A 144179-nucleotide genomic window follows, 5' to 3' on the forward strand; every position below is an offset into this window, starting at 1 on the left:
GCATGATCATTGACTTACGAGCCAAGGATGGAAGGATTTCCGAAACAGCTAAATTTGTAAACTCTTCGCATGCTGCTGCGGTTAAATTATACCATGCTTCACAAAATCAAGCTATCCAAAAACGGTCATAGATGACAGGGGTTAATGGCGGCTGGAGAGATGTGTACGAACGAATAGAAGTGCAGCTACTGAGCAACTGAGCGCCCGTATGGGCCAAGGGGCTGCCAACAGCATCTTCTCAACGACCGTCCAGGAAATATTTCTGCATAGGGGCCTCTGCAGCAGGTACCGAGTTCATGTACCCATGCTGACTGCTGTTAATCGGCGACGAAGGCTGGAATTTGCACTCCAGCAGGTGGCCTTTTGAGAGGAATCTGGTTTTATGCTCCATCGGACCGATGGCTGTTGGCGTGTACAGAGTGAAACGCCTGAAAACAAATGCCCGGCAACAATTGTCGGAAGGTTCCAGGCCGGAGCGCATTTCCTAGGTGATCTCTTTATTCTGGAACCCACAATGGGTCAACACAATTATGCATTTGTTCTTTGGGATCATGTCCGCACCTACGTGCAACCTGTTTTTTCTTAGCACGACGCCAAGACAGTGCGACGTCTCAGACAGCTTGCAGTGTACATGCGTGGCTCGAAGAACAGCAGGATGAATTTACTGTACACACCTGGCCACCGAACTCCCCGGATTTAAACTGTGTCGAAAATCTTTAGGATCATCTCGATCGGGCTGTTCACGCCATGGATCCTACAGCGTTGTGTAGCGTGCGCAGTAGAATAACAGTTCAGAGGCGATGATTGTTTCAACATGACAATGCGCCCTGTCATAAAGCTCCATCTATGATGTTGAAATGGACTGGCCTGCGCAGAGTCCCGACCTGAAAGCAATGGAACACCTTTGGGTTGAGTCAGAACGTCGACTTCGCACCAGACTCAAGCGTCCAACATCACAACCTTCTATGAAGCTCTTGAGGAACAATGGCCTGCCATAGACATTCAGACAGCTTACTGAAAGACTCCCTAGCAAAGCCGTCATAGTGGCGAAGGGTGGACACAATGCATACTAATGTCCAATAATAGGTTGAAACGTCCCCTTAGAAAAATTATAAATTACTGTGCTGGTAAACCTCTTACGTTATTTGATTTTCAAACAGCCGAGCAAAACTAAACGTAATCAAACATTTCTCTCTTTACTTATTCTGATCATCACTAAACTGACACACAATATTTTTAGCACAACGCAATCTGACTTTCAATAATCCCTAGAAGAGAATGGCCCTGACTAACAATAACCTGTACCTTTCATGAATCACTTACCTCCGAAAAATCTTCGTTAGTCGAAGTACTGCAACATAGCGAGCGCCAATACTGCCAGCTAGATAAAAGATTCTAACTACTGAAGGCACTAACTACTGATAGGCATAGTTAGCAAATGAAAGATTTTCATAGAGAACAAACAATGTATTTACCTTAATAGTGTTCAAAAGTCATTATATATATATATATATATATATATATATATATATATATATATATACATATATATACATATATATATATATATATATATATATATATCGTCGAGATCGTCTGCTCTCAAAACTCTGGCATCTCTCTCCCCACATCTACCATTGCTGGCGGCTCACCTCCAACTGCCCAACGCTATGCGCTGTTCACACCCAAATGCCCAACACTACGATAGCGAATATCCCAACAAGGAGTCCAACCAGCCACAGACTGCACACAGCACAGTCAGTAATTTTCTTACAGAGCACTACGTGGCGTTACCAACATAGAAACCTAATCAGCCTACCTACAAGGTATCCGGATACATTTGATTAGGTGGTGAAGCTCGTATGTCTATCACAATCATCAACAAACTTTCTTGAGTTCTGACGTGAAAACTTCCCCTACAACGTCCTCTTCTCCTGAAAGTGCATATACATTCAAGTCATCAAACAGAAGACACACAAATGATTGTGAACATAAACCAAAACATTATCATCATTATCTGTAAATATTATGCTTTAGTGCGTGACGTTTCAATTTGTTTTCTGTTACGTGCTCTTACAAATGATTTCAAAACAGAGCTCCCAAAAACGGAGTACTGCCACTGTCTTCTTGGAATTTAGTTTGTCCGATTGGGATATCTCTTGCTGTGACAACTGTTTACTCTCCTTGTGCGTGAGAGGGCATGTAAGTAATTTATCACTTTTTTATCAGGCTGAAGGGCCATTATATTACATGACGTAATAGCAAAGGCCTTCTTATAGTTAACAAAATAGTCGACTTCTCTTTACTAGTTGCAAGACAACACTACCGGTTGTAATGTGTTCATTACACCAGTTTGGGTAGTGCAGCAAATGCATTGTTGCCTATGTAGTGGCAGTTGAGATTAGCATCTGTGAATGTCAGTAATTCCTTATAAAGAAGGAAGAAAATAACTGCTTTAGCTGTGCGACTTTGGTGAGTCTGCAGCAATACACCACTCTACCGTGCTTTGTCAGATTACTCTCCCACAAACTCCTTAATTTGTCATTAAAATTTCGTCTGGTTGGACCCTCTTGAGAGCAAAGTAACTACTTATATGGCTGGAACGTAAAACCATAGGTTTGCGAATGTAAATAATGTCGTTAATATTTTACTCACTGCATTGCCAGCAGCACGTACGTGAAATTTCCGTAGTTTTACCTTCATCCTGGATTCTACCTTTAAAAATTGCTAGCTCCAGCTGAAGTAATTGACAGCTTGCTTGTGGAAGTTCGTATGTCACTTTGGCATAGTATACGATGGAGAAGTACAATCGTTTCTCTGGTGGCAGACATTTCCGATTGCCGAATCAACCAGCGTCATACTGTGTGAGAATGAGGAAAAGAGCGGTATTCCTGGGAGCAGCCTACGACTACTTGTGGTTTACCAGGAAATTTCACAAACCTTCTCGCGACACAGTGAAACGGAAGCTTTCGCTGATTCCCTGGCAGCAGTGTATCAGAACCGCGCACTGGCCCTGGCAGTCGATTCAGCACCGACCGGCAGCCGCGTCATCCTCTGATGTGTTATGTATGAGCAGGGTGTCGGCACACTGCTCTCCCGGTCGCTGTTAGTTTCTCTGTCCCTGGAACCGCTACTTCCCACTCAGGTAGTCCTCAGTTGCCATCACGAGGCTGTGTAGACCATGTTCCAATCCTCCCACTAGAGAAAAGTTCCTGGCAGTTCTGAGCGTAATACCTGCGTCCTCAGCTTACGAGATACGCAGACCCTGTAGCTATGGAGGTGAGCGAGAAAGTACATAGCAGCACGAAAAGTTATCTTTATAACAACGCATTTTGGAAATGTCGATGTCTCGATTATTCAAACCAACGCAAATTCGCAACCATGTGTCTAAAACACAGTGCACTTCCTTGAAGTCTCAAACGATTGTTAATGCGATCGTGCGCAGCAATCGACGAGGGTGGTTTGATAAAACTGGTAAAAATAAGAAGAAACAATACATCTTACTTCTCGACATAGTCTCCTTTGACGGATATAGACTTGGTCCAGTGATCCTCCAGCTTTTTCATCCCATCGGGAAAACAGGTTCTGTCAAACTCTGCTAACTCTGCCAACTCTCGGTGGCTCCAACTATCACTTCCTCATTCGATGATAGTTTCTTCCTAGCAAGCCGAAGTGCCAAGTTAGGGAACAGTGCCGGACTGTGTGGCCGAGCGGTTCTAGGCGTTACAGTCTGGAACCGCGGGACCGCTACGGTCGCAGGTTCGAATCCTGCTTCGGGCATTGATGTGTGTGATGTCCTTAGGTTAGTTAGGTTTAAGTAGTTCTAAGTTCTAGGGGACTGAGGAGCTCAGAAGTTAAGTCCCATAGTGCTCAGAGCCATTTAGGGAACAGTAGAAGTCACATGGGGCTAAGTCTGATGAATAGGGTTGATGGAGAACAAAGCCAAGTTCATGCACTTCCGCCTTTATTATCGCTGCTGTATGGGATGGTGCATTATCCTGCTGAAAGAGTACTTTTTCAGTGCCAACCTTCGTTTTCTTTCAGCCAACGCAAGTTTCAAACTGTCGAACGATGAAGCATAAAGGGTCCATTTATGGTTCTGGATTGTTTCGAGATATCTATAAGGATTATTCCCTAGGAACAACAAAAAACAGTGGCCGTCACCTTACCAGCTGACAGAAGGGTTTTTGTCTTCTTCGGTGCACTTTCACCAGCCTAGGTTGATTGTTTTGACTGCTTTTTTGACTCTTCTGCGTAATGATGGAACCAGGTTTCATCAAAAGCCTCAAATCGGCTCAAAATGTCTCATGGTTTGTGAGAAAACGTCGCCAGACATTGTGTTGAAGCGTTGTACAGGATACGCTTTTGGTCGACTTCGAGCCATCGCACACAGCCTTTTGTTAGTCAGTTCTCAGTGCAGCGTATTACGCACTGGCTAAGTTGAGATGCCTACACTCTCAGCCATCTCACGAGTTTTTATTCGGCAGTCTTGCGTCACCATATCATGGATTTTGTCAATAGTTGCCTTTGTGGTGACTTCAACTGGACATCCGGAGTGCACTTCGTCTTCAGCGCTTGTCCGAGTACGTTTAAATTCATTAATCCAAAAGTAAATGGTCTTCAATGATGATGCAGAAACATGTAAACTTCATGCAGTTCTGTTTTGATTTTTGTGGCAGTCCAACTCTCCACATGAAAATGTTTAATAGCAACAAGAAACTCAGTTTTTTCCTTTTTCGTTGCAGACGACACACTGATCAATTCAGACGGCTGTACACTATCGAATTTCTTTCTACGATCCATGGAATAACCAAGCTCATCAACCATGAAGGTGCAACAAAATTGTTCCACTCTTTCTTGGAAATTTACCAGACTTATTAAACCAGCCTCGTACGGTGTATTTCCTGTCGACGTACCTGTAGGTAGGTAACTGTTTCGGCCCTACTGTTCGCTAATGTTCCTGAGTTTGTTTCAACTTTTGGAGCGGAATGTGCTGTGGTAAGTCTATTTCGACACATAATTAGGCTCGAACTGAGTCGGTTCTTTTTCAGAGAACCAAATCTGTTACAGATAATGTGATACCGGAGCAGAACGTCTTGATAATCAAGATAAAGATTATTTATACAGTCCGAGAGCATTGTATAGTTTCCTGAAATAGCAACAAAGAAAAGGAAACGAAACGCCACTTCTAGAGTTACTTAACTTAAAAGAAAAATAATTTATATACAACCGGTAGCATTTTTTTACTTCGATGAAAAGTAAAAGAACTTTTATCTAAGCATGAACGTTAATTTATAGTCTCAGTTATTAAAAAATGGTGTACCTAGTTTTTCACACAGCTTCAAAACTGAAGATTTACTGAAATATTACCTACCAGAGAGATGTCATCATGTTTTTAGGATGATATCTAAAACGATTTAAAGAGAAAAAGTGTTTTGTAAGCAGGCTGCATCAACATTATCCTGGAACAATAATTTATCCATTTTACTTATTGTTGAGCTCCAAGGCTGTGGACTGTATTACGTAAAGAAATACAGCAACCAGACACATTTTATGTATTTTTATTTAAGCAAGTGCACGTTTCAGGTTTTCACACATCTTCAGTTAGCCTAAACATACTTAAGTCTTCAGTGCATCATTAACACATCGGCAGCACATTGAATGCCGCAGCTGCTTTTCTGTTCTGCTTGTTGTTGTTACGATTTTCGCGTTTGTAGATGTGGCGGGTACTGGGCTGTTTTTGTGGAAGAAAAGAGTGTTTGCGTCGCATCTACAAATGCGAAAATCGGAATAACAAGTAGAATAGAAAGGCAGCTGCAACGTCCATTTTGCTGTCAATGTTTCAACGATATACTGAAGATTTAAATATGTATTACGCGAACTCAAGATGGGTGAAAGCCCGAAACGCGTTTGAACTTAAATATAAATGCAAAAAAAAGGAACAGTCTGCTGTTTCTTTTAAATAACTATTCTGTGGAGATGTGATCCTCAGTCTTCTGTTTTAATTTTAGATTAATGTCCAAAGCGTAATTTGTAAATACAATTATTCTTTTAGCTCTGGTTTTTGAAAGCATTTGACTGCGTCACGGAGGGTATGGATACATCAAAGTGCTAGATGCAGATGCAGTCAGCGATAACTCAGACAACATGTAAAATAATTCTAGATTATTAAGTTGAAAAATATTAACGCGTAAGGAATACGATAGCGTCTAGAAAAGTTTTGCAGTGGAGTAAATTTTCTTTTAATTTTTTGAAGAAATTTCAACTACAGTACTCTTTCATCATCCTTATTCACAGTTCCCCTCCCTCCACTGTTAGAAAATTGTACTTCTTCTGGCCAGGTTCCAGTTCATATTAAAAATTCACATTCACGTGAAGCGAGGTCATGGATTTAGGAACCATGCTCAGAAATTTGATACCAGTGTAGCTAAATTACCATAACTTCTTTGAATAATATGCAGGAACTACGTCTCGATAAAAAATAACAGCTATCAGCTTTTGTGTTTTCTTACGTGAGGGAGCTCATATAGCGCTTTGTTGGCCTCTCAGGTTTCTGGCTGTTAACTAACAGAAATCAAAGACATCAAGGTACTGTACTGGTATTTGGTGTGCAGCACTGCCATCCTAAATGATTATACAATACTGTGTGCAGCAAGACTGGTAGTAGCTACTGTTCAATACTTTGTTTTACCGGTATGTAGCTTGTAGCACTAGGTATCAATAGTATTTCGATACATAAAAAGATAATTTTAATTTAAGGTATGTTACATATTTGTGTCAACTCTGTTTCCGTGGACGCTTTGCTCTACGTACAAAATAGACGTATACAGAGTGTTCCGAAACAGTTTGAAAAGCTTGTAAGAGTTACAAATTCAAGTACTTGCACGCGCCGAATTGCGGTAACATGCAGTCTTCTGTGGGTCCGTGAATTACTATTTGTTCAAATACTCATTACCAGCTAAAATGTGCATTTTGCGAAAGTGATAAATTTTAGCTAGGGAAAATAAGCTACGTTTGTTGGGTCAGAGGAAACCAAACGAAGGTCAAGATTGGAGACTCCATCTCTGAAAGCCTGCTTGAATTTGCGCGAATGGCTAACTTCAGTGCTAAATAACTCGGAAATGGCGCAACGTATCAATTTTTTTTTTTCGTAACAACATCCGACCACTTTTAAAATTTGAAAGCTACTTGTGATTTCCATAACACGAAGCGTCACCGGACCTTAGCGAGTTTGCACTCCAACATAAGAGACGTTTTCCGGCTTAAGACGATCAGCCAGTTGATTCCAGAGAGTAGTAGCACGAGAGTCAGTCACTATCGCTGCCTGCCGGAAAGGAATAGAATTTCTGGTCTTAAGGATTGAGGAGCTAAGAGGCAAAGAAAACTTCGCAGACAGCAGTAGCTTTATATGAAAAAATTTGAATTTATTATCCATTTCAGTTTCGCTTTCAAGCCTAAATCTAACAGGTTTCTCACAGCAAAACGCAATGTCGTATGTGTACAGGGAAATCTAGCCAAACTTATTTTATTCGGACATTACGGACATTAATGGAGTAAAAAGTCATTCGTCTAACAGCTTGCAACGGAAGAGTGAAATAAGCTCGAAATTACCCGTATATGTTAGAAACTTTTTGATAAATGCAGTTCTCTGGTGAGTATAAAAGTTTACGTAAGATATAATTCACCAATGCAAATGTTACGCTGTTCTCGTGTAGCAGTAACAACGTCCGTCTTACGAAACGATTGCGAACACATCTTGTTCCAGGAAGGGAAACCACAGAACATTTCTCCGGAATTGCTGCACTTAACAGCTGTTAGATCGCTCCGCAGAACACGTACTTCCGCCCCTCGCGTGATACACGAGATGGATCGACTCGATCACAATACATTCGGTACTAACTATGTAGAACTATCACTACGAAACGGGAAAATAGCATACAGTCTATCAGACGACGAAGGCGTTTGTGTCATACGAGATAGTTGCCGCTCCGCAGACCAATTTACACCGAATGCTGGACATTCTAAACAAGTGGTAAGTTATGAAATCCTTCTTCATCTCCTTAAAACACTCATCTGAAAAATATTTCTTGATGAAGAAACTTAAGCAAAATGTAATTCCCTGTGTAACAGGAAAACTCTTGCAATAATGATAATACGACAGTGGTGAATGAGTGGATGCGTATACCAAGTAAAAAAGACAGACACTTGAGGAAATATTTGTGAGTGGGATATTACTACTACTACTACTACAACTACTACCACCACTTTCCAGTGAATTCTTATTTATTTATTTTTTACACATCTATTTCCGAAGAACCAAACAAGAACCAAACTGAGGAGCAAATCTCCATGGTCATGGAACGTGTCAGTACATAAAATTACTACAGAAATGTAATAATAGATAAAATAAAATGTTTATGAATTCCAAAAAGACGGTAGGATATAAGTTTATATAAACGCAGTCAACAATATAACACTGGAATCAGCTTAATTTTTCAAGGAACTCCTCGACAGAATAGGAGTGACCCATGGGGAAACTCTTTAGTTTAGATTTGAAAGCACGTGGATTACTGCTAAGATTTTTGAATATTTGTATTAGATTATTAAAAATGAATGCAGCAGAATACTGCAGGCTTTTCTGCACAAAAGTCAAGGACGTGTAATTCAAATGCAGACTGGATTTCCACCTAGTTTTAACTGAGTAAAATCAGCTAATTCCTGGGAATAAGCTGATACTATTAACAAGAAACGACATGAAAGAATATGTATACTGAGAGGCCAATATCAGAATACCCACAATAATGAACAGGGGTCAACAAGAGGTTCACTAACTTACACCACCCATTACCCGAACCGCCGGTTTCAAAATGGTTCAAATGGCTCTGAGCACTATGGGACTTAACTTCTGAGGTCATCAGTCCCCTAAAACTTAGAACTACGTAAACCTAACCAACCTAAGGACATCACACGCATCCATGCTCGTGGCAGGATTCGAACCTGCGGCCGTAGCGGTCGCGCGGTTCCAGACTATAGCGCCTAGAACCGCTCGGCCACTACGGCCGGCCCGCCGGTTTCTGAGCTCAAAATACCCTTTGAGTGTGGAAAGAGCTACCCCAAAACTTGATACCAAACGTCAAGCGAATGAAAATAAGCAAAGTAGACTACTTTTCGTGTCGAACTATCACTTACTTCAGAAACTGCTTTAACCGTCTAAATAGCAGCATTAAGTCTTTGAACAAGATACTGAACATGGGCTATCCATGACAGTTTACTATCTGAACACACAGAAATTTGAACTGTTCAATCTCACTAATCATATGCCGATTCTGCATAATTAAAAGTCAGGTTATGTTGAATCGTGTGTTAGAAACTGTAAAAACTGAGTCTTACTATAACCTAGAGTTAGTTTATTTTCTACAAGCCATGAGCTTACCTCTTGAACTGCACTATTTGAAACAGTGCCAAAGTTGAAACTTCCTGGCAGATTAAAACTGTGTGCCGGACCGAGACTCGAACTCGGGACTTTTGTCTTTCGCGGGCAAGTGCTCTACCAACTGAGCTGCCCAAGCACAACTCACGCCCCGTCCTCGCAGCTTTACTTCTACCAGTACCTCGTCTCTACCTTCCAAACTTTACAGAAGCTCTCCTGCGAACCTTGCTGTTTTAATCTGCCAGGAAGTTTCAGCTCAGCGCACACTCCGCTGAAGGGTGAAAATCTCATTCAGTGTCAAAGTTGCACACAGCATCCTTTATACCAAGCTAGTGTAGTCAGCAAACAGAAATATTTTATATTCACCCGTAATACTAGATGGCATATCATTTACATAAATAAAGAACAGGAGTGGCCGAAGCACTGATCCCTCCATTTAACCGTGCTGCACTTGAACCTCACGTCGTAGCCATTCGCAATACTGTCGAGAACGACCTTTTCTGTCCTTAATGTAAGATATGAACCAACTGCAATATTTTGTGATAAACATAATCAAACGTCTTAGTTAAATAAAAAAAAAGATGGCTAGCGTTCGAAACCTTTTGTTTAATCCATCCAATACCTCACACTGAAAAGAGAATATAACATTTTCAGTTATTAAACCACTTCTAAAAGCAAACTGTACATCTGACAGCAAATTATATAAAACGAAATGATCACTTATCCTTACATAACAGCCTTTTCAATAACTTAAGCAAACACTGCTGGCATAAAAATTAGGTCTAAAATTGTCTGCATCATCCCTTTCTCCCTTTTTATAAAGCGGCTTTATTACAGAGTACTTTAATCGTTCAGGAAACTGAACATTCCTAAAGAAAAAATTACAATTGAGCATGAGAAATTTGTTAAGGAAAGCATTATATTTGTCATCTATGTTATCAGCACTATAGACATCCTGCCACTCTTGTTCCTTAACAAGGTTTACAAAATTCTCTATTACTATTGGATTTTTCTTCATAGTTTATAATCACATATACCATTTGTTTGAGTACATAAGCCCTTCAGTATTAAATTCGGTGCATTATGGTCTGAGAGGCCATTCACCCTTCTACTAACAGAATGCCCATCTAGTAATGAAAAATGAACATAAATATCGTCTATAATTGTGCTACTGTTTCCCTGCACCTTGCTTCGAAAAAATCCACTGTTCGAATTGTACGTTGAGTGCAATGATGATTTAATCTTTCAACAAACCTCGTAACTACATCTGTTGTCCATCATTAAAATTCTTTTCTGGAGTACGGAGTGAAAGGAACGACTGCTTTATAGTGGGACAATGTTACGATTTGGTTCTTGGCCAGTTTACTTATACGGGATGGTCAAAAACAGCCTGAAAAGCTCGTCAAGACAATCAGGATCATGGCGTCTGCTGTTTTGGTCTTGTCAGTATCTTTAGCCAAGCCCAACGCCACCAAGCCCTTGACACTACTGCCCACCATACCAACGATTGTAAAATCTGTTGCAGAACTATTGAACATGTTTTATGTTTAAGAATTACGTCATTTCTTGAGAACGAAAATCTCCTCTACAAAATTCAACATCAGTTACCCAAGCAAAGATCTTGTGAAACCCAGCTCGCTCTGTTCCTCCATAAGATCCATTGCGCTGTAGAAAAAGGGGGTCAATCGGTCACTTAACCCTTATATTTCACTACCATTACAGCCACTCGTGTGTTTCCTGTTCCTATGCCTCTGCAAAGCTGGAATTTTTCTGATATTCCTGTTGGGCTCATTTCATATGCATACGGGATGGACTAATATATTGCCTGACTTTTCTAGGAATGTACGTTCTTGGAATTTTGAGAGTAAACCTCCCTATAACCTTTCTTGTAGCGTCAGATACAGGAGCTGACTGGAGAGCCCTGCCCATAATGCTACAAATGTTCTCAACTGTGGAGCTACCCTGGTAGCAATATAGGGTTTGGCAAGGACGACGACAATCACTAGAAACTCTCGTCGTGCGCGGGCGGGCATTACCTTGCTGAAATATAAGGCCAGGACGGCTTGCCGTGAAGGGCAACAAAACGGGGCGAGGAATATCGTCGCTGCGGATGACGACCAAGGGGGTCGTGCTATGAAAACAACTAACACCCTAGACCACCATTCCCCGTTGGCAAGCCTTACGGTGGGCGATAGTAAGGCTGGTATCCCACTGCTGTCCGGGGCGTCTCTAGATACGTCTTCACTGGTAATCGAGGCTCAGTCCGAAGCCGAACTCATCACTGAACACAGTTATGCTCCAGTCAATGAGATTCCAGGCCTAAGACGTATCTGGAGACTCCCCAGACAGTAATATCATACCAACCTGTCACTTGCCACACCGTCAGACAACTAGTAATCATGGTTTTGGAATGCCATTTCTTTTCATAGCAGGACCCTTTGGTTATCATCCGCCGCACCTTTACGCCACAGCGGTACGTCGACGATGTTCTGCGTCCCTATGGTTGCCCTTCATGGCAAGCCATCTTAGAGAGTACATCGGAGCCCAAGCGGTTCCTCTGAATGGCATACCGAACGGAAGTCCCAAGTAAGCTTTACAATTTAACGCTGCACAACACTTGTCCGCTGCAGTGGGCAGCTGTCAGTGACGCTTCTTTCGCGTTTTCAGATAGTTCTGAGGCTACAAAAGCACGCAGTCCACTGCAAGAGATGCTTGCTGTCGGCGCTGTACTCTGCGTGCATTTGCTGCTTAAGGACTGATTGTAAACGTCAAAGAAGCGATCATTAACAGTTGTTCACTGAAGCGGACAAGTGTCACACAGGGTTAAGCTTTAGCTTGAAATTTAAATGACTCAGGAGGTGAATAACGTAGTCTGATGCCGCAATTTGGTATCGTGTCTCTATGTCCCTCGTCATCTAATATATTGTCTATCCGAGAGAATGTTATTTCAGTATGTCGGTTGGTATATGGTTAACAGGTAAGTACGTAAATGATAGATTATTTTTAAAATTCTGCTATATAATTTTGTGATTGATGATGACGGAGGGCGGTTGCGTGCTTCACTGTTAATCGTAATAAAATAATAGACATTCTTAAACAAAAATATTACTATTCGGAAAAAATTATTTGCAGACCGTAACTTGATGATAAATGATTACTGAATACATATGGGAAATTGTCAAAACCATAAAAAGTACTGAATTTTTGTTCAATAAATATAATACGAGTCTAATGTAAAATTAATTTGTTAATTGAAAAAAACCTAATTTTTACAGAAGTTCACAATACAGGGTGTAACAAAAGGTATGGCCAAAATTTGAGGAAACGTTCTGCACAAGTAGAGTAAGAAGACATGTTGTGTGAACATTAGTCTGGAAATGGTTTACTTCCATGTTAGAGCTTAGTTTCGAAAACTCTTCACAATATTAATCACTCGAAACCACACACGAAATGATCGCATCAGCACCGTAAGAAGCATTTTTCCAAACGAAATATTCAGAATGTCCTCCGTTAGCAAACATACGCATATCAACCCACCGTCACATCGAACTCCTGATGCACTGAATGGGTGTAGGTCCGGAGAGCGTGGAGGAACTGGTCCACCTCCACATATCCATCAGCCATGGAATTTGTTATTTAGAGGCCTATTGACATTAACACTGAAATGAGTAGGAGTTTTGTCACTCTCATAAAGGCACATGTTCTGACAGAATAGGTGTGGTATCTAAGGAAGCATGGTGGAAGAACATGAGGTCCTAACAAATAGTCACCACCAATGCCGGCCAAAAAGTTAGCAGGAAATCTTTCTTGATGACGTGAGTGCACAACAGAGTGAGGATTCTCGACAGCCCATACGTGCTAATTGTGAAAATTTACAATCTGTGCACGTTGAAACGAAGCCTCTTCCATGAACAGCATATTTCACTAAAGTGAGTGTTGAAACGTTGTTGAATAAACCATTCACGGAAGTGTACCCTCGCAGGAAAATCACTGCTGAGAGTGGCTGCACATCACAGGTTCCCAACTCTTCTGATCCCTGTTCGCAAACAGATATCACCTAATACCCACCCATACCCCACTCTTCCAAACACCATCATCATCATTAATGCACAAGCAAACTTTATAATGAAAAAGTATTTTCTTTGAACACTTTTATTTTTAAAATGGCGAAATATAAATAATATTTAGCTTTTGTAGGTGTTTTGTAAATCACGAACTGAGACAATAAGAATAAATAGTGCTTATTTCTAACAATCTTTTGTGTATAGAATGATCAAGCAATTATCAGTATATCGCGAGTGCTTCTCAGAAAAGAAAGCTAATTATCCATATTGAGGGTAGATACTTGCTGCAAGACATGTTTCCACTGCAGCACTGCTCTCCCTAGCGACACTTGCTGCACACAGAGCCTGTATCCCCATTTAAAATCAGCCAAGTTTGTAAATCAGTCGATTGTTGGTGGCCCTACTTCTGAACTGGCACAAAATGGGAGGCTTGAATGCTTCATGTCTCACCACTGCCGCTAATAATGATAATAATAATTATTATATAACAATGTGTAAGCACTATAGTAATGAATTATCCATTATATAATTATTGTTGTGTTGTCAATTAATTTGTTTATGTGTTGCAAAGTGAATGATGAAGGAATTTCGGTTTAATTGCTGGAACCAACTACAGCTCAGAGAAGGCATTTCCATGAGATACCTAAGAATATACATTCAATTTTACTGCTGTGGTTGCATGGTATAAAGTAAAAAATACGTGTGCACTGGGTGGATTGTATGAGGAAGAAGATGTTCATATATTCGTTTCACACTATGTAACCTCTAACACACTGTGTCACACCTTAATGCTAGGATTAAATAAAAATGTTATACTTGATAACTTATTATCGATATTACAGTCTCACGAAATAGTGATAACAATAATGATCTTTAAAAATTATTTAGTTTTGTGACCGAAGCAGTCGAACACCTTTGTTTTTACCGCTAGGAAAATTTCATTTTATTCCTCAGGGAATAATTACACTTAGCATGAGAACCACTGCCGTACATGGTACAGAGACAGCAGATTCTCATGTGGCACTCTCCAAACAGTCGTATGCTCAACATTACTTGTTGCAGCTGTCTTACGTTGACACAAGTGTTGTCATCAATTGGTCGAAGAACTTCTTCCTCCAGTTTAGGTGTCCTCATCCTTCTAGGAGGCCCCCCAGTCTCTAACAGGTGGCTTAACTGTCACATGCTCCTAAGACGGTATTTTAAACATTTAATGTAAGAAAAAGTTTCACGTAAAGCTGATAAATTTTGTTTCTCTGTTTCCCGTGATTAATATGATTGTGAAGAGAAGTAGAAAACGACCTCTAACACAAAACGAAAAGGTTTCCGGATGGAGGTGCATATAAAAAATTATCCTCCATTATATGTGAGGAATGTTTCTTGAAAGTTTGGGCATACATTTTTCTTCACGCTTTATAGTCGATAGCGAACTAACGCATTGAATTTTTTTATGTGGGATAAATTATGAAACGGCTTTTTTAGATTAATATTAATTGAAAATTTCTTACAGAAAGCAATGACCTTTCTTATCTTTTAAAAAAATATAAATGATCTCGTGGCGGAGACCACGTGGTTCTTTGTTGTTCAGTTTTGTCAAAGATGGTCACTATGATTACACTACGACTGAAATTGAGATGGATCAAATAATGCCTTGCTAATCTAACGTGAAACTTTATACATCTAAATTATGTGAAAAAGGTGAGTGCTCATTCATGATTAGAACTATGAATGTTAAACTTCTTTTCTACAACGTATGCGTGTGTTGCTCTGGTATTGTTATCACAATAAAATGCGCCTGCAGTTTAGTTTCACTTGAGAATAATGTTGATTTTCCTTAAGATTTAGGTGGAAACAGAGCATTAAAAGCTCGTATTCCTAACTTACGAAGTACGGGTATATTTTGCTCGTTATCTTGACAGTTGACTTGGCTGGTTATCAAAACGAATAATGAACTAACTTCTAAGACTTCATGGGACAGATCTATAATTCATTTGTTATCAGAGTTCACTGTCATTGAGCTGTCGCAGTATATTTTCTCACTTACACAAGATTTAGTACAGCTCTTTGTTGCTGTTCTGACTGTAAGGAGAAATGTACGTGCAATGAACACGTTCTAACGATATGTACAGTCGTCAGGGCTTTTTGTCTCATGTAAACAGCGTTAATTTGCTTTGTATTCCACTTTGTTGTTAACATCATGACGTTTAGAACAACTGGTTCGTGGTATTTTTATGGAGTATTAAAAGTTTTTCTTGAGCGTTGTTCTCAATATTCTGATGTGTGGTTTCAGCTACATGCCACACTTGGCAATGATTTGGTGGGTATTGAAAGATATTGAACAACTGACACTGGATGAAATCTTTTTGTTTCAAAACAAAAGATAAGTCCACAAACAAAGGGAAGCATAACAGCAATTTGATTCCTTTCATGAAACGATGAATATTAACACAGCAAAATGTTGCGAACCGTCTATCAGACCTCATCTACCATTCCCGTTGAAGCGTCAGGAGATTAAACAGGCGGTGAAGCTTTATTAATTTGGAATGAACTACACCAGTCTCGTTAATTTCTGTCCGAGCGTAGATATGGCGGACAGTGAAGTAAGTTGTACAGATAGTCAGTGTTATGAAATAAAGAAAACAAATAGTGAACAAGAATTTCGAATTGGGTTCATATTTAAAATAATGGCACAGGGATTTTAGCTGCGATTTCACTGGGAGCAGGCCCGAAAGGCTGAAAAAGAACTAAAAGCCTCCTTGTATCTAATGACGCTTGTGAAGCAGAGAAGAGAAAGTAAATACGTATATCACATTCACCTGCCACCGGGGCTTCGACCATTACTGTCTCGCCTTGTGAACCAAATGCTTTGCCACAAAGCTCTTAATGGACATTAGAAAAGACGCGCCCTTGAAACCTCGAACCTCTCTGGATCTCCCGTGCAACAAACACTCCCCCCTTGTGGGAGGAGCTGCCGTGGTAGGTTACATGTATCTAGTTTTTCCGGAAAGTATTTGATGTTGTACGCAATGTTGATTTGGAACAGAGAAAAAGTTGTGAAAGTACGCTTCAACTTTCTTTTATTTTTGCAGATGTTAAAGTCCTTAGCTTCATCTGTACGGAGATTACTCACGAAATTCACAATACTGTCTGTGCGAAGCATCCTATAAACGGTTGTGTTAACAGTATCGATTACTCGGCAACCCATGAAGATCCGAAAGTTATAACTACGCACCAGTGCTTCCAAAAATAGCTTATGGAAAGAGAGATTTGCGAGGGAAACTTGCTAAATTGACATATCGAGGAGATTAAAGTGAAATTTGGTTGTCCGTGTGGTTGGGCGCCAGTGAAATATGAGCTGCTCAACTCAGGTGTTTACAACTGCTCGCTGGTAAATATACGACACACATTGCGCGCTTCTTAATACTCTGTTGTCTCGATAACACTCTGGAGCGTGTTAATTGATGTGTCGACAGAAGTGCCGACACAGTGTGATTTGAGGGGACCGCAATGCACGCTATAAACACACGAAGGATGGCGTGAAGCCTGAAACAGGATACGTAATGAATGCTATAAAGAAAAGTACGTAGCTTTTGGAATACTTAACTTTAATCCATCCTTGTTGTATACATCGTTCTTGATGAGACATGCTTTATACGATAAGTATCAATTGCTATGTAAGGCTAATGGCGCCTTGCTAGGTCGTAGCCATGGACTTAGCTGAAGGCTATTCTATCTGCTCGGCAAAGGAGCGAGGCTTCGTCAGTGTAGTCGCTAGCAAAGTCGTCCGTACAACTGGGGCGAGTGTTAGTCCGTCTCTCGAGACCTGCCGTGTGGTGGCGCTCGGTCTGCGATCACTAACAGTGGCGACACGCGGGTCCGACATGTACTAATGGACCGCGGCCGATTTAAAACTACCACCTAGCAAGTGTGGTGTCTGGCGGTGATACCACATTAATATACCATACGGTTGTCTCTTAATTGTTATTCATTCTTTTTCTCTCGCCTGCTAATGATGTGTAACGGACAGCGAACTAATCTGGTTGGCTATAAAAATTACTCTACGCGCAACGACTCGTCGACCTGTACTGCCTGTGTGTATGGTCCAGTGGTTAGCCTGCGTGTTGTTTTTAGGCTGTTATCTACACTTTTTCCGGCATACGACTCTCTGATACCCATCTACATCTCAAAACCACGCCGCAAATAAACAGTTAAACTATGAATACATGCAGAACGGAGTTCACACAATTCACGGACAGGTCATGCACAGAAACTTCCTACTTAGGGCAATTGACATTTGTGGCAAATAGGAAAGGTATTTGGCCACAGAATATCGGCAGACTAAGTCGTACGAAAGCAATGGAGAGGCTGGCTCTGAGCACTATGGGACTTAACATCTGAGGTCATCAGTCCCCTAGAACTTAGAACTACTTAAACCTAACTAACCTAAGGACGTCACACACATCCATGCCCCAGGCAGGATTCGAACCTGCGACCGTAGCGGTCGCGCGGTTCCAGACTGAAGCGCCTAGAACCGCACGGCCACAGCAATGGAGAGGAAAAAGACAAAAAGAATAATAAGATTTGAAACACGGACAACCTGGACATGATGTCAAGTGATTTACTTCCACTCGTTTAGACTAATACTGCACTAATTATCCTCAGCCGTCTGAAAAGCACATTACACGCACAGACAAGGCAGCAAAATATACAGGAGGAAGTTTACACGATTCACCGACAGATAGCAGAAGCAACATTGATTATTTTAGCATAGAGTAAAATGATGCCAGGAAAGGTATCCGCTCGCATAATCAAGGACCAGGCTCAGGATGAACGAAACTATCTGATGAAACACGCCGATATTCCTCTTAGTAGGCAGGACTTCTCGGGAGTATTAAGAGCAACACAATTAAGAACATTACTATAGCTGCCAAGCGAGGGAGGTCTGGATCTCAACGAATACAGTGCAACGTCATTCATCACCAGTACATGTTTCGTGGTCACAGCACTAGTCCAATCGCAGTCGTTTGTATTCTACATCTACATACATGCTCGGCAGGTCACCGTATGGTGCGTGGCATAGGGTATCTTCTACTACTAGTCATTTCCTTTCCTGTTCCATTCGTAAACAGAGCGAGGGAAAAACGATTGTATATGTACTTCCGTATACGAAATGTATGTTGGCGGCAATGGAATTTTGCTACGTTCAACTTCAAGCGTCTTCTGTAATCCCCTCTTACAGGTCTTACTTACTCATTCCATTTCATATCGCTTCACAACGTTACCCCTAGATATTTAGTCGACGTGACTGTCTTCAGCAGCACTTTATTAATGCTGTATTCGACCGTTACGGGATTGTTTTTCGTTCTCATCGGCATTAACTTACAGTTTTCTACATGTGGAGCTACGTACCATTCATCAGACCGGCTAGAAATTCTGTTCCGTACGCCACGGCATCATCAGCAAACAGCTGCAGATTGCTGCTGACCCTGTCCGTCAGATCATTTATGTATATAGATAACACCAACGGTACTATCACACTTCCCAGGGGCACTCCTGAGGATACCCTTGCTTCTGGTAAACACTCCTCGTCGAAGAGAACATACTGCGTTCTGTTACCTAAGGAGCCTTCGAACCACTTACATATTTGGGAATGTGATCCAAATACTCGAACCTTCCTTAACAGTTTGCAGTGGGGCACCGTGTCAAAAGCTTCTCGGAAATCTGGGATATAGAATTCACCTGTTGTCTTTAGGGACCGATGATGGTTCAAATGGCTCTGAGCACTATGGGACTTAACATCTGAGGTCATCAGTCCCCTAGAACTTAGAACTACTTCAACTTAACTAACCTAAGGACATCACACACATCCATGCCCAAGGCAGGATTCGAACCTGCGACCTTAGCGGTCGCGCATTTCCAGACTGTAGCGCCTAGAACCGCTCGGCCACTTCGGCCGGCGGGACCGATGACCTCAGCAGTTTGGTCCCATATTCCTCACCACAAATTTCCAAATTGCCTGTTGTCTTTCACGCGTGGTTCGTAGGATATCACGTGAGATAAGGGCAAGCTGAGTTTCGCACGAGTGAAGCTTTCTAAATCCGAGCTGATTTGTCGAGAAAAACTTTTCCGTGTAACAGAAGTTTATTATATTTCAACGGAGAATATGTACAAGAATTATGCCTTCAACATATGGAAGTGCTTTGGAAATGGGAACACTGAGGGGTTTCAAGTACGAATTATTGTAAGTTTCTTTATATGCACTGTCTTCTGCTTGGTTCCAAAAGGAAATAAATTTTCGGTTGGAACCCGTTTGGATACAGTGAATATTAAATTAGATTCACTTCAATGAGTGGAGTCAGTGAGGATGCAGTAGTAGGAATGACAGCGGTGAAAACTGTTCATAAATGCTCAGTCTGGAATGTGATGAATATTTGCTAATAAATGAACCCATATTTCCTGCATTTCACGGGCAATCGAACAAGCTTTCCGGGCATGACTCAAATTCTCGTTGTCACTGATGTTTTCCCTCATTTCTTTCGAAAGACACATCAGAGATTACCATGCAAACCTTCGTATACGAAGAGCTGTTGTGGCAGAAAGCCTGGAACCACAACAGCACGACTTCAATTATGCATGTTTCAGGCAGCTCTACTTAGCACTCATTCTGTTGAGTCACCGGTTCGTGAACGTGAAACGACGGAGGACGAGAAACACTTGTTCTTCGGGCGCGACAGTCGAAGCCCAACAGTACACATTAATTAGACGTCTGATGACGTTAAAATGTTCACATGTGCTGCACTCCTGGTGACAAAGCACTGTAGAATATAGAAGGTACTCTTTCTCTTACTGCGTGCAAAAAAAAAAAAAAAATAAATAAATAAAAAAAATAAAAAATAAAATGTAATTTTGGTATAGGTGCACAATAAAAGGATCATTGTCAAAATGGATAGGAGAGACTTGTAAATTTGAATTTGCCTGTTAATTCGTCGAGAAAATTATCGATCCATTTAGTACCTCTGACTGGTGGGTTACGATCAACTGTTCACAGAACTGTGCACGAACTCAAACGGGAGTCCAAAAATAAAGATAATGCACAAACTGACCAATTGAAATATTGTTGCCAACATTAGTGTAGCAACTGGCTACTACAGTCGGTGCATGGTATAGAGACTGATCCTGAACGCTGTTTTCTTTTCCACTGAATCATGTCTGCATGTCTTGGGGTATGTGAACTCGCAGAACAATCGATGTGAAGAGTCCAGAAAATTCTCATATTACATCAAGATAATGTGGAAACAGGAGCGTTGTGCGATGAGTGGTGACAGTAAGTTTTTCAGTTGTATTCAGTTGTATATTATTACTGTAAAACCTAAATAAAAATCGAACTGCATGAAATTATCGTTTTGAGGCAGTAGACTGTCGTCACCATCTGAAAATTGCCTTTACCCCATTCACTAACAAAATGAGACTATTCGTGCATTGCCTCCTGACATCTATGGACGTTTAAGGAAACTACGTGCACAAACCCGACTGAAAGCTGGTGTTAGATGTCAGAAGTGTTCCTATTGCTTCTCGTGGCGATGTGCTTGTGCGTAGTCGCAAACATTTCTGGGTAACAGGTGTATCAGTGTTAGGCATACTCTCGGCGTTTAAGTTATATATAATGAAAATACTGAGATTATGAAGGGTCAAAACCTCTAAATTGCGCGTAAAGATTTGACCAACAATCTTAGCCACTCTAATTTTGGACATTTGAACCCAACAGAGGTGACAATGTGCACGGCAACATCTCTTTCTGTTGATACAGTCTGCAATAGAAACTGTTACAATAATATATTTGGTGATCAGCTTCTCACAGTCGGGGTTCACCGTCATGTAGAATCATTTAAAGTACGTATATGCAGTGTCTGTTCTTTTGGACCTGTGCGAACGAACAGACACAATTTTTATCCAGCAGCCACTACGAATTAAGACACAAAGGAATTACAGATATTGGCTGCGCGTGGGCGTTAATTTAAATCAATGGGGAAAGATGAAAATTTGTGCTCGACTGGAAGTCGAAACTAATTGGCTTTACTAGGCAGATGATTTGACCACTGAGCCATCCAGACACAGGGGTCACCAACGGCGCGGACTATCCTAGGACGCCGCCCGTCAGACTCAGATTTTCAACTTATCCTCACACTACTAATGTAGAGCCCCTTGCCCATTATCCTCATTACTCGTGGCATTTCGCTGATTCCATAAGAGTTCGAGCCTGGCGTGCAACTTAAATAAATGGAAAAACAGTCTCGCCGCGTCAGCCGTGATGTGTGGACGTGTGGTGGGTTTCGTGCGCCGCTGCCTGGTGTGCAGCGGCGTGATAAGTCGCAGGGCTTCTTGCAGCGTTGCAGAAATTTCTACGCTTATTGAAATCTGGAATCTGATACCATCATTGCCCACTTGAACAGAACAGATACTTTGAAATCATCGTTTGACCGTAATTACGCCCGACCCAAGCTACATCAAATCGAATGTTGGTTAGAATACGAAGTGAAACTTGATTCAGAGGGTGTCATTGGAATGCATCTTTCGATAATGAGCGGCGTTTTTTTGTCAAATTTAAGAATGCTAACTTATGCGACAAAGTAGTCGAGTCTTGCGAAGGAATTATGAAGTTTTGTGGCGGAAACGTAGGCGAAGTCATCATAACACATGCAGGATTTGGAAAACGGACGATCAGGACATTTGAATTGCCATTCGAAGTACCAACGGAACAGATAAATACAGTGATAGCGCCGTACGGGAAAGTTCTTAGTAATGTTGCCGAACGGTGGTCCCATGCACGTAAATTCCAAGTGCTCAACGGAGTGAGACTATTAAAGGTCGACTTGCACAGGCATGTACCATTGTAAATCAGCGGTTGTGGTTACCGAGGCATCGTTATATACGACGGCCAGCCGAGGACGTGTGCGGCGTGCAACTCTGCCGGCCACGTCCGCGCTGAGTGTTTACAGCGGCGAGTGGCGCAGCTGCCGGCTGGCGAGGCGCCGAGACTGCGTTGCCAGCGACATAACGCTATGGCTGCCCACGGCCGAGTTCTGATCCAAAGCCCTAATGTGAAGGTTAGATTAGATTAATTATTCATTCCATAGACCCATAAAAGAGGGAATCCTCCTGGGTGTGGAATATGTCAGATAAACCCATTACAAAAGTGTAATTAGAAAAGCTGGCCGAAGTGGCCGTGCGGTTAAAGGCGCTGCAGTCTGGAACCGCAAGACCGCTACGGTCGCAGGTTCGAATCCTGCCTCGGGCATGGATGTTTGTGATGTCCTTCGGTTAGTTAGGTTTAACTAGTTCTAAGTTCTAGGGGACTAATGACCTCAGCAGTTGAGTCCCATAGTGCTCAGAGCCATTTTTTTGTAATTAGAAAAACTTGAGTTTCATTAATTTTAATGAGTCAATAAAGTGGCTCTGAGCACTATGGGACTTAACATCTGTGGCCATCAGTCCCCTAGAACTTAGAACTACTTAAACCTAACTAACCTAAGGACATCACACACATCCATGCCCGAGGCAGGATTCGAACCTGCGACCGTAGCAGTGGCGCGGTTCCGGACTGAGTGCCTTAACCGCGAGACCACCGCGGCCGGCCTGAGTCAATAATCAGTTAAGTTATGTACATGAATTAAATTTAAACTTCTAATATTTACAGTTTTAATACTTACATCTGCTTTCATTAAATCCATTATTCAGACATTTGCTAGTTTCTTGGCTATTACAACCAAGTATTGTCAAAAATTAAAGTAAATTATTCATTTCAATGATCCTCAGTTAGGAACAGTCAGATTATGTACAAGATTTAAAATTAAACTTCCAATATTTACAGACTTCAGACTTACATCTGCTTTCCATACATCCATCATTCACACAGTAGGCAGTTACCTACACGGACAACTATGCAACCCAAGCAGAAGCCCAGAGTACCATCACTGACACAACGGAATCGAGATCATCCGAATCTAAGAAAATCGTGACAGCTGTAACGGTTTCAACACAGTAGACCCCGAAAGATATTGGGAACCACCACAAATTCTCCGATTCCTCCGCTGTTGACAATGACAAATGCAAGAACCAATTGTGAATGATTACTCTCATAGTGAACCGATTTCTCTACTGAAAGCGACAATTTGACTCGAAACACCACCCTCTTAGAAGATGTGAAGAATACTGAGAAAGAAAACCTCAGACAGCAGCCGGCAAAACCTAAACCACAAACACGTTAATAGAGCCCTGAAGATATTGAAGAACTGGAGCAAAAAAATCTCAAAACACATCAAGGCGGAAAGCATGACCTGGCAGGCGTCGGAAACACAGACGCCCGAAACACGAATGAGGGCGCACGTATGAACCTGGCCCCTCTAACTGGAAAACCGGAGGAAACGTTTGACCGCTGTGGACCTGATAAGGAAACTGCGTGGTTTGATGAAACTGAATGTGATTGGTAGTACTACTGAATGACACAGACGTATAAAATTGCCACGCTCTATGTAAACAGAATAGTTTCTGACGTGAAGTTACAATCTCTGAAGGGCTACTTATACGCTGCCGACATTGACACAGCGTTGATACAAAAGGTAGTTACGACGAAAATAGCGGATGTGTACGAATATGAGGCAATCTTGAATATGCAATGAATACGGAACGGGAATATCGTTCAAACATGGCGTACCTTGTACAGCACGAGCTATACTTGAATCTGGACGAGGAAAAACAGCAAAAATATATGATGTACTTCTTGTTAATGTACGAGTGTGAGTCAAATGAAAACCTTGAATTTGTAATAACAAATCGAAATTTCGCGTCGTTATCCTGTAAGTTGGTAAGCGTGCTACAAACAGCATGCAGAATGGCCTGTAGGTGACAGCATAGTGCAGATGCACACATACCGTCGCAGTATGAGTATAAAGATGGCTGCCCCAGTTGCGACTTGCACCAGGGAAGAACAGTGTTCTGTTATTTGGTTGCGTTGTGAAGGTGTGAAACCTATCGAAATTCATCGACGAGTGAAGGTTCAGTACGGTGATGCATGTTCGTCACAGCAGCAAATCTACGAATGGAGTAAGAAGTTCGCAAATGGTGTGACTTCAGTGGAAGATGCTCCTCGTCCAGCTCAGGCACAACGAGTTGTGACTCCCCCACATAACATTGCAGCAGTTGAAGCCATAGTGAAGGAAAACCGCCGAGTGACACGGATTGACATTGCAATATGTTTACAGATTAGTCATGGGTCAGCAAACCACATTGTGCATGATGTGCTCCAGTTTCACAAAGTGCCTGCAAGATGGGTGCCACGGCAGCTGACTCCTGGAATGAGAGAACGACGTGTTGATGCTTGTGAAGAACTTCTTCGGCGCTTTGAACGAGAAGGTGATGGCTTCCTTGCAAGAATCGTTATTGGGGACGAACCTGGATTCACTTCCACCAACCGGAAACGAAGAGAGCGGGCAAGGAATGGCGCCATTCCTCATCACCAAAACCAAAGAAGTTCCGAACAGAACCATCAGCAGGGAAGGTTATGCTAACTCTCTTTTGGGACGAAAAAGGCATCATTTTGGAGTATTACATGCCTAGACGGACCGCTGTCACCAGTGCATCATACACAGATCTCCTAAAAGATCATTTGCGGCCTGCAATCAAATCAAAGTGACGTGGATTGCTATCAGCAGGTGTCCTTTTGCAACATGAGAATGCAAGGCCGCACACTGCCCGTACAACAGATGCGACAATCACAGACCTGCATTTTGAGTGTCTTCCTCATCCACAATACTCATCAGACCTTGCCCCAAATTATTTCCATATGTTTGGACCACTCAAAGGCGCAGTGAGAGGAAAGAAGTTCCGTTCTCATGAAGAGGTACGCCACGCGGTGCATGAATTGTTCAATAAGAATTTTTTTCTAAAGGAATTTATGCGCTTTATAAGAGCTGGAGGACTTGCATTGAGCGTGGGGGAGATTATGTTGAAAAGTGATACAGCTTTGTGCCACTTCTGCACAATAATTAATATTTAAAAAAGTATTTTAGGTTTTCATTTGACTCACCCTTGTATATGCTCCCTCCGGATCAACGGAAAACGAGAAGGAATAACCTGTCCTGGGATGATATTGTCGCATTAATAACACATTTTTGATTGCACACAATTTTGGGTGGAGATTTTAACTGCATATTGCGTCCAGAAGATCAATCCCGAACTTCAACTTTTGCGAGGAGCTATTGTTGTTAACTAATGGACCATACGTGATAGATAGATGCCGCAAACCCGAGGTTACACGTACGTATTCAGTAATTCGGCAAGCAGACTGGACATGCTATATGTAACGAAAGGCTTTATTGATCATGTAACTGACTGTGAAGTTTCGCCGCTCTTCTCGGCTCTAGTAGTCTGGTCCCTTCAATCCCACAAACCTACCAACCAACCTAAAAAGAAATCGGATGGTTTAGATGGCCTACCCATAGAATTTTATGCTTACTTCTAGAACGTCATAGGACGAGAGTTCCCCAAAATATGAAATGAATTATTGGGAGACGTGCAGATGCCACCTCAGTTTACGGAATAACTGATTGTCCTGATCCCCCCCCCCCCCCCCCAAAAAAAAAAACACGTAGCACTAAGCTGAAGGATTTTCGACCACTAACTCTACTCAATTCCGACTGTAAAATCTTCACCCGAGTCATAAATATTAGAAAGAAGTCGGTACTGTCGAAGGTACTTGGCCCTTATCAAATGAGTGCTGTCCCAGGGAGATCTATGTCAGATGCATTAAGTGAATATAGGGATATTATAAATTTGTGCACGACGGCTACCTACGGATGATGAGTCGGAGAAACCCTGACAGCAACACCATTATGTTGAATAATGCTTTTCGTGCAGCCACAGGACGTCGTGCACAATAGGATGCATGATGCGCAACTTGGACTGATGACCTTAGCAGTTAAGTCCCATAAGATTTCACACACATTTAAACATTTTTCGTAACACATCTGAAATGTAACGTCCACTGTTCAAAGCGCCGTCAATGCGAACAAGAGGTGACCGAGACGTGTAACCAGTGGCACCCCATACCATCAAGCCGGGTGATACGCCAATATGGCGATGACGAATAAGCGCTTCCAATGTGCGTTCACCTCGAGGTCGCCAAACATGGATGCCAACATCATGATGCTGTAAACAGAACCTGGATTCATCCAAAAAAATGACGTTTTGCCATTCATGCACCCAGGTTCGTCGTTGAGTATACCATCGCAGGCGCTCCTGTCTGTTCAAAAATGGTTCAAATGGCTCTGAGCACTATGCGACTTAACTTCTGTGGTCATAAGTCGCCTAGAACTTAGAACTAATTAAACCTAACTAACCTAAGGACATCACACACATCCATGCCCGAGGCAGGATTCGAATCTGCGGCCGTAGCGTGTTGCCTGGGGTGCGGTGTACAAAATATTTTCGATCTCTACGGAATTAGACACATTGCAAAGCAGATGGTGAATGTTACACTACCCAGGTTAGTTACAGCATTATTAGTATTGCTAGTTATTTTTATTAAACATGATTCTGTCTATCTCTCGCTACTTTACGCTCGGCTTTTAGGCGCAATTGAAGGACGGTATCCAATGGCGAGGATATAGCAGACTTCTCGGTCGTTAATGTTAATTTACGAAATTGGAGTTGTCAGTTCTCTTGCAAGTACAGTGTTTCGCTTACGACGCTATGTCCAGCGTCGGGTGCCAACCACTAACCCCTAGGCAGTCTGCAATCACCATATGACAATCGAGCCCGTTGTTTGGACGGTGTTGAAGGCGGCGTGTCTGTTTTAAGGGAACATTAAGAAAGTCGTTTAATCAAACCCCGCGACACGTATCGCCGGTGTGTGTTCCAGTTTTTGCCCGTCATTACATAACTGTAGTTTCTTCGTTAATAGTTAGCTTTATAACAAAAGGGCAGAGTGCAATGAGGTGGGCCGGAAGCCGTGGCCGAGCGCTTCTAGGCGTACAGTCTGGAACCGCGCGACCGCTACGGTCGCAGGTTCGAATCCTGCCTCGAGCATGGATGTGTGTGGTGTCCTCAGGTTAGTTAAGTTTAAGTAGTTCTAAGTTCTAGGGGACTGATGACCTCAGCAGTTAAATCCCATAGTGCTCAGAGCCATTTAAACCATTTTTTGCAATGAGGTGACAAAACTCATGATATACCTTTAATATTTTGTCAGGCCTCCTTTTTCCCGGCATAGTGCAGTAACTCAATGTGGCATGGATTCAACACGTCGTTGGAAGTCCCCTCCCTATTGAGTCATGCTGTCTCTATAGCCGTCCATAATTGTGAAAGTGTTGCCCGTGCAGGATTTTGTGCACGAATTGACCTCCCGATTATGACCCATAAGTGTTCGATGCTATTTATGTTGGGCGATGTGGATGGCCAATCCATTTGCTCGAATTGTTCAGAATGCTCTTCAAACCAATTGCTAACAATTGTGGCCCAGTGACATGATGTATCTTTGTTTGGGAACATTAAGTCCATGAATGGCTGCAAATGGTCCCCAAGTAGCTTCATCCAGTAGCTTCATCCAGTCAGTGATCGATTCAGTTGGATCAGAAGATCCATTCCATTCCGTGCAAACACAGCCCACACCATCATGGAGCTACTACCAACTTGCACAGTACCTTGTTGGCAACTTGAGTCCGTGGCTTCATGTGGTCTGTGCCACAATTAGGCTCTACCAACAGCCCTCACGAAGTGAAATCGGGACTCATCTGACTAGGCAGCGGTTTTCCAGTCGTCTGGGGTCCATCCGATAAGGTAACGAGACCAGAGGCACTGCAGACGATGTTGCGTTGTTAGCAAAGGCACTCGCATCAGTCGTCTGCTCCCATTGCCCATTAAAGCCAAATTTCGTCACACTGTCCTGACGGATACGTTTGGCGAACTTGCTTTCTGCCGTTATTTCACGCAGTGTTGCTTGTCTGTTAGGACTGACAACTCTAAGCAAACACCGCTGTTCTCGTTCATCAAGTGAAGGCCGTCGGCCATTGTGTTGTCCATAGTAATAGATAATGCCTGAAATTTGACATACTCGGCACACTCTTGACACTGTGGATCTCGGGATATGGAATTTCCTAATGATTTCCACAATGGAATATTCCATTTGTCTAGCTCCAACTATCATTCTGCGTTCGAGGTCTGTTAATTCTCATCCTACCGCTATAATCACGTCGTAAACCTTTTCACATGCATTAGCTAGGTACAAATGGCAGCTCCACTACTACAATGCTTATTTAGACCTTCTGTATGTGATGCTTTGGGCATCTGTATTGAAGCAGAACGCTATCAAATGGCTTTGGAACCTCACTGTATGTTGTTGACATACCTACCTGAGATTTTAGGTTGCAGGAAAGAGATACGTCCAATAATTCATTCCTCTGGAATGTACTGTTCCAGTTTTTTATGTGGTTTATCTTAACTTTGTTTGTGGGACATTTCTCTCCACGTGCTAAGGTTGTTGAGAGTCTGATATTTGCTAGGGGTTTTAAAAGTCTAAGAATGTTTTAAGTCAGTCCATCAATGAATGATCGGGCTACTAATACCCCTGGGTTGTGGCTGTCATACTCAAACATATTGTACTGTGGAACACTGAAGTTCACTTTCATTGAACTGTCTTTTCCCATTGTTTCTAAACTCTGGAATTCCGTTTAAAAAGATCTGGCCATCAGTCCTTATAGTTCTTCACAATTTTGTTATCCTCAAGGTAGTTGACAATGAATGAGATCTTTTTATTGGCAGAATGAAGAATAAGTTCAATATATTCTTTCACAGTGTGAACTCGTATCAGTGTGTCGTAACTTTCTTCTTATACCCCCAAACAGCCTATCACAAGGTAGGAAAGAGTGCCCCCGATGGGTAAGGATTGAAAAATTTTTTCAAACATACCGAGCCCTACTAATGCCATTAGGAATCGAAGTACTGAATTGTTACGGTTTTGTTCCTGGGCAACCATCAGAGAAAATGTGCATCTCCTTAATATTTTTACCAAAGTAATGTTCTTCGAAGAAAGCAAGCAAGAAACTACAAATCTCATTCAGTGACTTTTTGGCTATTCCTTCATGGAATTCAAAGAAATGAGGTTTACCAGTCTTAAGGTTGTAAATACAGAAAGTAAAAACCCAGAGCTGACGTAGGTAAAACACTTCCTGCGCTGGAATGCAGGGTGGTGGTACGTTCTGCACAAAATCCATACATATGCCTTCGACATCGTCGTTTTGCTTGCACTTTTCCTGTACAGCTTTTATCTTTTTATAAAACTTTTTGGTCCTTCGAATATGAACAATTTACTCGGCAACAATCACTCTTTTAGCTGAATCACAAAGGAAAATGGTTTTAGTTTAGTTTTAAGTTTCTCACAGTAACTACAAACATCTTTTTGAGGTCTACCATAGCTGTAATTATAATTTTCGTGGAAAAACTTTAAATAAAATCAATATTTTACATTCAAATCAAGGAATGTCTTTAGAAATAGCGAATGCATAATCTTTACATACAAACCGGCCTTCAAGTACTTAATATATCTGTTTGCGTAGTGAGTAACTTTTACCTCAAACGATTCAATGTGTTCCTTTATTTTATCAATAACATCATCTTTTATAGCTCTGACACTGCTTCCCATGCTCTTAGTCCTGTTTTCTATAGGAGATTTTCCTAAAACCAGTAGGTTTCCTAATCTTCGAATCCTCCTGTCACTCTTCAGGCCATGAATACTAATAAATGCAGTTTTACATAGCAGTATTCCGTTTCCTGAACTTGAACATGATAAATGAAGTTCTTCTCCCCACTTTTTGGACTATCCTTCTTTGGGCGTTTGCGGAAAATTTCTGTAACTTCCGTAGGACCTTGTAGATACCTGTCTTGTGTATCCTTGCTCCCGAATTCCTTGAACATTTCTAGGATCTGGGCTCTGTCGATCTCATCAATGGCATCAAAACGGCGAAGCTTATAACTGCAATAGAAGATAACAGTATTTAGAATATACAAGGGAAACAGGCTTCATGTTTTACTATACATATACAAAACATGTAGTCAACATTTAGTTTTTAAATTCATACTTACTTGCAATTTTTCCCCGTTGCAGTTGTAGGAATGTTTTGTCCTTTGTAGTTAATGTACACTTCTCCTCGTAATCTAGCCATCTTTATTGTGAAATGTTTATATTTATCACAATGCTGTATGCCTTTCCTCTTGTTATGGCTGTTACTTTCTTTATTTGAGTCCATGCCCTTTTTATGATTAAATTGCCGCTACTAATGAAAGATTAGACAACAACCACACAAGATTTATCGTACAATGTGGTGTCAACAATAGAGCATTAAATCGGTGCTGGTAAAATCTGATTGTTGTTAATGTAGGGACATAAACCGTAGGCTACTTCTGGTGATTTAAAAAATGTTACGTAATGCTAATGAGAAGATGTAGTATGAAACGTAATGAGTCCTGGACTCTTGACACTTTTATACCAACTAAATATTTTCGCAACGATTTTCTTAGCTTTAAAGGCAGAAACTCATGACGTTCTCAACACATATATGCGCCTACAGATGGAGAATGCAAAAATACTGAAATCTGAATTTGTGAAAAAGTGGACTCATGACCTTTTCATAATAACTGATTCAATTGTAATTAAAGTATGGCATGGAACAGCAGGCTCGACAGAAGATTATAAAATATGTTAATCAATCCCACATAACCATCTATGTAATTGGTAGCATGCAAATTCTGATTTAAAAACCTAGATGCAGACATGTTTGAATCAGATCAGTTGATGTCAATTACCTGTTACTTGAGTGAAAATGCAACTCTCTTCATTTACTGGGGTGAGCAGTGTACCAGCGTCCATCTCACGTTCGTGAAATGCTGCGAGTGCCACAAACTCTGATAATTCACGATCTAGTAGTACTCAAGGATAGCCCTACTAATCTGCTCTCATAAGTACACAGTGTAATTATCCAAATCATAGTTATATTGTGGTGGTCTGGGAAGTAGTGTTGGTTAGTCACGAATAAAAATAAACAGCAAAAACCTTCAAATGTGACTGAGAGGCACTTTATCCTCTAAGAAACAGCAGTTACAATAACAAGGGTTGATCGTTACAGTTCTGTTTGCCACCTATCGCTTAAGGCGAGAGCACATGAAAGACAGCGGTATCTGGCGAACGTATTCCTTTATGTGCCTGTATGATACTTCCATTACTCACATTAAATATGATTTTCTCACAATTCACATACTCGCTCAAAGAAAATCTTTACTCACGTTAGTCATCTAGAACTCCAAGAATATATCTCTAGCACTTGGTAGTTTAACACAGTTACAACACAAAAAAGTAACATGTAAAGGACCTTTCGCTTGCATTGATCAATACTGCTCTGCCACGCAGGTATTTCAATAATGATTCTAAACTTTTAATTTTGATGAAGCCTGTAGTTATTGCTATCACTATCATTATCAAATCTAAGTAAAATTAAAAATAAAGGAGGTTGTATTTACATATTACTACATAACACAGTTGCGATGTTACAAGTGCACTGATTATAGATAAAATATATGAAGTCTATAACTTTACTTCCGCCACTTTTTTACAAATTTGAAGCTTTATTATGAAAAACTTACAGAAACTTCACGATTCATAGTACTGGCCATCACTGGCTTTAATTTCTCCCATTTTTCAGGCTGCATATGCATCCCACAGTAGAAGAACTGGCAGTTTTTTGAGGAGATCCATGTATCAAACCAATTTTGCACAGTGAGGCCGTGTGACATTGATAAAAAAAGGTGGTATTCAGAGGGAGCATTGTCTAGGGAATACGGCTGATTGGGCATGACTTCCTATTTCAGTGTTTCCAAGTACTCATAAGTTTTGACAGGTTTTGAAATATGGGGTCGAGCATCAATTGCAAAATGATAGAAGAAAAGTTGTAGATCTAATACATAGAGAATTTGATGCATATATTAGGTAAAAAAAAGTCCATTGGTCATGTATAGTGTACCCATCATGTCAAATAAAATGCAGACTGAGCTATAGGTACTACCACTCGAATACGAAACACAATAGGAGTAGCAATATAATTATGACTCTAAAACAGTACATTGCTTTTGTTGACAATTAAGATAATAAGAAAATAACAAGCCAACCTTTGAGTCATTATGTAGAAATTAGTCATGAGATCAATCCACAATGTAGTCTCAGGTCTTTGTGCTGTATAACAATCCTGGTCTTAGTAAATGACAAAAAGAGTAGTACATCATAAATCAAGCATTGTTTTGCAAATAATATGAGGCATATCTGTTATCTACTTCGCAGTCGATGTCCATGAATCATGCATGACACAGCATCAAAATAAAGCGTAGACAGAGGTCTAGGTATTAAGTACACAAAAAGGAAGTACAAAACCAAAACAAAAGGTAATTGTTATGATACAAGAAATGATGTATGTCCATCTAATGGACAGATAATTAGAATTGCTATAAATTCATGTTAGATGTAGACATTCCATGATGATATGCTTGTTCTGTAGGAAGGTTGTATGCAGTATAACCAAGCTAGAGGATAACCAGTCCTAAGTAATTTTGCACATAGAGTTTCTGTATGGCTTGTACGTGACATTCTCTTGATCCTGCTCCATCTTTTCAAATAATATGCCCTAATTAAATTTTATGTGTGTAAATGAGCACTTTTACAGGTTGCAGCAGTGGATTGTTTGCCGCAGCACCATTACACTCACCAGCAGTTATGTAAATGGTCTTTTTTATTTGTTACAGTTACTATGATGCCCAAACAATTTGAACAGTGAAGATTGTCCTGCAGTAATTAGTTAAGGAACCTCTGAAATATTGCTGGAGTGCTTGATATGCCACACAATGCTGGGCAAAATTGAAGTAGTGTGCTGCTGACATTGAATGTTTGAGACTCTGCACAAGGAGAAACTGGTAGTATGTTTCACAGTGGATATCACATGAACACAGTTTATGACACAAAATGTATTAAAAGTGTCCGCGTGAAATATGTTTGGAACATCCTTGTGGCTGACTGTTATAAACTGTAGATGGTGAATAAATAGACTGGCTGTGGGCAAGGCATGGTATATGTCTAAAACTGGAATTTTTGCTTGGCCACACCCAAGCAAAGTAGTGGTATGTTGTAAGTGAGCCCAGAAATCAATTGTTGGTACATCTCTATGGACAAAAACGTTACTGTAGCGCCAGTATCCAATTGGAATGGTACTCAGTGGGAGCCAATGTGAAAGTACACTTGTCATGAGATACATCCTGCATTGTATAGGAACTGGTAGGAGAGGCCTGTCCTCCAGAGTTAAATGTTGTTCTGCACTTTCATAGATTCAACAGACTAACTTAAATAATCATCATTTGTTACTTCTTCCAACAATTTTAGAAATTTCATAGAAATATTAATTATCAGTTCCATATTATTGTACAGCAAATAATAAAAAAGTATTATTACTTTAATTTGATAATAATTTGAGGTAAAATTCTGGTATTCTGTGACATCTTTAAAATAATTCCAACATGACATGTTATAGTACTTTGACACATAACATCACTATAGAAAGAGAACAAATATGATAGTAGTAAGTAGAAACTTGGAAGATATTCTTTATCATTCTCATTTCCCTTCATATTTACAGGAACTGAGAGCTGAAGTCGAAAGAAAGTCAATAATGCCTTAAATCAACTATGACAAAGTTATGGTTTTTAAATACTGTTGTTGAATTTTAATATTAGAGTAAAAGTTAAGTAAGTAAAATACTAAAAATAAGTATGTAATTTCTCTCCTTTTTTCAGCTAAGTGTTACATATGATTTTGTTCATGTGAATGAGATTTTCTATCGGTAATCACTGGTTTAGAAAAGATACGATAACAGGAACCTAGAAAAACAATTGATGACAATATACTGGACGAAAAGATGATATTTGCCTAAGAGCAAAATAACACAATATGGGTGACATGTAGATTCTGCAAAGACTCATGGAAACCAAGCATTCATCATCATCATCATCTCCTTCCAAGGATTAGGTCCTATAGTCACTTGTTCCAATATCTATCATCCTGCTATCTCTTACAAGGTCTACCCCATGAACAAAACAAATAATATTGGTGACAATTAGAGGCTTAAAACTGAGACAGTACCAGAAGCACATTTTTGAAGCACCCTGCTTTATTCAGGTGAAACTAAAGGAAATAAATAAAAGCATTAAAAATGCTGAGCTACTGACGAATCTTGAAGCTAAGGGTGTGAATGAAATTAGAAGGAAGATATGAGATAAGAATAAAAGGCTAGGTAGTGCTCATTGGAAGCTACTTAATGTGACAAGAAAGACAGCTACATAAAATTATTATCAAATGAGATTTTTCTCCAGAGCAGTAAAATTTCCAGGTTTGTTTGTACAAAACATTCCTTGGAGGAAATATGGTGAAAATAAATTCAAGGAAGTGTGATATATGAGGATTTAATGATTGTACATATATGTTGTTCAGCATAATGATTGAAGACAGACCGGATAGTGCTTCCTGTGTTTTTATTTCTATTCGACTTTTGATTTCAAAGAGACCTCTTCATTTCATGTCGACTTGGATCTTAGGAATAACAAAACAACTGTCTCAAGAACTGCACAAGTAAATAAAAATAGAAATATAATAAAAATAAATACAGGTAGTTCAAATAATTCGTAAAATATGCACTAATACAGTTGTTAATCGTATAATACAAAGACAGATGATCTCCACGTGTTTTAATGCAAATACTGACTGTATTCTTTGCTTCACTGTCTGCACACATTTTCTATCCACTGCAGTACAATTTCCCAGTCAACATTACATCATCCACTTTTTAACCCCATATAATTTTCACCAGTGTGATGACTAGCTGTGCTAGGAACTCTTTCAGCCAGTCAGGTAGTTTTGCAAATACAGTGAGAATTATTGTTTCTAGGAAACCTGGAGTGGCTCTTCTCTGCAAAGAGAGAAAGAAATTGTATGCTATAATACTAATGTTGATGTCCAGTACATTAAAAAACACAGAAAATAAAGCTATTGTGTAAATTTATAAGTTGTAGTTGCATGATGTACAACTGCATTGCATATTATGCACCCCCTAATTTTATTTTGTTTTATTTTCAAATCAAATCATTTTATTTCTTCTTTAGATTACTACAATGCAGCTGATGTTGTCATACAGCTACATTATTACATCCAGTGCATATGAGCAAGTATGTAGAAAATATATGGACATTTTATACATAGAACATCAACTGCAGTATGTTAATTACAATATTTGCACATATGAACTTCATGACTTTAACATTATAACAGATAAGAGATTAGTAAATAAGGCTATATTTACAGCATATATAAATTCTTATAGTGTACAGAAAACTACATCTTTTAACCATTTCTTTGTAACATTTTTAAAAGCAGATAATGGAACATCATATGCCTATGGAGGCAATGAATTAAAAAACTTAACTCCTAAATACTTTTAGCTGTTAATGCTCTTCTGAAGCCTAGTTGGAGGTATATGTTTTCTATCTGACTTGGGTCATGCAGATGAATTGATATACATTTGTGTTATTTTTCCTTTAAGTTCAATAAATAACTGACTATAAATAATGATGGTAAGAGCAGTATTTTCAGATTTTTAAAACTCAGTCTGTAAGAAGAAGCCCTACTGTCAGAAATTCCTAAGATGCACCTGGTGGCCCATTCTTGCTAAATAAAGATTTTACTCATACCTGGTGACTTAACCCCAAGCAATACTTCATATGTTAATGTGTATGGAAGAAAGCATGATATGAAGCAAGTAAGATATCATCACTAACTAAAGTTCCAAGTTTAACCAATAAAAAAGTGACTCTTGATAGTTTTGTGAATACAAAATTCATAGGTGTCTCCCAAATTAATCTTGAGTCAAGGTGAATACCAAGTAGCTCTGCTGATTTATTATTTGTTTCAGTGTTCCATAGACACAAGAGAAGGATTGATTCTTGACTCATGGATTACAAACCAGTCATAAGTTGCTCTTAATTGTTCTTCACTTAGTTATTTTAATATATCTCTTTCCCTGCTGTTATAAATGTAGTATCATCTACAAAAAGAAAGTGATTTGCATTTTACCACACTTAGAAGATCATTTAGATAAGTGATCAATGACAAGGCTCCCAATAAAGGTCTGGGTGATAATTCGTGCACCTGATTTGAGTAAGATTCAATGAGAGAAAGCTCTTTATTCTCATGCCATACTGCTATAGCTTTTGTAAAAAGATTTTGTGATTCACTAAGTCAAAAGCCTTACTAAGATTCCCAAGTATAGCATGAGTAGATAAATTAGATTCTAATGAGTTTAATACAAATAAAACAGGATATTCGACTGTGTTAACTGTAGACAGATCTGGTCTAAATCCATTTTGAGATCCTGAGAAAAATCAGTGACAAGCAAAATGCATAGAAATTTCTAAAGGCATAAAGTACTATACTATTTTTGACAATACAGGTACAAGAGATATTGGACAGAAATTGTTAGGGCTTGGCTTGACTTGTTACCCTTCTTGTATAAGAGCAAACTCACTGTTTCTTTTAGACAGATTGGAGAGCAATCCTTTTCAAACATGCAGTTAATAAATATGCACAGACTGCTTAATTTTGATACATATTTTTTGGTTTCTTGGACCTTAACTGTTGACCATTTATTAATTTTTGATACTTTTTGTGACTATCCCAGAAATATATTTGTAATATGAAAGTTTTTTTCACACTGAGAGACATCTAAACATGAGATAGTTACATTTCAGGTATGACAAAAAAAATTATGAAATTCATCGGATGTAATACCAACATCAGCTGAAGACTTTTATGGTTTTTAACTTAGCCTATTTCAGCTTTGCACTTATTATAGGAACTACTAATATATTCATCCATTGCTCAACATTTGGCACATCTAATCTCTGCCCTGTATTTACGTTTTATTGTTATGTAGTTAATTTTATCTGTATGACAGTTTTTTGAATTATCATAATAAATCATGACTCAAGATCTGCGTTTTTGTAATTTAGGTGTGAACCATTTCCATACAGATGGTTGTAAAGGCTTTATGGCTGAAACTCTTAACTTTTAACTTCGTTGGTAATCATTGTTTAAGTCTATCAGAAAATACAGTAATAACTGTGCTAAATGAATCATCAGTATTAAACCATTCAGAGAGTACCACATGCAGTTTCATTTGTAAATTGGTCCTGTGGTCAGCAACATTAAAAATAATTCTCCTGATCTGTTCAGTCTACATGCAAACAGGATTAATATTATTAACTACAGCTTTTATTAAGACACCATTATGGTCAAGTAAGAAGTGAGTATCAAAGACCTCTACCTCAAAATTATATTTATCAGTACTGGTTATGACATTACCGATATAGGAGTAGTGTGTTGTGTTATCATTAGAACAGAATCTGTCATGTGACATTATCATATTAGGAAATTTGAGATGTTTTGAAGATCTTGTTCTGATTGTTGATATTACCAAAGATAAAAATTCTATACTTAGTGTATTTTTTTAAATTTAAGAACAATTCAATTCTAATATATGGGGTACAACATAACCATGCAATAATACATTTAAGAGTAGCGGTGTTATAGCAGTAGGTTGAGAAATATTTCTGTCATGAGTTTCATCAGTACTTTACATTGCAGATCTAAGCTATTATTAATATAAATTGAAGTGCCTCCAAAATTCGGGTCTTGCACGTATTATTTAGTAAGTAGACTGAAGCAAGGTGAAATGTAAAACTACATTTGCTCCTCACTTAGCCAGTATTCATCTGTAGTAGCTAGATTCAGAAGGTTCTGGCTCACTTCCCAGTTTCTAGCTTGCCCAGTGGTTTCACTCGTTCCTTTGCCTAGAAAATGAAAACTTATTAAAAACCTACTGAATCTAATTACAATAATCCAATTTTTATAAAATGGATATTTTTTCATATCATGTTCACCATTTTTCAAAAATGATTTTTTTATACAAAAGAAAAACAGTGGATTAAATTTAATATTTTTTTTAGAAGATGAACATACGAAAATAAAAACTTAACATTTTTTAATAAAAGGTTTCAAAAATATATCTCATTTTTGTCAGTATCTGAAATTTCAGTTATTTTTGGAAAAAAATTATTGGATTTGTGAAAAGTAAAATCTTATAAGATTAATCTATTCTCCTACATCATAATGATTATTACCGTAAGCTTAATCAAGAATTAATAAATCATCATCAATTTGTTTTGTAATAGACTTTTCGTTATTTCCTTTAATTACTCATCTAAACATTGGACATTTAATTTGTTTTTATGCATTTATGTTTACACTCTTTATGAAAATATGATTACAGTTGTTTTTTTTAATTGTTGATTTTCATTAGTTAAGCATATAGGACATTCATGTGTTTTAGATTGTTCTATCAGTATTTAATAAGATTTAATAAATTTTCCTAAGAGTGATTCTGATAGATTGTGATTTCTTCAAACTATTTTCCAATGTACTTTTTTTTAAATCTATTAAAAATGTTCACATAATGTTTTTTCATCTGATATTCACACAACAATTTAATTGACCTTGAAATTCTCTCATAAAATCTGCAGACAGTACTTATTTATACGACACATAATCCCAACTTACTATGTCTTGACATTCCTTATAAAATATTCCGTTAACATTTGATGATTCAATATATATATCCAATCAAATTTACCTTGAAATTCTCTCTCAAAGTTTTCAGATAATTTGTTAAGCTTTGGTATTAGATGTTTCCATTCAGATTCACAATATAGATTTAACTATCTCATATAATCAACAACAATTTCATCACATGTTTCATTTGTTGAATACAAGTCAATAACTGTTTAAAATTTAATTTTTTACACATAACATGAATCATCTCAATACATTGTTGTTGTTTAGTGTTAATTCATTCACTTCAATGCACTGCCAAGAACTCATAAATGATTGCTAATATTATTAATCAATTCTTCATCAATATAATGGTAACTAATAAGATCAAGAAGTTATTGTTTTCTCATTTTAGAAGAACGTCTAAGTCCTAATTACTTTGCTCTAACTTTCAGTTTGTTGAATTTAAGACTATTTACTGTTTATTAGAAATAATTTTTATTAGATTTGCAAAGAAATGAAATTTTTTCAGAAAGCTTTCAGATATCTGAAAATTTAACCATGTAATAAAACTTCAAGACAAATGTATCAGTTTATATTTTTCTATTAAAAATATTATCAATAAATGGCAGCACCCAAAAGTAGTTCTAGTTTCAGTATCATCTGATATGCATTCAAGCGATAATCATGTGTAAACTATATTTGCTGAAAATAATAATCTATGGTCGAAAGTGAAGGATATTGCTAAGGTAATTGCCAAAAAAAGAAAGATGCAGTTTTTAATAATGTTAATGTTAAAGGTAACAAAAATTATAGTTACTTGAAAAATATCTAAAGTATTGTTAAATATGTGCATCCTCATACTGTATCAGTAACAAAATTGGTTTAACTAGGTTGTCACAGAGACATAGAACAGTTATTTCTAGAAGAGAAACAGAAAACTTCATTAATGATTTTGATTTCACAATAAATTTAATGTCATGGTCAAAGGAAAAATAATTTATTGGAATTATAATTAACTGTTTCAAGATTGAAAAAGTTGAAACACAATTTCCTGTTGCAAAGTACTGGATTGATTTATATTTTCAGGATACAGACCTGCAGATGAATAAGATGAAAATGATAATCAAAATAAAAATACAACAGAAGGAATTAAAGGGCAGCAATTTATAAAGGAGCAACAGAATTATAGATTAATTCGATTTAATCTTACTTAGGAAAAGTTTAATATTTTTGACGTTATCAGTAGAATACACAAAAATATCTTAAAATGAGTAAGAATAATAAAATAAAATGAAAACAAAAATTATAATAAAATATTTTCTCTTAAATGGAGTCGACTATAGATCTAATCAACAACAAGCTTATAGATAGTAATAAGCACCTGTTAATGATTAGTGATGAAAAGAATAATCCATGGTTTGTCCAAATCAAGTTACAGAATTTTAGGATGTGAATGCACAGAAAATCAATTAAAGTCAATTTTTTGAAAAAATATTATAAGACATGAAAATTTCGGTAGGATTGAACCGATCCTATCTAAATATGTAGAAAATTCAACAAAATTTATCAGTGAACCTGGTCTATATTCTTTAGTTATGAGATTAAAATGCCTTTCAGAGAAAATTTTCAAGATTGGGAATGCAAAGAAGTTTTACCATCTAAGAGAAACCATGGAGAATATAAAATGGAAGACAGAATAACACAGTTAGAAAATTTAAATAAAATCAAAGATGAAAGGATGGATAGTTTGAGAGAACTTTATGATGAATTTGAAATAATAAACTAAAGGAACAAAGAAACAAATACATTATTACTTCGTGTTGCACCTCAAACAGTTAACAAAAATTTAAGGTCGACTTTCGTTCTTTTGAAATTATTTGACGATGATTGTGAATGCACTATATTATTAGAACTCAGAGAGAAAATTTACAGGAATAGTTAAACAGAATCTAAGATAGACATACAAATTGTGAAGAAATGTGAGGACTCAATTACAGTCTTACTTCAGTAGATTTATATCAACAAATGAAGGAAACTTGGCACAATTGTTTTTACGTTTTGAATGATTATACTCAAGAACAATTGATTAGTGATTTAATAAATCTAGGCATGGAAAATTAAATTTATATATTCTACACAGAATTTCAGCAAATGGCGTCTCATTCTCTTGACATTAAAAGATATTAAAAACCAGAGGTGTGGAGCAGCACCTCTGTAAAGAAATGAGGTGTTATTATTTTAAAGAAGAATCGAATTATTGACATGAAAATTTTAAACTTTTATTCATTATGGTATTTCAGGTTGTGGGAAGTTGCACCCTGAAGAAACAGGACTAATTTCATTTAATGTTTTCTGTATGGAAATCCAGACAGGATGAACTTTTAGGTAGCTAAATTTTTTAAATATATTTTATAATATATATTTTCAATGGTCAAATATTTGACCCCTGAAAAAAATAACACCGAATAATTTATGTGAAAAAGGCAGCAGTGGAATAATATGACCACTGAAATAAGAATGAGAAATGTATTAATTTTATTGAAATAATTGATAAGCTAATAAAAGTTATTTTTAATAAATGGCAGATATACCAAATACATCTAATGCCGATGTCACTAGTTGAGAAACAACTATGAAGAATATTTTTTAATTTATACGGAATAAGAACAGGATTGTTTATAACATCAAAGAAGTTAGTATCATAATTGATAAAGGGAATAATTTATGGTTTAAAGGTAAACGTGTTGCAGAAATTTTAGAATATAAGAATCCCCAAGAAGCAGTTCATGAGCATACTAGAGAAAAACATTGTAAGGTATACAATGCCCTAAAGGAGAGCAAATTGCTCACCTTACTTCTCCATACTATTTTTATTAATGAATCATATTTATGTTCATTAATAATGAAATCTAACATGAAGCAAACCGAAGATTTCCATAACTGGGTACCTGAAGGAGGCTTAACTTCAATTTAAAAAAATGGCCAATATAAACTACAATCAACAACTGACAAGTTACAAGAATGAAGTGAAGATTTACAATGTGATAAAGAAATAGCTATGTGTGTTCTGAAGAGAAGAAGAGAAGACATTCAAAATCTAAGAGAACACATTAATGAGAAAGATGAAATAATTAGAGAAATAAAACCACCTGTAGTTACACCAGATCAAATATTTACTTGAGACATATGTCTGTTGATTTAAGAATCACTCAATGATGAATACGATTATTATGTCACTAGAATACAAAAAAGAATTTTACAATGACAGTTATTTGAATTTGTACATAAGCATCCATATTGTGAAGAAATGTAACAACTTGAGTACAATCCTGACTCAATAAATTTATACGAAGGAATGACTGAAAATTTGAGGATTGTCTCTCATCTGAACTATCTTTTAATATGGATGACTATACACAAGACCAGTTAAAGATATACTTAGTCTGCATCAGACTTAATCAATGTAAGTCTGTTTTTTAAGTCATTCATAAACAATACAAATAAATAATTCACATTTTCATCAGTTAATTAATTAATGAATATATAGATTATATATTTATTGTCATTTGGTTAACACAAAGAAAGGAGAAATGACAGTGCAAATTTTTTCATTGGTACTGTTTGGTACATTTATGTATATATAAACTTAAATGAGATATTTTTAAATTTAGTTACTTGAAGATGGTGCTACTACTAAGAACAAAGTTGTTTGAACATGCAATACAATATTTCTCAGTAAAAGTATTTTTCTAATTACTTGTTTCATAATTAAATTTAAGTCTGATAAGGTCACAAAACCCATCATTTAATTTTATCAACCCAAATTTAAAATCTTCAAAGAATTCTTAACTTAAAGGAACTTTTATTTGAATATCGAAACATACTCTATCTTCTTTAATAGAACAGTTAGCAGAATGAATACTATAATCAACATCAAACTGATTTAAAGTTTCAATAAAGGCTTCCATTTAAGTATAAAAATGATCTTTTTTTGATAACGATATGCAATCATTTGTTTTTCAACTTCTCTATTTTCTTCAGCAGCTTTCAAAACATTATCACCTAACCCCATAATTCCTTGTTTTATTTGTTCAATTGCAACAATAACTGCTTGTCCTTTTTTTGTATTTTTCATATCGGTTCGAGGTTATTCCAAAGCTTGAATTGTTCTTCCAATCCTTCAGTTATCTTTCTATTCCGTTTAGCTTTTTTAATAACTTCTGAGTTGTGCTTTGTAAACATTTATTACAGATGAAAAAACATTACTTAAACATTTTTAAATATTTATGTTTAATGTTTATATTTAACTTTTATGTTATTATGAAATTCTGTATTTTATTTCTGAACTTACCTTCATTTGACATCTTCAACTTTTTTAGTCCTGTCTTCCTCAGTTGCGTGTAATATTACGGTATATTGATAATTTTTATTTATTTACCATCTGACAGCAACTGAATAAAACACAATTTTAGTGCCATACATCACATCTAAGCCAGCCAGCTACCAAGAGGAACAAATTCCAACAATCAGGAATATATAAACTTGAATGTAAGAGTTGTGTTGCAGTATACATAGGCATGACATGCAGGAATTTTGAAACAAGATACAATGAACATAACGGATGTTGGAAATATGAAACAAAACAATTCACATTTGCAGAGCATTTAAAACACCATCACCATCATCCTACAAACATGGAACAAGAAATGAAAATAATGAGAATAAGCAACCATGACAAACATCTTATACAAACGCAAGAAAACTTCCATATCCAAGAAGCCATAGCAGAAACAAATGTGTGATAAATGAATATACACACATTCACACAGGCTCCCTGCTACACTTAATAAAGGAAACATAAAACAAAACAACTCTTCCCCACAGCATCTGGACACACACACACACACACACACACACACACACACACACACACACACACACACAGCCCCCCAAAAAATTATACCACACAAAAACACACTCTCACACACACAGCACAAAAAAATTATATCACACCAAAACACACACACACATACACACACACACACACACACACACACACACACACACACACACAGAAACACACACAAATGCATACACAAACAGATACTTCAATAATTACACTCGAAAGTTTGACAGATGGCAACAGAAACCAAAACATTGCATTGAAACAAGCGTTCAGTTCATAGTGCTGTGGAATGTGGGAAAAAACCGCAAATTGGCAGTCATAAGAAGAAGAACAACACCAAAAATGCAACAGGAGCGTAATATGTAAGAAATTGTCCACGCAACCTATAGGTACAGTTCAAAATATTACTACTTAATAGGAAATTCCAACCACCAGAACTGTTTATAACCTATAGGCACAGTGACAAAAATATAAATTAAATAGCTAAGATACAGGGTGTTACAAAAAGGTACAGCCAAACTTTCAGGAAACATTCCTCACACACAAAGAAAGAAAATATGTTATGTGGACATGTGTCTGGAAACGCTTGCTTTCCATGTTAGAGCTCATTTTATTACTTCTCTTCAAATCACATTAATCATGGAATGGAAACACACAGCAACAGAACGTACCAGTGTGACTTCAAACACTTGGTTACGGGAAATGTTCAAAATGTCCTCTGTCAGCGAGGATACGTAAATCCACCCTCCATCGCATGGAATCCCTGATGCGCTGATGCAGCCCTGGAGAATGGCGTATTGTATCACAGCCACCCACAATACAAGCACGAAGAGTCTCTACATTTGGTACCGGGGTTACGTAGACAGGAGCTTTCAAATGCCCCTATAAATGAAAGTCAAGAGGGTTGAGGTCAGGAGAGCGTGGAGGCCACGAAATTGGTCTGCCTCTACCAATCCATCGGTCACCGTATCTTTCGTTGAGAAGCGTACCAACACTTCGACTGAAATGTGCAGGAGCTCCATCGTGCATGAACCACATGTTGTGTTGTACTTGTAAGGGCACATGTTCTGCAGTACCGGTAGAGTATCCCATATGAAATCATGATAACGTTCTCCATTGAGCGTAAGTGGAAGAACATGGGGCCCAATCAAGACATCGCCAACAATGCCTGCCCAAACGTTCATAGAAAATCTGTGTTGATGACGTGATTGCACATTTGCGTGCGGATTCTCGTCAGCCCACACATGTGGCGGTGAATCGAGGAAGTACAGTACATACTGACGAAACTAAAATGAGCTCTAACATGGAAATTAAGCATTTCCGGACATGTGTCCTCATAACATCCTTTCTTTATTTGTGTGTGAGGAACGTTTCCTGAAAGTTTGGCCGTACATTTCTGTAACACCCTGTATGTACACATTCCAGGCCACTGATGATGCCTTGCAGAAAATAAAGGCGAAACGTGTATGGCACTAAAATTGTGTTGCTGTCAGATGGTCCATAAGTAAAAATTATCAATATACCATAATATTACCTTCATTTGGTTTCTAGTTATGTATATAAAAAACCAAATTGATCATTACATCATTTACTACAAATTTAAAAAAGCACCACCAATGAACTCATGATAAATATGATTTAAATTTGTTTCATCTTGTTTGAAAGTAATTAAAATTTAAGATTACCTGTAACTAATTTTTTATGATTTTTGAAAAAGTTTCTATTCTTTCATGTCTTCCTCTAGTAAAATATTCTCTACCTATAACCTGGGTTTCAAGAATGAAGTCATCACTTACTACTACTGTATTATCTAGACATCGCTCTAATGGAATAATTTCTTCATTATTTTCAATAAAAGCAGTAATTTTTTTGTTGTATTTATCTTAAATTATTTCACATTTTTATAATGTCTTCATATTTTGGTTGATCTAAACTTTTTGAATAAACATACAAATTATTAATTTTATTCCAATTCAGCCACCCTAGTGCTAGAATATAATTGTTGATAAATAATGTAATTTTTCCAAAACCACTTGGTACTATGATTGCACATGGAATAGAATTTGGCAAAAGTGTACCATGTTTATTTTCTGATTTCTTTTCTGGAATTCTTATTTTCAGTTCCCAATCTGTGTGACTGCTAAACAGTCTTGACTAAGTCTCGTTTATTTAAAGTCATCTATTCATAAAAAAAGATTATCTGTAAAATGTATTACTAGTTGGTTTTTATTCAACTTTTTTAACACCAAATATTATATCAAAAAGTGATTAAAATTACTGTGATACAGACATAAAAAGTTTATCAGAAGTTAAATTTTATTCTGATGTAGAAGCAATAGAAATTCCTGGCGGTCAATATTGTTTGAAAAACTTAGAAAGCATTATTCAATCGAAAAAGGTAAATATTCGTATTATTTTAAATAGAGTTGTAACTGAAAGTGATGTTAAATTATTTAGGGATAAAGAAGATCACATCAGTCAAATTTTAGGATTTAAAAATCAAATTTGGAAGCCAATAAAAAACTGTTGAAAAAAGATGTTTCTAAACCTATTCCATTCCAATTAATTATTATAAATTTTAATTTGGCTGATGGAATGTTTGTTAAACATACTGGTCATTTTATAGAGAAACTAAAATTATTGTTTCATTTAAACCTAATGCTGAATTAGGAAGACCAATAATTTATGAACCACATTATCCTGTAGATATACCTGTTGATTCTATTCAAGAATTTGAAATTTCTGTAGCTGATGAAATTAATAACGTGATTGACTTTAATGGTCCTTATGTAACAGTTTTTTTAAATGTCTTAATGAATTTTATCCTTAAAACAGCAGAACAAAATCGAGAGTTCTCAGTTTTACACATACACTGTGAATGAGAAAAGAAAAAATAATTCCAGTGCACCTAACAGAGGTACAGAGATTGAAATAAATATTGGTGATGGATGGCTTCATCCAAATAATGCACAATCATACATGAACATTAGAACTGTTATAGCTATTCCAGATGAATCAGAATCAGGTTATCAAACATATAATGGAAAATCTAATAAAACATTAATCGATAATTATGTGACAAAACTGTTTGTGTTTGTGACCACAAAACAAGGAAATAATATTTTATCTAGAATGGAACATCCTTTTATTTCATCAACAGCTATGTTTTATTTGACTATAAAATAAACTTACAAGGACATATTCTTAATAATGGAAAAATAAAGAGTAATAAAAATGAAGTGCTTTATCCATTATCAATGTTTGGTGGAGTTTTTAAACATTAAAAAGAAACTATGCAGGAAGGAGAATTAACAGCAGCTTTTACTAGGTCTTCTAGTTCTGGAGATGCAGTTCTTAGATGGTCTGAATATAATGCTGCAGGAATTGAATTTAAGATACACTTCCTTAGGAAGGAAAAATTGTAATAAAATCGATGACCAACCTGGGTACCAATTATTAAATATGAACCAATACATGAGTTAGAACAACGAGAAAATATTCTGAAAAATCGAAAAGTTCTGATATCGTTTTATGAACTATATGCTGTGGAAGTTGCAGGTTTGAGTGGTAAGAAAAATTTTGAAATAGATATGAGTTACTGTAACTCAGTGGATTCTGAAATACCATATTTCTTGTTTGCTACATTTCAAACAAATCGTAAAAATAATCAGTTATTTGACTATTCGTTATTTGACTATGTTAATCCACAGAATATATATGTGAAAAATGGAAGAAACGAAATTTTCTCACAGGAAATGTGGAATATTAATCATCCAAATAAGTACTGAAAATTTTTAGCTGTATAAATGATTAAAAAATAGAAAAAGTTAATTAAATCTATACAGCTTTTTTGCATTTCATTTTGAAGTATTTACAGAAAGAAAGAGAAAATAAAAACTTAAATATCTTATGTCACTTAGAAAATGATCTACAATCCTCATATATCTAAGTATCTCTTTTTATGCAGATGGACTGCTAGTTTACAACTTGTAATTATATGGTAGCATGTGGCCTCTAGATAAAAATATTGCAACAGTTTTTGTCAGTGCAAGGAAGGTCGTGTGATGTGTGAGTTTATATAAACATTTTCTCGCGCTGTTTGCGGAAGAACATTATCTCGTGCCGAACTAAGCAATCCATAACTTCATTCAGAGATGGCGGTCATGTACAATCCATAGAAAATAATAGGGAAACATATTTCAATTTAAACACAAATGAATTTTTTAAAAGTTTTCAGTATTCATACTAACTTTTACATGTAATTCATATTTCAACACCTCAAATAAAATATTAAAATGTGAAGAAAACAATTTCTTTATTTCGAAATAAACTGATGAAAGTAGTGCTTTTAGAAAGTACATTGTCACTCATATAACAACTATATATACAATCTTAGAGGTTCTTTACAGTGTCAAAACTCTAAGCTCTGTATGTAGACTGAAGGATTTTGGCCCTTACCTGACAAAATCATCAAAATGAATAAACAAAGCAGTTCTCTTAATTCAGAACTTAGTCTTCATGTAGCACTGTGCACATAGGTTCAGAGGAGCCCAAAAAAGGATGATGTGGTGGTTGTTTTGTGGTTTTTGGAAATGACTTTTTATTTTTCCTATTAATTTTTAACAATCTTTAAATGGACAATACGAAACAGATGAAGCAATGTGGTTGTACGTAGCCTGTTCATAGATTGGCAATGCTATAGTCTGTGTTAATATCACTGACAGCACTCTGCGCCCTCGCCATGAGATTCTGTGTTTGCACAGTCAACCTGTTAGCATGTGGATAGAGAAGTGTATGTACACGTTTTTTTCGTGGAGTCTCTGTGTTGGTAGGACAACAATGTAAAATGAGATGAAATTTCTTATACGAAAATATGCAAGGAATGATATGACAATGGAGGTATAATTGATAATGTTTGGGTAGTGGAATTATTGACAACTATATAACTGGGTGCCACATGAATACGGTAAAATTTTCTAAATACATTATTTACTCTTCGACAAAATCTTTCTTTTGATAACCATATGCCTTCTAGTAGCTAGAGCCTACAATAATAAGAATCTTTTTATTTAGCTGGCTGTTGCTGCTACTTGCTGCAATTGCTGTAGTTGATGTTATGAAGATTTTTGTGACGTAAGTGGCTTATGAAAAACAATGGGGTTTCCACCAGTGGGATTCGTGATAGAAATGAGTTTAGGCAATTAACAGAGTTGGAGATACTATCATATTTCTTTAATTTGGATTTAAATTACTGTTAAGATTTCTTGCACTTCAGGGCTATTCTTTTGTGTTAATTATTGGAAGTCATGATGTCAATGTATAGCAATCAGATTGTGTTGGGGTTGTATATTGTGGGTAATAAATGAATAGGTTAATTCTGAGTTGTCTTTGTCAGGGAAAGTTCTGTTGGTAGAGTGCTTAGTAAAAAAAATAATTAAAGAGTTGCATGGTGAGTGCCTAGAGAAAAAAAATTAATGAATTTTATAAAGAGAATCATCGAAAAGGTGGTTATTGTTGGATTTGTAAGGAATGTAAAAAATATTACCTGGAAACTAAAGTTACTTGTGAATGAAGTAGAACTGCAAACAAGCCTTCTCATAAAGGAACATTTACAATCTCCAATTCATAAAAATCTTATGACTGCTCAAGAAGAAAGAATTTGGAAAATATTGGACAAGGAATAGATATCTTACCTTACCATAATTCATATTATTTATTTTCTTACATTCACCTTCTATAAAAAATAATAAATTTTATTTTCTTACACACTTTTTATAAAGAATATTAAATTTTATTCCCTTATGCATGAAAAAATAATTATTTTGAAAACTGGTGAATGTGTTATGAAAAATATTCATTTTATAAATTCTTCTAAGTAATTTAAATGAAATTAAGTGAATTAGCCCCGAAAAAGTGGATTATATTAGCTAGATTTGGTAGGTTCTGGGTACGTTTTCATCTGCTAGTGAAGGAACGAGTGAATCAAGTGAGTGAGCTAGGAAGTGGAAAGTGAACCAGAACATACTGAATATAACTACTGTTGATACTTCAAATTCATGTGTTTCCTTCTATTTGGGTTAAAGCCACAGTGTGTATGGATCTTTCATTTCTGCTGTTTCGTTTTAATTCACTTTTGTATGGAGAGTTATGAATGTGAATTACATTAGATGAATTTAGTGTCATGCAAAATCATGAAACTGCTACCAGAAATCTATACTGTTTTCTCCATGATATGTTTCAAAACGTTTACCTTCATTTTCTGATACATATTGTTGGCAGTTACTGGATTAGATGAGATGTGTTATAATTTCTCTGAATCCTTAGGAAGTGAGAGCAGATGATGAGTAATTTGAGCCTAATTATAGCAATAATTATAACCAGTTGCGTATTACAATCTTTAAGTATGTTTATCCTGTGAACAAATTTTTCAAGCCTGAGCAGGTTCAGAGTTGATGATGGTAATGTAAACTGAACGATGAAAATTTGCAGAAGCTTTAACATTAAACTAATGGAACACCACTCTTGCTATAAAGTTAAATACCTTTTTATGCAGAATGTCATAGATTTATATATGACATTCTGCATAAAAAGGCATTTAACTTTAACTATATAAATCTGAGTGTGGATGACAACAAAAATTTCTCAGAGATGTGCAAAAGATAATGTGAATCTATTTCTCTAAAATTTACAGTGTAATAGCTCTATTAACAAATATACATACTGAATTATCAGCACATATAGCTTATTAATGTTATTGATAATAAATACAGAATTGAAAAACGTTACATTGCTGATGAGTAGAGTAATAATGTAAAAGTACTGTCCAGGTAGAGCAGTATCATTTCAAATTTTGCCTGAAATATCATGTATGAAGTAGGACCCATAGTCAGTATTCAATTACAGGTGAGACAAAGGCGATGGCATGCTACCTCTTACAGGACTATTCATATTCAAGTACTGCAGTGCTTAAATAACCTTCTGGTTAAATACAGGTTCACGATTTTACTTTAGCCTTATGAAAGATTTTAAAGCAACAAATTCTATCACAGAGTTCTTAAAATTACAGTGTAATATTTAATACAAAGATTTGTTTTTGTTAAATAAACTCTGAAGCACAAGATTTCTGAAGGGAAAAAGAAGGCTAGCAGCCTGAAACATCATACATTGCATTCCAACAAAATAACAGTGCACATAATACAAAATAGGGCAAATTAAATTACAATGAAAAAGCTTAAGAAGATTTTAAATGTTTCAACAATAAAGAATTAATATTTACATACATTAGGTATTTTTGTAAAAGAAAACAGATGTAATATGATTGTAATCATGTAGTAAAGAGTCTACATCAACAAATCCAGGTTTTTAAACTAACATTAATGAGATGGAACGTGTTACACTCCACAGCAATGAAAACAACCGAACTTCTCAGTAGAACAACTTTCTATTGACAGATAGTGAACCAAAACAAGATGTTGTTAATAAATATGTATACCTCCAGAATAAGATCATTCCATAAAATTCATTAACTGTGACAAAATTACTAGAAAACGTCACACATTCCAGACTGACTTTCTACAAATTTTTGAAGAGGTAATTAACTGCTTTAAAACAGGTATTCCTCCATCCCTTATTAATGAACTTTACACAACGAGAAACCAGAAGGATGTAATCAAAGTAAGACAGAGGAATGTACTCAGGCATAGAAAGTTGAGAATCCCTGGGATTTGTCCACTTACCAGGACAATTTAGTTACTTTTACAGAAATACAAGTCACTGAGGAATGAAATAGATAAGAAGTGCAGGGAAGCTAAGGCGAAATGGCTGCATAAAAAATGTGAAGAAATCGAAAAAGAAATGACTGTGGGAAGGACTCTCTCACTATTATATGAAAGTCAAAGCAACCTTCAGTGAGATTAATAACAAAGTTGTGACATTAAGAGTGCAACGGAGTTCGACTGTTAAATGGAGAGGAGAGGGCGGTTAGGTGGAAAGAGTACATTGAAGGCCTATAGGAGTGGGACGATTTGTCTGATGTGTTAGAAGAAGAAACAGGAGTCGATTTAGAAGAGATAGGGGATACAATATTAGAGTCAGAATTTAAAAGAGCTTTCGAGGAGTTAAGATCAAATAAGGCGGAAGGGATCGATAACATTCCATCAGAATTTCTAAAATCATTGGGAGAAATGGCAACAAGACGACTATTCACGTTGGGGTGTAGAATGCTTGTGTCTGGCGACATACGATCCGACTTTCGCAAAAATATCAGCCACAGAATTCCGAAGACTGTAAGAGGTGACAAATACGAGAATTATCACACAATCAGCTTAGCAGCTCATTCATACAAGATGCTGGCAAGAATAATATACAGAAGAATGGAAAGGAAAGCTGAGGATATGTTAGATGACGATCAATTTGGCTTTAGGAAAGGTAAAGGCACCAGAGAGGGAATTATCACGTTGCGGTTGATAATGGAAGCAAGGCTAAAAAAATAAAGACAAAGTATTCATAGGATTTTTCGACCTGGAAAAAGCATTCGACAATGTAAAATGTTGCAAAATGTTCGAAATTTTGAAATAAGTAGGGGTAAGCTGTAGCGATGAAACGGGTAATACACAATACGTACAAGAGCCAAGAGGGAATAGTAAGAGTGGACGACCAAGAACGAAGTGCTCGGATTAAAAATGGTGTAAGACAGGGATCTAGGCTTTCGTCCATACTGTTCAATCGGTACATCGAAGAAGCAATGATGGAAATAAAGGAAAGATTGTTGAGTGGGATTAAAATTCAGGGTGAGAGGGTATCAATAATACGATTCCCTTATGATATTGCTAGTCTGAGTGAAAGTGAAGGAGAATTACATGATCTGCTGAATGGAATGAACAGTGTAATGAGTACAGAATATGGACTGAAAGTAAATCGAAGAAAGACGAAGGTAATGAGAAGTAGCAGAAGTGAGAGTATCGAGAAACTTAATATCAGAAGTAGATGAAGTTAAGGAATTCTACTACCAAGGCAGCAAAGTAACCAGTGACGGACGGAGCAAGGAGGACATCAAAAGCAGACTATAAATGGCAAAAAACTTATTCCTGGCCAAGAGAAGTCGACTAGTATCAAACATAGGCCTTAATTTGATGAAAAAATTTCTCGAATGTTGGTTTGGAGCATGGCATTGTATGGTAGTGAAACACGGACTGTGGGAAAACCAGAACAGAAGAGAATCTAATCGTTTGAGATGCGGTGGTACAGACGAATGCTGAAGGTTAGGTGGACTGATAAGGTAGGAAATGAGGAGGTTCTGTGCAGAATCGGAGAGGAAAAGAACATGTGGAAAACACTGGCAAGGAGAATGCTCACGATGATAGGACATCTGTTAAGACATGGGGGAATGAGTTCCATGGTACCAGATGGGGCTGGAGAGGGTAAAAACTGTAGAGGAACACAGAGACTAAAATACATCCAGCAAATAATTGAAGACATAGGTTGCAAGTGCTACTCTGAGATGAAGAGGTTGGCACAGGAGAGGAATTCGTGGTGGGCCATATCAAACCTTGACAAGTGACATCACAGAGAGGTGACTTAGTTGCAGCAGAGGAATCGTTTGAGAATACATGTTTCAATCTGCAACGAGTGTGTGCAGTTTCGAAACTTCCTGACGGATTAAAACCGTGTGCCGCACGCAGACTCTGCTGGCTGCTTGTAAGCCAATTTATTTTCTTTCAGGAGTGCTAGTCCAGGATAAGATCCTGGAAAGCTCTGTGAAGTTCGGTACGGGAGATATGCTGTCAGAGGTAAAGCATTATGCTGTGGTCGAGAGTTGCGCCTGAATAGCTCCGTCGGAACAGATGAAGTTACCGGTATGATTCAGGGCCCGGCAAACAGTTTTAATCCGCCTGCAAGTTTCAAAACATCTCATTTTCCAATCCAGAGTGATTCATTCACCCATTAACGTTCGTTGAACGCTATGGTGACCGGCGTGTCTTTATCTTTTATTAGCATTCAGAAATCGTGTCGTCGTCTTTCTCTTTAGCCTTAAATACATTATCGCAAAACAACTCTGATTTTCTTCTTCTAACGAAGAAAATTCGGAGAAAGCTTTGGCGGTAAATTAATGTTGTGTAGATGCGAATTTGTAGATATTATCAGCTTGAAAATATTTTTTGAAACGTCTAATAAGCTGTGACATACGGTATTTAAAACAAATTTTATGTTGTGAACAAGTCAATTTCATTGGAGATTTCAAATGAAGAGAAGTATCGTTATCACTCGGAATAATTTTTTTCTATAGCTGTACTTTTTTCTGAAACATGTAACGTTATCATTTAATTTTAATATGCACACGTTGTATCTTTGCAAGTAGAGATTCAACGTATTTAAATTTTAAGAATTTGATGTACGTATTCTAGTGTAACAAAAAAATCTGATTTAATGAAGTAGCATATTCGCGATTTTTTTTTCCGAAAAGAGTGAACTTTTTCTACACTCATATTCGTTACTACTTCGAACAGAGATGAATGTCACGTGTCTTTCAATGAATTGCGAGCACAGGTCACTGGATTTTCATTCGCCCTCTCAGTTCAGTTACAGTAAGTACCCAGTTTTGGAATACTTCTGTGGCACCTCTGCAAGAAAGTCGTTGCACACGATCTTCGAACTACTGGACTAGATAATATTTGACATGTTATCGTGTATTCAAAATAGATGGCTAGGTAAAGAACCACAATGAAAGAATAAGCAAAAAAATATTGCATAAAAGTTTTTATTAAATACAGCGTTTGATAATTTAGAACCCGGACACATAGACCAAAGTGATTAGATATGCACTGTCCTAGAACTCGCAAAATATCGCTTCCTAAAAGCATTGGTCTGCAAGACACCATTTACCCGCATTGCAAAATGTGAATAACTCTCCACAACTAAGGCCAAGAACCCTCATCTTCTCCGGTATACATACACGCGACCCTACTCTGTTCCCACAGCCATACAAAAATGGAGCATTACAGAACCACCATATTGTTTCGTTAATACTCGACGGAATGAACTAGTATGATCTCAAACCATTACATTTCTCACGACAGATGATTAGACGTGAGTCATGAAGCACCTGTCCCTAATTCGAAAGGCACTTAATGTAGATGGTGATTCTCAACAAATGTTTCTGTAGGGATTATGTGTTTTTCTTTACTTCCTCTCGAAATGATTACTGGAAATGGAGATTTTCCTTATGTACAAACCTGTACATTCTGCCCGACGCAGGCTATCACCATCTCGTCGATGACCTCTGAGATGTTTTTCTTGGCGAGCCACTTGGATGCTCTAAGCATTACCTGGTAAGGCAGAGAAGGAATTAGTCTTGAGATTAAAAAAGAAAGAAACTGAAATATGAGCAACTGTAAAAAGTTAAGTTAATCATAATACTTTTTATCGAAGTATGGCACAAGTGCCGTTAACATTTTTGAATATTTAAGCTCGTGTGCAGGACCTGAGCTCGAACCCTGAATCCTTGCATTGCACTACTGCGTGCACAATCCGTGCACATTCACACGTTCCGACTGTGGTCAAGTAAAATTGTCCGCTGTGTCTTTTCTCCCAGACGTGACAGTTCAGCAACTTAGCAAGAGAGCTCTATAGATTTTGAAACGAAAGATGGGAAACACAAGCCAAGTTACAACTTTGATGGCGTCTGTGAGGCGTGTACAATTTGCATAATTTGTAACTACATGCAAAATAGGGGATCAGGCCTTGAGTCCCGACCAACACCCAATTTAAACTTCCCGTAAAATTGGTAGTCATGTGGCATTCAGGGCTGCCTAATGAGAAAGGTGTTTTTTATTCTTATTCCTGTAACAGGCTGCTTTTCCCTCGCCCAGTGTGAGTGTTGTGTCTCACGTGTAGGCGGCCATGATGAGTACGTGGGGATTCTATTTAAGTGCTAGTGTTGTTGACGATCAAAAAGAGGAGAAAAGCTGAAAACCGGTGCCGGTACATAGCCTATAGATCGCGAGCGGCTCCTTGGGGGCCGCAGAGCGTAACGTCTGCACTGGATGGACGACTCATACTCTACAGTACTAATGCTCTCACTCCATGAGACGCTGCGGAGAGGTGCAGGGAGTGGACATGAAATCCGATTGTGTGTAACTTATAGTTCGTAATAAGTAAAAGTAATATCAGGTTGACGAACTTGTCAACATTATAAACACAGCTAAACTAGATGCCATTTTGTTCAGTTTATGAAACGAATAAATTGGGTGAGTTTCAAAACACAAGAAGTCTCAAGCGGGAATGCAAAGTCAGTGGCACAGATAACATTGCATCAGGAATGCCAGATCAGCGAGTTTTAACGGTCGCTAAAGGAGGCGAAGCATTAATAGGAGTTATGAGAAGATCAGTATCTGGCTTTTGAAACGACACCAGCAGCCAATGTCAATGGAAAAGCAGAGTCAAGTAAATCATTGACAGGGTAGGGGCAGGCGTTCAGATCTCCCAATGAACTGCAGGAGAAACGTCACCTGATGACTCATCATCGAGGAAGCGCAGAAGTAAGACATGGGACGTTGGCTATTGAAATTCCCGTGCGGTCATCCACATTTAGGTTTTTCGTTGTTTCCCTAAATCGCATAACGCAAATGTCGGGATGGTTCCTTTGAAAACGCACTGCCAGTTTCCTTCCTGTTCTTCCCCAGTATCGCCAAGCAGAGGGAACATAGTTACTGACAGAACGCATCATCATAGACGTGTTTTTTCACCAGCGCAAAGAGCCAACGGAGAGATGCGTGTGTGTTAAAATGGAAAATAACTAGGAAGCCACAAATTCCAGTATTCCATCGGAGAACTTTGAAATAAATTATACTGAACGTGGTCCATAATTCGTTATGGGACCGCGAAATGCAAACGTTTGGAAAGGAGGACACTAGATCTACATCTACATGATTACTCTGCAGTTCACAATTAAGAGTGTGGCAGAGGGTTCATCGTACCATCTTCAAGCTATTTTCTGCCGTTCCACTTTCGAACAGCGCGCGGAAAAAACGAACACTTAATTTTTTCCGTGTGGGTTCTGATTTCTCTCATTTTATTATGATGATTATTTCTCCATATGTAGATGGACGCCAATATAATATAATCACACTCTGACGAGAAACCAGTGACTGAAATTTGATGAGAAGATCTTTCATCACGAAAAACGCCTTTATTTTAATGATTGCCACCCTATTTCACATATCATACCGTAGCCCCATCTCGCCTATTTCGCGATAGTACAAAATGAACTGTCCTTCTTTGAATTTTTTCGATGCCCTCCGTCAATACTACCTGATTTGGATCCCATATTGCACAACAATAGTCCAGAAGATAGCGAACAAGCATACTGTAAGTAGTCTATTTAGCAGATCCCCCCCACATACATCTCACGTATTGACCACGAGGAGAAAATTCGAGAAATTAGAGCCAACACAGAGGCTTGCCGACAATCATTCTTCTCACGCACAATTCGTGAGTGGAACAGGGTTGGGGAGATCAGACAGTGGTACCGAAAGTACCCTCCGCCACACACCATTAGGTGGCTTGCGGAATATGATGTATATGTAGAAAATGGTTCTGGAAAATCGCCGAATCACTAACAGAGAGGTTGTTGATGATGTCAGCATATTATTTTGGATTATTTGGGAATGAAATGTGTAGGAGCAAAGTTTGTATTTAAGTAGTTGAATTTTGACCAAAAACGACGTCGCGTAGACATCGCTCAGTGATTGCTGAATGATCAAGAACTTCTAAAGATGGTTATAACAGGTGGCGAAACATAAGTATATGGGTATGACGCCGAAACCAAGGTCCAGTCGTTCCAATGGAATCTTCTCACTTTTTTTTTTTGGTTCAAATGGCTCTGAGCACTATGGAACTTAACTGCTGAGGTCACACAGTCCCCTAGACCTTGGAACTACCTAAACCTAACTAGCCTAAGGACATCACACACATCCATGCCCGAGGCAGGATTCGAACCTGCGACCGTAGCGGTCGCGCGGTTCCAGACTGTAGCGCCTAGAACCGCTCGGCCACTCCGGCCGGCAGATCATTATGAGTTCTTACTTTATGGTCGTACGGTCAGTAAGGAATACTACCTGGAAGTTATGCGCTGTTTGCGTGAAGCAGTCCGAAGAAACCGAACAAAATTGTGGCAAAACCGTTTGTGGAAATTGCATCGCGATAGTGCTTCCGCTCACATCTCAGAGCTTGTTCGTGATTTTTTGTCAAAAAATAGAATTGTTATGTTGCCTCAACAGCCATTTTCGCCGGACACGGTCTCCAGTGACTTCTTTCTATTCCAGAGGTGGAAGAAAATCATGAAATGACGTCATTTTGCCACCGTTTCAGATAAAAACGGAATCGCTGAGGGAATTGAACGCCGTAACGAAAAGTGGTTTCCAGAAGTGCTTCAAAGACTAGAAAAAGCGCTGGCACAGTTGTATTACATCTGAGGGAACAAAGTTAATATTCATGAATAAATAAAGACTCTTGAAATAGGAAAGTTCCCGTTATTTTTTGATCACACGTCGGACACTTTAGTGTGTTACAGTGACAGGAAATGCGGTTTATTTGGTGTGATGCTGTTATTCCTATAGCAGAATCGAACTATCAGAAACTTTATGCTGACGCGATATGAGAAAAACAGCATTTCTAATCGGGTTTTTTTAAAAAATTTGCATTGTATTATTATAGTAAACGTGTTATAATAAGTATTAGATTCGGAGTGTAAGCTTAGAAATCGCCACGACTTTAGCCATAAAAACAATGATAGCTACAGCAGAAACTTGCGCACTTTGCAGTATCTTGAGGCTTTCCTAGGAGTCGTCAGGCGCATTTTCTCTGGCATTCCGGCACGTATCTGCAATTTGGTCTTTGCATTTTGTAGCTAGAGTCAGCCCAAACGATTGCTGCACGTCACTTCTTCCACGCAACGTCCACTATTATAAGAAAGCGTCGGTTTGTTTCCAATTACATACAAAATTGTTTTTAAATCGGAATTTTGTTTTCCCACTCGATACAGCGCTCCCAAATTAATTTATCCCGATATTCGCTTTATGTATGTACATTAACAGGAACAGTAAAACACCAAGAATGTTCGACTGCTGCCCTGGCCAGCACATTCTCCAGATCTCTCACCAATTGAAAACGTCTGGTCAGTGGTGGCCGAGCAACTGGCTCTTCACAATACGCCAATCACTACTCTTGATGAACTGTGGCAGCATGTTGAAGCAGCATGGGCAGCTGTAACTGTACACGCCATCCAAGCTCTAATTGACTCAATGCCCAGGCGTCAAGGCCGTTATTACGGCCAGAGGTGGTTGTTCTGGGTGCTGATTTCTCAGGATCTATGTACCCAAATTGCGTGAAAATGTAATCACATGTCAGTTCTAGTATAATATATTTGTCCAATGAATTCTCGTTTATCATCTGCATTTCTTCTTGGTGTAGCAATTTTAATGGCTAGCAATGTAGCCTGTCAAAGGATAAAATCTCCAACAATGTTATCAACTCTGAAACGAACAATCTGCAACACGACTGAAAACAATCGGCGCTCCCTTTCCAAACGATACTGCATAGGACGAATTTGATAAACGCAGAGAACCTGCGGAACAAAAGAAGAAAAGCGTACTGTGCAGAGGGGTAGATTGTCCATTTTCGGAAGAGGAGGAGAGAAAAATAAATCCTGAAGCTAAAAAATTTTCCTGATGGCACCCCTGCTGAAGTCCTACAAGCTTTTATGTGCACATAACTTTATATTTATACCAACTTTACAAGGCGTGTTTATTGCAGGGAAGAATACTAGATACATGGGAGAAGAAAAATGTGATCGTCTTGAGAAAAGGTGAGGACAGTGAGTGGCCTAACTCCAATGTTCTGTAATCCTATTTGCCTTCTCGATACCTTGGAGAATGTTCTGGAGAAACTGTTACGCAATACACTACAGGGCAAAAGAGATGTTTATGGAATGAATTCGCAACAGTATGGTTTCAGATGTGAGAAGCTAACAGAAGACGCTGTAAATGAAGCGATAAGACTTGTGAAAAACGATCTGCATAAATATGGTGGACATCGCCGGTGCGTTCGATCACTTATGGAGGCGAATGATTTTTGACAGGGGACTTGAACTGTCCACGAGCGTTATACAAATGTGTAAAGAACTTCTTTGAAAACAGAGAACTGACACTGTCGTGCCCACGAGAGACCCTAACAAAATAAATATCGAATGGCTGCCTACATGGGACCATAAGCGACTCTGTTTTCTGGGATCTGTTACTCGAACCGGTATTAGGGAAGCTGCAGGATAATAAAGAGGTCGTAGAATTAATGGCGTATGCTGACGACCTGAGGGTCCTTGTGAAGAGAAGCTTCAGAAGCAATCTGGGAGGTGGATGGGAAACAATTACGTCAGTGATGGCAGGGAGTCAAATTGTCTGTTGTGCATGAAAAGATAACGTAAATGCTGCTAAAAGGGGTTCTCGAAAGACCCCCAATCATGAAATTAAGCGACAGGTCCATAACATAATGAACAAAATTATTAGTAGCGCCAGTTACGATTAAAAGTTGCCAATGCAAACAGTAAGAGCGTATTATAACGCTTTTTTAACTGTGATCTTGGGGTCCTATGAGAGTGCTTGGGTCCACGGGCTCGTTACACTAGCACGGATAATTATCAGGGTGTGACGTGGGACACTTCTTCGGCTGACGGGAGCTTTCGGCACTGCGTCAGTTGAGATGTTGCAAATAATATTTTGAATATGTCCATTCGATCTGCAGATACGGAAAAAAGCGGTGCTGTACTGACTGAAGAAAGAACAATATCATGAAGTGCTGAATTCAATAGGAATACGAGCCACAAGCAAGCAGAAAATTCTAAATCAGATCCTCAACCTATGGGAGAAACGATTGTATGATGCCCGAACAGCGAGGCGCACTTGTGATTTCCTACCACGTATATAACAGAGACTGGGTATAACACACCTGAAGCCCTCAAGGAGTCTGACTCACTTCTTGATTGTTAATGGATCCTACACCGTCTGCTGGCATCAAATTGGTCTGATAGACATCCGGGTGTACCTGTTGCGGGGATGTCCCCCGCATGCCGATGTTGCTGATACTGATCGGCAGCAACTGAATCGGCACGGAAGACCCTCCTATGTCAAGGAAATACAGCGTTGCGAGAATGAAGGCATATCTTGAACGAAACTGGCGACACTATTTCAAGAAAGGCTTGGGTAGTGCGTCACCTTATCGATCAACCCCCGTCTACTGCCCTACGAGAGGCTGCGGCAATAGAGCGAGAAGCAACGCGACAAGGGTAGCTAAGGTCAACAGTTGCGCCAGATGAACTGCCAACACCGTGTGCACCCAAGGAACCAGAACCGGGGTGACGTGGATCGGCTTGCGGCTGCTCTCATTACCAGCAACAACGATGCTCCCTCGGAACAGAGAAATCATACCCTGCAATCAGGGACACATCAAACAATGGAAGAGGCACATGGAACCAAAACACCCTCTACAGCGCCCAAGGAACTGGCAGGGCGTGCCGATGGACTGGGGAGCGATGGATTACATTGTGGAATGTGTCAGATTTATTATGATAGTAGTAGGTGTTGCTTTTACTCATAGTAGAAGTAGTTCTCTTTTTCTAAATTAGTGCGTGCATCCGAGTTCCTGACAAGAAGAATACACAACAGAATGGAAAAAAATTGATGATGTGTTAGAAGACGATCAGTTTGGATTTAGGAATGGTAAAGGTAACATAGAGGCAGTTCTGATGCTGGGTTTAATAATGGAAACAAGACAAGAAAAATCAAGACACTATCATAGGATGTGTCTTTCGGCCAAAGTGTTCGACAATGTCACATGGTGCAAATTATGAGAAAAAATAGGGGTGAACTGTAGAGAAAGACGGGTAATGAATAATACACTACTGGTCATTAAAATTGCTACACCAAGAAGAAATGCAGATGATAAACGGGTATTCATTGGACAAATATATTATACTAGAACTGACACGTGATTACATTTTCACGCAATTTGGGTTCATAGATCCTGAGAAATCAGTACCCAGAACTACCACATCTGGCCGTAATAGCGGCCTTGATACGCCTGGGCATTGAGTCAAACAGAGCTTGGATGGCGTGTACAGGTACAGCTGCCCATGCAGCTTCAATCATCAAGAGTAGTGACTGGCGTATTGCGACGAGCCAGTTGCTCGGCCACCATTGACCAGACGTTTTCAATTGGTGAGAGATCTGGAGAATGTGCTGGCCAGGGCAGCATTCGAACATTTTCTCTATCCAGAAAGGCCCGTACAGGACCTGCAACATGCGGTCGTGTATTATCCTGCTGAAATTTAGGGTTTCGCAGGGATCGAATGAAGGGTAGAGCCACGGGTTGTAACACATGTGAAATGTAGTGTCCACTGTTCAAAGTGCCGTCAATGCGAACAAGAGGTGACCGAGACGTGTAACCAATGACACCCCATACCATCACGCCGGGTGATACGCCAGCATGACGATGACGAATACACGCTTCCAATGCGCGTTCACCGCGATGTGGCCAAACACGGATGCGACCATCATGATGCTGAAAACAGAACTGGATTCATCCGAAAAAATGACGTTTTGCCATTCGTGCACCCAGGTTCGTCGTTGGGTACAACATCGCAGGCGCTCCTGTCTGTGATGTAGCGTCAAGGGTAACAGCAGCCATGGCCTCCGAGCTGATAGTCCATGCTGCTGCAAACGTCGTGGAACTGTTCGTGCAGATGGTTGTTGTCTTGCATACGTCCCTATCTGTTGAGTCACGGATCGAGACGTGGCTGCACGATCCGTTACAGCCATGCGGATAAGATGCCTATCATCTCGACTGCTAGTGATACGAGGCCGTTGGGATCCAGCGTGGCGTTCCGTATTACCCTCCTGAACCCACCGATTCCATATTCTGCTAAACGTCATTGGATATAGACCAACGCGAATAGCAATGTCGCGATACGATAAACTACAATCGCGATAGGCTACAGTCCGACCTTTATCAAAGTCGGAAATGTGATGGTACGCATTTCTCCTCCTTACACGAGGCATCACAACAACATTTCACCAGGCAACGCTGGTCAACTGCTGTTTGTGTATGAGAAATCGGTTGGAAACTTTCCTCATGTCAGCACGTTGTAGGTGTCGCCACCGGCGCCAACCTTGTGTAAATGCTCTGAAAATCTAATCATTTGCATATCACAGCATCTTCTTCCTGTCGGTTAAATTTCGCGTCTGTAGCACGTCATCTTCGTGGTGTAGCAATTTTAATGGCCAGTAGTGTATGTACAAGAGACAAGAGGGAATAATGAGTGGAACACAAAGAACGTAGTGCTCGGTTTAAGAAGGGTGGAAGACAGCGATGTATTCTCTTGCCGCTGCTGTTCAGTCTGTACTGTAGAGAAAGCAATGTTGGAAATAAAAGATAGTTCCTGACTGGAATTAAAATTCAAAGTGGATGGATATCAATGATAAGATTTGCTGATGTCATTGCTACCTGAGTGAAAGTGAAGAAGAATTACAGTATCTGCTGAATAGAATGAGCCGTTCAGTGAGTACATAATATGAATTGAGAGTAAATCGGAGAATGATAAAAGTAATGAGAAGTAGCAGAAATGAGAACAAGTATAAAGAATTCCGGTACCTAGCCAGCAACATAACGCTTGACGGGCGGAGCGAGTACGACAAAAATGCAGACTGGCACTGGCGTTAAGTACTTCTGGCCAAGAGAAGTCTACTAGTATAAAATGTAGGCTTTTATGTGAGGAAGGAATTTCTGAGAAACGTTTAGAGCACGTCATTGTATGGCAATGAAACATGGACTGAAGGAAAACCGGAAAAGAAGAGAATCGAAGTGTTTGAGGGGTGGTGCTACAGAAGAATGTTGAAAATTAAAGGAATAAGGGACATCTATTCAGATGTCACGCAATAACTTTTAAGTGAAGGAACTGTCATGGGTAAAAACTAGAGGAAGGCAGAGACTGGAATACATCCAACAAATAATTGAGGACGTAGGTCCCGAGTGCTACTGTGAGATGATGAAGGTGACACCTGAGAGGAATTAGTGATGAGCCCCATCAAACTAGTCAGAAGACTGATTAATTAAAGAAAATTCTAATAATAATAATAATAACAGAAATAGTTATGGTGATGGGAAGTAATGTTGTGCAGTGTAAAATTATTAATTTATATTGCATAATTTGTGAAAGAGAAATACAGCAAGTGTTCAAATTACAGGCCAAAAGCTATAATGGAATGAAATAAATAAATAAACATACTACACGACGAATGGAAAAAAATTGTGTACTCAGTTTATTATTCGTTAGTGAAAAAGACTGAAGACTGCAGCAATAGCAAAAGAAGGTCTACACACCCATGGTATTTGGTCACTTTTGAATAAACAGCTGTGTGAACGTGAAGACGTCAAGTGACACAGCGTAGATTACTGTGTGCTAGAAACTTACCTCACAATTCTTTCTTGCTGCCTGTCGAATGCTTTCTTTCTCATCCGAGAGAGTCTTCTCTGTATTTTCAACATATTTCGACTGCAAGTATTCTGCATCAGTAAGAGCAGTTCTGCAAGAAACCAAAACGTAAAGAAATAACACATGTACGGAGTGAACCCAAAATAACAAAAACAAAGAGAACCTAATTATGCTTGAAAATTTTATACCATATCAGGACATGCTGAGTATGTGAACGTATAACGAAATGTGTCAATGACAAAACGTGCATACAACAGTAAAATGTGCCTACATTCATGTTTTCCTTGTTTTATAGCTATATTTAATTTGTTAATTCGTTGTTCGACATTCGTAGTATCGTGTCTTCCTACAAGTATTCGGATTACTTTAATACAGATGAATGTCGAGAGACAATGTGTGTGTGTGTGTGTGTGTGTGTGTGTGTGTGTGTGTGAGAGAGAGAGAGAGAGAGAGAGAGAGAGAGAAGAGAGAAAGTGTTCTGCTAAGGAGGAGGACTATTCTTTCGTCGGCAACCACGTTACCTTCCTCATCTCACGGTGAACCCCGTAAGATGCGTAGTTGGACAGCCTTTGAATTCAGTTGGTGGTTGTATAATTCTTCATTGTGCAATCATCACATCTCGTTACATTTATGGACACTAGTAAACAGACGATCTTTCTGAAACATACATACTGACATGGTATTCCTTATAGTTTAATGTGGATAACGCTGTTAATGTAATTCTGGAGTTTCTTCTCTCGAAATGGGCTGTTCAACTAGAAGAGCAATATCACCTGGCTGAATACAGAAATTCAAGATATTAGTGTTTACAGTTTCTTTATTATTGTGTCGTTCATTTTAGAATGTATTTTTGACAGGAAAGTGTCTGACAGGTATATCGGTTTGACATTTATGCATATTTCACCAGCAATGCGCTTGTTAGTGTGTAGCGCATAGCTCCTTAGCTGGCCCCACTGTAATTAAACAGAATTTTTTTCTAGTTTGTACATAGCATTTCTTATGAAGAGCCGCGCGGGGTAGCCGCGTGGTCTCAGGCGCCTTGCCTCGGTTCGCGCGGCTCGCTCTGTCGGATGTTTGACTCCTCCCCAGGGCATGAGTGTGTGTGTTGCCCTTAGCATCAGTTAGTTTAACAAGGGGAGGCCGCCAATTGTGAAATTCAGATTCGATTCATACTGCGCATAATAAAAGCTGATGGCCAGAGGTGTAATGTGGCAAAGCACCAAGATGCACTTCTCAGCCGTTGTCGAGAAAATCGACAGTTAAAAGGAACCGTTGCAATGAAATACTCTCTACCATAAACAATTATCTACAGCGTTGTGGTGCAGCGGTAAGCGCTCGGGTTTGTAGTCCGAAGGTAGCTGGTTCGAATCTCGCGCCATGCAATTTTTTTTTTTTTTTTTTTAGTATTTGCTTTTTGTAATTCCTGGCAATCAGTTGCAACAATTATGCATATAATAAGTTGTTGAAAGTCGTTTGTCGTGGAAAAACTGGCGACTTCGAACATCATTATGTTTTCCGCAAACAAAGTTGTATTTCACAAATGTTATTAATTGTCTTCATAATGTTAACCACGTATAGTTAACGGAAGACGTAGAAACGATATTCCGAAACGAATACGTATAGCGTAAGTCAAACGTTCGAATTAGAATAGAAACCCCACGAACACAAATTTGCTGTGGCAGGTATGAAATATAAACTCCGTTACTCGCTCGTTACACTTGAAGGACAGATGTTGAATGGGCCGAAACGAGCCGCCGCATAACAGCGTAGTTGCCTGCTAACTTCGAAAGAAGGTAGATGCGGTCCCTAGCGCAACTTATAACATCGTCGAAAATCAGTGCGGACGGGAGAGCTTTGGTACACCCTGTTAAACGGAAAAATGGAGGCGGTACAATTGGAGAGCGATCCGCCTTCACCAACATGCATAAGCAATTCATATATATATATATATATATATATATATATATATATATATATATTTGCATTACAAAAAACTAATAATAAAAAAGTTGCATGGCGCGGGATTCGATCCGGCGACCTTCAGATTGCAAACCCGAGCGCTTACCGCTGCGCCAGGAAGCTCTCGAAAATCATTAATCGTAGAGAGTATTTCATCGCAACGGTTTCTTTTAACTGTCGATTTTCTCTACAACGGCTGAGAAGTGCATCTTGGTGCTTTGCCACATTACACCTCTGGCCATGAGCTTTTATTATGCGCAGTACGAATCGAATCTGAATTTCACAATTGGCGGCCTCCCCTTGTAAGTTAGATTAAGTAGTGTGTAAGCCTAGGGACCGATGACCTCAGCAGTTTGGTCCCATAGGAACTTACCACAAATTTACAAAATTTCTTATAAAGAGAGTGCAGTCATATTTCGTTCTAGATCGTATGATACTCCTGTATATCAAAAGTCCTCACCAAAGTTTTGTTAAGAAGCGCGTCACGCTCAGAAGAAGCTGGACATTTCTGGGAGGTATTCAATATGGCAGTTCTTAGAAACAAACATCTAATGTTTTTCCTAGTGTCATAATCAGTCTGATTTTTGTATAAGTGTAGCAAGTTGGGAAGCTGCCTCTCTCTCAGTCAGAGAGAGCTGTTGGAAAATTATTTTGGTAGCTTAGTAGCATTTTATTAGACACTGGTTAATAAGTTTCCTCAATGCAAGATGAGAGAAGTATTGATCCATAGGGGTAGGTGGACGAAGGATTGTCTCCGGTTTTCGACCTGTGGAGTAATTACTTGTGCAAACCGGTAAGTAGAAAATGATTCGCAAAACATATATTACTGAAGTGTTACAGTAGCAAATATTTCACACATTCTGAGAAAGTTCACAGCACTGCCAAAAAAATATATGCTTATCCTCTACAGATCTGCAAGGGTTAAAGTATTAGAACGAATGTAGATTAGGTTTAACATTTCGTCGAGTTCGAGATCATTAGAGATGTACTGCAAGCTTGGATTATGGAAGGAAATCCGTTGTGTCCTTTACAAAAGGACTATCGCAGCATTTAGGGAAACCGCAGAAAAGCTAAATCTGGTTGATCTAGTATCCTCCCAATAAGTGTCAGTGTCTTAATCATTGTGTCACCTCGGTCTGCATTCAAATATTGCATAATTCGACATTAATGAATAACGAAAAATGATTTTCTGCTTCTGCTAGAGATTCTGGAGGTTTTTACAATACGGAAAGGCGCACTATTTATCCTAAGAATGCCCTGTGAGAGACTCGGCAATCGTTTTAAAATATTTAAGTCCTTAAATCTTACGTTACAGAGTTTCAGTTCACCTCTAGGTATCTGTGTGACACTATATTTATAAAAATCAAAATCAAATGCCGTCTTGATAATTTTGTTGAAAAAGGAACACACTTTATTAGTTCATTGCTCTTTTCCTTGCTGTGGCAGTTCTTGTACATCATGCATCAACCAAATGGTTGGTTTTTAAATTAATTCCAGCCTTTAAAACCTCGCCTAAGGCTCGCCGTCATAACGTATTCTTTGGCTCAAGGCGCTATCTTATTTTTGAAATTTTACTCACGGAATGTTTTCCTGTTCGCCGTCGTCATTGCTGAAAAAGACGCCATTCGGAAACGAATGTCCATCTGGGCGAAACGTAAATGTCTTTTCGTAAGAAATGCAAATGAACACTCCTCAGTGGTTGCCTCAAGGAGTCTCCACAGCCTTTCCCACCGAACTCGAACAGTGCTGTGAGACCATACCCTACGAGGGACATGATGTAACGGGGACTTTGGCTCAGGGTTGTCGTTCAGAAAGAGTTCTCTCACACTTCACGGAATGTGTGAATACGCATATCAGTTTGGCATACGAGTTGAACTAGTCACGTATAAAAAAATCAGTCCGTAGAGAGTAAGAGACCACTTTCTCAACAAAATAAGGTTTTTGTCAGCGTGGACCTACAGCACAACAAAAAACATTCACCAGTGAGCAGATGTGGGACATGTTGGGATGCTGTCTGTACGTTGTATGTTACCTGCAGTTTCCAGGTAACACAACTTGACGAAATGTGACATCAGTGGAAAGCAGCGTTGAGTGCAGCCAGCCAAGATCACTTCCGATAGCTGTACTGTCTTTGTCGTCTGTATGACCCATTGGAGTGCTGCGTCATTTAGAAACCAAAGACAGATCAGTCTTGGCAACATACACTACCGGTCAGTTTGATGGCCGCATTGGCTCAAAGAAATGGTTAAACATTGACCTTGGTCTGTCAACGTGTGATGCGGGATTTTCAAGTATCGCGCAACTGGTCTCCGTTTTTTTTTTGTAGAACTCTACAGTTTATAACAGATGTGTTGCTTCAGTTATTGTAGTAGAGATAAGGAAACTTCGGGGAAGGAAACCGCGGGGAAGATCAGTTTACATTTCGAACAAATGTAGAAACACGCGAGGCAAACTGACCCTACCACTTACCTCAGAAGTTAGGACAAGGAAAGACAAACCTACATTCATAATATTCGTAGACTTGGAAAAAGGTTTTGACAATGTTGAGTGGAACACTCTCTTTGAAATTTGGAAGTATCAGGTATAAGATGCGGGGAGCGAAAGGCTATTAACAACTTTTGCAGAAATCAGATGGCTGTTATAAGAGTCGAGGGGCATGACAGGGAAGCAGTGTTTGAGAAGGGAGTGAGACAGGGTTGAAGTCTGTCACCAATGTTATTAAATATGTACGTTGAGCATGTAGTAAAGCAAGCCAAAGAAAAATATGGAATAGGAATTAAAGTTCAGGTAGAAGAAATAAAATTTTAGGGTTAGCCGATGACATTGTAATACTGCCAGAGGCAGCAAACGTCGTGGCATAGTATTAAATGGAATGGACAGTGTCTTGAAAGGAAAATGTAAGGCGATCATAAAAAAAGCAAAACAAGGGTAATGAAATGTAGTAGAATTAGACTAGGAAACAAGACACATAACACAATAACCTAGTTTCGTTATTTGGTCACCAAAATAACTGATGGCCGACGTAGAGAGGATACAAAAGGTAGACTAGTAATGACAAGAAAAGCGTTGCTGAGGAACAGAAATTTGTTAGCAGCGAATATCGATTTAAGTCTTAGGACGTCTTTTCTAAAGCATGTGTATGGAGTGTGTCAATGTATGGAAGTGATACATGGAAGATAAACAGTTTAGACAAGAAGAGAATAGAAGCTTTTGAAATGTGGCGCTGCAGAAGAATGAAATGTGGTGCTACAGAAGAATTCTGAAGTTTAGATGGGTAGATCACGTGACTAATGAGGAGACACTGAACAGAACTGGGGAGAAAAAAGATTTGTGTCAGGGATCGGTTAATAGGACACATTCTGAGACATAGTGGGCTCACGAATTTAGTACTGCAGAGGAGTGTGTGTGTGTTTGTGTATGGAGGGGGGGGGGGGGGAGGTAAAATTGTAGAGGAAGACCAAGAGATGAATACAGTAAGATTCAGAAGGATGTAAGATGAAAGTACTTATTCAAAGAGGAAGAGGCTTCATAGGTTACAGGCATGGAGAGTTGCGGAGGGCACTTTATGTGCCACTGTCATTACCTCCCTTTCCTGTTCCAGTCGCGTATGGTTCGCGGGAAGAACGACTGCCGGAAAGCCTCCGTGCGCATTCGAATCTCTCTAATTTTACATTCGTGATCTCCTCGGGAGGTATAAGTAGGGGGAAGCAATATATTCGATACCTCATCCAGAAATGCACCCTCTCGAAACCTGGACAGCAAGCTACACCGCGATGCAGAGCGCCTCTCTTGCAGAGTCTGCCACTTGAGTTTGCTAAACATCTCCGTAACGCTATCACGCTTACCAAATAACCCTGTGACGAAACGCGCCGCTCTTCTTTGGATCTTCTCTATCTCCTCCGTCAACCCGATCTGGTACGGATCCCACACTGATGAGCAATACTCAAGTATAGGTCGTATAGGTAGTTTATTGTACGATCACCAGATTTAGCACCTCTTTTAGTTTCCGTGGGAAAAACCGAAACTACACGTCTATATGAACACTGAGGACTCCATTGATATGCAGTACAGGACCTGGGCTGCAGTAAGTTTAAATGAAATTCAGCGGGCAGCATTGTCAGCGTGGAATCTTTAACATGGGTATCACTACTCTTAATATGGCAGCCGTAATAGCAATCTCTTCTGATCGAGAGACAGTCATTCTTGGCGCTACTGTCTTGTTACTATTTCATCAAATCCCGCACTTTTACGCTCTAGCACCAGAGAGAAAAGTACTTAGTTAAAAAAAGTCATAAATCGGCAGCTATAAAAATTAAAAATTACTTACGTACTTCAGAAGATTCTTCATAATGTCCGAAATAACGTAGCGGAAACCACGACTCGTTACATTTACTCGTTCTACATATATTTTAGGTGGTCCGTGTCATTTGCCGCACGCAAGGTGTACACTTATATGGTATGGTAATATACTCACTCATATAATAGCGGTTCGACAGCACAGACAGTGACGGACCATTTCTTCATTTCCATTCTCAAGACGTCGGTGAACATCGTCAGCGCACTTTTGGACAAGCAGTAAGTACTCACCATCGGAAATGGCAATCTGCCTGTAACATCACAAACGACAAACTCCATCTTAGCGTCAGTGTTCTCCCTCCGTCTTTTTTTAGCAGGCATTCATATGAAAACCTTACAAGAAAACGTGTAACACAATATTCATATGGGTAATTTAAAACGGACACCATATATAAATGAAAGTCTCAACACACAGTTCGCGGTGGTCTTAAAAGCGAGATCCACTTTAATACGAACGAATCTCATGGCTGGAGACGATAGAACTATTCGAATCTCATTTAGCGACACGACAGTGTCGATGAATGCGAACGAGCATGCTGTTGCCCTTGTGAAGAGATTGCACTCTATGCAGGAGGATACAATCGTGCAAATTTGGGAATTCAAAATTCGTATACGTTGTTCAATTCGTACAAATAAATTTCATTTAAATAGTGGTACGACGTCCCATTATTACATGCCAATTACTATTCAGAAGAATAACAGAAGCTCTAATGAATAATTGGAAGTTGGTAAACCATCCGAGCGTTGTCAGACTGTTTTAGATAATGTGAATGATTATATTGCTGCTAATTAATTTGTCTCAAATGTTTATCTGCTGTCTTCAAGAAACTAGCGAACAAGCGCTATTTAATACGCACTGAATTATGCAGTAAATTTCAACTCATATTAATAATGTTAAAAAAGTATTTTTAAACAAAACCAAATATCTCAAATTCTCACAAATTACGAGGATAATACGCACTTTCCACAGTTACACTGAAGTAGCGTTTACGTGACTGCAACATTTACGGATAATATCCAAATGCACAGACTTCAGAAGCTCTCATAGATATTTTTGTTTCTCTATCTTTAAGCGAACTGATAACTATTCACCGAACTAATCATTCACCGAAAGTGATACGCTTTCTATCTAGCATCACCAGACACTATTAACATTGTGAGCAAATAACATTCATTTTAAAATTATATACTTGAAAACAGTTTTCTTTATGAATGATTGCATTGGCAATACATCTAGTATGTAATTACACAAATGGAAAGACAGCGTGACACTACCTGTAAGACTATGTTACAAATGCATCTAAGTTTAAATTGTAAACGAGTTTGTACAACATTACAAATTTTTATTATGTTTATTAACGACTTAGTTTCCAGCGTTATTCAGTTCATGTTGCATACATCTATTGCTTAAACTGTGACCGAGTTTATACGACATTATTTATTTTATTATGTCATTTTTATGATGTTTGAGTCCGAATACTTTTCCAACACTATTTATTTCCTTATGCCTGCCGTTGATGATGTCTGTTGCTACACTCTAATTTCGTTGTAAAGAAATAGTTCACAGGTGAACCGTCGGATGTCAGTGTCCAACGGGGGCAGTAATGTGGCAGGTGACCACGTTGCTAAGAGCAGGTCCGCTAATGAGCTGATTGATCAGTCTTCCCCCCCCCCCCCCCTTCCCTGACGGGGACGGGAGAGCTGCTTGAGGGCTTGGATTACGCTTCTCCGCCTTTTACCGTACAATTTTTTTCTTTACTTATTCATGTTTCATAGGAAGACCTCGAACCTGATGGCGGGACTTGATTGAGGCTGATCTAGTGACCAGTGGATGATGTTCTCCGTGAACAGGTGTGTTTCGAGAGGACGAAATGGAAGAGGCTCATTACCCGGGAAACTGGAACTGTTAAATGATGATGATTCATATTTCGTGCAAAGGTACAATTAATAAATTCTGACAAAACAAAAATGAAACTAGTCTTGAACATGATATTGATAAACAATAATATATAAGGCAGTACTCTGCATGCGTAAATTATAAAATTAGCATTAAAATTAGTAAAGCAGTAGAATGTTGATGAATTAATAAAATTTGGAGACCTCAGGTTTCAATCGTTATCAGTTTGAAGTTGAAAGGGATACTTAATATATCGGTTTGCTACAAATAATTTAGTGACGGTACTGAATCAATAAAATTAGTGCTAAATGTTTGGGGGTGACCCACTTACGTGTTTTGATGTAAGTGTGTGGTGTTACATTTATTTTGAGTGTGTCTGTGTTGGTCGCTTTCTCTTAGGCTACTGTTTAAACCAGTTCGCAAATGGAGCAAAGTACTAAAACTAAGGAGTAACTCGGGAGTAGTTATATAAATTAAAGACTAAGTTATACATAGCAGTAGTATCGTTGGCGTATACGTACATCTGTGCCATGATAGGAGATACATTTCTTGCTCTTTTTGTGGCGTTTTACAATACTATGCTAATAGTGGTCAGCTACTGGTGGGAGGCGGGGATAATTTTAGCATAATTTACATTTGAATTTGGAGTACAATTGACAATTTGTTGCCCGTCACAGCTACCCTCGATTCTCCGCCACGTCCTACGGTCACTATATGGAAAAAATTGGAAATTCGTGGTAAGGTCTTATGGGACCAAACTGCTGAGGTCATCGGTCCCTAAGCTTACCCACTACTTAATCTAACTTAAACTGACTTACTCTAAGGACAGCACACACACATACACACACACACACACCCATCCCCCCGAGGGAGGACTTTAACCTTCGACGGGGGGGGGGGGGGGGGAGCCTCGCTCGCCATATGGAGAGAGCAGTAGTGGGCAGTTATAAACTTTTAATCTACGCTAGGTTTTATGGCTAATTTAACTCTAATATGTGCGTGTCATGTGTATGTGTGTGTGTGTGTGTGTGTGTGTTGTGTGGTTAGTTGTCTTCATTTTGGTTCAAGTGGGGGGGGGGGGGAGTGGGTAGTGGGATCTCTCTGATTAAGAGTTCCATACTGGCAGCAAGGTCCGGTTACTGTGTTCGCTGCTTGTGTATATCTGAATGTGGGTCGTCTGTTTGTTCGTAGTCTCGTTGTCTGGACGTCTTCCATGTCTGGACGTTTCGTTAGTGTGTGTCTTCCGTAGTCTGCTCTAAGTTTGGTCAGTCTGATCTCCAGTGACTCCACCCCAGTGTGTCATAGACCGTACGTTCTTACTGGGTGTTAGCCACGGCAGTCTGGAGATGCTACGTAAGAGACGTCTTTTGTTTTAGTGGAGTCATTCTGCTATTTGTTAATGCCCAAAGGTTGTTATGCCCCCTAAGGGTACAGTGGCATGTCTTGTATGTGCGAATTGCTATTTGGTGGTCGCAGACTGATCAGAGGTTGGCATGATCTTTCATCTCTTCCCCACTCCCTCCGCCCTGCCGGTCTGCCCGCTGTCAGTACATGGCATCTCCTCCACATTCCTCCCGCCGACGCACTACTGCGCCGTCGATCTTTATCCAAGTACGCATGATGGCTGCACGTCTCCTATTTCTCCGGCAGCCCCTGCAACCAGCTCGTTACGGGATGTGTCCTTCCTCTTCTAAGTCACACTCATTGCGGGATCCAGTTCCTTACTAAAGATGTAGCCACTACCACGACTGCTCAACGGTTCCTTTATTCGATTATTTAATGACACCGTCCAAGAAATTAGACGTCTGTGTCATTACGCTAGTAAGGTCGTAATCCGTTTCACGTAATTCCGGTAGGCAATGATCCTTGACTGCCCATATGTGTTGCTGCTGCAACCGTGTGTGTCATTGGTGCTATCGCCAATGATCTTAGACTATACGCAGCGTCTGAGCTATATTGTCTTCCCACACTGGAAGGGTATCTGATAGACCCCGAATATTCTTAGTCCGAGATCGTCTTTGACACTATCTAGCAGTTCACGTTTAAATGGGTCTGATCACTATGGGACTTAACTTCTGAGGTCATCAGTCCCCTAGAAATTAGAACAACTTAAACCTAACTAACCTAAAGACATCACACACATCCATGCCCGAGGCAGGATTCGAAGCTGCGACCGTAGCGGTCTCGCGGTTCCAGACTGAAGCGCCTAGAAGCGCTCGGCCACTTCGGCCGGCGCAGTTCCCGTGTTTTAGCTGGTCTTCACTTGTCGTTTTCGGAGAATTGGTTTTATCTTTCCGGATAATGTGCAAAAAGAAATAAACGCAATGATTGCATCTGTTACCGGTGCAGAGGCAAGGGGTGGAGTGAGCTACATGACGCCTTGATGAACAGCTGTCATCTCGATTTCGCCGTGATTCTGATGCCACGATCGAAATTCAGGCACAAAGAAAGGGTGACCTGATAGCAGTCAAGAATGTCGGTGCCGACTGCGTCATAGCAGCAAGTGAGATGAAGACGCCGCAGCCACCTAAGCAGTGGGAAAAGCCAACCTAGGCACTCCTCACGGGATTGCTCTGGATATGCGATCTGGCAGCAGTACAAGAAGTCGTATGGAACGTAAGCGGGGCAGAAGCTGCTCAAACGGAAGGACTGAACCCAAGTCGGAGATACACGAAAAACATTTTTTCTTATTTGCCGAGACGCTTCGAACAGCATACACTGATAGCATGTATAAAAAAATTTACCAAAATACAGTTTTACAGACAAGTTCAGCAATCTGAACCATAAAACAGAGACTTGGAACGAATGTTCAGACAGACTTTAACTAAAGCAAAATATCATTTAGTGAAATCAGAAAACATTACACATTTTTCAATGTAGTAAAACTGAGAAAATTCGGATACTTGAAAATATACGTACACACTAGATCCATAAATTTACTTAGGCTTCAACAAAATGTGGTAGTGTGCGGCCCATTTACAATATTAATCTGGCGTGACTCAATCTGCCGCAGAAAAAGATTCTGAAGCTCATTAACTATTTGCTTATTGATTTGATGGAAGGAAATTTTCTCACGATGTTAAGGACAGTGTATGACATGGCGATCACGAGCTGGTTCTTTTAACTGGCCTAGGCACCGGGATACACATGGAATAACTTCAGCAATTTTACACAGACTAGTTGAGTTTATCTATATACACCAAACAGTAATTAATACATCACACTCTTATTTCTGCTAAACAACAGGCTAGTGTGAACCAAGCGACTAAGACTTACGGTTAACTTTAACACAACCACTAACAAGAGCAGAAAAGAAAACTTTAAAGTTTAGTTGAGGCCAATGCTTACGAAGGCAACAATTCAAGTGAGCAAACTTTACAGTGTGGATTATAAGCTTTTCAAAACTTTAAATAGATGTTCATACAACGTAAAAATAACTCTAAACCACCTTTAAAGGGTGGGTTAAAACACAGAAATGTGTATTTTGAGGAGCCTTAAAAGATGAGTCAAAAACTTTTCAAAAGTTCAAGCACTGTTTTCAGTTTTAAAGTCACGCTGAAGCCCCCTTTCAAAGGGGAACTAAACCTTTCAAACTTTAAACTCATGTTCACAATTTGACAATAGTAAGGTTGCACTGAGCCACCGTCGAGCAGTGAACATACTATCTTCCAGATCAGCTTCAGTTCAGGGGCAGAAGACACAGAATTACAATTTCCAACCATTAATTAGGGACTTCCGTTGAACGTAACACGCTGGAGGGGTCTAAGAATGCAGGTACAACCAAGTAAGATCAAATAACAACTATGCAGATGTGGTATAGGAAAATAAAGTTAGTGTGGGCAGCGGAGCTTTAACAGTAATCATTGATGGTGAGAACTGAAGAACAACTTCCAAACCAGTAACGTCTAAATAAAGCGATTCACCAATGTGGGTAGTGGCCAGCAGAGAATATCATACGGACAGATTACTGCAAGCAATTCCATGAGACGCTACATATTGCCCCGACCAAAATCTAGTTCCGCCATGCGACACGTTATTCCTGCGTAGCGTTTCGACAGTAACTGATCGCTCTAAAGCCACCACTGCAGCCCAGGTGCGCTCCTTGTCCGCGACGATCCGTCAAGACCATCCTTACACACGTTACCGTACCGCCTGGCAGCCAGCCCTACCCTCTGTGTGTTGCTGACGAACACCGCCTGTCCATTAGCTCCTCCCCAGACTCTCCCTACAACTCTGCCAAACCAAAGAGCCCACTGATAGACATATAGTCTTGAAGTAAAACCCCAGGCCAACGATATGGGCGCTATTTACTCGTAACGTACTAAGCCGTGCACGGCTCACGTTTATCCCACTTATTGTTTGTCATCTTCTGTTACTGTACTGCGGCCTCGTTTTCTTATTCCATTTACTGGCTTCACTAACTTCCTGCCTTACTTGTCGTGAGCGGCAGCAGCAGCGCGTATCGATAAGTGCACTGTCGTACCAGCTCTGGAGTGACAGATAGTATTTCCAGGTCGTCGTGTGTTTGGCAGTGAGTTAGGGACGCAGCAGCAGTGAAGTCGGGGACGGAGCGCCGGTGAGGCGCCGAGAGCCAGTGCTCGCCGACCGCTGGCGACACACATGAACTGTCCGACGGAAGGAGATTGGGGCGGGACGGCAGTTGGTTGGTCGTTCGGTCGGTCGTCTCATCGGCCGACGTATACTTGATCCTTTCACCGTTTCCGCGCCTGGGCAGTCGGTCAGTTGGCGTGAAGCAGCGAGGAAATCTTCGCGGCGCGTAGTTTGGCCGGTGACGGTGCCGGCGTCCACGAGTGGTCGGAGTGTGTGGTGCTGTTCCCATTGCTAAGAGGTCCGTGGCTCACCGATACCGGACACGAAAGTTATCTTTTCGCTTAGTCCTTTGAATGTATGTCAGTTGGGTTGCCGTCGGATTGAGAATTGTTGGGCCGACTGCCTGTCTCACCTAAGCGAGCGTAAGTGTTTGAATTCCAGGCCGACCCTCGGAACTTCTGAGCGCCCTTGGGTGTACTCCCTCTTGTTATTTGTTCTTGTTGTTTGTACTTGTATGGCTTTTAGTCGATTTTTATATTAAGGTTATTTTGCCCTTAAGGCGTAAGATTCTTTAGGCCTTCAGCCTAATTTAAAGAACTGTTCCACGTAAGATCTTTGGCATTTTAAAGGTTTTAATGTTGTTGAATTTTAAGTGTTGGGCCTTCAGCCGATCTTGAGTTTGAGTTGTTTTGCTCTTAAGGCCTACAGCCTAAATTAAAGAACTGTTTCACGTAAGGCCTTTGGTATTTTAAAAAAAATAATGTTATGGAGTTTAAGTGTTAGGCCTTCAGCCGATCTGAATTCAAATTGTTCACTCTGAAAATCTCAGATTCTTTGGGCCTTCAGCCTAAATAAAGAATTGTTGTAAGATAAGGCTTGCCTTTTAAATTTCTGATTATGCTTGCGTTTTAAGTTATTGGCCTTCAGCCGTTTTTAAATTAAAGTAGTTTTCAGTCGGTAATGAAGTTCCAAAGATTAAAGCAGTGTGTTAAAAATAATGGGCTCTTGTAATGTTTGATCAAATAATAAAGTTGTATGTTCGTGGTAGAAGCTGGGCGTCTCACGCACTTATCAAGAAGAACTGATGCATGCTGGGTTTAGTGATGTGCCCGTCAAGGTGCAACAGTGAACTAACAAAAGGAGACTGTTACTGTTCACCATAATCGTGAGATCCGCAGACAGTCTTAAAACTGTGAGAAGAGCTGGAGGAGATCTCCTAGCTACAGAAGCTGTTAGGCTTCCCTGCCGACATATAGGCTGTCCTGCCCAGCCTGGACCACGTGGCAAAGTACTGCCGCAGCACGGAAGAAGTATGCCAGATTCTCTGGCGATCACGACAGTTGCAGTTGCGACAAGACCAGAGAAGGGAGGCCAAGATGGGACAGTTGTGGTGGATCCCTTGTTGCCAACTGGTACAGCTGCCAGTCTTCCTCAGGCCGCAGCTAGACGGAATGGAGGATGGCAGCACCAGCCAAAAAGGCTCACCAGAGAAGACGGAAACGCCATCAACTGGCGGACTCTAATCTGACGCAGCGGAGAGGCAAGCCGGACTCGGACTCACCTGCCTATGATTGACCGGAATATCCTTCCATCGAGAGTGATGGGTGAGGACCGTCTGCCAATGGAAATATAGCAGGGCCTGAAAGGATGAACCACAGGACGAGGAAACACGGCCATTTGGCACAGCAGACAGGCATCTGATTTGCCCCACCCTATGGACTGCCAGAATAGCCAAGAGTGAGAGAAGTGGCTGCCACCACCCGTGAGCAGAGAGGTTCAAATGGCTCTGAGCACTATGGGACTTAACATCTGAGGTCATCAGTCCCCTAGAACTTAGAACTACTTAAACCTAACTAACCTAAGGACATCACACACATCCATGCCCGAGGCAGTTTTCGAACCTGCGACCGCAGCAGTCGCGCGGTTCCGGACTGAAGCGCCTAGAACAGCTCGGCCACCGCGGCCGGCCAGCAGAGAGGTGGCAAGCACTACCTGAACAAAGTCAACTACAGGTGACGGTGGTGTGCAGACAAGAATCGAAGTCGCCCTGAAGAATCCCTGAGCAGATTCCGAATTTCCCAGCACATAGAAGTGGAAGCATCCAGACTTCTACTGCGGGAGGTACACGAGCGGCACATGTCGGAGATGCGTGTGGCAGTCAGGACAACTGCAGGCATGCAAAAGAAGATCATGTCGCGACCCCGTAAACGTAAAGAGATGGCTGCACAACGCAGCTGGGACTGGAATAACAGGCCTTGCAGCCTGGAGATAGGTTACCCCAGGCTGAGATGATTAACTAAAGGACGCAAATGGTCGAGATAATCGGACTGTAGAACAGTCTGATGGATCACGAGCGATGTGCTGCCTCAGACAACAAGAGGCCTGGTGATGTCAGAAAAGATATTGACAGTACCCGAATAAGGGCGATAGCACCAGTGTCTATGGCCAGCGTTTTCAGAGATTTTCCCTGGACGTAACCTGAATACCAGAGTTGTCACCAATTAATCTCCTCCACAATAATTCCTAAATAGGATAACAAGCCCTCCCAAATCAGTCCACCCCAAGCTACAGACAAATGCAGTCAGAATAAATATAAAAACAAAGGCCACAAAGAGCCTCAGAGTTCTCAGCCAGCTCACCCATCCCTCTCAGGGATGCAATTGCAAGTGTTTTCCTGCCCTTTCTTGTTTCTTAAGAGAAAAATAGGCCAGTCAGTTCATCAGCGCACCTGATGGTGGTGAAACTAACACATTGAAATATTGTATCCGCTGGATACTAACATCCGGCAACATACCTGTGAACTATTGAACTATTTCATCATAAAGTATGCCCGGAGAAGCTGAAGAATCACAACACAATGTCATTGTACCTTGTTTTTTTTACCACTGGATAATGGCTCACCTGTGAAGTACTTCGTCATAAAGTATTCTGGGAGAAGCTGAAGAATCACAGTTCCACCTGACTTTTTTTATACTGCTTAGGTAACTACTCGATAATGACCATGGGCGGCCGAAAATGCTCGTGGTTTTAAAAATAAAAATTTTATTCCAGATCAAGCGCAGTAACAGAACTGCCTTCTTCCTATAGCAGAACTGATCATGTAACAGGTCTAATTTCCTTTTCCATTCATCTGCACATTATTCTTGTCAATATCTTGGATGCTTGAGCTATTAAGCTGATTGTGCGATAATACTCACAGTTATCTGCCGTTTATAGCTTCGGGATTCTCTGGATCATAATTTCTCGAAAGTCTGATGGTCTGTGTCGAGACTCTTAGCTCCTACACACTAACCTGCTTGCTCGTTAGGTTGCTACTTTTTTCTACAATGATTTTCGAAATTCCTTATGAATTTTATCTATGGTTTCCGCATTGTTTGATCGCAAATCTTCCAAAACTCTGTTAAATTGTAATACTGGATCCCCTATGTCTTCCACAACGGCCCCCACTTTTTCTTTTCACGTCATCAGACTTTCCTCGTCCTCACACAGACATTTAATATACTTTTTCCACTTATCTGTCCTTTTCTCTACGTTTAACAGTGAAATTCCTCTAGCACACTTCATTGCATTTTCTTTATGTCCTTCGTGCGAACATTTATTTTTCTATTTATTTACATTTTTTTCTGCAGCCATTTATATTTGGCTTCCATTTACTTCCTATTTATTTAATTTCTCAGTGATTTATATTCCTGACTTTCTGTCGTTTGCTGAACATTTTTGTACTTATCTAGTCATTTCAATAAAGTAATATTTGTTCTCTTACCCAAGGTTTCTTCAGAGACCCCTTCCTTGCTCCGGCATTTGTCCATCCAGTTTCAGTGATTGGCCTTTTTAGAGATGTCCATTCCTCTTCAGCTGAATTGCCTTCTGTGGTACTTATTGTCACAATATCTACGAGTACAGCCATAGAGAGCTACAAACGCACACTATCATTCCTCAGTAGTTCTGATTCCTATTTCTTTTCACATTGATATTTCCAGATGATTCACTTAAAGTTTAATCTACTCTTCATCAATACTAAATTGCGACTTCATCACTCTCGATGGTGATTTGCGGGCTGTCCAGAATCAGGATAGGAGCCTGTAACTTATTGTTCAGCTCTATAGTCACCCGTTCGGCGATGTCTTCGTTTTCTAAGAAGACGATGTGCAAATGCACCGAGCACACCTCTTAAATATCCTCCTGCATACGAATACAGTGGTCTTTTGGTATCTGCCGACTTGAGCCCGATAGTGTTCACTTAGGGTCAGTGGAAACATACCTCGTTGCAACGAACCCTCCTGACACACTGTAGATGAATTCAGGAGATCGCTATCGAAGTGTGGGACAAGCCTGAGTATGGTTGCTCACAAAGAAATGAACGAGTGCTCTCTAGGATGGGAATCGGTAGAAGTCAGTGGAAGTCAGTCGACCTTCGCTCGCTCGTGTTTTGTCTCCAGCTATTGTCAGCCTCTGCGATCTAATACAGAACCTTGCGTATGTAACCTTTGCGAAGTGTTTTTTTGTGCCATGTTGTGCAATTAATACAACACTTGAGGAGTGACGAAGAGGTTAAGGCCCATCAAGGATTCAGCCAGATACTCTTCCCACTCCCCGGGCAAGAGGAGCTAGAGAAATAATAATGCTGCTGAATGTTGCGAGCCGGAGAGCAAAAGTAAAGATTTGCTGTGAGACAAACAGGAGCAAGTTCAGGTTTGTGAGAAGAACTTGAAATTTTTGCAAAGACAATTCTGGGAAATCAGTAGAAAATCTCGCAGAAATGAGATCTACATCTATGTGATTACTCTGCTATTCACAATAAAGTGCCTGGCAGAGGGTTCAATGAACCACCTTCAATCTGTCTCTCTACCGTTCCACTCTCGAACGGCTCGCAGGAAAAACGAGTACTTAAATTTTTCTGTGCAGGCCCTAACTTCTCTTACTTTATCGTGATGACCATTTCTCCCTATGTGGGTAGGTGCCACCAGAATGTTTTCGCAATCGAAGGAGAAAACTGAAATTTCATGAGAAGATCCCGTCGCAACGAAAAACGCCTTTGTTTTAATGATTGCCTCTCCAATTCACGTATAATGCCTGTGACATTATTTCCAATTTCGCGGCAATACAAAACGAGCTGCCCTTCTTTGAACTTTTTCGATGTCATCCGTCTGTCCCACCTGATGCGGATCCCACACCGCACGGCAATACTCCAGAAAAGGGCGAGCAAGCGTAGAGATAATTTCAGTTCAAATTTTCCAGTTCGACAGTGACTGGAAATTGCTTTCGGTTTTGTCTTAATTGTTTTAAAATGGTAAATTGTGTGTGTAGGAACTAAGGGTGCTGTTCCCCGTGCAAGGAGAGGTCCACAGTGATGGGATCAACTTTTGCAAACCACAAATACGATTGTATGGTTAGAGTTCCAGGTATTATATCACACCCTGCAATAATCATTTGTGAGAAAACAAGAGGCATGAACTTTCTTTCATTAACTAGATGACTGAACTGCAAAGACGATTTTTGATCCCGCTTGTCTTACTGTTGAAGCTCCTTGGGTGACATGACGAAAGTAGCAGATAGAGTACTGTCACATACAAATTTTTTATCGTCTTCAAAGACAGGATTGTCATCACTATTTTTATTCAACTGCAAATATGGTACTCCCAAATTTTTCTCCGAAGGCAGTTATTTTGAACAACGCTCCATACTATAACAAACAGGTGGACAAACGCCGTATGATTCCAAAGCGAGAATGTTGCAATAGCTGCAGAAGAGATGTGTTGCCTGCAACAAGAGTATAAGGAAGCAGACTCAGTTCTCTCTAATTCAAGCGATTTTTTTTTTTTGGCTCATCAATCCTCTGACTGGATTGAGCGACACGCCAAGAACTCCTCTCGGTGCCAACTTTATCATCTCAGAGTAACAATCGTAACCTACGTCCTCATTTATTTTCTGGACGTATTTCTACCTCTGTCTTTCACTACAGTTTTTACCCTTTACAGCTGCCTCTAGTAACATGTAGGTTATTCCCTGATGCCTTAATACATATCCTATCATCCTACCCTTCTTAGTGCCAGTTTTTTTCCATATATTCCTTTCCTCACCAATCTGTACCGTTAGTTCTCATTGCTTATCTTATCAGTCCATTTAATTTCCAACATTCTTCTGTAGCAGCATACCTCAAATGCTTCGGTTGTCTTCTGTTCCGGTTTTCCCCCAAGTCAATGTTTCACTGTCATACAATCCTGTGCTCCAGATGTACATTCTCAGAAATTTCTTCCTCAAATGATGGCCTATGTTTGATGCTAGGAGACTTCTCTTGGCCAAGAATGCCCTTTTTGCCAGTGCTAGTGTCGTGCTTTGTCCTCCTTGGTCCCTCCATCATGGGTTATTTTGCTGCCTACGTAGCAGAATTCCTTAACTTTATCTACATCGCCATCCCCAGTTCTGACGCTCCCTCGATGTTATCATTTCTGTTGCCTCTCATTACTTTCGTCTTTCTTCGATTTACTCTCAATCCATATTCTGTACCATTCCAGTATTTCTTCTTCACTTTCACTGAGGATGGCAACGTCATCAACAAATCTTATTATTGATATCTTTTCGTCTTAAATTTTAATCCCGCTCTTGAACCTTTCATCTCTGTCATTGCCTCCTCGACGTATAGGCTGAATAGTAACTTACACCCATATCGATCTTGGTCTTCCACTTTTATCGTTTCCTCTTGTTTCTTGTACCTATTGCATATTGCCTGTTGTTCGCTATAGCTTACCACTCTTTTCCCAGAATTTCGAATATCTTAAACCATTTTACATTGCCCAACGCTTGTTACAGGTCGATAAATCCTGTGACGATTTCTTGCTTTTTCTTTAGTCTGGCTTCCATTATCAACCGCAACGTCAGAACTGCCTCTCTGGTGCCTTTACCTTTTCTAAAGCCAGAGTGATCATCATCTAACAGACCCTCAGTTTTCTTTTCTATTCTTCTGTATATTATTCTTGCCAGCAACTTGGATGCATCAGATGTTAAGCTAATTGTACGATAATTCTCACTCTCACACTAATCGGCACTTGCGATCTTCGGAATTGTGTGGGTGATGTTTTTCCTAAAGCCTGATGGTATATCACCAGTCTCATACATTCTACACACCAACGTGAATGGTTTCGCTGCCACTTTCACCAACGACTTAAGAAATTTCGATGCCATGTTATCTATCCCTTCTGCCTTATTCGATTTCAAGTCATCAAAAGCTCTTTTAAATTCCGATTATAATACTGGATCCTCTCTCTCTTCCCTGTCGACTCCTGTTTATTCATTTATCACGTCATCAGACAAGTACTCCATCTCATGGAGCCCTTCATTCTACTTTTTCCAACCATCCGTTCTCTCTGCAGCGTTTAATATTCGAATTCCCATGGCGCCTTTAACGTTACCACCCTTGCTTTTAATTACACTAAAGGTTATTTTGACTTTTCTATATGTTGAATAAATTCTCAGGACAATCATTTCTTTTTCCATTTCTTCCCATTTTTCATGCAGCAATTTCGCTTAGCTTCCCTGAACTTCCCATTTATTTCATTCCTAAGTGACTCTTATTTCTGTACTCCTGAAGTGCCCTGAACATTTTTGTCCATCCTTCTTTCATCGATCAACTAAAGTATTTCTTCTGTTAACCATAGTTTCTTCGCATTTACCTTCCTTGTACCTATTTTTTCCTTCCAAGTTATATGAATGCACTTTTTAGAGTTGCTTGTTCTTCGTCAACGGTACTATCCACTGAGCTATTCATTATCGCAGTACTTAAGCTTCAGCGAACATCAAGCGTACCTCTTAATTTCTTAGTACATCCGCATCACACTTCTTTGCGTACTGAGTCTTGCTGACTGGTTACTTAAACTTCAGCTTACTCTTCATCATTACTCAGTTGGGATCTGAGCCTATATATACTCCTGGGAAGGCCTTGCAATCCAATATCCGATTTCCGAGACTCTGTCTGACCACGATGTAATCTAAATGGAATCTTCCTGCATCTCCACGCTTTTTCCAAGTATACTTCCTCCTCTTGTGATTCTTGAAGAGAGTTTTCGCTGTTGCTAGGCAAAATGTAGTGCAGATCTCAATTAGCCTTTCTCCTCTGTCATACCAACTGCCAAGCTCATATTCTCCCATAACCCTTTCATGTACTCCTTCCCCTACACCTGCAGTCCAATCCTCCTCGACTATTAGATTTTCATCTCCGTTTACGTGCTGATTACAAGTTCAATATCATCAGATACTTTCTCTGTCTCTTCATCTTCGACTGGCGACATCGGGATTTATGTCTGAACTATCGTTGTCGGTGTTCGTTTGCTGTCGGTTCTGATGAGAACAAACCTATCACTGAACTGTTCACAGTAATTCACTCTCTATCCTACCTTCCTGTTTTAACGAATTCTACTCCCGTTATACCATTCTCTACTCCTGCTAATATTACTTTATGCTCATCTGACCATAAATCATTCTCTTCTTTCCATTTCACTTCACTGACCCCAACTATTCTAGAGTGAGCCTTAACATTTTCTCTTTCAGATTTTCTACCTCGCCTACCACATTCAGGCTTCAGACATTCCACGCCCGAATCGTAGAACGTTAACGTTTCGTTGATTATTCAATCTTTTTCTCATGGTCAGCTCCCCTTGGCACACCCCTCCCTGAAATCCGAATGGCGACTAGTCTGAAGCCTTTTTCCAATGAAGAGATCGCCATAAGACTTTTTCAGTTACACGCCATATGTACTGTGGATACACATTATGTGTCTTTAATGTAGTGGTTTCCATTGCTGTCTGCGTCCTTGTGGCATTGATCGTTACTGGTTCTTCCGCCTTTTAGGTGCAGTTTCCCACCGCAAGGGGAAGATAGTGTCCGCTCCTCTGCCCTCTCTGACAGTGCCATAGGCAGAACGAGGGTGACTTCTTATTCTGGAAGCCTTCGGCTGTCGTCACTGATGACTTTTATTCAGAATTTAAGCAGTGGCGAAGTTCAAACGCGAGACCGAGGACGGTTTGACTATTATTCTAAGACATTACCCGTTTCAGCTCACGCGGGACCCAAGTTCCTTCTTTCTGAATCATGCCCATAGCCTTGAGACGTTTTGAAATGGCTTGCTCTGTCACTCCCACTAATCGTGCCAATTCTTCTTGAGTCTGACGCGAGTCTTCACTCACCAATATCTCCAATTCTGCATCTTCGAAACATTCTATCTTCCATCACAATGCCGGTCTACGACGTTAAAATCACCGTTCTTGAAGCGCTAAAACCACTCACAACATGTTCCTTCACTAATAACGTCCTCGCCACACATACTTGAGAGCATTCGATGAGACTCAGCCGCTGTTTTCTTTACATTGAAACAAAACATTAACATCTCCCGCAAATAACAAGAATAAGGCTAGTAAACTGACATTTTAAATCAAGAACACCTTTATGATGCAGACACAAACCGACTAATGTTTGAATGAGGTTATGTTGATCGAGGCGCAAGCTAACTGCCTGACGTCTGCGATCTGCTTCTTTCGGCCGCTACTTACCGTTGTCGCCACCTATCGGCAAAAGGCGTAAGCAAAGTTGTACACCTTGTACATTTCCTCAATCTCTTCCTCACCTGCGGAGCTAGTTGGCATATAAACTTGTGCTACTGTGGTGGGTGTGGGCTTCATGTTAGTCTTGCCTCCCCAGGGACCAACCCCCTCCACCTCCCGGCCGCTTTCACTGCACAGAACTTTTGTTTTTTTGTTATTTTTGTTTTTTTGTTTTTTGAAGTTGGACTCGAACCCAGATCATACGTATATCAACCTGTTATCAATCTAACAGACCACCTTTTTTTTTTCCAAACCCAGCCACAGAAACGCGAACCAGACGCATCACGCATTCCAGGCCATAGCAGCCGCGACCCGGAGACACCAGCTATTTTTTTTTTATTTATATGAATCCAATAGACCATTTTTTTTTACTTGCGAGCGGGGCAGGCAGGTGGCGGCAAGGAGGGCAGGGGTCAATTAGTCCGAGGCCTGGCCACAGTGCCGCCCTCATACCCGTCACCACTCACATTGATTGTAAAGGAACATTGACTTTTTTTTGTTTTTGGGAAAGCATCAAGCATTGGAGCCAGATCATTCGGTTGATACATAAACGGGTGAAGGTTTTAGAGCTCTAACAGCTACCCAATACCTGTTCTATTGAATGCAATATGGAGCATATTACCGTACTTGCGACGGTGATCCGCGTAGTGTCTAATTTTAATGTATTCCGTTTCCATGTGTAACAGAAACTCGCTGTAATCGTCGCCCGTCAGCCGATTGAAGACATGACTTGTATATTGGCCCAAGAGCCACATGACGGCATTATTTTTAGTTGGCGGAAAATATTTGACGTCCGGTCTGTGCAGTAAGTTCGTGTCTATGTTATTTTCAGAAGTCCTAGTTATAAGGGCGGCTTTTTGACGAACCCATTGCCAATTGCGCCTGCGGTGACTACAAGTATATCTGTGGGGAACAGTATCCACTTGGTGACAATCTGGACAATGGGCTGTGTCGCTTAGCCCAATCGCATGCAGGCGCTCATTTGTTCTGATAATGTTGTTAACCGTTTTGTACCATGTCGACCTGACCAAGGACGGAAGTACACTGCTGCTGATGTTCGCCCACAGGACATCCCAATTGACTCCAGTATGCTTTTGTTCGATTTTGTTCTTGCCCTCATATTGTTTCCTGTGCTCCAGAATGTCCTTGGCAGTTAAGGGTCGATGTTGGAGAAGGACCTCGCTCAACTAGCTCTTTTCCAGATAATATGTGCGGATGTGGGAGAGCTGGTAGTCGATCGTCTGCACATTGATCGGCGGTTCTACGCTTTTCGGCGCGACTGCCTCAAACAACTTTGCCGTAAGGGTGTCAGAGTAGTTTTGGATTAAGGATGTCATCCGTTTAATGTACAAAGCCATTGCTTTGGCGTTCAGATCGGTCAGACCCATACCGCCATGCAGAGGGTCGAGAGTCACAGTCTTCACGTCAACTCGAAATATTTCCCCCCGCCACAGAAAATTGGTCAACTTGCTCGTTATCTGTTTGGCTATGACAGTGGGGATTGGAAAGACCTGTGCCACATAATATGCTCGCGACAGGATACATGTATTTATAAATTTAACCCTCTGAATTTGGTCCATGCTGCGATAAACGTTATCTATTAAAGCACCTTTGACTTTGAGCGAGACATCCCGCCAATTCACCGTTATCATGCTTTGTGGGGGGACCGTCAGTATCGTCCCAAGAGATTTGCGTTCCGTAACATGGTTAGCCCATTCTAGGCCGAAATCTTCAAGTCCTCTTATACGTAGAAATTTGCTTTTAGTTTCATTCATTTTTGCGCCAGAAGCGGAACAATAGCTTCTGAGGTCTGCCTCCAGTTGAATCACATCTTCCCTGTTCCTCACGACGATGCCGACATCATCAGCATATGCCCCAACTGCAGTTGTCTTCCCGGCGATCGTTATGCCCGTCATGTGCTCTTGTACTAGCCGCAGCAATGGTTCTACTGAGATGACAAAGAGCAACATGGAAAGGGGGCTTCCTTGGGGGACACCCCTTCCGATGCTAATGGGTCTTGTGAGCTGGCAGTTGACGGAGATCGTGGCGGCCAGACCAGTGGTCATATTGCGCACGACAGCGATGGAGTCATGCCGGAAGCCCATCCTCCGCATCGTTTCGAAGAGGTATTTATGGCTGACACGATCAAATGCTTTACAAAAGCCGACAAAAAGGAGGCCGCAATTGATGGTGCTGGCAGACGACAGAGCGACGATATCTCTTTATTGTGCTGTAGTCTGTACAGAACTGGGAGGACACTCCCTCACCCCCGCCCCCCCCCCCCCTCCTTCACACGCCTTTCGCGTTCCTCATGCCAGACCCTCTTGTCACCGCTAACCACGATCCGCAAACATCTGTCGGCAGCCTCCTCGGGCAATCAACACCCCAACGCACCAAGCTGCATATTGCACATGCAAATGTCCAATCTCTGCCAGCTCACTTCGACGAGTTCAAATATATATCTCAAACTACTGATATACACGTAATACTTTTGTCAGAGACTTGGTTCAAACCAAGTATTCCTACAACTTCCGTAAACCTAGATGGCTATATCTTTCTCAGGCACGACAGATGCAACAGACGAGGGGGCGGAGTAGGGGCGTACATACGCTCTGATTTGTCACCTACTGTACTACATACATCCGACAACAATGTAGATAAACAAGAGGAATATAGAATGAAATTTTCACTCTACAGCGGAGTGTGCGCTGATATGAAACTTCCTGGCAGATTAAAACTGTGTGCCTGACCGAGACTCGAAGTCGGGACCTTTGCCTTTCGCGGGCAAGTGCTCTGCCAACTGAGCTACCCAAGCACGACTCACGCCCCGTCCTCATAGCTTTACTTCTGCCAGTGCCTCATCTCCCACCTTCCAAACTTTACAGAAGCTCTCCTGCGAACCTTGCAGAACTCCTGAAAGAAAGGATATTGCGGAAACATGGCTTAGCCACAGCCTGGGGGATATTTCTAGAATGAAATTTTCACTCTACAGCGGAGTGTGCGCTGATATCAGCTAGTTCTGCAAGGTTCGTAGGAGAGCTTCTGTAAAGTTTGAAAGGTAGGAGACGAGGTACTGGCAGAAGTAAAGCTGTGAGGACGGAGCGTTAGTCGTGCTTGGGTAGCTCAGTTGATAGAGCACTTGTCCGCGAAAGGCAAAGGTCCCGAGTTCGAGTCTCGGTCCGGCACATAGTTTTAATCTGCCAAGAAGTTTCAAGAGGAATATATGTTCATAGAGATCAAATCCCTTAACAGAAAGTACTTAATATGTGTCCTTTACAAACCTCCTAAAGTAGGTGGGTTCGCCTGCTTCGAAACTGCCCTCTCTAGTCTTGAATCGTCATATGAACATGTAATTATAACTGGTGACACTAACATTAATTTTCTGCGTAATAGTCCTTCCACTGGGAAATTTAAGAGGATGCTTTCTTCCTCAAATATGACGCTACTTCAGCTGGCACCTACTCATCACACGACTACCAGTCATACTTTCATAGATATATTCGCAACGAAATCTCCAAACAGAATAATCCGCACCTCTCAAACATCTGCGCCTGGCATGTCTGATCATGACATCATTTTCATGACGTATTCACTAGAATGTCCTAGAAAGAAACAAAAACTGTCTACATACCGAGACTTCAAATGCATAAATTTGGCTGAACTCGAAACTGAGGCACAAGAAATAGTTTGGGTGATGACCTCTACTCCCCTCATGGACATAAACGACAAACTCCAAGATTTCACTAACAAAATTGCTCAACTATATGACAAATACTCTCCAATAAAGACCAGAAAAGTAAAAAGGAAACATGCACCTTGGCTGACTGATGAACTAAAACAGCTCATGAATCTCAGAGACGCCGCACATCGGGCATACAAGATACACCCTACACCTGAAAACCATACTGTATACAAGCAGAAACGAAACATAGTCAGTCAAGCGGTGAGAAACGCTAAGCTCAGGCAAGCCCGTGCATTAGCTGACAATAGATGTAGACCAGCTATCCTGTGGAAAAATCTCTGTAGTTTCGGTTTAGGCAAAATAAAAGCTGCAGAAAATCCCATGGTCCCAGCTGAAAAGCTAAAGCGATTCTTCACATTACCTACAACCACAATTGAACCAAAAAAAAATTGAATAATTGATTAATTCATGGGATGAACGACTGTAGCAAAGAAAAATTTTATCTACTGCACGTCACTTTTCAATGCTGTCAAGAAAGCCATAATGCGGTTTAGATCAGCACCTACTGGACATGATGGCATCACTATCCAGATGATAAAACGTATTATTGATCAACTACTGCCCTCTATAACAGACATTTTCAATGATTCATTGATCACAAGTGTTGTTCCTGAGGCCTGTAAACTGGGACAATTTAAGCCACTGCCTAAAAAGGACATCGCCACAGCACCCTCTGACTACCGCCCCATCTGCCTTCTTCCTGCACTATCAAAAGCCTTAGAATATATAGTCCATGACCAGCTCACCAACCTACTAGACGAATACCAATCAGGTTTCTGTAAACATTGAAGCACAACATCCGCACTGATAAAGGTGACAGATGACCTGAAACTTGCCATGGATAGACAAGAAACGACTATCAATTGCTTCTTAGATTTCAGCAAATCATTTGATACTGTCGACTTCGACATCTTACTAGCCAAACTTAGAAGTCTAAATTTCTCACCAAGTGCAGTGCAATGGTTTCGCTCATACATGACGTCTCGTTAGTAATGCGTCCTGTCCGGGAATATAAAATCGAAATGGCGGCAGGTAGTGTCAGGCGTTCCCCAAGGCTCAGTGTTAGGTCCTCAATGATGTGTCATCGGTTCTGACCTATTGCAAGTATCATATGTATGCTGATGACCTTCAGTTGTATGTAAGTGCGAAACCAAGCAATCTATAGAAAGCTATTGAAAATTTCAATACTGACCTCGATGCACTATCAAAATGGGCACAGGACATAGGACTAAAACTAAACCCATCTAAAACCCAAGCGGTACTTGTTGGTCACTCTAAGCTCATCAGCCCAAAACATCGGGAATCCGTACCATCTCTTATCCTAAATGGAACAAATATTAACTTCTCTCCCTCAGCAAAAAGTTTGGGAATAATAATATATGAAAATCTAAATTGGACAGAGCACGTAACTGCAGTGTGCAAAAAAGCATCAGCATCCATATCCTACAAAAATATAAAAAACTCTTCCCTTTCGATCTGAAAAAGAAATTAATACAAACACTTATATTCCCAATCATTGACTACAGCGATATAATCCTACAAGGCCTCTCTCAGGAAAATTCGCGACGTCTGGAACTGGTTATGAATGCCTGCATCCGATGTATCTTTGACGTTCGACTTTTTGATCACATTTGTCCTGGCTGCGTGCAGACAAACGCAGAGATTTCCATACACTGTCTCATCTAGTGCCTTATAAATGTACACTGTCTCTCATATCTCTCCTCGTCCTTAACGCTTATGTCGGAACAACATGACAGAAACACACGTCCCCATCATAATAAAATCCTCTCTGTTCCACTGCATTGATCAGTCACCTTCTGCAAGTCCTTTACAGTAGCGGGAACCCAACTCTGGAATAACCTCCCTCGATATGTTAGAGAACTTAAAAACATGTCCGGCTTCAAAAACAATCAATGACTTATCTACTTAAACAACAGTAATGTCTTCCTCTGTACATGAATGCACTTCACCTCAGGACTTTCCTCTTTCTCCCTCCTTAAATTTCCCGTCCCCAAAACTCGCTATACTAGTAAACATCTACTTTACACACCAAGATATTAATGTTCAAATGGTTCAAATGGCTCTGAGCACTATGCGACTTAACATCTGAGGTCATCAGTCGCCTAGAACTTAGAACTAATTAAATCTAACTAACCTAAGGACATCACACACATCCATGCCTGAGGCAGGATTCGAACCTGCGACCGTAGCGGTCCCTCGGCTCCAGACTGTAGCGCCTAGAACCGCACGGCCACTCCGGCCGGCGTTATTAATGTACATCTGCACAAATCTTCATTACTATTGCCAATTTTTCTCATGTTTATCATTATTATTTGATTCTTTTTACTGTTATTACTACTGCTTTTATCAAAATTTGTATGAATAGCACCTTTTGTAAAAATACTGCCAGTATTTACTTTATTAGGTCTTAGTCATTACTCTTTATTCATATTGTCACTAGAGTAATCTAATTTTCTTATTTAAACTATTGTCATGATCTAACTCTGATGTGTGAAATGCTGCATGTGTGGAACACTGGTCCGATGTAAGAGAGGGCCTGATGGCCCTAATCTGATCAGGTTATATAAATAAATAAATAAATAATGCAACCACTATGCTGTTCGTAATAGCTTATCTGCGTTCCTAGTTTTTTACTCATTATTAAACCTACTCCTGCATTATCCCCATCTAATTTCGTATGTATAACCTTGTATTCACCTGACCAGGAGTTCTGTTCCTCCTGCCAGCGAACTTCACTAATTGCCACTATATCTAACTTTAACCTATTCATTTCCGTTTTTAAATTTTCTAACCTACCTGCACGATAAAGGGATCTGACATTCCACGCTCCGATCCGTAGAACGCCAGTTTTGTTTCTCCCGATGACGACGTTGTCCTGTTTAGTCCCCGCCCGGAGATCCGAATGAGGGACGATTTTACCTCCGGAATATTTTAGCCAAGCGGATGCTATCATCTGTAGAGCTGCACGCCATCGGGAAAAATTACGGCTGTAGTTTCCCCTTGCTTTCAGCCGTTCGCAGTACGAGCAAAAGCGAGGCAGTTTTGTTTGATTTACAAGGCCAGATCAGTTAATCATCCAGACTGTTGCCCCTGTAGCTGCTGAAAAGGCTGCTGCCCCTCTTCAGGAACCACACGTTTGTCTGGCCTCTCAACAGAAACTCCTCTGTTGTGTTGTATGTAATGTGTAGGCGTACAACGACCAGTAGATGGCACTCCTAAACGCTTCTTGGCGCATAAGCTGAGTTGTCAGTGTAAGTGTAGTGCCAGCACTGCATGACGTAAGCGGGACGTATTCCCCTCACAGTGCCTCACTGCACCTCATCCGCCAGTGTCCAACGGACTGGGAGTCGACGGGCGGAGCTTGCTTCCTCCATTCCCTGCAACCTCTTAGAATTCGTTCACCTCCTTGTGACATCAAGTACCTCGGATTTTGAAGTCTTAAAAGATATCTCGTTATCGTTGGAAGTGGAGTCACAAAACTCCTCCTTCCTTGTCGTGATACCGTTGTGCATATTAATAGCAAATTACGAACGATTATGCTTATCAGCCCCCCTCCCCCCCATGAACCATGGACCTTGCCGTTGGTGGGGAGGCTTGCGTGCCTCAGCGATAAAGATGGCCGTACCGTAGGTGCAGCCACAACGGTGGGGTATGTGTTGAGAGTCCAGATAAACGTGTGGTTCCTGAAGAGGGGCAGCAGCCTTTTCAGTAGTTGCAGGGGCAACAGTCTGGATGATTGACTGATCTGGCCCTGTAACACTAACCAAAACGGCCTTGCTGTTGTGGTACTGCGAACGGCTGAAAGCAAGGGGAAACTACAGCCGTAATTTTTCCCGAGGGCATGCAGCTTTACTGTATGATTAAATGATGGTGGCGTCCTCTTGGGTAAAATATTCCTGTGGTAAAATAGTCCCCCATTCGGATCTTCGGGCGGGGACTACTCAAGAGGACGTCGTTATCGGGAAAAAGCAAACTGGCGTTCTACGGATCGGAGCGTGGAATGTCAGATCCCTTAATCGGGCAGGTAGGTTAGAAAATTTAAAAAGGGAAATGGATAAGTTAAAGTTAGATATAGTGGGAATTAGTGAAGTTCGGTGGCAGGAGGAACAAGACTTTTGGTCAGGTGAATACAGGGTTATAAATACAAAATCAAATAGGGGCAATGCAGGAGTAGGTTTAATAATGGGTAAAAAAGTAGGAGTGCGGGTAAGCTACTACAAACAGCATAGTGAACGTGAAACGTCCCCTTAGAAAAATTTATACATAACTGTCGTTAAACTGACACACAATATTTTTTTAGCGCAACGCAATCTGACTTTCAGTAATCCCTACAAAAGAATGGCCTTAACTAACATTAACCTATACCTTTCATGAATCACTTACCTCACAAAAATCTTCGTTACTCGAACTACTGCAATACAACGAGCGCCACTACTGCCAGCTAAATAAAAGATTCAAACTACGGAAGGCACTAACTACTGATAGCCATAGTTAGCAAATGAAAGATTTTAATAGAGAACAAACGATGTATTTACCTTAATAGTCATAATATATATAGCAGTTCATGACATCCATTCTTACAAATGTACTTTTTGTGATGGACACACCTCCAGATTATCTATCCTCAAAAATCCGCCATCTGACTTCCCCACATCCACCACTGCTGGCGGCTCACCTCCAACTGCGCAACGCTACGCGCTGTTAACATCCAGCTGTCCAACACTACAATAGCGAATATTACAACAATGCCACCCAGCCACAGACTACACACAGCACAGCCAGTGATTTTCATACAGACCGCTACGTGGCGTAACCAATATAAAAACCTAAACAGCCTACTTACAAACGCATTATTGAGGCCAAAATAGACACGAAGCCCACGCCTATTACAATAGTACAAGTTTATATGCCAACTAGCTCTGCAGATGATGGAGAAATTGATGAAATGTATGATGAGATAAAAGAAATTATTCAGGTAGTGAAGGGAGACGAAAATTTAATAGTCATAAATGACTGGAATTCGACTGTAGGAAAAGGAAGAGAAGGAAACGTAGTAGGTGAATATGGATTGGGGCTAAGAAATGAAAGAGGAAGCCGTCTGGTAGAATTTTGCACGGAGCATAACTTAATCATAGCTAACACTTGGTTCAAGAATCATGAAAGAAGGTTATATACGTGGAAGAACCCTGGAGATACTAGAAGGCTTCAGATAGATTATATAATGGTAAGACAGAGATTTAGCAACGAGGTTTAAAATTGTAAGACATTTCCAGGGGCAGATGTGGACTCTGAACACATTCTAATGGTTATGAACTGTAGATTAAAACTGAAGAAACTGCAAAAAGCTGGGAATTTAAGGAGATGGGACCTGGATAAACTGACTAAACCAGAGGTTGTACAGAGTTTTAGGGAGAGCATAAGGGAACAATTGACAGAAATGGGGGAAAGAAGTACAGTAGAAGAAGAATGGGTAGCGCTGAGGGATGAAGTAGTGAAGGCAGCAGAGGATAAAGTAGGTAAAAAGACGAGGGCTAGTAGAAATCCTTGGGTAACAGAAGAGATAGTGAATTTAATACAAACGTCTCAAAAATGAGATCGACAGGAAGTCCAAAATGGCTAAGCAGGGATGGCTAGGGGACAAGTGTAAGGATGTAGAGGCTTATCTCGCGAGGGGTAAGATAGATACTGCCTACAGGAAAATTGAAGAGACCTTTGGAGGAAAGAGAACCACTTGCATGAATATCAAGAGCTCATATGGAAACCCAGTTCTAAGCAAAGAAGGGAAAGCAGAAAGGTGGAAGGAATATAGAGGGTCTATGCAGGGGCGATGTTCTTGAGGACAATATTATGGAAATGGAAGAAGATGTAGATGAAGATGAAATGGGAGATATGATACTGCGTGAAGAGTTTGACAGAGCACTGAAAGACCTGAGTCGAAACAAGGCCCCAGGAGTAGACAACATTCCATTAGAACTACTGACGGCCTTGGGAGAGCCAGTCCTGACAAAACTCTACCATCTGTTGAGCAAGATGCATGAGACAGGCGAAATACCCTCAGACTTCAAGAAGAATATAATCATTCCAATCTCAAAGAAAGCAGGCGTTGACAGATGTGAAAATTACCGAACTATCAGTTTAATAAGTCACAGATGCAAAATACTATTGCGAATTCTTTACAGACGAATGGAAAAACTGGTAGAAGATCAGTTTGGATTCCGTAGAAATGTTGGAACACGTGAGGTAATACTGACCCTATGACTTATCTTAGAAGAAAGATTAAGGAAAGGCAAACCGACGTTTCTAGCATTAGTAGACTTAGAGAAAGCTTTTGACAATGTCGACTGCACTACTCTCTTTCAAATTCTGAAGGTGGCAGGGGTAAAATACAGGGAGCTAAAGGATATTTACAATTTGTCAGAAAGCAGATGGCAGTTATAAGAGTCGAGGGACATGAAAGGGAAGCATTGGTTGGGAAGGGAGTGAGACAGGGTTGTAGCCTCTCCCCGATGCTATTCAAAAATGGTTCAAATGGCTCTGAGCACTATGGGACTTAACGGCCATCAGTCCCCTAGAACTTAGAACTACTTAAACCTAACTAACCTACGGACATCACACACATCCATGCCCGAGGCAGGATTCGAACCTGCGACCGTAGCGCCGATGCTATTCAATCTGTATATTGAGCAAGCAGTAAAAGATACAAAATAAAAGTTCGGAGTAGGTATTAAAATCCATGGAGAAGAAATAAAAACTTTGAGGTTCGACGATGACATTGTAATTCTGTCAGAGACAGCAAAGGACTTGGAAGAGCAGTTGAACGGAATGGACAGTGTCTTGAAAGGAGGGTATAAGATGAACATGAACAAAAGCAAAATGAGGATAGTGGAATGTAGTCGAATTAAGGTGGGTGATGCTGAGGGAATTAGATTAGGAAATGAGACACTTAAAGTAGTAAAGGAAATTTTGCTATTTGGGGAGCAAAATAACTGATGATGGGCGAAGTAGAGAGGATATAAAATGTAGACTGGCAATGGCAGGGAAAGCGTTTCTGAAGAAGAGAAATTTGTTAACATCGAGTATTGATTTAAGTGTCAGGAAGTCGTTTCTGAAAGTATTTGTATGGAGTGTAGCCATGTACGGAAATGAAACATGGACGATAAATAGTTTAGACAAGAGGAGAATAGAAGCTTTCGAAATGTGGTGCTACAGAAGAATGCTGAAGATTAGATGTGTAGATCACATAACTAATGAGGAGGTATTGAATAGAATTGGGGAGAAGAGAAGTTTGTGGCACAACTTGACCAGAAGAAGGGATCGGTTGGTAGGACATGTTCTGAGGCATCAAGGGATCACCAATTTAGTACTGGAGGGCAGCGTGGAGGGTAAAAATCGTAGAGGGAGACCAAGAGCTGAATACACTAAGCAGATTCAAAAGGATGTACGTTGCAGTAGGTACTGGGAGATGAAGAAGCTTGCACAGGATAGAGTAGCATGGAGAGCTGCATCAAACCAGTCTCAGGACTCAAGACCTCAATAGCAACAACAACAACATGCTTATCGGCATTTATCTACATCTACTTCTATTCTCTCCAAGCCATCTTGCTGCATATGGTGTGGCACATGGTACGTCTCGTGACACCACTACATTTTCCTCTGGCATTTCCATTCGCGAATACTTCCCAAAATCCGAGACTGTCTATGAGCCTCCATGTTAGCTCGAATGCCCCTAATTTCACATCGTACATAATTCACTAGCTTCCTGATCCTTCTTGAAACGTACGCCTTCGGATTTTTAAAAGGTAATTTCTCTGTGCTGCACAACGAATTTTTTACAATATATGCCACGGAGCTTCGATCATCTCCAGGCCGCTCTCGCTGTTAGTCAACGAAATTGCGGCCAGATGCGCCGCATGCGTTTGAATCCGTATATTTATATATCTTCTACTTATAAGGGTCTCAAACTAACGAGCAATGTGAATATGTTGCACGCTAGATCTCCCGTGAGTGAATTAAAATTCGTCAAGATTCTTCCAATGTATGGGCTTGGTCATACCGGTTTAGATCGCTCTGTATAGTTAGTCTAAGATGCACTGATGAGCCAAAACATTATGACCACCTGCTTAATAGCTTGTCTGACCGTCCTTGGAACAAAATTCATCACTGATTCTGCGTATCAGGCATCCGACATTTTGTTGGTAGGTTTGTGGACGAATGTGGTATTAGATTTACACGCACAGGTCATGTAATTCACGTAAATAACTGGCCGGTAATTTGCGTATGCGGCAATAGCGTCATATAGTGCCTCAGATGGGTCTCGTAGGATTTACATCAGGCCAATCTGGTCGCCGAGACATCAATGCGAGTTAAATATAATGCTCCTAAAACCACTGTAGCACGGTTCTGGCTCTGAGACATGGTCATTTACGCTGCTGAGAGACAACATCGCCGTCGAGGAAGATGTCAACCGTGAAGGGATGTAGGTGGTTCGCAGCTGTCAGCGGATCTTCGATTACTATCACAGGTCCCACGTAAGCGCAGTAGAATGTCTCCCGCAGTATAATGCTCCTCCCATCAGCCTGTGTCCGTGGCGTGCTGTACGTTTCGAGTCGCCATTCACCTCGATGACGGTGTTTGTGGAGACGACCAGAGACCTAGAGCAGCAAAAATGTGAATCACCCGAATTGCCAACATGTCTCCATTGGTCGACGGTCGACTCTCGATGGACCTATGTCCACTGCAGGCTTTGCGCCGTAAAAATTGCCTTTGTCAAAGTCGCTTATCTCAATTAATTTCCCCACTTGCACTCCATATGTTCGCCAGGGTGATCCTCCGTCCGTCTCTGCTCCACTTACGTACACTACTGGCCATTAAAATTGCTACACCACGAAGATGACGTGCTACAGACGCGAAATTTAACCGGCAGGAATAAGATGCTGTGATATGCAAATGATTAGCTTTTCAGAGCATTCACACAAGGTTGGCGCTGGTGGCGACACCTACAACGTCCTGACATTAGGAAAGTTCCCAACCGATTTCTCATACACAAACAGCAGTTGACCGGCGTATCCTGGTGAAACGTTGTTGTGATGCCTCGTGTAAGGAGGAGAAATGCGTACCATCACGTTTCCGACTTTGATAAAGGTCGGATTGTAGCCTATCGCGATTGCGGTTTATCGTATCGCGACATTGCCGCTCGCGTTGGTCGAGATCCAATGACTGTTGGCAGAATATGGAATCGGTGAGTTCAGGAGGGTAATATGGAACGCCGTGCTGGATCCTAACGGCCTCGTATCACTAGCAGTCGAGATGACAGGCATCTTATCCGCATGGCTGTAAGGGATCGTGCAGCCACGTCTCGATCCCTGAATCAACAGATGGGGACGTTTTTAAGACAACAACCATCTGCACGAACAGTTCGACGACGTTTGCAGCAGCATGGACTATCAGCTCGGAGACCATGGCTGCGATTACCCTTGACGCTGCGTCGCAGACAGGAGTACCTGCGATGGTGTACTGAACGACGAACCTGGGTGCACGAATGGCAAAGCGTCATTTTTTCGGATGACTCCAGGTTCTGTTTACAGCATCATGATGGTCGCATCCGTGTTTGGAGACTTCGCGGTGAACGCACATTGGAAGTGTGTATTCGTCATCGCCAGTGTGGCGTGATGGTATGGGCTGCCATTGGTTACACGTCTCGGTCACCTCTTGTTCGCATTGACGGCGCTTTGAACAGTGGACGTTACATTTCAGATGTGTTACGACCCGTGGCTCTACCCTTCATTCGATCCCTTCGAAACCCTACACTTCAGCAGGATAATGCACGACCGCAGGTTGAAGGTCCTGTACGGGCCTTTCTGGATACAGAAAATGTTCGGCTGCTGCCCTGGCCAGCACATTCTCCAGATCTCTCACCAATTGAAAACGTCTGGTCAATGGTGGCCGAGCAACTGGCTCGTCACAATACGCCAGTCACTACTCTTGATGAACTGTGGTATCGTGTTGAAGCTGCATGGACAGCTGTATCTGTAGACTTGATCGAAGCTCTTTTTGACTCAATGCCCAGGCGTATCAAGGCCGTTATTACGGCCATAGGTGGTTGTTCTGGGTACTGATTTCTCAGGATCTGTGCACCAAAATTGCGTGAAAATGTAATCACATGTCAGTTCTAGTATAATACATTTGTCCAATAAATACCCGTTGATCATCTGCATTTCTTCTTGGTGTAGCAATTTTAATGGCCAGTAGTGTACTTTCGTTATCGCGTCAGGTGCTCGCAACGCCACCTGGCGGCGTCCAACGTGGCGGTGGGCAGTGGTCATAATGTTTTGAACTGTCAGTGTGTTTTACTCTTGTTACTGCTTCCATTGTTTTATTGGCATCTGTGTAATCGAATAAGTATCGGTTTTTCCGCCCGTTTATGCACAATACCTGTTTTCTATTGGGTCAATTGCCACCTTTACCACAAGTAGATTTTCTTCAGTTCTTTATGCATTTATTTACAGTTTTACGTTGCTGTGACTTCGCTATCTATAAAGCAACATCTGTGAACAGCTTCAGAGGTCCTTTAACGTCATACATTTAACCATTTACTACATGTAAGTATAGCTGAATTTGTGAGAAGGTAGGAAATGAAGGAAATGGGACCTGAATAAATTGAAAGCCCATAGATCGAGATTTTCAAAAGGAGCACTGAATGATAAGGGGAAAAGAATATAGTAGAAAACGAATGGGTACCTTTGAGATATGAAGTAGTGAAGGCTGCACAGGATCAAATAAGTGAAAGACAAGGCTAGAAGAAATTCTTGGACATCAAAGGATATACTGAATTTAATTGATGAAAGGAGAAAATAAAAACGCAATAAATGAAGCAGGCGGAAGGGAATAGTAGCATCTAAAAGTGAGTTTGACGGGAAGTACAAAACGGCTAAGCAGGAGTAGCTGGGAGACAAATGAAGGGATACACCTTGTATAACAAGGGAAAGTACAAGTAGATACCGCCCATTGTCAAATTAAAGAGGCCTTTGGAGAAAAGAGAAGCAGCTGTATGAATATACGCTAAGCAAAGAAGGGAAGGCTGAAAGGTGGAAGGAATACATAGAGAGGCCGTACAAGGGAAATGAATTTGAAGGCAGCTTTATGGACAGGGAAGAGGAAGTAGATGACGACGAGACGGAAGATATCATACTGCGACAAGAATTTGAAAGACCAAACTTAGAAGGTAGCTTAAGAAAAAGTAAACTTATGTTTATAGCATTTGTATGTTAGGATAAAGCTTATGACCATGTTGACTGGAATACACTCTTCAAATTTCTGAAGTTATCAGGGTTAAAATAGGGTTAGCAAATGATTGTATAGCACTTTTATGTACACTGGGCAAGCATTGAAGCAAAGTGAGGAGGAAATTGGATAAGGAAGAACTTTGTGGTTTGCTGCGACATTGTAACTGTGTGAGAGGTAGCAAAAGGACTCGGAAGTGCAGTTGAACGGAATAAACAGTGTATTTAAAGAAGGATGAAAGAGGAACATTAGTAAAAGCAAAACAAGGGTAATGGAATGTAGTCGAAATTAATCAGGCAACGCTGTGGGTATTAGATTTGAAACGAGACAATAAAAGTAGAAGATGAATTTTGCTATTTGTGCAGTAAAATAATTTATGATTACCGAAGTAGAGAAAATATAAAATGTAGAATGCGAATGGGAAAAAAAGTGTTCTGAAGAAGATAAATATGTCAACATCGAATATGTTAGGAATTCTTTTTTGAAGGCATTTGTGTGGAATGTATCCATGTGCAGAAATGAGACTTGGACGATGAACAGTTCAGACAAGAAGACAAAGAAGCTTTTGAATTGTGGTGTTACAAAAGAGTGCTAAAGATTAGGTGGGTAAATCGCGTAACTAATCAGAAGGAACTGAACAGAACTGAGGAGCAAAGAAATTTGTGGCACAACTTGCCTAAAAGCAGGGATCGGTTGATAGGACACATTCTGAAACATAAGGGGATTGTCAATTTAATGTTGAAGGAAAGTGTGGGAGGACCCAAATTACAGAGGGAGACCAACAGATGAGTACAGTAAGCAAGTTCAAATGAATGCGGTTTGCAGTAGATGAAGAGGGTCCGCATCTCGTGGTCGTGCGGTAGCGTTCTCGCTTCCCACGCCCGGGTTCCCGGGATCGATTCCCGGCGGGGTCAGGGATTTTCTCTGCCTCGTGATGGCTGGGTGTTGTGTGCTGTCCGTAGGTTAGTTAGGTTTAAGTAGTTCTAAGTTCTAGGGGACTGATGACCATAGATGTTAAGTCCCATAGTGCTCAGAGCCATTTGAACCATTTTTAGATGAAGAGGCTTGCACGAGACAGAGTAGCCTGGAGTGCTGCATCACACCAGTCTTAGGACAGAAGACCTCAACAACAACAACAACAACAACAAGAACAATTACTACACTTACGGACATGAAGATTAAGGTTTTCCGTGTTTTTCCCAGATTACTTAGTCCAAACGGCGGATGCCGGAAAGGTACCTTTGAAAACGACAGTGCCGATTTCGTTTGCAGTTCTTTCATAATCCGGTCTTTTTCTCGATCTCTAATGACGCTAAGTTCTAAGTACCAATAACAGTAACACTCCTAATACAATAACGCCTGACATCAATTTCAATCATTTATGGGATTCTTACTCTGGGGTTGCAGTTAGTTTTGGTCAAAAATAGCTCATGTAGTCCGGTTTATACGTTTCATAGGCAGCATCTTATTGCCTATAGCTTCCAATAACGTGATCCTCCTTCAAGCTTCAACTTTAGATTATGGCACTTAAAACTCGTCTTGTCGGAAACGCTTTGACAAACTGAAAACACCAGTTCCTGCAAGATACCATCTCAACTTTATATGTATGTACAAATTTTCTGCGGTAAACAGCCTACTTCTTTCTTAGCAGATTACTTGTTACATCCTTCCTTGTCGCCATATTTCTCTTTTCACTGATGGTAAGACTAACTTGCCCCAAAAGATTCCCATGGCTGTACTTACCATAAGGACTGGTGACGTTGATGAGGCGGCCCTTGGACTTCTTGAGGAGCGGCAGGAATGCCTTGGAGACCCTTATGGCGCCCATCGTGTTTACGTCCAGCACCTTCTGGAATTTCTCCAGAGGCGTGATATCAACTTCGCCGCAGTCGCCGATTCCTGCGTTGTTTACCACCGCCCATAACTCTAGAATAAGAACGAAAGTATAGCTTACCTTCAGAACGCATGTTTTGTCTGATAGAGATATACAGGATGGTCCATTGATAGTGACCGGACCAAATATCTCACGAAATAAGCATCAAACGAAAAAACTACAAAGAACGAAACTCGTCTAGCTTGAAGGGGAAAACCAGATGATGCTATGGTTGGTCCGATAGTGGCGCTGCCATAGGTCAAACGGATATCAACTGCGTTTTTTTAAAAATACGAACCCCCATTTTTTATTAAATATTCGTTTTAGCTGCTGTCGCGGCTAATCCGCACATCAGTAGCAGACAAATTGCGCGAGAATCGGAAATCTCAAAAACGTCGGTGTTGAGAATGCTACATCAACATCGATTGCACCCGTACCATATTTCTGTGCACCAGGAATTGCATGGCGACGACTTTGAACGTCGTGTACAGGTCTGCCACTGGGCACAAGAGAAATTAGGGGACGATGACAGATTTTTTGCACGCGTTCTATTTAGCGACGAAGCGTCACTCACCAACAGCTATAACGTAAACCGGCGTAATATGCACTATTGGGCAACGGAAAATCTACGATGGCCGCGACAAGTGGAACACAGCGACCTTGGCGGGTTAATGTATGGTGCGACTTTATGGGAGGAAGGATAATAGGTCCCCATTTTATCGATGGCAATCTAAATGGCGCAATGTATGCTGATTTCCTACGTAATGTTCTACCGATGTTACTACAAGGCGTTTCACTGCATGACAGAATGGCGATGTACTTTCAACATGATGGATGTCCGGCACACAGCTCGCGTGCGGTTGAAGCGGTATTGAATAGCATATTTCATGATAGGTGGATTGGTCGTCGAAGCACCATACCATGGCCCGCACGTTTACCGGAACTGACGTCCCCGGATTTCTTTCTGTGGGGAAAGTTGAAGGATATTTGCTATCGTGATCCACCGACAACGCCTGACAACATGCGTCAGCGCATTGTCAACACATGTGCGAACATTACGGAAGGCGAACTACTCGCTGTTGAGAGGAATGTCGTTACACGTATTGCCAAATGCATTGAGGTTGACGGACATCATTTTGAGCATTTATTGCATTAATGTGGCATTTACAGGTAATCACGCTGTAACAGCATGAGTTCTCAGAAATGATAAGTTCACAAAGGTACATGTATCACATTGGAACAATCGAAATAAAATGTTCAAACGTAGCTACGTTCTGTATTTTAATTTTAAAAACCTACCTGATACCAACTGTTCGTCTAAAGTTGTGAGCCACATGTTTGTGACTATAACAGCGCCATCTATCACAAAGCGAAAAAGTGGTCCAACTAAAACATTCAAATTTCTTTACGTACTACACCGATATGTAATAAAAAATGGGGGTTCCTATTTTAAAAAAACGCAGTTGATATCCGTTTGACCTTGGCAGAGCCATCTAGCGGGCCACTCATAGCGCCATCTGGTTTCCCCCTTAAAGCTAGACAAGTTTCGTTCTTGGTAGTTTTTTCGTTTGACGCTTATTACGTGAGATATTTAGCCCGGTCACGATCAATGGACCACCATGTAGTTGTTCTGTATCAAAACTAGTTATGTTGTGAAAGGTTTTCCTGTCCAGTTGGTTTTCACCAACTGTGAATGTAAGCATGCTCCAGCGTATTACCCAACCCGCACTTGTGAGGAGGTAATACTGCAAGTCGAAAGATTATGACGTGTTTTATTATTATTTTGTTGATCCAAACTGATTTAGACAACAAAATTAATCTTTTCATCATGTTGCTCCCTTTCCTGAACTCTTTCTCTTCCTCATCAACTTAACAATCATATCTCGACAGAAGATCTACAAATATATCAACAACTTTCGCTCTCTCGTCGCGAACAAGGCCCTGGTGTCTTTCCCCTCGATAATACCACACTCGTAATAGAACCCAATCGTAATAGCCCACAGTACCGTTACCGCATATCAACCACTTCGTTACGGAAGATACTGACCTACTCTTGATTAATGCTGTAGAGCCTGGGAAAGTTACATGGTCAGATTAAGGGACGATACCGAAGAAAATGAAAGCTACTTTTTTAGAATTGTAACATCTTGGTTCAGTCAGCATGTTACGGAAATGCTCAGTGAGATTACAGGGAAATATAGGTAATTGCGATATTATTTTGACCATCTGAGATCGGTATTGACAGTTTACACGATACACTGAAGAGGACTGCACAACTTTAAAAAATATTGACGCTTGTTGAATGTATGCTGGAATATATTGTACGTTGTATGGATGCTATTATGCAATACATATCAGTTCCTGCTGAGACCAAGAGAAATTCAATTAACTTCGAATGCATTTCCGCAAATAACTGAAAAAAAGTGTAAGTACACATGTGTATGAAAGCACATGTGATGCTTCGAGGAAATGAATTTCCTGATTGATCAGGAAACGCGAGTTATCTCATCGTCCACAACAGCAGGGGAAAATAAAGATCATTATAAGTTTACAATGAGCGTCGTCGTTTTTTTTCGTTTCCAACAGTAGGTACAGTTCAGAAATACATAGAAAAGACCAGATGTGCGCGATAAATTATACAGTTTAATTGGTAACTGTTGTGTTTTACGAATCTGTACTGCTTTGAAAGCGTACCTGAGCCATTGAAATATTCAGTGAGAGCTTCTCGGACTTGCTTTCGCTCGTTCTGCGTGTTTTACTTTTGTTTTACAAAACAAACGGCATAGTTGCAGTAAACACCGACTTCATCGAGCGCCATATTTGCTATGAAAGCTGAGTCCTAACTGGCGTGTGCTAGAGATGAATATTGGCCAATAAAATTATGCTGTTCTTGACCTCGCATTTTCGGGCAATATATTATTGTGTTAATGGAACTGAGCGTGTGAGGCCTGGTTAGGTGTTTGCTACTGTCATAGAATGGGATTTTTTGGATTTTATTCTTTTTCCCCTCAGAATAAATGAAGATGGAGGGTTAACCCTCCGAAAGCGGTAGAAAATATTTAAGTTCATTGTGGCAAAAGTGGAATTTCATTTACTGTTTTTTAAAAGTATGTACTATGTGCAAGAAACTGCTCGAAATTCTGAAATACCTGCGCCAGTTGTATCCGAGAGCGCCGCTTCGACAAAGACCACGGCGTCAGCCACCTGCTGGTCTGAGGTGACATCTAGCGGCAGCACGCGCAACCTGGAAGAGCAGTCTGCGGCACCCCCAGCCCGTCCAGACGGCGTGCCAGTTCGAGCCCGAAGCCAGAGTCGCATCCTGCGTAGCACCATAAGGCTAGAAAATGTGCCACTCCTCAGAGCCAATACTTTCAGTAAGACACACCAAATCTAGTTTTCTGAGACGATATTTATCACAAACAGTGTATTCCTGTCTAAATATGGTTCCTTCAACTCACAAACCTATGTACCTTCAAATGCCTGTACTCTCGTGCTCCATCTCTCACATCACTTTATTTTACCACTGTTGACATGCCCTTCAAGCATAGCAAAACTACATCGCATTGTTACTTCCTTGAAGTATAGAGCTTATGTGGCTTCAGCACTTGCTCTCATCCCTATTGTAACCGTACAGACGATCCTGTTTCATTATTGACTTACCCTTTACTCATCTGCCTCTTGGATCTACCGCCGCTGATTTGAAGAACATCCATCGTTCTAGAAGCAGCGAGAGTTCTGTAGCACTGTTCTGTATCGTCCATACCGTTCTGTTCCGTTGGTTAGCCTCTGTAGTGACATCATTTCCAGTTCGATAGCCGAAGCTACTATTCTGTACACTATTGAGGCCTTTTAACGATCGGTCCACCTGCTGATTATTTGTCTACTGTACCAAGAGGCGGTGACGTATCGGTAAGACCATTCGTTTGGTTCGATGTATTTTGGTTATGAAGATAATATGTTATTTTAGAAGCACTGAGTGATTTTTATTTTGGATTTAGTGATTAGGTTTTACTGAAGAATCACTGCGAAGCATCCAAGTGGAAAGTGAATCCATGAATGTTATTTCACACGCATTTCAGCCGCGATTCATTGCTGTGTACACGGTGCACACAGGACTGTTAAAAAGAAGACTAGAGCAACGAAAGTAGGCAAGGTGGCTCAAGTAAACGTGGCTCCGTTTGACAAAATAATATGTGGCATGAGACGAATCCCTTTGAAATGCCCGAGAGCAACTTTTTGGCGAGGTGCAGACTGAACAGGGAGGCGGCCTGTAATTTGATTGAGGAAGTGCTGCTGTAAATGAGAGCCCATCAACGAGCTGCAGCATTTTGCACCTGAAAGTACATTTGTTCGACAAGTCCTGAAATGGCTTTATTAGTTGGGCAATTCTTGTGAGTCATCAACCGCCATGGTTATTTTTTTGCTTGTGGACTTCGACATGGACCTCTTGGGACAATGGGTCTGATCAAATGGTTCAAATGGCTCTGACAAGGGAACCTCCCCATCACACCCCCCTCAGATTTAGTTATAAGTTGGCACAGTGGCTAGGTCTTGAAAAACTGAACACAGATCAATCGAGAAACAGGAAGAAGTTGTGTGGAACTATGAAAAAAATAAGCAAAATATACGAACTGCGGTGTCCATGTGCAAGATAGGCAGCATCAAGGAGAATGTGAACTCAGCAGCGCCGTGGTCCCGTGGTTAGCGTGAGCAGCTGCGGAATGATGAGAGGTCCTAGGTTCAAGTCTTCCGTCGATTGAAAATTTTACATTCTTTATTTCCGCAAAGTTATGATCTGTCCGTTCGTTCATTGACGTCTCTGTTCACTGTAATAAGTTTAGTGTCTGTGCTTTGCGACCGCACCGCAAAACCGTGCGTTTAGTAGACGAAAGGACGTGCCTCTCCAATGGGAACCGAAAACATTTGATCGCAAGGTCATACGTCAACCGATTCCTCCACAGGAAAACACGTCTGATATATTCTAGACGACACTGGTGACGGCATGTGTGTCACATGACAGGAATATGTTGTCGACCCACCTAACTTGTACACTTGGCGAATGGGTAAAAAGATTATTCTGCCTTGCCCGATTTAGGTTTTCTTGTGGATGTGATAATCACTTCCAAAAAAATGATGAAAACATAAGATTTTGTCACATAAACTGCAACAAATGAATGCAACAGTTTCACAGTTGGACAGCTTTCCCTGTGTTCTGTCAAAACATACGTTTTTAACGTTTTCAAATTTTTCCGTGGGTAGACCGTCAAATCCTGCATATGTCCAAGCAAATCTGAACATGTCCTGGAATTTTGGAGAGTGAAGTTGATTATATGTGAGTGCCTGAACTTTGATAATTGTCTGAAAATAAAAAAAATTAAACTTTTCACTCGAGGGAAGACTTGAACCAAGGACCTCTCGTACCACAGTTGCTCACGCTGACCACGGGACCACGGCACTCCTAAGCTCACAATCTCCTGTTATGTTGCCTATCTTGCGCAAGAACTACTCAGTTTGTATATTTTGCTTATTTTTTTCATAGTTCCACACAACTTCTTCCTGTTTTCTAGATCGATCTGTGTTCAGTTTTTCAAGGCCTATCCACTGTGCCAACTTATAACTAAATCTGAGGGGGGTGCGATGGGGAAGTTCCCTTGTGAGCACTATGGGATTTAACTTCCCGGCCGGGTTGGGGTTTTTCTCTGCTCGGGGGCTGTGTGTTTGTGTTATCCTCATCCCCTAGAACTTAGAACTAGTTAAACCTAACTAACCTAAGGACATCACACACATCCATGCCCGAGGCAGAATTGGAACCTGCGACCGTAGCGGTCGCGCAGTTCTAGACTGTAGCGCCTGGAACCGCTCGGCCACCTCGGCCGGCCAATGGGTCTGAACAAAAGAGGGTAGGAGCTGACAGTTCAGCTGCCAAGAGTCAGCCAAGCATCTCAAAGTGCACTGACGAAATTGTGAGGGCTTCCAATGTGCCTGTAGTCGAAAACAATGATGGGAGTATAGTGTGTCTGGTACTTCTGTCAGCTGACTGCTTCACGTGTGGCATGCTGTGCACACTGCAGTGCGCCGTGCCGGTTGTGCAGTTGTTGCGTGAGCATCCCCGCACCTGTCTGCAGTTCATGGTCTTGTGGCTAGCGTTGCTGTCTCTGGATCACGGGGTCCCGGGTTCGATTCCCGGCCGGGTTGGGGTTTTTCTCTGCCCGGGGGCTGGGTGTTTGTGTTATCCTCATCATTTCATCATCATCATTCGTGACAGTGGCTCGATTGGATTCTGAAAAAAATCGGACTGTGTCAAAATTGGGACTTTTACGGGCGCTGATGACCGCGCAGTTGAGTGATCCACAAACCAAACATCATCATCATCTCCATCCCCGCAGCTGTAGTCACTTGCATTTGATTGGCTGATGCAAGGGGAGATGGCAACATGGCACGGGCGCATTGACTCACTAACGAATGGCTTACGGAATTGATGGGCGGAGTGTCCGCGCTGTTTGAGGCGTCATGTCACGGATTGCGCGGCCCGTCCCGCCAGAGGTTCGAGTCCTCCCTCGGGCATGGGCGTGTGTGTTGTTATTAGCATAAGTTAGTTTAAGTAGGGTGTAACTCCGGAGACTGTTGACCTCAGCAGTTTGGAATTCACACACATTTGAACATTTTGAGCTTACGGAATTGCGCTGAGTTTCGATTGTGGTAATCCTACCGCACGGTGCAGTCGCCTACTGAACCGACTGGCAGGGCGACTGAACGATACAGAATAAAGCTGTTGGGATCAGCCGTTGTGCAGGGTTTGGCGTCAGTCGTTACGCGGGGTGCACAAAGTCACTCTGGCGGTAGCGAGAGGAGTGATAAGATGGAATGGTGGAAGGAGTACCCAATTATGTGGATTATAGCGGTAATGGTCAGCTCTGCGAAATAAATAGAAATCCTGCATGAAAGTTCTTGTTAGTATGAAAGAGCTAGGGTAGATAGGAAGCATAACTGTGATATTATTTGCTTGAATAACAAAAAGATGGTATTTCAATATTCCCCCTTTATCATAGTTAACATTTCACATCAATGATAACTATTTTGAAGGAGTTAAAGATTTTTGTTCAGGATGTGGAAAGGAGTTTTTTGACCGTAAAGGCGCGATGCAGCTCAACTTATGAATGGCCAAACGGAAACAGGCAGTAGTTTCAGGAGTCGCCCAGCCTGAAACGAGCGCAGAAGGGTATCAATTAAATAACATGGACAAACGCGGAAGTTTGTTTGTAATAACAAAAGACAGAGTAAATGAAGAACAAGAAGAATTGATAGATAGCATATGACGACAGAGCGGTAATGGTGCTGGTAGTGAATACTTAGTTATATGGCAGAAGAACGAGGGCTCTGGTAGACTAGGAAGCCAGCTTTGTGTGATAGCCGACAATGTTTATAATGAGTTATTACTATCTGGAATAGAAATATCAAGTTTGCCTGTAACTGATTTTAAAATTAAAAGAGCTGTTGGGGCGGCTAGAAAAACTATTTGCTGTCAAACAATGTTGGAAGTGAAAACGAGAGAAAAAAAACTTAATGCGTCGATGCTATGGTGCTGCTTGGATTACAAGAGAAATTTATTACTGAATGTGATTGGTTCACAGAGAAAAGAGCGGAAACTGACTAAAAAAAGAAGTGAATTGAGAATTGGAGAAAATGATGAAATTAAAAATGGGAGTTTTAAAGAATAGAATTAGAAGAAATTTTTCACGAATTTTCAGACTGGCTTTACGGAAAGTATATGAAAATAACGAAACATTGGCAAACAAATTCGTAGAAGATGAAGATCCAGCAGAATCCGAAGAACAAGGTGGACTCACTCCAGAAGAAGTATGATCGAAAATTAAAGGCATCGCAAGTCTGGAATCCAAAGAAGCGGAGAAATTAATTGATTTCTTTTCAGAATACAGTGAAGTGTTTAGTAAGACACCTGCCATCATAAATGGATCGTAATACAGACTTAAAATAAAGCTACATAAGCCGTGTTCTGTACAATCATATAAAGTACCTCAAGCTCAAAATCTGGCTGCCGAAAAGAAGATTGAAAAGAAGCTGTCGTCAGGTGTGATCGAAAGAATCAGAAATCAATACAACGTTGGTTGTTGTCAAGAAAAATGTAAAAATTTCATCTCGTTTTGGATTTGCAGCAAGAGAATAAAATATTCGAGCCAGAACGAGATAGACCAATAAATAAGGAAGAAATAGCCTATTTCTGAAATTCAAAGGGCCATGTATTTTCACATGTTTATGCTTGACGTCTATCAGTAGGTTTTGCTCGAGCCAAAATTAAGGTCGTTCACGACGATTCTATACGAAGTCCTTGTTACCGAAATCGGATGTTTCTTTTGGGTTAAATGTATCCGTTTGGACGTTCGTTCGGACATTAGACGGAGTGTTAGGAGGAAAGATATTCAAGAAAATTACAGTTTACGTCGATGATTTACTAACTGCTAGTGAAAACTGGGAAGGACGTTTTGGGACTTTAAAAGAAGCATTGAAAAATCCGAGTCTGAAGGACAGGAAATTAACTTTCTAGAGCTTGCAATCAACTCTGATGGTACAGACCAATTCAGACAAAGTGAGAAATACAAAGGAATTTCCAGTGCCGAAAAAAAGCTTAAAATTTTTTTCAGATTATTATGATTCTAATGACGATTCTTAAGTGACCAAGAATTGAACAGCGAAGCGCTGCAGGAACTGTTGAAGGAAAATAAAGAATGGTCCTGTCAGAAGACTTTCAGAAAATTAAGGAGGCCCTGTGTAATGCTCCAATATTGGTACAGCCGAATCTACAAATAACATTCTACCTGTCCTGCGATGCACTGGATTATGGACTGGGAATTCAGCTGTACCCGAAGGAAGAAAATGAGGGGGGGAGAGAAGTGATAATGACGTCCACATTTGGAAGTCGGATGTTGAACGATTATGAGACAATGTATTCTGTGACGGAAAAGGAAGCGTTGGCAGTAGTGTTTGGATGTGCAAAATATAAATACTATTTCGCTGGTCGAAAATCTACAGTAGTGACAGTCCATAGGGCACATTCCTTTATGTTGACTAGTAAACCAAGACATAGAAGACTGATCAGATAGACGTTAACACTGCAGGAATTTTGCTTTGATATACGTATCTGAAAGTGAACAGGTCGTTCCAGATGCACTTTAGATACTACTTTCAATAATGAATGAGCCTCCACACGAGACGAAAATAAAAAAGGTGGCATGTGTTTGATAGAAGGGATAGCTTACGAAGGATGTGAAGAAAATGGTCAAAAATATGAGAAAGGACAGAATGACGATGAAAAATTGGTTCTGATAAAAAAGAAGTTTCAGCTGTGCCAGTGAAGAAAAAATTAAGAAATTTTACCTTATAAGTGATGGAGTTCTGTATCATCGGATCAGTGAAAAAAAGGGAGGAACGGGGAATCTGTATAACTGAACAAGGTATTGAGGAGCTTATTAAATATACACAATGGTGTTGTGGACATTTTTGCTCCAAGAAATGCTTAGACAAAATCCAAAGAGATTGTTAGTTGCATGATAAGGCGTGATGCATGAAGAAAACATTAAGGACTTGTGAAGTCGGACAGAAGACTAAAACATCAACGGTGCAACACAAGGGGTACAGCCATCCGGTATTACCGAAAGAAATTAAAGAAAGGATGACCGAGGATTGGCCGTGATCTCGATTAAAAGTACTTATGCCCATGTTGCGGTGGTCTCACGTGTAGCATGTGATGTACACTGGATTAGCAAATGTCATGGAGAGTGGGGCTCAAATGGCGCAGGTGTGTTGTACACGTACAACACTCCCTCTGTGCCAGCTGAAGTTATATAGGAGACATTATGGGAAATGATTGTGCAAGTTATTTGCCTAACAAGCAACGTAGTCGTGAGCTGACGCCGTTCGAACGGGGTATGGTACTCGGTGCTTGACGGATGGGAATTTCGATTTCGGCTGTGGTGCAGGAATTCGGCTTCATACGTTCAGCCGTGTCCAGGGTGTATCGTGAATGATTGAATGATGGTGTCATAGTCCACAACAGGCGAACTATCGGTCGTCCAGACACACTCTATGATCGTGGCTGGCACATTTGAGACGGATCGTCAGTAGTGAGAGAAGGACAACAGTGCAGTAAATCATGACTGAGCTCGACACAGGACGAGATAGACACCTCTCCCACTGGACAATCCGTAGGACCATGGGTTCCGTAAAGTATGAGTGCCAGCGCCACATACAGGTGCCGCTGGGAACCCAACGTCATCGGACACAACGGCTTGCATTTGTCGACAGTCACCAGGGATGGACACTGTAACAATGACGTAACACTGGTGCTCAGACGAATCACGATTTCAATTACACCGATGAGAGGCAGCGTGTGTGGCGCTGACCATATGAATAGCTGGATCCCGCCTGTCAAGAAGGCATGATCCAAGGCGATGGTGTCTGTGTGAAGCATTTTCCTGGCATAGAATGGGACCTCTAGTTGTTCTGGAAGGAACTTTAAATGGTCCGAAGTATGTTGAGCTGTTTGGAGACCGTCCCCACCCAGTTTTGGCCTTCCAGCATCCTGACGGTTCTGCAGTGTTTCAAGATGATAACGCGCTGCTACATCGCTCCCACGTCGACCAGGGATGGTTCCAGGAACATGCAGGGCAGGTTCAAAGACTGGGTCAGCTACCTCAGAGTCCAGATTTGAACCCCATAGACCGTATTTTAGATGTCATGGAACGTAGGCTCCGTGCTATGGATCTTGCACCCACGAAGGGAGCAGAATTGGCTGCAGCTCTGCAAATGATGTCAGCTGCTTCCAGACGAGTACCAGGACCTTTAGACTCACGTCCAGGGACTCCCACTGCAATCCTCAAGGTCAGGGTAGGCTCCAAGCGATATTAGGTTCATACCTACGACAGTTGATAAGTCCGTGTATATAAAGCCGCAAACCATATTGTTATTGTTATTATGTGGGCAGGTTACTCGGTGACGAGGCTGACCTGTGATGAGGACAGCACGTGACGGAAGGCAGTCCAACAGCTGCTGAGGCCTCAGCTTGGCCAGGGCGACGCCTAAAAGCCAGACCAGCAGCGACGCCAGCGCCACAGCGCCCACGCACTGGCACGGTGTCGCCAGTGCTGCCAACATCCCTCCTCGTCTTCCTGCTACAAAAGGAAAAACCTGGTAACACGGCCGCCTTCGCTATCTGCTGCGCTGAACAGCCACCCGCTAGTACACAAAGCATGCATGCACAACTGGTAAAAAAGAATGCAATGTATGGTATAGTATGAGGGTGAAGAGTAAAGTTTCGTGGGAAGAAACTGATTACATTTTGCATTATTCAGAGAAACAACCACATCTCGATGTACTGGTATTAAGAATTACGTGGTGGATGGAGCTGCTCATCAGACACTTTTTGTGGTGTACTGAGATACTGCACAAGAAGAGTTTGCGACAGTTGGTAACGAGAAGTACCGTGGACGTCCGTCCGTAGCAGGCACATCGCTGTGTGCAAACCAATCACGCTGCTCGCGAGAATCATGGCAGCGCCAGCAGGAAGTGAGACGCTCGCTTAAGCAACCGCACACGAGCGGAAGTTGTGAGTTGCAAGTTGTAATTAAGTTTGAGTGTTGTTAGGGAGTTCCTGCAGAACGTTCGTTGTGTCTTCAAGTCGTCGAGGCATCCAGTAACATAGAAACAATGCCCGATGGATAGGCAATGACTAATCTTCAGTAGAAACAGAACAGCAAATGCAATTATCGTGTATGGACAAAGAACGCCTGTGTAATGATTTAAATGAGTACTGTTAGTTTGGGACTGTTCTTCGATGGCACACTCAAGACAGAAGACAAGTTTTCTTCCGATTTTAGTTCAGAAAACAATTTAATTTGCGTTCATGCACTATAGTCAACGCAAGACAGATAGGCTAAAAGTGCATTGTACAATTGTTGTAACCAGTGTTACCAAAGTTGAGCAGTATATTTTACTATTCACTATTCTGTGTTACTTTCATTGTGTATGTGCTGCCATAGAATCCACGCACCCATCCTACCATGGCACCTTTATTAGTCTTTTTCAGTGGCAAAGAGATTTTCATCAAAGTAGACGACCACAGCCCACAACAGTTTTATGCAATACATAGCTGAAATGTTTCTCTAGTATTCGCTCTCTATGAAATAACATCAATTAGTTCATCATAAATTGTGCATATACTGAGCATTTCGTAACAGTACGGCACAATTCACACATTGTGCGTTTGCAGCGTGTATTTACTTCACAACTATTAGTCCACCTCCTCCCTTCGTCTCCCCCGCCCTCCCATTTGTCCTTCTCCTTCTCCTCATTCTCTCTTGGTCTACCTCCCCCTCACGCCGCTCTCTGTCCAGATTTTCTTCTTCCGTTTCTCTGTCCATCTCGTGCTGCTATTCCCCCTGTCCATCCGCTACTCCCCCTTCTCCCTGTCGATCTCCCCCACCCTACACTCTCTGTCCATCTCCTCCTCCCCCTCATTCTGTCCATCTCGTCCTCCCCTATATCTCTGTCTGTTGCGGGCTAGCCGCTAGTGGCCGAGCGGTTCTAGGCGCTACAGTCTGGAACCGCGCGACCGCTACGGTCGCAGGTTCGAATCCTGCCTCGCACATGGATGTTTTTGATGTCCTTAGGTTAGTTAGGTTTAAGTCGTTCTAAGTTCTAGGGGACTGATGACCTTATATGTTAAGTCCCATAGTCTGTTGCGGACTGGCTGGTTCAAATGGCTCTGAGCACTATGGGACTTAACATCTATGGTCATCAGTCCCCTAGAACTTAGAACTACTTAAACCTAACTAACCTAAGGACATCACACAACACCCAGTCATCAATTGCGGACTGGGTGCATCAACTGTGATGAAAAGCACGCTGTTGCTTGAAAAGACTAATATACAGGATGATAATTATTGAACTATATGAAAAAAAACGTAAATCAGTTACAATCGACAGCGTGCACATATTTTACTGAACTTGTAAACGTCACTAGAGATATTCGGATTTAGGTCTATGACATTTTCGACATGCCAGCCATCTTTGGCGATGATGTGGCGCAGACGAATAGAGAAATTCTGCATGACCCGCTGACATGTCGGAACATCGACATTGTCGATGACTTCCTGAATGGCTGCTTTCAGTGCAGCAATGGTTTTGGGGCTATTGCTGTACACATTGTCTTTAATACAGCCTCATAAAAAGGAATGACATGTGTTCAGATACAGAGAATATGGCGGCCATTGGAGGCCCATATCAGTGGCCTCTGGGAACCCCAGAGCGGGGATGCAGTCCCCGTAGTGCTCCTCCTGGACATCAAACACTCTCCTGCTTCGAAGGGCTCGAGTTCCGTCTTGCATGAACCACATCTTGTCGACGTCAGGGTCACTTTGGATAATGGGGATAAAATCATCACCACATACCATTCAGTAGTCACTGAGCCATCAAGGAATATCGCACTGATTATTCCGTGACTGCACACTGCGCACCACACTGTCACCCACTGAGGGTGAAGATACTTAGTTCATGTACGGTTACTTAAAAGCGTGTCTCCTTTTCCAGTGGCGCTGCCACTCCAGGGACCATGATTCTCACAGGCAGCGTGATTGGTTTGCGCCCAGCGATGTTCCTGTTACGGACGGATGTTCACGGTACATCTGGTGCCAATTGTCATAAACAGGTCTTGGACAAACCCAAAAGAATAGACATCACATATATATAATTCAGGTAAGGATGGCTAACGATCCCTTCAGTGTGACTGTTCACCAGGCTCAATCTCTTATGGAAATCAGAGAAATGTCACGAATAATGGGCAAGAGGCACTACATTAGTGCGTGGATAAGTTGGCAATTTGTGTCTGACGGGAGACGTGCTAGGGTAGTCCATGCAGTTGCGATGGCCACTGTGTCCTGATGGCATTGTCATAGTTGGCTTTCAGCCAAGACAGTGTGGATGGACTCAGCACGCCGGGTAGTACTCACAGTATGCTTGTTTACCCGCTAGCGTGGGGTGCTGTGTTGTTGTATTGACATATTACTGCCTCGCCACAGCGTTATCGTATTGACAAGCCACAATCAAACTAACGTTCAACGCACTGTACGGAAGACTGAAGGCCTGTGAGATAGAAGGATTTCTTTGAGACGGGATGCACATAGAACCCCAAGAACTGATAGGCATTCTGTCTGTTGAATCCAGCACAGTATAGTTCAAACTGATTGACAAAGCAGCCTGTAACAGAATCCTACAATGATCTACCAACGGCTTCTGCTTCTGCTACGCTGACGGCTATGTGAGTGTGGTAGCGGTGGACCATGGTGGTCTGGGGGTGCATGTGGTACGCATCTTTGAACAACTGTTCGTAGCTCCCACCAACCCCGTCACTTGCACTCTGCCGCCATATGGCACAGTTGTGAGCCCCACATGAGAGAAATGGAACGCCTTTGAAACGTGGTATGCTAAGTATGCATAGAACTTAAGAAGCACATTCCATCATACATTTTCGTTGGCGGATGCCTTGCAATTGGTACATATGAAGGACAACTGTGGGCCTGCGATCAGGAAGGCCATGTGTAATCTGATTATATTGAGCGATACCTGTCCAGATGCCCCACATGGAATTTCCCCAGGGATCTGCAATGACATATGGAGGCGGCACTGCATGATGTGATAGATGATGCAAACTTGATACCACCTGAAGCGCCTACAGGTTCCGTTGGCGACAGGTGACACAGCACCGATGGCGACGGCGGCGCCACAGCCACTGCACAGTATAGAGGTTGCATCCTCTGCACATCAAGGCATCAGGGGCACCTGGCCGCCATCACTGTCAGGATAAGAAGCAGGCACTCTCAATGCCGAAACCCGCCATCGTGTGGGTGCTGAGTCATGGACCCACAAGCAAAAGTCACCGAGGTGGCACAAGAAGAGACGATTGTCATCCGAAGAAGATCAACAGGGCGGGAATATGATGCTAGAGGAAGACAACGACACTACCTGACCGTCTCTTGGCGACTGGGCAGGTGACATGGAGGCAGATGACATGCAGCACACATCAATAGCTCCTCCGACACCCACAGCAGGCACTGAGTTCAGAGGGAGTCCATACGGCACAATAATGAACATCATGCAACTGGGCAGATGCGTGGTGTCTGCCCCATCATGGGCTTGCGCCCACTCTTTACGTCCACCACTAGAGATGTCTCAATCCTATCACGTGGGAACAGTGTCAATGGTACACACTCCGCCGTTAAGACCCGCATGTTACACGATATGATAAGAGCGTCAGACTTGGGCAATGTTCTTCTCTGGGAGGACCATTCACAGTTGCATTTATCCCTTTATGGTTACGCCGTCTACAGTATACAGTCAGATGGAAGAGGAGGAACGGCCATCCTTTTCCGAGACAGCATAGAAGCAATGGTCGTGACATACTTGTCAAATGCTAGAGGCGTAGCACTCACATTTACTGTGATAAGCATTATTAACTTCTCCACACCCTGAGGCACTTCACACCTTGATGACAGGTACTGTCCCATTCGGAGGAGCTGGTGACGTTCTTGCAGGGAAACATGGACCATTACATAGTGGGCAGCGATTTTAACAGTATACTGCAGCCCAAAGACTAGATACTGCATCACATCCCATGTCCGGCTCTGCACGCTCTGGTACATGACCTCGTACTCCATGACACATAGTTCTTACATCACGGGCGATATACGCACCTTACCAGCCACTCTGCCAGTCCAGCCACTCTGCCAGTCGACTGGACTGGTTATATGTCAGACGCAGCTTCCGCCCATCGACCAGTAATGCAGAAATCTGGCCAACAGCCGTCACAATCATGTCACATATATCTGCACTGTTATCCTACCCCACCACCTCACCTGATGCAGCAGAGGCCTATGGACGCTAAACATTACCCTTCCTCTTGAGGAAGCACATTGGCAAGCAGTTGCTGACATGTGGCGCCATTGTCTCAGAATCCTGCTCACGTATGCTTCAACATTACGACCGTGGCTGGGATGAGTCATCAGAATCCTGATGGCATACAGACGTGATAGATCGAGGAAGCACTTCACCTACAATGTACTTCATCACGCTTTCTGTCAGAACGGATATAAACTTCTCACACGTTTGAAAAGAAAGGTATGACATGCTCCTTTATCCTTTGCTTCCGTGAAGTTCTATACTTTTAGTTAGAAGAAGATAGAATTCAGCTATTATCTGTGGTGCCTTCAAGAAATTTCCACAATATGTTGCCCCTAACCCATACAGGTCATCCCTGGAAGAGAAGCCATGCATGGAAAAGTTTTTGATCACAGCAGTAACTCGTTTTAACACGTCCCTCTAATATTTCACTTCCGCTTCAAGCTCAGATGTTACTTTCTCATCTATTTCCCCCGTGATTTATCCTCCAGCTTTTAAAGTTAACACACATTTTCTATGTCAGCACAATTTTCGTGAGAAACTAAACAGGAATAATCGCTTTTCCGGTCATTAAAACTCTCATTAGGTTTTGACAACTGTGATGTTGCTAAACAATAAACATGGGTCACAAAAAACGCTACCCTTGCTGTGAGAGTATACCAGAAATAGCCTTTGTTGTTTCTCACCATTCCGATCGTTCCGAGAAGCAAATCTTGATTTAAGTATCTCGGAAGGCCAGCGTATTGCCCGCATTAATTACGAAAATCGCTATCCATATTCTGTGCCACATGACCTTGTTTAGCGATATGATTGCGAAGGAATTCGGTTATCGTCAGGTTGTTGGCAAAATCGTCAGAAACTGAATCACTATCATCTTTCATTTTATATGAGTCATTTGTGTTTGTTTCCGCGTCGTTGTCATTGTTTCTAATGTGGGGAACGCCTAGCTCAGTTAAACCACACGCTAAGCCTCAGGCTGCCCTATTTTAGATACTGTTCACCACAATATTACACCCAATGTTATCACAATCTGATGTTTTTCGACTCGATCCCTAGCTGGAACTATGTGGCTCTCTTTAATTTTTAAATAACACATCGGTGTTTGCACTCGTTCTCATAGTTTCCTCTTTCTATACTGCATTATCCACTGCGAGTTTCTGGTACCGAGAACCACTTTTTCATCTCCGACTGACACTCATTTTAATTAATACTGAAATTTAAATCACAAACTAAACACTAAACAATTGCACTTTCAAATCAAATAACTATCAGTCAAGTGGCCTGCTGTTAGAATGACTGGCTATATCTTCTTTGAACTTGAAGTTTGAGTGGGCACTCTTCAAAGTCGACATTAGTTACTCGTATGAAAGTGCCAGCGGTGACTTCCATCACAAAGCTTCATTGTAAGCAACGCGATTTGTCTTCCTCACAAATATCATGTGAGAAGGCATGACTCTGAATAATGTGAATAAAGGCCACGTAATGTCATTACAAAAACAAACCCTGTCCGTTTTCCGTTGCCTGACCAGACCGCTCATGAAACATGAGCTGATTGTCGCCAGTGTTACTAATATCTACTTTATTGTGAGTTAAATTCGCATTGAAACTTCCTGGCAGATTAAAACTGTGTGCCGGGCCGAGGCTCAAACTCGGGATCTTTGCCTTTCGCGGGCAAGTGCGCTACCATCATGATCCGTCCTCACAGCTTCAATTCTGCCAGTACCTCATCTCCTACCTTCCAAAATTCACAGAAGGCAGCTAAAATGGTGGGAATCGAAGGAGATCTAAGCCATGCACTGCACAGTTTTTGACCTCGAAGAAAGACATAAAGCTTAAATCGCATTGCGCCCGATGTTTGAGTGCCATGTGTATAAAGTACATGAAGAATGTACGTGAAAATTTTATGACAATGCACCCATAGCAACCAGTGACAGTGACTAAAGTCTTTGTAGAACCTCCGTATGAGTTGAAAGAATAAAGGCTTGGTGATACTTTAATGACTTAAATCTGTAGTACAGAATGAACGGGATCAAATTAAATAATTTCACAAAATGTTAGAAAATGGCAAATATTGTACATGCTTCAAAACATTATATTTATTAATATACAAAAATTCGGTAAGCATATTTGTATTAAGGATAAGATGTAAAATTATATCATTACAGTTGCTCTTATTTGGGGTGCCAGGAACACTCCTCGCGAATACTAGCGTTATGAAAACAAGCGCGATCGCGCGAGGGAAAGAATTCGAATTTCTATATGTCCCTATTTCAGAAAGTGTAATGAACAATAGGAAGCCTTAAAAATAATTATTCACGAAAGCAGTAGTTTAGCACATACAAAAATAAAAGGGCTCTCTGAGAGACCCCTCCATAGTAATTGTGTTCCACCTTTCGTCTATGGTTCTGCGTGGTTAACCACTATACCACGCAGCTGGGTTTGAAATCACAGACGTGAAAATAGCTTTCTTCACGCGAATTCACCTACACATATTATAAAAATGGATGTACGTTCGTGTGTATGTGCGTTCCACATATTCTCCTAAGCCACTGTACGTATTTCAACCAAATATGGTACACATGTCCCTTATTGCCAGGCATCAATCTCTGTAGGGGTAAGAGCCACCTACTTTAGTCCAGAAGATATGTTGTCGTAAACACTGGTATGCATGAAAAACTGCCGCATTATACACTGAGATCACAAAAAAAAATAATGGTCCAAATGGCTCTGATCACTATGGGACTTAACTTCTGAGGTCATCAGTCCCCCTAGAACTTAGAATACTTAAAAACCTAAGGACATCACACACATACATGCCCGAGGCAGGATTCGAACCTGCGACCGCAGCGGTCGCGCGGTTCCAGACTGTAGTGCCCAGAACCGCTCGGCCACTGCGGCCGGCAGAGGACAAAAGTCATGGGGTACCTCCTACTATCGTGTCGAACCTCCTTTTGCTCGGAGTAGTGCAGCATGATCCCAGCAAGTCGTTGGAAGTCTCCTGCAGAAATACTGAGCCATGCTGCCTCTGTAGCCGTCCAAAATTGCGAAAGTGTACCCCATACAGGATTTTGTGTACGAACTGATCTCTCGATTATGTTTCATAAGTGTTCGATGGAATTCTTGTTGGGCGAATCATTCGCCTGAATTGTCCAGAATGAGCTTCAAATAAATCGTGAACAGTTATGACCAATGACATGGCGCATCGTTGTTTCGGGACGTGAATTCCATGAATGGATGCAAATGTACTCGCGTCGGCCGTCTGCTGCCATAGCCCATTAATGACACATTTTGCCACACTGTCCGTGACATGGCGCCTAAAACCGCGCGGCCATTCCGCACGGCTACCGCTAACAAAACAGTAATTTTTTTCCTTGAATGTTAACTAAATCATTTTTTGTCTTTCGCCACATTTTTCGTAACCGAAAATGTAGTTAAATGCCAAATTTTGGGAGGATTTTTAACTGATATCCAGTCTCATTCAGAGGTAATGACGTCAGAAGAAGTCGTAATCAGTGATCTATAGAATCCACATAGTTTGTTCCGACAGCCTCGCAACCACGCATCGTTTCCATATTTTCTTTCCTTTCTAATTTTGCTTCTCTTGTTTCCTTTGTAGCTGAATTTGTCGTAAGTCCCACAACGATTTCTACGGTTATTTCACGCAATGTTGCATGTCTGTTAGCACTGACAACTCTACGTAAACTCCACTGCTCTCGGTCGTTAAGTGAAGGCCGTAGGCCACTGCGTTGTCTGTGACTAGAGGTAACGCCTGACATTTGGTAGTATCAGCACGCTCTTGACACTGTGGATCTTAGAATATTGTATTCCCTAACAATTTCCGAAATGGAAAGTCCTGTGCATCGAACCCAAACTACCATTCCCCGTTCACACTCTGTTAATTCCTGTCGTGCAGCCATAATCATGAAGGACGCCTGTTCACAAGAAACGTCTGAGTAAAAATGACAGCTCTGCAAATGGACTACCTTGTGTACGCTATACGACTGTCATCTGTATACACTGCTGGCCATTAAAATTGCTACACCAAGAAGAAATGCAGATGATAAACGGGTATTCACTGGACAAATATATTATACTAGAAATGATATGTGATTACATTTTCACACAATTTGGATGCATAGATCCTTGGAAATCAGTACCCAGGGCCGTAATAACAGCCTTAATATGCCTGGGCATTGAGTCAAACAGAGCTTGGATGGCGTGTATAGGTACAGCTGCCCATGTAGCTTCAACACGATACCACAATTCATCAAGAGCAGTGACTGGCGTATTGTGACGAGCCAGTTGCTCGGCCACCATTGACCAAACGTTTTCAGTTGGTGAGAGATCTGGAGAATGTGCTGGCCAGGGTAGCAGTCGAACATTTTCTGTATCCAGAAAGGCCCGTACAGGACCTGCAACATGCGGTCGTGCATTATCCTGCTGAAATGTAGGGTTTCGCAGGGATCGATTGAACGGTAGAGGCCACGGGTTGTAACACATCTGAAATGTAACGTCCACTGTTGAAAGTGCCGTCAATGTGAACAAGAGGTGACCGAGACGTGTAACCAATGGCACCTCATGCCATCACGCCGTGTGATACGCCAGTATGGCGATGACGAATACATGCCTCCAATGTGCGTTCACCGCGATGTCGCCAAACACGGATGCGACCATCATGATGCTGTAAACAGAACCTGGATTCATCCGAAAAAATGACGTTTTGCCATTCGTGCACCCAGGTTCGTCGTTAAGTACACCATCGCGGGCGCTCCTGTCTGTGATGCAGAGTCAAGGGTAGCCGCAGCCACGGTCTCCGAGCTGATAGTCCATGCTGCTGCAAACGTCGTCGAACTGTTCGTGCAGATGGTTGCTGTCTTGCAAATGTCCCCATCCCTTGACTCAGGGATCGAGACGTGGCTGCACGATCCCTTACAGCCGTGCGGATAAGATGCCTGTCATCACGACTGCTGTAAGTAGGCTGTTTAGGTTTTTTTATTGGTACCGCCACCTCTGTATGAAAATCACTGGCTGTGCTGTGTGCAGTCTGTGGCTGCTTTGCATTGTTGTAATACTCGCCATTGTAGTGTTAGGCAGCTGGCTGTGAACAGCGCGTAGCGTTGCGCAGTTGGAGGTGAGCCGCCAGCATTGGTGGATGTGGGGAGAGAGATGGCGGAGATTTGTAATTTGTCATGAACTGCTATATTTATATATGATGATATCAAGGTAAATACATTGTTTGTTCTCTACTAATATCTTTCATTTGCTAACTATCCCTATCAGTAGTTAGTGCCTTCCATAGTTTGAATCTTTTATTTAGCTGGCAGTAGTGGCGCTCGCTGTATTGCAGTAGCTTGAGCAGCGAAGATTTTTGTGAGGTAAGTGATTTGTGAAAGGTATAATTTAATGTTAGTCGGGGCCATTCTTTAGTAGGGAATTTTGAAAGTCAGATTGCGTTGCGCTAACAAAATATTGTGTGTCAGTTTAAGCACAGTCTTGTATAAATAGTTAAAAAGGGGACGTTTCATATGTCGACCCTTAGCCTAGGATACCTCACTGGAATCTTCTGATTTTTTTTCTTGTAGTTTGTGTAATTAGTGTAGCTATTCTTTATTGCTAGCGCGTAATTATAGAGAGAATTTCCTTTGTAGTTGTAGTTTTTCATTGTTGTACAGTAAAACAGTTGTGGCATGCATGTATATTTGCACCAAGTATTTCGCAGCTGCGCTGGCAATTAAGTAGACATTATTTCCATTGCTATGTTATTTTATTTTGCTCTTCAAATTGCGCTTTTCTGTGTTATCGTGTGAAATACTGTGACAATAATGGCGTGTGAAAAACGTAATACTAGGCTCCAAAGTAAACTGAGAAATGACAGTGAAGACGAAAGCAGTGTGTTAGCGCCGCAGAGTAATGAATTAACTAATGTTCAAAGTAGTAATTTGGTAATTGCGCATAGGGAAATGGAGCGGGCGGCAAACAATGGTGTAGACAGTGAAACAGGTAGTGAACAGGGAAGCGTTATCGATCGATTGGTCGGCAACAGCTCGCCTCAGGAATCGGGAATGGCAGAACACAATATTGCAAATACTGCAGACTCAGGTTTTGGGTTCCCACCGTTTTCTCAAATGAGTCAAGACACATTTTCCACTTGTCAAAATGTGAATGTTGCCGGTGCAACTTCTCTGCCGAAAAGCACTGAGGAACATGTTTCAGACACCAGTGCATTGTTATTACAATTAATGCAACAAATGGGACAAAAGCTTGAAAAGTTAGACACAATGGAACAACATCAGAGACAAACACAGCAACAGTTAGACACAATGGAACAAAATCAGAGACAAACACAGCAAAAGCTTCAAAAGTTAGACACAATGGAACAAAATCAGAGACAAACACAGCAAAAGCTTCAAAAGTTAGACACAGTGGAACAAAATCTTAAAAAGTTAGACTCATTGGAACAAACACTTGAACAAACACGTGAAGATTTAACTACTGAGTTACATAACATTGAATCGAAATGTCAAAAAGTCTGTAATGACGTAAAAACACAAATTTGTGAGCATTTTCAACCTATTTTTTCACGGCATGAAAATGCATTACAGAATCACGAAGCAGCCATAAAAGAACTGCAAATTATTGTTCATGAAAATCATGAGACCTTGCAAGCTAAATTTGACTCAGTTGCATCTACCGATTCGGTTACACAACTTGCAAAAACTCAGGAAAACTTTAAGGACTCAGTAGATACTCTGAAACTTGGTTCAGAAAAACACACTGAAGAAATAAGGACACTATCGGAGAAAGTAGCCGAACTTTCGGATCAGGCCACTAACTTATCTACAAAGGTAGTTGATGATCTGAATGACACAAGACCCGTAGCCTTCACTGACACAGAAGAGTATGAACAAATAAGAAAATTCAAACAAAATCAGAATCAAATTAATACACAACACCAAAGAGAAATACGGGAAGTACAAGATCAGCTGACACAGGTAATACAAGAATTACGTATTTCAGAGGACACTGGCGCTCCAACACGGGAAGAGGGACTTAGAAACACGGAAAAGCCGCAAAATAATAACACAGGGCATTTCGGAAGTTATGAAAGAAATTGGCAATGTGCACCGAATTTTGAGATGGAACGGCCGACACAACCTAACAATGACCAATATGCGACTCGCCGACATGATGATTTTGACTATAAGCTGTTCATTACTACACGTAAATTCAAAACATTTAAGAATTCTGGCAACGACATTCATCCACAAGCATGGCTCCATCAATTCTCTCATTGTTTTCCTCCCAACTGGTCATTGGAACACAGATTAGAATTTATGTGTGGCTACCTAGAGAATGAACCAGCTGTAAGAATGTGATCGGTCATTCACGATTGCCACAGTGAAAGAGAATTTTACCATGCCTTCCTCTCAGCATATTGGTCTCAAGCCACACAAGACCGAGTAAAACATGGTATCATAATGATGAAACATTTCGAACAATCTGAATTCTCCAGTCTTGTCAAATATTTTGAAGACATGTTGCACAAGAATCAGTACCTGTCAAACCCATACAACCCCTCAGAACTCATCCGCATTTGTTTAATTAAATTACCTGAACATTTACGACACATTATTTTAGCAGGACGTAGCAAAGACGACATTGAAGCATTTCAGGGACTGTTACAAGAACTGGAAATTGACACAGACCGTCGCGGGATGCGAAAACAGGAAAACAATCACTACAGGTCACATATGTCACAATTCCGCGATGACAGAAACAATAACTGGACACGACAAGGCTATTCTTACAATGCAAATCGTGACCAAAACAGACACCACCCATATGACAACCACTGGCAGAGTAATAATAGTTACAAAGAAAGATCACATTTCCGTAGTAATGAATATGACAGAGACAATCATAGAAACAGACAATATGGTAACCAGAACTGTTATTATCAAGGGAGACAGAATAATTTCAGACGCAACGGTCCAGCGCGCAGTTACGATTCAGGGAGAAATTCTCCACCACATGACCGACAAGAAAGAAACTACAGGAACTACCGACATGACGACAGACGATATAATCATAACGATAGACGTGAATTTCATCAGAACTGGCGGACTCTAACAGAGCTGGGCCCTCTCGGCAAGGCGAATTTGTAGAAGTTAGGTCTCCTAATCCCAATAACAACGCGCGCCAACAAAGAGACAGACAATGACTCACACCGCAGGCAGCCGCGTGCGCCGGCTGGCTCAGAGAAAAATAACATAGATGCTAACCTTGAGAAAAATTCCAGTATTCTTTACCGACGTATACGACACGATAATTGCGTTGAAGTTGAAACTCTGCATCCTAGGAAGAGTAAAGGTTTACACCACATTTCACATGTAAAACCATTTATTGAAAGATAATCTGCTTTTTAACTTTGTCTTTGCCATAAAACTTTTCACTTCACATTTCTAGTATGCTTTGTCAGACTTAAGAAACTGTTAACATGCAACAATGTTTGAAGTTAAATATCCAGTCAAGAACCAAGAGAACTTATTTAAACAGAAATTACGAGTGCATTGTTATAGTGAACAGACGACACAGTGTTGTATTTGTACATTCTTGCTTGTTAGTTGCACGATTACGTAACGACTATCAGGCTTACATACTTAGGACACATACTGGTACTGCTAATGAGATTTTAATGCAACATTTTGGTTTACTTGAAAATACATTCTGGGTTTAATGTACTTTCTGTGAGATACCAGACGACACAGTGGTTAGTTTAAGTGACAACTACACTGTTTTATCACGACGCTTCTAATGAGTGACAATTTACAATGTTGCTTTTGTAGTGTTTCTGTTTTATTTCTGCACAGTTTTTCTGTTTTATTCTGCAAAGTAAAACAGGTTTTAGTAGTAACTTTTGTAGTATAGCTACAATGAGACTGCCTTTTCCGTAGCACAACAATACGTTACAGTAAAGTACTTTCTTCATCACGGCAATAAGCGTAATAACTAAGACATTTATACGCAAAGCATTTCACTTTTGTGTATTATGAGGTAAGTACATTGACTTCTGCAGAACTTAGCTTTCGCAGGACGATAAGTACGACACTTCCACAGAATTATCTCACAGCAAGACGCACATTTAGCGCTACAGGACACGCATTTGAGTGATTAATTTTGTACTTAAAACATTTATTTTTAAAGATATTTGAAGTACAATGATACAAAGGTTTTCAGTGATACATTTCATTTCATTGCTGTAATCTGTAACACCTGAGGGTATAATTACATTAATCCTCAGGGGGGTATACCCCTACTTTGTGTACCATGTGTGTGGCAACCACAAGGAACCCTAGCTAATATGGTATTTGCTTATACAACTTTACACATCGGTACCATATTTCTCTAACACAGAATTACACAGCTGTCTGATCATTTAACTGAGAGATAAACTTTTTTTATTATATCAGTGACAGATGTTTACGCAATTACACAGTTGGATAACTTCACACTTATGAAATTGTATTTTGTCTGTACTGTGTGAACTGTTCATATTTTTTCGGACCCATTGTGATACTATGAGAGCTTTGAATGATGTATTTGGTATGGATTCATGATTTTTAAAGTACGTTTGAGGCAGATGACACTTTTGACATGAGCAGAGAATTTTTTTAATTATTGGAGGAAGCTACGACGATTTTGAGATTTGACTGAGGTGTTATGATGTTATTATTACGATGACGATGTGTACTATGCTGTTGAGATATGTTTATGATCAATAAGATGATGCTACCGTATATGAGGAATAAGAAGTATGTTGGAAACCAAGATTCGTACTTTAAAAGTTACGAAATGTGCGTAAATGCGTGACTGTATCACAATGCTGACGAATATTTTATTTGGACACTTATATTTATAGGATTTTCTTTCTACAGATTTGCAACGCTAATTCTTGACCTGTGAAATATTTTTATGTGAGACTGTCACTGTAGCAGAAACTGCTGTCGTAAATATTTCCGTAAGAAAGTTAAGTGACCACCTGCACGTAATGCGTCGCGGGCACCCACCTGGGCGACAGCCACCCGAAAAAAAAGCCATTAGCCTTTCAGCGGCACAGGTAGAAAAAAAAAAAAAGGTGACGCCATTAGCCTCGCTTCTGACATTCCTTCGTAGAAAGCATCGCAAAAACGACACGGTCGAACTTGAAAACATATGATTACACTAGCTCTTAATTTACGATATTTACTGAAATGCCTAATGAAATGACGAGAAATATTTTTACATCTGCACACCTGATTATGACAAGCGTCTTTCTACGAGAGTTGAGAGAGTTTCTACTAACTTATGAAATGTCACGTGACTACTGAATGATATTTTTATGCTTTGCTTTTCATAGTTGCTTATTTCATTTGATATCTGGTTTCCAGCTGTGTTGCAGCATTGCTTTTATAAAATGAAATGCATTTGCTAATGTGAACACTTTCTGTCTACAGATCTATTAAATAATAATTTCATGATCCACATTCTTCAAAAAAGGTGCACTTGGAAAGGAAAGAACAATAAGAAGGGACTAGTAACAGTAACTGCATACATAATATTCTTTTCAAGTACATGGTAATATTTCTTTTACAATAAGTTGTTGTGGTGCACCACTTTAATAACTTAGACATTAAGATGTGATTATACATTTCCCTTATCTGCATTGTTATCTTTAGTGTACTATTTTTTCTGCTTGAGCTATGTCATGTTTAGATATAAGCTGCTGTTTGCTAGGCATAGTGTTACTGAATTTGACTTTGTGTTACTCTGCTAAGCCAGTTTTACTACTCATTTATTTTTGTTGTTGCTGCACATTGGCTCATATTAGTTGTAATGTTGAATTGCTTGGTAATTTAGATTTACTGTAGCTTGCTTTGCAATTTTCCATTTTTTTGGTCATTGCTGTTTGTGTTACTTGTTTTGTGCTGCTGCATTGCCTCGTCCCTTAGTTTAGCATCTGAGTTCAGTAGATTTAAGTTAGCTTAAGAGGGGGTAGACTATATAAGAGAATGGGTTGCGATGAATTGGAAGAAATGCATTGATAAGTTAAACGAAAAAAGTACAGAAAGCAGGCTTAGATAGGACTTTTTGGGAATAATGATGAAGAAAGGGAGATCTCCATGCAAAATACTGCAGTAAAACAAACCCTATCCTTTCCCTTTTGTGTTATCCCACTATATGTTTGTGTACCCTTGTGTATTTGTCTTTTTCCTGTCTTTATGTGTTTAGCTAATAAGATTTATGTTGTAGAATTTTTCAAATACTATGTTATTTTCTTTGTAAAGATGTTTAGACATTATTTATTCTGTTCTGATTTAATGCTCATGTGTGAAATTAATGTTTCGAAAACTATTCTCATTATTTTATATATTCACTTATGTCATAATTCCTGTAACACTGATGTATGTGTTATTTCGATTCTTTTGCAAAGCCCATATTACTACAAATGTTATCTGTATTATTATGTTTTTAATGATGTATTTTGTACCTTTGTAATTGTATTCTTATGTTATAAAATTGTAATTGTCACCAGTTCATGATATTATTAACTTGTTAGTTACATTTCACTGCACACGTTTCTGTTGGTCATAGTATATGGACAATATGTGAGAAGTAGGGACTGATAGTGTTTGCATGTGTGTTAATGATTCAGCAAGGGACTGGATAACAGCATTGCTGGTTCTAAGGACAGTTCCAGAAACTTTGTGAGTGCACAAGTGGTGGTTTATGGACTTGCTATATTGTCCGCAAGACTCTTCGATGGTGATTGTGCACCTGCACATCTGCAACAGATGGCTGCTGGCTGTCTCTACCCGGACTACAGTGGGTCTGCATCTTTGATGGCCCACCAATTGCTACAAGGACTGCAGTGGGTCTGCACTTCTGGTGGCCCACCAGTACCGTAATCTCTACCAGGACTGCAGTGGGTCTACTCTGTGATGACCTACCTACCAATGTTCTTCAAAACGTCGAATGACTCTGCTGTGGGTTTGCTATGTTGTGGCCCATTACCTGTCTGCATGTCGAGTCAGCACTGTCTTTCCGTTGGAAGGACAACACTACTTCTTCAAGACTGCATGGAAATCCACTACGTCTGTGTGCATTGTCTTTTACTGGTCAGACTTTGAGAAAAACACTGCAATTTTACTGTGACGAATGATGAGGACTGTCTTTATGGACTGTGAGAAATTTTTAGCTTTTGACCAACATTGTATCTATAAGTGTGTGCATTTGATTTCTTTGTTATTGTAATTATGAAAATTTTTTTTTCAAATCTGTATTGGCCACTGCCCAATCCAATTTGTAAAAATTTTTTGTGGGGAGCATGGGGGCTATGTAAGTAGGCTGTTTAGGTTTTTTTATTGGTAACGACACCTCTGTATGAAAATCACTGGCTGTGCTGTGTGCAGTCTGTGGCTGCTTTGCATTGTTGTAATACTCGCCATTGTAGTGTTAGGCAGCTGGCTGTGAACAGCGCGTAGCGTTGCGCAGTTGGAGGTGAGCCGCCAGCAGTGGTGGATGTGGGGAGAGAGATGGCGGAGATTTGTAATTTGTCATGAACTGCTATATTTATATATGATGATATCAAGGTAAATACATTGTTTGTTCTCTACTAATATCTTTCATTTGCTAACTATCCCTATCAGTAGTTAGTGCCTTCCATAGTTTGAATCTTTTATTTAGCTGGCAGTAGTGGCGCTCGCTGTATTGCAGTAGCTTGAGCAGCGAAGATTTTTGTGAGGTAAGTGATTTGTGAAAGGTATAGTTTAATGTTAGTCAGGGCCATTCTTTAGTAGGGAATTTTGAAAGTCAGATTGCGTTGCGCTAACAAAATATTGTGTGTCAGTTTAAGCACAGTCTTGTATAATTGTTCAAAGGGGACGTTTCACTGCTAGTGATACGAGGCCGTTGAGATCCAGCACGGTGTTCCGTATTACCCTCCTGATCCCACCGATTACATATTCTGCTAACAGTCATTGGATCCCGACCAACGCGAGCAGCAGTGTCGCGGTACGATAAACCGCATTCGCGGTAAGCTACAATCCGACATTTATCAAAGTCGGAAACGTGATGGTACGCATTTCTCCTCCTTACACGAGGCATTAAATAACGTTTCACCAGGCAACGCCGGTCAACTGCTGTTTGTGTGTGGGAAATCGGTTGGAAACTTTCCTCATGTCAGCACGTTGTAGGTGTCGCCACCGGCGCCAACCTTGTGTGAATGCTCTGAAAAGCTAATCATCTGCATATCACAGCATCTTCTTCCTGTCGGTTAAATTTCGCGTCTGTAGCACGTCATCTTCGTGGTGTAGCAAATTTTAATCGCCGGTAGTGTGTGTGCATACCGCTGTCCAAAGACGTTTGTCACTTCATTGTATTTCACGTTTAAATTTAATAGTTCTGTGCTACTAATCCACATACGCCGCTAAAGACAGCTACAAAGTTATGTCATTGTACCACTCATAGTTCAGTAGACATCACAAACACAGAGGTACGTGAAAACTGCTGCACTGTGCATGACGTTTAAATTTATTCGTTCTTTGATACTATCTCTATTCACAACACATTTTATAGACAGTATCCACATATACTGCAGAATCTATCTATAAAATTATATCAATGTGTGACACACAGCTCAGAAGGTATGACATCGTATGCACTGGGAGGCTTGGAAAACTTCCGCATCAAGCATAACGTTTAAAGTTATTACTTCTTTGCTACTAACTCTATTCGAAGCATATTTCGCAGGCAATATATACATATGCTGCTGATTATACCTTCGTTACGACACATAGTTCGAAAGATCTGCCGCACGGGGTAGCCACGTTGTCTCAGGCGTCTTGTTACGATCCGCGCGGCTCCCCCCTTCGGAGGTTCGAGTCCTCCCTCGTGCATAGATGTGTGTGTGTCGTCCTTAGCGTAAGTTAGTTTAAGTTAGATTAAGTAGCGTGTAACCTTAGGGACGGATGACCTCAGCAGTATGGTTCCATAAGATCTTACCATTAATTTCCAAATATGACCATAAACACTAAGATGCGCGAAAAAATAACGCGTGAGGTTTTAATAAGTATATTCTTTTTTATTACGACAGCCCTTTAGTCGAGTCAGCTTAAGGAAATCCTGGCAGCTATTTACGATAGCTTTCAATTGTCAAGCGCGAACGTCTGTATTGCTATGAAGAGCCGTTGCCATAGAGACGTTTACAAAACCGTGTTGCTGACACGCGAGGCAGCTGCGTCTAGCGTATAGAAACTATGCTGGTTCATCTCACACCGAGTCTACTCTAGGAGTACATACAAGGTTTCGTTTCTAATAGGAAATTGTTAAAATGAATACCCGGCCAATGTCGGGTTTGTCAGCTAATAGATTATAATCAAATGCTGCATAGAAATAAGCATTAATCTTACCTTTGGTGAAACCAAGGAAACCACGATAAGCAACGGATTCCCGGTTAGGCAGGTTAACGATGCGTTAGCGTGAACTCTGTCCTTCGCCGCTGTTAGCCGTTCGAAAGACGAAGACGAACTTAAAGTCAGCTGCGTCGCTCTCATCGTGGCCAGAAACTTTTGGGGATTACGTAACCAAAGATAAGCTGCCACCACTCAAGGACTGGACTTGATAGTGAGTGTGCTCAGCGTTTTCGTGAGAAAGGATGGCTCATTTAGTGAGATGAAATACTACTGGCATACACAAACATTGAACCTTGAAATGGTATTCAAAAACCATGACAACTATGTTTCAGGTACGTTTATTAACCGGTTTCGTTATAAATGAACGTCTTGAAGTGACACCGAAACCTAATCAACACTCTTCGCAACTAATTCTCACAAAGCGGTAGGTACGTAGCGGTATCATGAGTCAAAATCAACGTGTTGCTTAGACGCACTCAGGTTTGCGCGGGTGGATAGTAGATCGCAAATAATGGAAACGAAGGATGTGGAATGTACAATCCTGCATGTTGTCTGCCTGAGGAAATAATGGTTAATTATGTCGAAGATGTGGCGATTACGAAAGCAGTAAACTATTGTAGCTCTTGCACACGGTGCAATATGGTGATACTAAGCAATTTTCTGTGCGTACTGAGGAGCAATTAGAACAAAAACCTGTTACCTTTAATATTGGCGTAAATACCAAGTTACTAAAAATACATAAGAAAGTAGAATACATTTTGTGGGTAGTAGATGTGACGGGACAAAAGTTTTTGGGTGTCGTCATGGGCTTTCATTCGCTTCGACATATGAACTTAGCTGCTGGCAAGAATTAAATACGTTATAAATGTATGTATGTTCCGTAACTAAAGTCTCGATGTGTGCAACTGTTGTAGAGAAGCGACCTCTGGACCACGCTTGACAGATTGAGCAGGTTGCTGCGAAGAGTCTCCTCAGTCTAGCATAGCAGTCTCGACACTCTGTCTCGTTTCTGTTACGTACAGCGATAGAAGCGCTCCAAGTGGCCAGCAAGCGTTACTTCTGAATACAATATATAATGAGTGCGAATACTAACATTTATATTATTTGTAACATAGTTTTTACAATAAGGGGTGTATGTAGTGCCATAAAAATCGACAATAACTAAAAAATGACAGCACATTTGTCATTATTGAGTTTCCTAAAGGCCCTGGGAGGTACAAAACGGTACGGTACAGCATACTTTATTTGAGATTCTCTTGAAACGTACAGACATTTACTGAACTTTAATAACACAGAACTGCTACTAAACACCAGAACACCTGACTTTTAGCAGAAAGACATACTATATTCACCCAACAAAGACGTGTTTTCCTCGCTATACCTTCAGCCAAATCAGTGACTGTGGGACATGGGAAACATATATGAAAGGGAATACCTAAGTTATTTAACGTGACAAGTAAGCAATCACAACTGAAGTTTAAGAGAAAATTACGCCACCACAACTGAAGTTCAAGAGAAAATCACAAAGACATGATAATAAATCGTCAAAAGCAGTAAAACTGTTTCCCAGTACATACGAAACCGGTTCGACAATTGTTACTAAATCTGAGCCACAAATGTCAAAAATTTTCAACGCATTACCTTTTGAAGCGTACTGACATTTAAAAAAAAGTATTCGTATGTTAGGAAGTCGAGTGAAGTGTAAGAATCGGCAAATCATTAGCCTGTATAATTTTTTTAAGTGTCAAGGAAAGTGCCTACGATTATAACAACAGATAACACCAGAGATATGTATATACTTTTCGTGCATGAAATATGTGTTTATATTCTCTTGCTCTCAGCGGAATGAACTGCAAATATACATATATTCGAAAATATTTCCTCATGAATAAGTTGCAGCTTATGCCACTGAATTAATGTGATTCGGCTGTTTTACATGTATTTCACGATGATTCATGTATTTTTGTTATTTAATTACGCATGGAACGCTAAACTATAACAGCTATCTAGATAATTAAGTGGAAAATAATTAAAAACAAGCATTCTCTCTACGACGCATGTTAGTGCCTGCTTTCTCACAGCTTGGAGCGCTAGTGTCGCTCCATCTGTCAAACGGTAACACATTTCCCACCAGTGTTGTGACTGTATGTGTTAGACTGTGGATGGAGATATCATTTCATCGAGATGGCCGCTATTCAACGCGACGAAGGCCTCTGAAGAACTTACATTTAATTGTAGAAAGCAATGGAATTATGAAGTGATTGTCTATATTGGTCTCCTATGGCCTTTGGTTCAGTCCCGATTTGAGTCTTGTTAGAGAAGCTTACGCCAGATCTGGTAAGTGCAAGCTCTAATTAATTATTGTGTCTAACAGCCACTTGGAAAGGCAATAGATTGCGGATATAGGTGGAATCGCGATTAATAAATTTTGTGAGAATATCCTCAAGAAGGTTTCTTCAATTGTTGAGTTAGTATTCGATCGGTGTTGTAGATCAGAACTTAGTGTGAACGAGTTGTTACACATGTTCAGGAATGTATCTGCTTCTGTTTGTATTGTTCCGCGGGAGAAAGCAGCCAGTCTTGCTAAGACAGTCAGATATTCCAAGTTCCAAAGAGCTAGACACAAAAAAGTAATGTCTTATTGAGATCTTATTACGATTTAAAATCAGTAGTTAGAGAGAAAGGATTTAATTAGATTTCATTTAAGAACAGGAGAAGGTATTAACTTATTTATTCACTTAATGATTATTTAAAGGGTTTAAAGGGAAAGAAATAAGGAAATTGAACAATAAGAAATAGCGTTTACAGATCGTAAGAGAGTTAATAGTATCGCAGAGACGGCTATCGCTATGTCACAGGTTTGCTACGTTCGGAATTATCGTAATAAGAAACGGATTACTAAATTTAACTGAACAAGGGTGCTACGAAATTGAGATTTACCGTAACTAAATGAAACATTGGTCACGGTAAATACTTATTACGCGTTTTTAGGTGATTTTTGTTTTATAGTAGTGAGTGAAAGATTTTCGCATAGTAGACTATACCGACTGTTAGCGCAAATAACGTTTATAACCAGCGTCATTTACAGTCATTTGGGGTTATAAGGTTGTTTACTGTCATTAAGAGGATTTAATCATTTAAATTGTGAATAATAACGCTATAGTCGATTCAAGTTAGGTGTTATAACGTACGCAATTTTACTGAGAGCTGCTGAACTGCTGTTGTCAATAGCAACCCACGTTACGGCTCGTTGAACGAATTTATTCATGTTTCAGATACCGTGCAGTGTGCACAAGATGTAATCAAATCCTAGTTACTATAACGAAAAGTACCAATAGTGAAGTGTGTTGACCATTCACTACTTCTACGCATTTCAGTACTATTGACCAGTGTAGTGTGTACGATGTAATACGAGCATGTAACCTGTGTACTTTCGTTGTAGTGGAATGCGTAGTTTGCGCACATACATTCACACGGTTAAAAAAAAAAAAAGGTTCAAATGTGTGTGAAATCTTATGGGACTTAACTGCTAAGGTCATCAGTCCCTAAGCTTACACACTACTGAACCTAAATTATCCTAAGGACAAACACGCAGACCCATGCCCGAGGGAGGACTCGAACCTCCACCGGTACCAGCTGCACAGTCTGTCACACGATTAAAGATCTTGAACTAAAATTTAACGATTTATATTAGTACTGGAACGAGGTGTACATAATCTTGAATGCAGTAACCATTGTCAGTATACAGATTAGCGTCATGTCTCGCCACGCCACTCTACGTAGATCAAAGTTGCATAACACAGTACACATGGAGGAGCAGAATCTTTCATAATAAAATAATGGACATTTTAGTCAAACGAGCAATAATCTTAGACGTATTGCTAAACAGCAAACTGCCTTGTACTGATATACTGCGGTTAATAATAAATCGAAGAAAAGCTGGAGGACGCAAGTGGATCCAACAAAGAGAGGCGTGCACCGTGATTGGCTTAAACAAAGTTATCATGTATTCATGGTTTACCATATGGGAAAGAAGCGGGCTAGTGATAACAATGATTGCTTGTCTACGCATGATACGCAGTAAATTTCAAAAATGTCTATTGCGAATAGGACTGAAGGGAACTCCAGTATGCGATTTGTACACTGAAGTACATCCAGTATTTTCGTTCACTACGTACGAGTCACAACAAAAATATAATTGTAATTACCTGAGACAGTCTGGATGAAAATCTAAGAAATTACTTATGAATTTCATTTTAGCTTTGTCTTGTAAGAGGTATTTTCGCAAAGGACAACTGTCAACAAAAAATATACTGCAGATGCACCACCACATCGGTTAACACACTGCTACAAATCCAAGAACACTCTTTGAATCTAAAAGAGATCTAAAACAATAACAAGGAGTTGATGTGCGCTTATGCGAAACATTACAAACACTACGACACATACTAGTTTAACGTACATTATCTGTGTTGCGTGATTATGCATGGAGTCTTGTTTTTTTTTAAAAAAATGTTCAAATGTGTGTGAAATATTATGGGACATAACTGCTAAGGTCATAAGTCCGTAAGCTTACACACTACTGAACCTAAATTATCCTAAGGACACACACCCATGCCCGAGGGAGGACTCGAACCTCGGCCAGGACCAGCCGCACAGTCCATGACTGCAGCGCCCATAGACCGCTCGGCTAATCTCGAGCGGCTCTTCTTTCAAAATCTACTTGAATAACCAAAATTTTGAAGCTTCTGAACATAGTCAACACAAAGACCCATAATTTAACCGATCTTATGAAAGCATTCGATTGCTTCATTGTTTTACTTCTTGATTTTAAGGTGGTAATCCATCAGAGACAAGCAGTAAGTATTTCATCCTTTCAATGTGTCTCATTATTGTACAGTGGAGCTGTCTGCTACTATTTATTGCACAAAAGTAGCTTTATGTGTTACTGTCCCTTGTCATGAACAACAACACCATTACGTCGTAATAAAAGTAGTATAGGTTATGGATAATAAATTCAAACATTAGAGAACCGCAGTTAAGGAAGTGGATATTCCTTGCATTACCACTCATGATTCACATATCGAATTATAAATGAAGAATAAAATATCTACTTTCTTTCGTCAGCTCCCTTGTACCATTTCACAGACAGGCTGTTTTCGTGTGCGGTGTAGTTCGTCCACCCCAGTGAAGTGTTAACATTTTGTTTACGTGTAGATTGAGATTAGCGAGGGCAGGAAAATTAGAAATTATATTTATTTCGTGTCATCTGACTTCGTTATTATCATGGTGAACTCAAGACTGTGTTTCCAAAATGTTCGAGTTACATTAGTAACTGCATGTGGCGTCTCCCTGCACGTCTGTATCCATTGGCTTGTAAACATTGTGGCCTAGTCTTGGCAACAGCCGAGTGAAAACTATCAATTGTGTCGGTAATTAGGAACCGATCAACTCATGCGGTTTTAGTTTAAAACAACATCTGAATCGGTTTTTAGGAAACATCGATTCATTCGGTTGCGGTCTTACGTATCGGTTAAATTATTCATTCATTCCTTTAAGTGAAAATCGACAATACAGTCCGTCGTAGTTTTGCATATTTGTGTTATACAGTACATACACTACCGGCCATTAAAATTGCTACACCACGAAGATGACGTGCTACAGACGCGAAATTTAACCGACATTAAGAAGATGCTGTGATATGCAAATGATTAGCTTTTCAGAGCATTCACACGAGGTTGGCATCGGTGGCGACACCTACAACATGCTGACATGAGGAAAGTTTCCAACCGATTTCTCATACACAAACAGCAGTAGCCGGCCGAAGTGGCCGTGCGGTTAAAGGCGCTGCAGTCTGGAACCGCAAGACCGCTACGGTCGCAGGTTCGAATCCTGCCTCGGGCATGGCTGTTTGTGATGTCCTTAGGTTAGTTAGGTTTAAGTAGTTCTAAGTTCTAGGGGACTAATGACCTCAGCAGTTGAGTCTCATAGTGCTCAGAGCCATTTCACAAACAGCAGTTGACCGGCGTTGCCTGGTGAAAAATTGTTGTGATGCCTCGTGTAAGGAGGAGAAATGCGTACCATCACGTTTCCGACCTCGATAAAGGTCCGATTGCAACCTATCGCCATAGCGATTTATCGTATCGCGACATTGCTGCTCGCGTTGGTCGAGATCCAATGACTGTCAGCAGAATATGGAATCGGTGGGTTCAGGAGGGTAATACGGAACGCCATGCTGGGTCCTAACGGCCTCGTATCACTAGCAGTCGAGATGACAGTAACAGATCGAGCAGCCACGTCTCGATCCCTGAGTCAACACATGGGGACATTTGCAAGACAACAACCATCTGCACGAACAGTTCGACGACGTTTCCAGCAGCATGGACTATCAGCTCGGAGACCATGGCTGCGGCTACCCTTGACGCTGCATCACAGACAGGAACGCCTGCGATGGTGTACTCAACGACGAACCTGGGTGCACGAATGGCAAAACGTCATTTTTTCGGATGACTCCAGGTTCTGTTTACAGCATCATGATGGTCGCATCCGTGTTTGGCGACATCGCGGTGAACGCACATTGGAAGCGTGTATTCGTCATTGCCATACTGGCCTATCACCCAACGTGATGGTAAGGGATGTCACTGGTTACACGTCTCGGTCACCTCTTGTTCACACTGACGGCACTTTCAACAGTGGACGTTACAGTTCAGACGTGTTACGACCCGTGGCTCTACCCTTCATTCGATCCCTGCGAAACCCTACATTTCAGCAGGATAATACACGACCGCATGTTGTAGGTCCTGTACGGGACTTTCTGGATACAGAAAATGTTCGACTGCTGCCCTGGTCAGCACATTCTCCAGATCTCTCACCAACTGAAAACGTCTAGTCAATGGTGACCGAGTAACTGGCTCATCACAATACACCAGTCACTACTCTTGATGAACTGTGGTATCGTGTTGAAGCTGCATGGGCAGCTGTACCTGTACACGCCATCCAAGTTCTGTTTGACTCAATGCCCAGGCGTATCAAGGCCGTTATTACGGCCAGAGATGGTTGTTCTGGGTACTGATTTCGCAGGATCTATGCACCCAAATTGCGTGAAAATGTAATCACATGTCAGTTCTAGTATATTTGTCCAATGAATACCCGTTTATCATCTGCATTTCTTCTTGGCGTAGCAATTTTAATGGCCAATAGTGTACTTTCTTTTAAAGCGAAGCAACTGAGCACTCTTTCTGTTAGTTGAACCTGATACTCATTGTTTCTGCTGATTCACTCTTTAGTGTTTCAGTTACTAAGCGATCCATTCATTCTTCTTAGTGAAACTAGTTTTCAGTACTTTCACTGGCTGAGCTAAAGCAGTAGCATACGACTAGAATATGCACACTGGCGGCGGAAACCCTTATCTCCGATGATACGTCAAGACATCTCAGACAAACCACACTATCTGAACCGAGGGTGCAACACAGTCGTTTTGACGCAGATGCTTGTGCAAACTTCTTCATTTCATCTTTTTTTGACAGAATTGCCAGTATACTTTTTCTCAAGGCGGTGTGCACCTGTCTGGCTGGTACCACAAGAGAAGATGTGAACTGCTCTCTAGACATTTATTCTGTTAAATAGAATAGAATTTCCAGTACAGGAAGCAGTATTTAAAAAGCACTACTTTTCTGCCGTCGAACGTCACTATTGATGTAACAGAAAGTCGTTACGTGAGTAATTTTGGCCAATACTAGGCGCTGCATTGTAAGATGAATTCCATCTGATGGGGATGACATATTTCAGCTTTAAATCCTTTTTGTCCAGATGAGCTTAGCAGTGTAGACTGTCAGTTTCGTGATGACTACACTAATGCCTTTGGAAAAACACAAAGATTTTGTGACATTTCTGCCTCAAGGAGCTAAGTACCACCGAGTCAGGATCCTTGATCACATTTGACGCTGCTAAATTACATGTGTGGGCAGCACAGTTCAAATAAACAACGTTAATTTTTCTTGCTACATCCACCACAAGACATGCATCGTCGGTGACACTTCTCCCCTTTCAAAAAAAGTTGTCTTCACGCTCTTGGTAAGGTTTTCGGAAGTCTGCCGATGAGAAGTGTGCAATGTCCAGAACATCAGACTGCAGTTTGCACTGATGAATGTCACTGTCAAAGTCCATTGTGTATTTATTTATGTTGGTCCACATGTCCACAGTCAGTGCAAGATATTTCGTTCAGCCAGTTTAATGCCAACAAACTATGTCTCTGATTACAAGTCAACGATCAGGGAAGGCTAAGAAAGTCGTGGTTTTAGTTTCTTATTTAGTTTGATAGATTTGAAATTATCAACCAATAATGATCTTGCGCCTTATCTTAGAAGATAGTCTAAGAAATGGAAAATCTACCTTTATACGTTTATAGCATTTGCAGGCTTCTACATCTACATCTACATGGTTACTTTCTATTCAGAATAAAGTGTCTGGCAGAGGGTTCAATGAACCACGTTCAAGCTGTCTCTCTACCGTTACACTCTCGAACGGTGGGCGGGGAAAACGAGCGCTTAAATTTTTCTGTGCCAGTCCTGATATCTCTTACTTTATCGTGATGATCATTTCTAAATATGTAGGTGCGTGCCATCAGAATGTTCTCGCAAGCGGAGAAGAAAACTGGTGATGGAAATTTCACGAGAAGGTCCCGTCGCAACGAAAAACGCCTTTGTTTTAATGATTGCCACTCCAATTCACGCTCATGTCTGTGGCGTCGCCATAATACAAAACGAGCTGCTCTTCTTTGTATTTTTTCGATGCCATCCGTCAGTACCATCTGATGCGAATCCCACACCGCACAGCAATGCTCCAGAATAGGGCGGAAAAGCGTAGTGTAAGCAGTCTCTTTAGTAGATCTGTTGCACCTTTTATGTGTTCTGTCAATGAGTCGCAGTCTTTGGTTTGCTCTGCCCACAACATTATCTATGTGATCGTTCCAATTTAGGGTATTTGTAATTGTAATCTCTAAGTATTTAGTTGAATTTACAGCCTTCAGATTCGTGTGACTTATCGCGTACTTAGTATTCATATGAATAACTTCACGCTTTTCTTTATTCAAGATCAACTGCCACTTTTCGCGCCATACGGATATCTTATCTAAATCATTTTGCATTTCGTTTTCGTCATCTGATGACTTTACAAGACGGTAAATGACAGCATCATCAGCAAACAATCTAAGATGGCTACTTAGTTTGTCTCCTATGTCGTTAATATAGACCAGGAACAACAGAGGGCCTATAACACTTCCTTGGAAACGCCGGATATTACTTCAGTTTTACTCGATGACTTTCCGTCTATTACTACGAACTGTGACCTTTCTGACAGGAAATCAGGAATCCAGTCGCACAACTGAGGCAATACTCCGTAAGCACGCAGTTTGGTTAGAAGACGCTTGTGAGGAACGGTATCGAAAGCCTTCTGGAAATCTAAAAATATGGAATCAATTTGATATCCCCTGTCGATAGCACTTATTACTTCATGAGCATAAAGAGCTAGTTGTGTTTCACAGGAACGATATTTTCTGAATCCGTGCTGACTATATGTCAATAAATCGTTTTCTTCGAATACAGTATATGTTCTAAGACCCTACTGCAAATCGACGTTAGTGATATGGGCCTGTAATTCAGTGGATTATCCCACCTCCCTTTTCGGGTATTGGTGTGACTTGAGAAATTTTCCAGTCTTCAGATACGGATCTTCCTGCGAGCGAGTGGTTGTATATAATTGCTAAATATGGAGCTATTTGATCAGCATGCTCTGAGAGGAACCTGACTGGAATATAATC

At 40.7% G+C, this 144179-nt stretch overlaps 1 protein-coding gene across 1 annotated transcript; it reads right to left on the reverse strand.

Moving 5' to 3' along the window:
* Positions 1–34941: 34941 nt before the first annotated feature.
* On the reverse strand, positions 34942–107734 carry LOC124802886 (estradiol 17-beta-dehydrogenase 2-like). Its single transcript, XM_047263937.1, has 7 exons — positions 107607–107734; positions 107096–107265; positions 103817–103999; positions 71108–71240; positions 64654–64765; positions 55367–55459; positions 34942–35534 (listed from the first exon to the last, which is right to left on the reverse strand). Exons 1-7 carry the CDS (start codon positions 107705–107707, stop codon positions 35412–35414), a joined length of 915 nt encoding a protein of 304 aa, XP_047119893.1. The 5' UTR covers positions 107708–107734; the 3' UTR covers positions 34942–35411.
* Positions 107735–144179: the final 36445 nt, after the last annotated feature.

Source organism: Schistocerca piceifrons, chromosome 1, assembly GCF_021461385.2.
Source record: "Schistocerca piceifrons isolate TAMUIC-IGC-003096 chromosome 1, iqSchPice1.1, whole genome shotgun sequence".
NCBI lineage: Eukaryota > Metazoa > Arthropoda > Insecta > Orthoptera > Acrididae > Schistocerca > Schistocerca piceifrons.

Bases quoted from the DNA above. Each gene is read 5' to 3' on its own strand.
- LOC124802886 (XM_047263937.1), bottom strand. From the start codon at position 107,707: ATGGACGATACAGAACAGTGCTACAGAACTCTCGCTGCTTCTAGAACG. The intron at 107,266-107,606 runs GTAAGTCAATAA...GGTGCTACGCAG, and splicing joins AAGAGGCAGATGAGTAAAGG to GATGCGACTCTGGCTTCGGG. The intron at 64,766-71,107 runs GTGAGTATATTA...GGTTTCTTGCAG, and splicing joins GTCGAACCGCTATTATATGA to AACTGCTCTTACTGATGCAG.